Raw genomic sequence first — 144,179 nt, forward strand, 5'->3', positions numbered from 1 at the left:
GGCAATTCCATTTGAAAAACCTTTATGATATTGGGACGACATCCAAAGAGGACCTCAAGGTTATGGGGAAGGTCACTGTCGGATATCCCCCTCCTAACCACATAACATCTGTAAAGTCATTTTTATGCTTTCCCGTAGTTTGCGAGATGAACTTCCTGGAATATTTATATTCCAGGAATATTGTACGACCTTCAAAAACGTGTAACTAGTATAACACTATCTCCGTGTAACACTGTCCCTCGTACAACACTATTTCTGATGTTTAGCCGTATGACATGAAAAAACTTACAAGGGTTTGAAAAAAACATTTAAGAGCAGAACATTTGGCACTGGAATATGTGTAACCACGTATTCCAATGCCAAATGTTCTGCTCTTTTCATTGGTGGGGTCAAAAATATGTCATTCCATTTGAAAAAAATCGTGTCAACCTTGAGATCAGGTCAAGGTAAAATCCAAGGTCACCGTGATTTTATACCCTCCAATCTGAGTAAATTTTGTTTACATCATTTTTTGTATCGTACGTAGTTTACGAGAAAATCGTCTTGGGCGATTAAAACGTAACACTGTATATATATATATATATATATATATATATATATATATATATATATATATATATATATATATATAATGAAAATTAATGTACCAGCTTTGGAGTTGCAAGAACACAAACAAATATGTCATCCAAAAATATTACTGTGTATGTTTTTGTTCATGATGATCAAAGATACATTTTTAAAACTCAAACGTAACAAAGCTTTGTTACGTTTGCAGATGTTACGACAGCAAATACAATCTTTTCTTTAAACAGATACTTTAAAACGTTTTCAGTCATTCTTGAAATCTTGTGATGTTCAATAACTCATCCTCATTTTCATAGTTATTAAATTAATATTTTTTATACATCAAGATGGCTAAGTTTTTAATGAAACCCTGCTTTTCCCTTGTCAGGAAGTATTAGTTGTTTTATTGTTCATAAAGATATGATCATCGTATTCTTTTAAAGTTATTTAATTTACAACATTCCTAGACTTTTTTCATAAATTGGGAAAACAAAAGACAATAATTAAATATAAGACATTTTTAAATAGTTTTGTTGATTTTTTTCGATTCTTCGTTAATAGCATTGAAAGTGTCGGTTAAAACGTGTTAGCTTTACAATACCGAGTGTGGTATCAACTTTCAACAGATGGCAGTGCGGCTCAACAGTAAGCATTTCTCCTGTCTTGCCTAATTTCCCGCAAGGTCCAATTAGCCAAGCCGCCAACCAACCCACGGTCTATCACCCACCGCATTGTAACTACTAATTGGGTTTCGCACGTCCTGCTTTTGTCCAATATTCTCATTTTCATCGTCTGTTAAGAATATTATATTAACTGGTATGTTGTCACCGTGATTTTTTGCCTTAAAATTTTAAAGTATTACAGTTCTTTAAAATTAAAAAAATTTTTAATTTAGTTTCTGTTTAATTTTATTTAATTATTCTAAAATTTCTGTTTAATTTTGTTTACACTAAAGTTAAGTACAGAGTGACTGAAAAATAGACCCTCACAAGAACAACATATACACTAAGGCATACATACCCGATCTTTAATAAATTGCAAAAAATTCTTTTTTTTTTAGTTCATTACATCTATTATTTAATAATGAAGATAATTAAAAGAAAATTAAAAAAAAAATTATTTCTACAATTTTTTTAAATTAATAAATAAAATAATCTTGCTGTAATTTAGAAAAATTATTCACGAAATTGAAAAAGGAACTAAATATCATTCGTATTTAATATTGTAAAAACTTTAGTGTATTTCTGGAAAAAAAAATATATTCTTTCTTATATATTTATTCTTTTTTTTTTTATAAAAAAATATATATACTTCTTTCTCTTTAGTGTTTCAATGGCTTACTGTTTTTCTACATTTCTTTATACTCTGTGCCAATCTCTTCTCCTTTATCCTAGCCAATACTTAAGTCCTACGTCTTCAATTATCTTTTTTTTGTTTATACTTTGCTCTCCTTTACCATTTTAGTTTTTATATTTACCCTCTAGAATCAAAGACGCTGAACTTGGGTGCCGTAATATATAGTCTATCAGTATTATCCTTTTATTTTTTGAAGATTCTACCATAAAACCTCTCTCTATCTATTTAATCCTAAAACCTCTATTAACGAAGATAGTCTTTAAAATTCACTTGTAAGAACACGTCTCAAAAATCTCATTTATTCTTTGTGATTTCTATATTGTTTATACTTTACTAAATAAAGCGTTATACCTCTTATAATTATTTAAAATAATTTCGTTCTCATTGATTGATTGACGTTTGATACCAGTAGATTTATTTCCTGTCTAAATCTTGAAAAAATTCACTTTTTATAATACTTTCATACATATAATACTTATTATAGTTCTTTAAAATTGATTATCATCAATTCTTTGAGATTTTATTAATTAAATAACAAGATTCAGCAACTTTTCATATATTGCTTTTTTATCATATTTAACTCCTCAATATTTTAATTTCTGTAGCATTTAATTACCTTTTTATTTTCAAAATAAATAAATAATATACCAAATACACTTTTAATTATATATAATATAAATATTAAACACTAGACCTATGTAATATTGAAAATTCATGGGAGAACTATTTTTTAAGAGAATTTTTTTAATTGTGGTGAAGAAACATTTCATTAAAATTTTCTCTTTAAGGGTTATTGTAAGGAATACATATCATTATTTAAAAATTTTAATACTAGTTTTCTTGATGTTTATGGTATGGTTGATATTTATGATGTTTTATGGTATCTATTTCAAAGAATTGAAATATTTTTCAGCAGTTAGGCACAAAACTGAGAGAAATTTTCTATAATCACCAAGCATAAATGATCTCTCTTCAAAACGTAACTAAGAAAAAAATCTTTGATGATTTGGTACTTTTCTAAATTTTTCTTTCTTGCACGAAGTAAAGGAAATATTGTAATCGCGAACAATTTGGGATTCAGATTTCGGAAGATTTTCAGATATAACGGAAATATACATTTTGACAGTTTCTGAATCTAGTTTGGCTAGTTTCGGCGTGACGTCTGCACGTACGTATGTATGTATGTATATGTTTGTACGCACGTATCTCACACAACTCTAAAACGATTAACTTAGGATGCTGAAATTTGGGTTTTAGGACTGTTGTAACATCTAGTTGTGCACCTCCCATTTTGATTGCCATCAACTGGACCAAAAGTGTCCAAAAAAAGCCCAAAATACCAAAAAATTTGGATTGTGGACTTTTTCTTAACTGCAGTAGTTAGCCCTGATTTAGAGCTATTCAGTGAGGATTAATGAGTCCTCATAAAAGCTTTTTATTTTAATAAGCTTTTTAATGCTTATTTCTAAATTTTTTTAAGCTTTTTAATGAACTATTTTAATTTTTGTATGTCATAAGTGGTACTTATTTTCATTGGTTTCAGAGTTATGACCAAATAACATTTTAATAATGAAATATTTGGATCTTACATGGGAAGGCACAGTTCGTACCACCAGACTTCATCTCCTTTTCTTTTTCTTAATTTATTTTTTTAACTTTTTTTAATTTAAATATATTGATTTATTAATAATTATTAACTCGTGATTTGTAAACGAATTTTTACAATAAATAATTATTCAATAATAACAATATAAAAAAATATATGGAAAAAAGTCAGAAGGTATTAGTGAAATAACATTTTATGTACTTTTAAAAATGTATATGTAATTTAATAGGTGTACAAGAAGTCAATAGAAGTCATGTGGTATCCACAACAGATTTTTTTGAGAAGTATCTTGAAGTGAAAGTGTTTCTATCAAGTATGTGTGTGTGTGTATATATATATTTCTTGTGTGCGTGTGTATGAAAGTGAACTCCTCCTAAACGGCTGGATTGATTTTGATGAAATTTTGTGTGTGTGTTCAAGGGGATTCGAGAATGATTTAGATTCACAATTTGGTCCACTGGAAAATGTTTTTTTAATTATTTTTTTTATTTATAAGTAGTTGTTGATTTTGGAATGTTTTACATTGGATCCTAGGATTCTAGGAATTTTTTTTATTTTGTTGCTTTTTCGCATATCAGTTACTTGCGTCGTAGTTTAGTGTTGTTCTTACATTAAAATTCGTATTTAGAGAATAGTTTGAATTAAATCCGATAGGTAGTTCTGTTCTGACAATTGAATTTATTTACATTCTGAATTTTATAAAGTTAAAGGTGAAATTTTATAAGGCTCCGTAATGTTTTATAAGTTTCTTAATGTTCAGTACTAATTGTAATGATTTTGAAGCCACTACAGTTTTCGTTAAAAAATTATTTTCCACCGAATACTGTGATTAGAGAGTGGTGTGAATTAAATCCGATAGGTAGTGCTGTTGTTTTGCCATTTGGATTTATTTACATTCTGACTTTTATAAAGTGAAAGGTTAAATTTTGTTAAATTGCTAATGTTCAGTTTTTTAAGATTTTATGAAACTTTCAATTGTCATTTAATCTGTATGTATACTCAGATGTAGCAATAGCGAAGCATTGCCGAGTCTGGTAGAATTGCGCGTTTATTGAGAATATTATATATATTATTTATTGAAATAACATTTTAAGGTTTAATTAAAAAAATGTACATTGTGCAAATTTGTAAGGTGCAGTATTGAAGTGAGTATTTTACATGAATTTTAATGATGCATACACGTGAATTCAATAACAATCAACTTAACCAACAAATTTAAATTGTCAGTTCTCATTTGATTCTATGCAACTTATGAAGTATTGAACGGCTCTTTGAAAATAAAAATTTAAGTTTTTAAAATAAATTATAACATTTATAAAATTAAAATATAAATTACTTATAATATAGTTTAAAGTATATTTAAAAAATTGAATTTATAATGTTTTAGCTGATTAATTTTATAAAAAGTTTTCTAAAATTATTTTTAATTTACAATTATCTAAAATTTGGTAAAATAGATATTAAAATAAAGAATGAGAAAAATGATAAAAATTTCTCCTATAATTTTATCTACATTGCTTTTCTACAGTGCTTTAATTTTTTTATTAATTGATTAATTAAGCTGTTACATGGTTATGAAACATCAAAATTATTAAACAAAAAAAAAAATATGTAGGAGGTACTTTTTTAGAATGATGTTAAGTGAAAATTAGTAGTAATGTGGATGAAAATTTATTAATTACACTAATTATTAATTTTACGACGTTTCGATTTTTTAATTCAATTTTCATCGGACATCTCAATATTTAGTGAAAATAAATATTAACCATACTACAACAATCAATAATACAATAAATCAAATAATACAATAATCACAAACTGATAATATCATACTAATAGTCATTTTAATGAAATTTAGAACACATTCCTGCTAATTTTAACTTAATTAAGTTACTTATATTTATGCGTGTGGATTTATTACAGAATAATGCCGCGTCAGGACAACGTCTGTCGGGTCCGCTAGTATATATATATATTGAGAGTTAATAAAATATGGAAACCCTTAAATAAATTTTTGTTTATTTAAAACAATATTTTATATGTATATATATATATATATATATATATATATATATATATATATATATATACAGAATGTATCACGATGTTCTCCTGGGACTTTCATACCTATTCTACCTGAGAAAATAATGGACAGTGTTCCTGTAAACATATGTTCTAGAACGCTTCGTTTTCCAGTTAAGGCTACTCAAATATTTCGCTTGGATGTCAGCTACTCCGGTGAAACGAAGTCGTACTGAAATTTTTAAGATGTTAATTAAGGGGCAGAATTAGTGATTTCTTATGGGTTTTGACCTAAAATATCAAATAAAATAGGTTCCAGAACCGTATCTCAGTAGGTTTTAGATTTTTTTATTATCCATTTGCGTTTATTACTGAACCTCATGTGATTATTACCCATTTACCAAAGTTTATACCCCAATTTATTGGTTTCACCCCACATTTCTCCAAAGTTTCTGCAGATACGGTTCTGGGACCTATTTTATTCGAAGTTTCAGTTCAAAAACCATAAGAAATCGCTAATTCTAGTTCTTAATTAACGTCCTAAAAATTTCAGTACGACCTCATTTCACCGGGGTAGCTGAAATCCGAGCGAAATATTTTTTCACCAGCCATAACTCGCAAACGAAGCATTTTAGGACATACGTTTATGTGAACCTTTTCCATAATTTTCTCGAATAAAATAGGTTATAGAAGTCTAGAGAGAACTTTGTAATACACTCTCTATATCTAAACTCTTGTAAAAGTAATGTACTTTTAGACCGAACGACTTGGATAGAATTATTTAAATGCAATGAGAAAATCATCTTATTTCATTCTGAGTAAATTTAAAACTAAATCAAAACTTTAAAGTTTGCTTTTTTACCTATTCAATTATCGAGCTCAACATTTAATTTATTTAAACAATTAAATTCTTTCACTTAAATTTAAAAATAAGTTTAATTTGGTATTTAAAAGTATAAGAAAGACCATAATAATATTTATTCGTATTTCCGGTCGAATCTTCCGGTTGATCTCTACTAACTGAATTTACCAACAGGTAAACTTTTTATCCCAAAACGATAAAATTGGGTAAAGTAGGTTTTGCATAAGTTATAGCTTTTTTTAATTTAAAAAAAATGGTTTGGAAATGGATATCTGGCTAATTCATCCTATAACTTGAAATTGTTTACAATATTTTTTTTAAACGTAACATAATTAGGTTATGAGTTTTTTTATCATTATTATAGGCTCACCAAGGTAATGTACCTTACTGTAAAAAACAGTACTTTCCTAACATTTTTATTTCTCTTTAAACTTGTTAATCTGAAATCTTTGATATTTTTCTGTGAATGATGTTAGGTTAGGAAAAGCTTTATACCATTAGAGAAATAGAGGTTGTATAATCCCTTTATTATAATATTATAATCTTATTCCAAACTATTGAATTGAAATTTTCATCGTAAAATCTTTTATTTTTTAAATAAATTGTTATGGGGAACACGTTAATACATAATAAGAATATTAGGGATAATAAACTTTCTCTTGTAAAAATAAAATTTTTTTATAAATTTACCCAATATTTTATTCTTTTCAGTGAGTGAATTAAAGATAGGTTTTTTATTTTCCCGGAAAATGCAGCTGTTTTCCCGGAAAACAGCTATACTAAAGGGGAAAGTATGGCGATCATGTCAAAAAATGGGGTATCAGGTTTTTACGTTTTAGGGTCCAACTAGATCATCTAGACAAAAAAAAAAAAGAAAGAAAAACGCGCGAATGAAATACGGTATCCGCGTGCGCTTTAGTAAGAATTATTTAATTAAATTAAATAAAATTAAAAATATTTTAAATTGTATTGTAAGCCGTGGATCAGAAAAAAACCGCGATCGGGAAAGTATTACAGCTTTTTTCCTTTTGTAAACAGTTTTATTGAGCGTTTCCTTCGCTATTTTACTTTAATAATAATTGTTTATAACATCTCAATTTTTGTATCTAATTATAATTTCTATAAATGAATCTTACTAAGAAATCATCTTAAAAACGTTCAATGTGGTATTCTTTAATTCAGTTTTGTTTCGATATTTGTCCTTTGATAGTAATTATATTTCGATTACTACAAATTTCAACAGTAAATTAATTTGTTTATCTTTCCCGAAGTCTAAAGGTTCTTTGTTTTATGTAATTTCATTGAATTTTTCCCGTTTCTCAAAAAGAAACCTTGTATTGAAATACTTTACTTTCCCGGTAATATAGCTATTCTAATTCCCCTTAAAGTATGATAATCATGTTAAAAATGAAGAATAGAGTCTTTTGAAAGTACGTTTTCGGATCCAACTACCCACATGGACATGTAGAACATATACATTACATGTAGAACAAAAATCTGTTGAGACACTACATGACTTCCTTGTATGCCAATTAAATTACATACACACATTTTTTTAAAAGAAAAAGTACATAAAATTTTATTTTATTAATAAGTTTTGATATATTTTTTTATTGTGATTATTGAATTATTTATTGTAATTATTAATAAATCTATATATTTAAATTAAAAAAACCTTAAAAAAAGAAAAGGCGATAAAGTCGGATTTGAGCCTTCCTGTTGTAAAATCCTAATATTTCATTAATTAGAATTTTAGTTGGCTATAACTTTGGAACCAATGAAAATAAGAACCACTTATGTACTTATATCGTTGAATAGATTTCAATGAGGGCTTATTAGTTAAGAAAAAGTAAAAAAATCCAAATATTTGGAATTTTGGACCTTTTTTGGACACTTTTGGTCCAGTCGATTGCATTCAAAAGAGGTGAGCAGAACTAGATGTTACAACAGTCCTAAAACCAATATTTCAATATCCTACGGCTAATCTAGTTTTTGAGTTATGCGAGATACATACTTACGTATAGACGTCACGCTGAAACTAGTCAAATTGGATTCAGGGATAGTCAAAATAGACATTTCCGTTGAAATCTGAAAACCGAAATTTTTCACTTCCTTTACTTCATACAAGGAAGTAAAAATTAAATAAGTTATAGCAAAAAAAAAGGTTAAGGTTTATTTCGATTTTCTCTAAATCTAACAACCCGTTTAATAAAATATAAACAAGAGCGTAAGAATTTTCAAAAACTTATCCTTGTTTAAGGTCCGGGGTTTATAATTTTGATAAATTGTAGATATTTTTTGATAGCCCTAAATAATATGATATACAAAATACAAAAAAATTTAAAAAAGATATATTAAAACCGAAGGGAGATAAAGCAAAAAGAAAAATAAATACATATATTTATAATTCAATTATAAGAGTTGGGCGTTGATTACTTTGCAAAAAGGTCTATTTATACAATTTAGGTATAAAATCTGCCAAAGAAAACGTTTTTCTAAAGTGCCTCTGAAGAAAATCGAAATTGGTTTTTACGCGATATCCCCAATCAGCAAAAAGAATTTGAGAAAAAATTAACATGATCAATACCCCACATTTAGAATTTCTTGAGCCAAAATTTGGAGAAAATTGGTTCGGTCAATTTGAGATATAAGGCCAGAAGCGTGTGACACAAATTCCTACATACATACGCATATACATCCTTACATAAATACGTTTTTTTTTGTAGATGAACTAGATGGATCCTAAATCTTAAGATTTGAAATACCAATTATCCTATTTTTGGTACGATCATCAAACATTTCCTTTCAATATAGCTGCTATTCTAGCTATATTCGCCGGAAAAGAAATACATACGCGAGAGAGTAAATCAAGAAGTAAAGTGAAATTTAAAAAATCGTTTACTTTTATTTCCACTTAAAAAAATAAATTAAAATTTCCGCTTATTTTTCAATATAATACTCTCTCCTTCTATGCACTTCAGTCTATTTTTCAACAAACATTTTATTTCTTTCTTTGGCCAAATCAGGAATGTACAACCGATAATCCAGCAGTTCAAAACTAAAATCTTGAAGGCAAAAATTTGTTATTATGGGTGTATGAGGACAATCGTACCCGTGAAATAAATTCAAACTTTTTGAAAATTTTCACACATTTCGGACTTGTTTTTTACCGTCTGTGAAGCAGTGACACAGCAGTTTCCACTTTTCATGGTTTCACCTTTAGGCGTGAATTAAATAAAAACTGGTGTTACATACCGGAGAATATTGTCATAATTAACTTTCTAGCTGATGGTCTAACTTTCAGTTGTTACGCAAAAATTCAAATATTTTTAACTGATCGGTTCATTCAAGAGTCTTTGTTCCACTCAAACAACTTTTCATATCGTTAAAACTAATTTACCAATCCCTTATGGTTTCATATCTCCTGAAATGAGAAAACACTGCATTAATTTCCCTTAGTGCAATCGGACAAAGGAGCACTCATCTTAAATTAATTTTAAACACAACCAAAAACAGCTATAAACGAAACGGTACTTCAGATCAACAGATTCTAAATTATAATTTTCAATTAATATTAATGAATCTGATGTTTCACCAAAACTGATGTGGATATCATATGACTTCCTTGTACGCCTATTAAAGTACATGTACACATTCTTAAAAGTACATAAAATTTTAATCGCTAATAACTCCTGATTTTTTTCAGATATTTTTGTTTGTTACTGTTATTATTCAATATTTTTTATTGTAAATTTCTTTTTTACAATCACGATTTCATAATTATTAAATCAATATATTTAAATTTAAAAAACAAAGTTAAAAAAATAAATTTAAAAAAAATAACAAAAGGAGATGAAGTCTGATTCGAACCGATGTGCCCTCCCTTTAAGATCCAAATATTTCATCAATTAAAATTTTAATTTTAATTTCAGTTGCAATCAAAACGGAAAGTGCACAACTAGATGTTACAGCAGTGCTAAATCCAAAATTTCAACATCCTTCGGCTAATCGTTTTTGAGTTATGCGAGATACATACGCACATACGTACGTACGTACAGACGTTACGCCGAAACAAGTCAAAAGTGATTCAGGGATGGTTTAAATGGATATTTCCGTTGAAATATGAAAACCGAAATGTTTCGCAGTAACAATACCTATATACTTCGTACAAGAAAGTAAAAACATACTATATATGTACGTATACATACGTATGTGAGTAGCACTGCTTTTGGCCTTACTTCAAGACTGACCGAACCATTTTTTTTCAAATTTGGCTCAAATTTTTGTATATATGTGGGCATTGATTATATTAATTTTTTTTTCAAAATTCGTTAAGGGAGTGGGGATATCGTGAAAAAACTAATTCGCTTTTTCTTCCGAGGCATTTTAGAAAAAAATTTACTATGACAATATTTTACTTACTTTGTTTATAAATTATAAGTAATCCAAAAAAGTTTTCAAAAAATCAACTCCCACCGCTTAAAATTGAAATATATGTTGTTTTTTTTGTACTTTATATATATACTTTTATATATAGAGCTATCATAAGATGCGTACAATTTTCCAAAATTATAAATACCTGATCTTAAATACAGAATGGTTTTGAAAATTTTTACGTTCTTGTTTTAACCTTTATTGTAGGTGTTATTGGATTTAGATGTAACTTTACTTTTTTTTTAAACACCCCAGGAGCAACCGGAACCACCATTAGGCATTACGTCCGTCGATTCCGGACGCCGTGGCAGTAGTAGTCTACCCCCCTCTCTTGGTTCATTTTGGAGACCACCCATCGGGGTCTCCCCTGGATCACAGAGACATCCCGACTTCCTCTTCTGGACAGCCGAAATGTCCCTCCTTAGAGAAGCTACCCTTCCTGCCACTACCCTACAAGTCTCCAGACATGCATTGCGCATGTCCTTCCCCTTTCGGGCACCCTTCCAAACCGTAAGGATCTACCATGCCATCATCAGAAGCTCCCCAACCCCCCCATTCTTGCATGCGAGTAAGCCAAAGTGTTCTAGACAAGCGGGCTGCCCTTCCTGGCCCTACACGTTGCCACATTTCGGTGTATATATATATATATGTTATTTTTTTTAGATAACTTTACTTAAATTTGTTAAATTTAACCTTGGTAAGAATATTTTTAAAGAACTGTTCTTAAAATTTACTTTTTCTTAAATACCAGGTGATTCAACGAGAACTTTAAAATTTTAAAAGCATATAAATATTTACTGAGTTAACTTACAGATTCGGTTGAGGTCTCATTTCACAGAAAAATACATCACGTTTGTCACCCAACATTCACATTGGTTCGATATGGCTTCCATTTGTAATGCGATATATATTCCAACTGAAGTCGATTTCATTTCAGACTGTAGCCAGAATGTCGGGCTTTATCTCTGCAACTGCAGCCTTAATTCGAAGTATTAGCTCAATTAGATCAGCAGGCAAAGGCGGTACATAAACTCGAACTTTAATTAAACCTATAAGAAAAAATCTAGCGAGGTCAATCAGGGTAGCGAAGTAGCCAAGCAATTGGACCTTCATCACCGATTCACCGAGCCGGGAATCGAGCATCAAGATAATCTTTGACTTCTAGGTAGTAGTGAGGTGGTACTCCGTCTTGTTGATAATAATGGCATAATGCCGTCTTGCTGTTAATAATGACGTCCATCCTGGTCTTCATCGTCTAACTGAGGAATTAGGGTTTTTTTAGTATGTCCTCATAAACATACTATTTACGGTTGTCTCCTAGAAGTACGGTCCGTACATGTTTGCTTAGGGTACAAAAACATTGATCTTAGGCTTATCAGGAATGTGTTGCAAAGTTTCATGAGGTTTTCGCTACGTCATATTTAGCAGTTCTGGATGTTCACCTTGCCACTGATGTGAAACATTGACTCATTACTAAAAATTACATTGTTTATAATTGAATCGTTGTCTGCAATTCTATTCTCCATTTCCACACTAAACTGTAGCCGAGCAACTTTGTCATCAGCTGTGTGGCTTCAAGTGCAATCTTACATAATACGCGTCAAACAGTCGTTTGTAGAATACCAGTCTTACGTGACGCACGTCAAGTTGATTTTTTTGGACTACGTGCAAAACTTTCCTGAGTTGTTCCACAGCAGCTTCTGGGACGCCTGAGCGTCCTGGTGACTGTATGTTAACAGAACAATATTTAAAGAACAATCTGTCTCAATTGCACCAAACCTCAAGAAGGTTTGGTGCAAAGAGTAAATTGCATGCATAGTAGAAGGCTCCGTACTGTACTCTACAAAAATTACGTTGAACTGCAGATGCTGACTGCAAATCGTGAAATCAAAACACCCAGCGAGCACCAGTAAATGTATCCATATTTAACAACATGGCGGCCGAATTCGGTACTAATGAACCGCGTGAGTCAAAAATTGATGTGTATTGCTGTGAAATGAACCTGAACTAAATCTGTAAGTTATCTAAACAAATTTTAATATGCTTTTAAAGTTATAAAGTCCTTTTTAAATCGCCTATATATATATATATTCTGTTTTTTGGGTCTAACTCTTTTGTGTTTTATTTTTAAAACTTTTTTTGCATTTTTCTTCATCACTTAAGGGCTATGAAAATTTAAGCAGTTTTGGCTCTATAGTATACCCCGGATCTAAAATGATATTTTCAATATTTTTTGTTAAGGATCCTTTGTTTATAAAAAACATTTTGACTAAACTGTACCCACAGAGTAAGGGTGCCCGCGAAATCAAACATTTTTTTTTTTAAATTTGGAAATTTGATGCTTCAATTTTATTTTGGCAATCATTACAATCAATAAAATCTCCATTGATAAGGGAATCCAACATTTTTAAAAATTCTTAAATTTGTTTTTTACTTACTTTTAAACGTTTATTATGAATATAAAAAAGACTTTTAATGATTGAATTTTAAAAGTTAAAAAAAAATATTTTACAATGAAAGATCCATGCAAGGTGTTGTATGACATGACAGGTTTAGCCGGGAAATACTTGCGATACTTTGCCAGCTTTTTTTTAAATTTTTATCACTAATCTATCTTATGAGTTATCAAGATAGAAAATAATTTTCGATACTATTTCAGAGATAAAAAATAAGTGTTTAAAAATGAATTATTTTGTAAAAACATGAAAAAAAATCTGTTACATGATAATGTTACAAGACGAATTCTTAAAACAAAATTTAATTTTGTTAACTTTACGATTGGTTTAATATTATTTTCTTCTATTTTGCTAAGAAAATAAGTAAATAAAAAAATGAGAAAATAATTAAAGTTTTAAAAGTATTAAAAAAAATTTCATCGTTATTACTGGGGAAAGGTTAAAATTTAAGTCCGATACAAATATCGGAATAACTCAGCAAAAAAATTGTGAGATTTTTAAGTCTTGATAGTACTTCATTATGGTAGGTTTTTAAATGTTTAATGACGTGTTAATGTATATTCTAACGTATAATAATTCAATTAAATATGATTAATGAATGCCTATAGGTTTACATTAGTATTTACACATGTGAATAAATACGTAACAAACACACAGAATATTAATAAGTGATAATTAGGTCGGGACGAGTTACATCGTGTGTGTGATCCAGATGGAAATTGTAATTAATTTTTGTTTTGTTTTTAATAACATTAAGTACTTCTTTTTTGACGTACAGATTTTTTTAAAATATATATATATATTATTATTATTATTATTTGTGGTTTTTGGGCGTATCTAAAAATATAAAAGAATTATTTATTTATATGTAACCGACATTTAATCATATTTCCTTTTTGTTTTAAACCTAATTAGATGTAAACAGTGGCTTAACCGAATATATTGTGACATAAGAATTCCCGTTCTTATTTTCTTTTACCCCCGTTTTATTATTTATGATGATATGATAACGCAATGTATCGGTATAAGACAACACGCGCACATGGGCAAACAAGCTCGTGAGTTATGGCTTCCATGCTTAAAATAAACCCCTCAGACACTTCTATTTTGTTTTCCTATTATTTATGATGTCATATCTCTAACGGCTTAATCTAGAGACGAACTCGAGCATAAACGGTTAATTTGTCTTCCCTTAAAGAAAACATGAACAAGTCTTATTCTTCAAGATCACTGTCCACGGTCCAGTAGCGGTGCTGGCAACATATGAAAATTAAATTACGCTCCAATAGTTATTTTAATGGTTTAGAGACAGCGACATGCATTTTTTCAAATTTATATTACTTTCTAAATGTTTTTGCAGTGTAATTTTTGTAACACCGTCATAATAACTTGATTTAAATACATTGCGTGTCAGCATATTTTCTTCTATAATATTTAAATGATTTAGTATTACTTTACAAATAAAAGAAACTAATTTTACTGTTTCTTTAGTAAATCTATACTTGAAAAAGTAATTAAGTATATTTATAACAATATAAATATACTTTAAGTATTCTCAATACGATATTTTAAATGAGTTTTCTAAGCTCTTTAGTTTAAAATACTCATTTTCACTTAAAATTTACGACCGGGTTAAATATTTGACTGTAATAAATGTATGCGACATTTAATTTATTTATTTAATACAGAGATCTCTTGTTTACTTTTTTATCTAATTTTAACTGAAATTTCTTTGGTCGTTCCATGGTAAGTATCTTTCAGGTAATTTAAGTATACGATTTTATAAACGAAATATTATCTGGTCTACCGAGACAATTTGAAGATTTTTTCGCTATTGTATTTTGGTGTTATCAGATGTTATAGAATAAATCACATGTCTTTTAAATATTTAAAAATATTTTCACGAGAAATCTTCAAAATAATTTTTTTTTAAATTGTTGTAAAAATTCTTTCGGTTTGTGATTTATTTGAATGAACTGGTATAAACGTAACATAAAGTAAAAAATCTTCTCTCATTCTGAATTTTAGCTTACAAATATCAGATGATAATAATTTATTTCCTTCTTTGTTTTGAATTTCTGTCGAGATATCTTTCGTACCATTTAAATTTTTTATGGACAAGCTTTTTTCATACATGCAGCTTTTTTGACAGTTTTTTTTAAATAGACCTTCATTTTAAGTAAAAATAACTCAGAATCATTTTAAATAAAATAAATAAAAATGACTTGAAAATGTGCTATTAAGTAAAAATAAAGTTGAAGAAAGAGAGTTTTTAGTTACGAATCAAGTCCAAGTGAAGGTTTAGTAAGTTGTTTGTAATTGTGTGATTTTAATTTGCTATCAATTTTTAAAAGTTGAAAATAAATTGAAAAGAATAAATTTTTAATTTAGTGCGTTTTTGTAGTCGCTTAGTGTTTTTTTTTTGAATACACTTCTTGATTAGGATTAATGGTTATTTTTTTAATAAAAATTAGTAATAAAAAATTACAAATTTTGAGAAAAGTATGTACAGTAAGTAGTTTTACCAAATCCATGGTACCAATTGTCGTCCATATTAACTAACTAAACTTATGAAATCTTTCAACTGAAAATATAATTAAGATTTTTTCCCTTAGAAAAAATTAAACTCACAAGTAATAAGTTTAATATTTTATTCTGTTGTCGCAATTAAGAAACTATCTGCAATCTGTTCCCAGAGGGAAGAGTGATTAAATGCTTAGAATGTCTGTAACTGAATTGAAGGACAGAAAGTTAACAGCAGTTAACTCCTCTATATTTTTTTTCCGGTTGGCACCCGTTAACAGCTGCTGATGGTTGATAATGAGATTCATTTTTTTGCAACTTGTGACAAAATGCTATACCTGACCTGGACTTGAACTTGAACCTCCAGATTAAATGCAGAGACCCTTTCTTTCAACCACAGAGATATCGGCATATTTTTTAAAAGTAAATGTTTAAGTTAAATACTTATCTCTGTTAAACTTAACAAATGGTAAGTTTAATAGAAATTAAACTTTCAAAAGTTTTACTTTCTTTAAAATGTAAGCGAACATGATTTATTATTAAAGATATTAAACAAAATAAAAAGGTTTTCAGTTCGATTCGTGTATAAATCTTTTTTTTTTAAATCAAAATGAATACACATTTTTACTATTTTACGTTTAAAACTTACGACCAAATAATGAAATTCACTGATTTTTTTTTTTGGGGGGGGGAAGTCTATCTGGTTCCCCCAAAAAAGATTTCTTCTAGAAAACTTTTGTGCAATAATATTTAAATAAAAATTTATGTTTTCATGTAGACACTATGAAGACACTTTTTATTTATTTATCGTCATAATTAAATAATATTAAGTTATTATACCCTAACAAAAAGCTGTGTGAAGTTATTATTTATTTACTTATTTTTACCATTTTTCGCCTTTTACTTTACTTACAAAGTAAAAAATAATACTTTCCATTTCTTTTTTAATTTTAATATTCTTGAAGTTAGCAACAAATTAAGGGTTAGCAAGTTGTTCGTATTTTAATTTAGTTCTACTCAAAAATTCAAAATTTAAGAAGGTCCTTTTTTTGGTTTTATATATTTTATTTTTTGTAATTTTTATTATAAAAATATTTAAGAATGATTCAGGAAGAAAAGAAAATAATTTGGGAAGTGATTCTACAGCTTGAAATAAGGAAAAAATTCATACAAACATGACTGAAAACGCTTTGTTATCGAATTACGGCTAGCGCAAAATTTCGCTCGGATTTCGGTTCCCTCGGTAAAATGAGATTATATTGAAATTTTTTGGTGTTATATAAGAGGTAAACTTCATGATTTATGTTTTTTGACCTGAAAAATCGAATAAGACAGGTCTCAGAACTCTATCTCTCGTAGTTTTTATGATATTTAATGTAAAACAGGAAATATTAGGTGATGAAGAACATTTAATTTAACATTTGAAGTATAATAACTTTGGTAAATGACTAATAAATGCGAAAATTTTATTATAAAAACCTTTAGTGAATTTAATTCTCAGAAAAGTTATGTAATAAAATCTACGAAAACAAAAACTCAACTTTAATTATTAAAAACAGAACAGGACAAAACTTAACAGAAAAATATTACGAATTAGTAAAAATTTAAAAACCTGTTTTTAGTAAATAAATTTAGACCTTTGAAAAATTAGCTTGGGAACTTTAACCGTAGGCTTCGAAATTAAATTGAATACCGGTACCTGGAGATGAAAGAAAAAACTTTCAGGTGGTACTGCTTAATCCTACAACGAGCACGGTAAGAATTTCTACACAACTCAACATTCCACGAAGTACAGTATGGAGAACATTATATGCTCATGGACTGCGTCCTTTTCTTGTTCAGAAACTACAACACTTCCGTCTTGGTGACCATACTAGACGATTGTAATTTTGTCAATGTGCTAATAATAATTACCACTTAATTCCGTTCATATTATTTTCGGACGAAACTACCAGTAATGACATAAACAACACACGGACTTCACATCGGTGGTCTGAAGAAAAGCACATGTAGTTGAATCAAATTTCTAGCAACGATTTTTGGTAAACAATTGGTACGGCATGATCTACAACCAATAAATAAGCCTCATACTAGAACAATGTGTCAGGTGGAGAAATTTTCTGGAATTTTTTAACGATGAATTGCTTGAAGTACTTGAAAGTTTCGCACCGGAGAAAACGAATTAAAATGTACTATCATTTGGACGAAGCACCAACATATTTCACAAATGGAAGTAAGGCAAATTTTAGATGAAAAATTTACAAGTAAATAGGTTAAAAATAGAGAATCGGTAAATTGGCCCAACTAGATCACCAGACCTTTCTTCCTTAAATTACTGTTTATGGGGATGAATGAAATGTGAGATATACAAGCAAACGGTAGACAAAGACAAATGATGAACTGATCGCTCGCATTCTCAATGCTGCTGCCCTCATTAAGGAACGAGAAGATATCATTAGGTGGTGACAGAAAATGTAAGGAAACGAGTTGAAAAGTGCATCGATGTCAATGGTGGAATATTCGAATATTTATTGTATATTAATACAGTACAAACCTCAGTAAGTATTCATTTAAAAATAAATTAAAAGTGAGTTAATTTTTCAAAGGACTTATATTTTATTGTACTACAAACAGTTGCTTTTTAATTTTTACAAATTCAGAACATTTTTCTGTTAGGTTTTGTTTTTAATAATAAAAGTTGATTTTGTGTTTTTGTTTTTATGGACTTTATTAAATTAATTTTCTCAGGATTATATGCTCTACATAAATTCTCTGATAAACAAATTTATTCATTTATTAGCCATTAAACAAAGTTACGGTATTTTGAATCTGAAAAACTTGTTTTTCGTCATCCATTTTCCCTGTTTTACACTGGATATTATGAAAACTACGGGAGATACTATTCTGGGATCTGTATTATTCAATTTTTCAGGTCAAAAATATAAACCATCAAGTTTACCCCTCACATAACGCCTTAAAAATTTCAGTATGACCTCATTTTAACGGAGAACTAAAATCCAGGCGAAACTTTTCTCTAGCCGTAACTGGATAATAAAGCTTTTTCAGACATGTTTGTATGAATTTTTTCTTTATTTCGAGCTCTAGGAATTAGTTATTTCCCTTAAATTATTTCCCTTTTCTCCTGAATCACTCAAAGTATATATATATATATTGATACATATATATATATGTATCAATAAATAAATAAATTGTATTTTCTTTTAAGTGAAAATGAAATTTTAAATAAATAAATAATATGAATGTAATAAATTTATTTTTTTAAATATTTTTTTAAAAATAATATACAATATTTATTAAAGTAGATACGAAACATATTAAAAAACTAAATGATGTCTTCATAAAATCAAATATAATACAAATAAATAACCTTTAAATATTTTATTATACGTTTGTAGCCACTGTTGTAACACGTTAAAAAACATTTTTAAACATTAAAAATACACAAGAAGAAGCAAAAGACATTAATTGTAAATTATTAATGACCGCTATTTTGTTTCATTAAATTATATTAGCATGGATGTTCTTGGCGGAACTTCAAAGTGTTCATACGCGTCGGTTCTGACTACTGGGTGACCACCCACCCATCCAAAGTGTCATTAACGACCCGACAATCTCTTCTTAGACAAAATGACTCTTCTCTTCAGTATATATCTTTAACTTATATTAGATGAAGTATATATACGCATACACCATCTAGTTTAAGAATTATTAATCGCCTGTCATAATCGAGAATTCGCTGTTTTAACTCTCTAACTACTATTAGCCCATATCTTTAATTCTAATATTTAATTTCACCTTTTTGATAAATAGTTATAAAAGTTATTTTAAATTCAAAAAAACATATGTTCTAATCCTCATGATAATTTTTATTTTTTATTTTTTTTTTATAAACGTTTACTCTTAATCTTATTTAAGAAAAAAATATACAAAAAAGTGAAAATATAGATCTAAAAAAATAAAAAAGACCGACTCTTCGTTATTTTATTTTGTTTTCTGTTGAAGAAGTATATGAACTCATTCTAATTTAAAATTTTCCAAAAAAAAGAAAATTGATCAATAAAAATTGTTTTACTCTAGAATAAAAAAAAAACAAAAAACAAGCATCAAGTTTCAATTTTCTCACCAGTGTGACTCATTGCATAAGCGCGTATAAAAAATGCACCAGTACACACTCAATATAACCTCAACTTTTATCGACATTAAATTGAACGTAATTCATAAACGAATCAACCAAATTTGATTTTCATCAAATTTTCACATGCAAAACTTCAGATACACTACCACAGCATATCTAAGTCTCAGTCAAATTGATTTTGTAGTTTTTTAGATTTTCTAGAGACAATATTTGTACATAGGCCTAAATATATATATAAGTTTTCATGGTTGCCTTCTGGAAAAAAAATTACGGTCTGTACAGTCTTTGTTTAGGGCACAAAAAACATTTACCATAGGACTATCACGAATATGTTGAAAAATTTCATGAGGGTTTTCGCTACGCCATATTCGGCACACACACATACATATATATATATATATATATATATATATATATATATATATATATATATATATATACAAAAATACACACTCTCACATATATATATATATATATATATATATATAAGAAAACCCGATTTTAAGTGAATAATATTTTCGTACTCCTTATACCTTAAAATGTAAAGAAAATTTTATTTCACCCCCCTCTCCTACCATGCCACCGAAAGTAACACTGTACCTTTCTTTGAAAAGTCGGTAGTTTTTTGAAACACTATTGACACAAAATAAAAAAAATTAATTAATTATCACATTTCAATTACTAGTAGTAATTGATAGTATTTAAAAACTATTTAAATATCATTAGCAATAATTAAAAACTAAAATTAAAATCCGAACCGAAAGCAAACTGTTATGCTACAATATAATTTGCGTCGTTTAAATTTTCATTTGGACTTGTTATCATATCCTCTTCTATTACCTTTTATAAATAGCCTTAATAAAACATTAAGCTTGTCATTATTATTAAATATCTATTAAACCGAGTTAATCAAAAAGCACTTCAAAACTTTAAAAGGAATTTAAAATTTATTGAGATTACTTACAGATCCAGTTGAGATCTCATTTCATATTTGAGATTCTCAGCACAAACAGTAATGCATTAATGCGCAAGGGATGACAGTTTGAGAATAAATGTAAATCTTAGTCGAATTAATTAAAATGTTAGTTTCATTAAATGAGCAATTCTGTTTGTCTATCTTGTATAATTACGCGTACATTAGAAAGAAAATCTTTTTAAATAATATTGTCTTTTTTTTTTGTATATAACGCATTGTTTTCAAGGAAAGATTGCATTAATTTGATGTTTTACAGTATTTTATCCAGTCTATATAATGACTGTAATTCATGTAAAGCATATATACAAAGAAATTCTTTCTCTGGGGGTAATTAAGTTTAATATACAGCAGATAACTTTAACGAATAGTAAAGGTGTTATTTGTAGAAAGTTGAATATGGTATCCGTCTAAGTGGGCTTTGCATGATTATATGCAACAGAAAACTATTTCACTGCTCAAGCATAATTGAGCAAGCATTTTTTAATTGGATTAAAAAATGCTTGGATTTTTTAATCTAAGCATTGGAAGCTTGTATTCTTATATATGACTGTGTCATTTTTTGGGAGTGAATTGTGACTCATGTCAGGTCACCTACAACCCTTATAAATATAGCACTTAATGTAAATAAATTATGTTTTAAAGCAATTATTAAAGTTAAAAGAGATACTCTAAAGGTAATTTTTTTAAGTCTTGGGACAAAAAAGAAAATTTTAAACCAAATGTAACTAAAAAAAGCAACTCAAAATTTAATAATAAGATTAAATTTTCAATTACCAAACATTCCTTATTTAACAAATCAATTCCGCATTCTCAAATTCTTCGAAATGCGAAGTGAAAAGTTACAAAGTTGCTATGGACCCCTGGTATATAATTTTCCACTATCATTGTTTTTGATCTGTTTTGAAAATGATTTAAATAAATCTGGAAAAAGAGGTTCCATTGAAAAAATAAATAAATAATATATATATATATATATGAAACGTTTGAATAATTTTGTTGATACTATTTTAAACAAAATTAATACAATTTCAGTTCTCATTGAGGTAAAGAAAATGCTTAAAATAAAAAATTAAAATAAAATTTTATGAATAAAACCAAAAATATTCTCATGATATAATTTTTCTTTGTTATATAGGGTCATGTAATATATGAAAAGAACATACATTCATTCAAAATTAATTTCTACTGATTTAGCATTAACATAATTATTTAAAAGAGCTTTGATTCCAACACTAACAATAAAACGAAACTACCAAAACAATTTCATTAATAAATTACATATATATTAATACACCTCTTATTAGGCGTTGTTAAAATAATTAAATTTTAGTTTAATGATTGTTTAACTGATTCAAATTGTTTCTAAAATAAGGTAATTTCAGTTGTGATTAACTTGAAGTGTGTAATTACAATTACGTTTACATCAGTTATCAGTCATTCATATACTTAACCACATCGAGTATTATAAATGAAATTATAATAGATAATATTTTGTCTCCAAATTTTAATTAAAAATGTATTTTATTTTATTAAAATTTATTTTGAAATACAAAAAAATGACTTAATTTAAAAAAATAAACTAAAATTGCATTTCGTTTTCATCAGTTATAATATAATAATTTTTTTTTAACTTCAATAAAATAGTGATTTTCCTTCTGTGTTCAGTCACCGGGAAGCATAAAACTGGGTTTTAAAAAAAAATAATTTTACCTTAAATAAGTTAAAAAGATAATATAATTCAGGATGTGTCATTTTCTTTTATAAACCATTTAGTTTTAAATTATAATAAATAGGTTTGTAAAAATGAAAGTTTAAATTTTATTTTAATGGAAAAAACAATTTGTTTAGTGTTGAAAAATCGATTGGTAAAATGGGAAAATAAAAAAATAAAAATGTATACACATATAGAATTAAAAAAAAAAAATGAATACTTATGTTGTTAATATTTTTGTCAATTAAATATCTGGATAAATGTAGGTATAATATATATATATATATATATATATATATATATATATATATATACTCGTTATAAAATTATATTTAAAAAAAGCCGGCAATGAATTGAATATACATTTAAATCCATTTTAATTATATTTAGAGCTTTTAATTTTGATTTTAAAAGCGAAGATTCTCATAAAATAAAACAATAATCAATATTTTTATTATTACTGTATTAACATCACAACTTCGAAAAATAAGCTTTCGTCTTTTTGAAAATGTTGGGGTTCATATATCAGGGGATTTTAATAATTAATATATTCACTGAAATTTAATTTTAAATAAATTAAAATCGAAATTTAAAAAATGTTTTATAGATTTTTTTTTAATTTGGGAGCTTTCCCATCAGGGTAGTGGTATTAAGTTATTTTAGTGACTTTATTGTTTAACGAAATACGTTTTGAGTATTATAAATTTGAAATTGTGGAATTTCTTTTTCTTCAGATGGGTGCTTCCATATACAAGGGGAAGCATTCGAGTTAAATTAATTTCTAAAAAAATATTTCCGTAGTGGTGATAATAAATTTAAATAAAGAACTGTTTAAAATTGTTTAAAAAATAAAAAATATTTTAAACAAAGTTGTATTTTCCTAGGAAGGGAGTGAACAATCTAAATTCATTTTTGTTTTTCAAAAAGTACTAAAAATAAAGGCTATTAAAAAATTAAGATTTTTACATTTTAAATGCAATAATGAATAACTTGCGAGATGGATTTAAATTTAAAATAATTTTTTTTTTAGATTAAAAAAAAATTTGTCACTATAGTCCAAGGAGTGGATTAAAAAAAATCTTTATAGTAATTTTAAGGTGTAGTTAGAAAACTAAAAAATATATAGGTTTAATATTAAAAAACATTATGAAACCATTTATGGGGATGGGGTGATTACAAAGTAAAAGGTTTTGGTAATTTGTTATCTTGATAACAAAAACTTCAAATTTTCTAAGAAAAAGGTTTTTATAATGCCCCAATAAAGATTTGAAATTTTATTTTGGCCATAACATCCCCAATCTCTTTTTTCAATTATTGCAAAAAATTAATTCATTCTTTCCTTCTAAGGTGTCACCTGTCTTCCATGTTTGATGAAATTCGGTAAACGGGGTCCAAAATTATAAGACCAATACGCACAAACAATCGTCTGACAAAAATAAATTTTTTGCACTTGGAAGGAATGGAATAAACATTTTTCTAGCAGATTATTTACAGTTATTTATTTTATTTGTTAAATTTTTTTTAATGTCTTCTTGAGGTTCAAGACTTAAAAAAACACCAGTTTTTTAAGATTTTTTTAACCGATCTATATACTTTCACGTTATAGTTGTAGCTGCTAATCGGAGAAGTAAAAGAAAAATAAAGTTAATTATTAATGTAAAAATTATTACAAAACATTAACTCATTTCCCTGATTGTCGCAGAAAATATTCACTAGAATAATAATTTTCATTGTTGTTCATCGTTGTTCGTGGGAAGAAAATCTGAAATTAGGATAAGAAAAATAATAAAATCTTATTTGTTAATATCTATTTATGAACAGTTTTTCGTAATAAATCATACCAAATTTCAGTCGATATAAATTTGTAATGTTTTAACAACCTCTTAATTTAACTAAAAACAGATGTAAATGGTGATACTGAACATTTAAAATGATACCGAAGGTAAAATAATACTTATGAGCTGATGTTAAAAAGTTAGCTATTCTGAGGGATTTATATATTTATATGTAAAATTTTTTGTAAAATTAAACTCATGAACTTCATTATTTAATGAAGTTTTATTAGTCATTTATGTTTCCTAAAATAATAATTTCCTAGTTTTAAAATCGTTTCATTGTAAAAAAATTTGTTTATTGTAAATAATAAACTAAATTAGCTAAGTTTAATTACTTGATTTCATCGAAAAGTGTATTGAAAATTTAAAGATAAAAGGTTTTGGTTAAAAAGGAAAGGATAACAAAAATTAGAAGTACGGTTTAAAAAGTAACGTTGTGTTGACAGAATTAAATTTTTATGTCGGTGAATACGGTAGGTATACTGTTATAAGCTCAAGTGGGTTGACAATACAGTGGAGTGAGTGACAAAGAACGAAAAAGACAGGTAACATGGGCGGCGTGTATTATTCTATGAATGAAACAAACAGTAGCTAGATATACCGTATATGGTCTGTAATAGATATAATATTTTGGATCGGTGATTTTACCGGTTTTGTTCCAGGCTACGGGATCAGGCCGCGGGAGTCGAGACCTCCATGAAAGATATAGCTACAAAGAGTTTGGTTTGCTCAACTCAACAAAGTACCGTCGTCTTTTTGTGCACACTAATTCTTATAAACAGTTTGGATACGGGTGGAATGTGTTGAAAGAGAGTCTTCTTTTTGTCAAACTCCTTCTTTCTGTGTTTATATGCCCGGCGGAGCAGAAGCTTTACACCCTCCCGTCCATCAAATTGTATACCAAAGGCACAAATCTCAGTTTTTAGTCCCTTTTCTTTTAAACCGATAAAAACCCAATAAAAAGAGATCTGTATCTACTTTAATAATGTCAACATTTAAAAAAAAAAGTTAGAATTTTATCAAAAATTAATTATTTAGTTTTAAATTATGTGTAAAAACAATTGACTGCTGCTTAGTAATACTAAAACTGGTCTTTTATTTCTATATTAAATAAAATATTTATTTAAACTTCAATTCCATGTCAGTGTATGAAGAGGTTCTTATACCGCCTGTTAAAAAAATTGTCAACTTCTGTTTGTAATAACAGAATAATCTTAGTAATAAATCCAATTTTATAATTGAATGGTTTTTTAAGTAATAATTATGGCATTTTTCCTAGATGATTAATATAAATAAAAAACACGGTATTATTTATTCCATAACTTTTCTTTAAAAAAAAACGTTATTTGATTTTTTAATCAATTTTTTATATTAAGTGATTTTTATAAGGAATTAATTCTAGAATCCGTCAGCTTTAATATAGTAACTTCATGTAAGTATGTATAATTTTATTCAACCAAAATGTTAGTTCCATTTATTCCATGATAAGCAAAATACAAATCAAGGTCGCGACGATAAATCATACTAGAACAAGTTATTGCAATTATTTATGAGAATAAATTTTTAAAATTATTTTTTCAGTATTGCAATGAAATAATTTAATTAAAATTACATTGAACTACAATTTATTTTCTAGTAAAATATTAAATTATGTAAAAAAAAAAAACTAGTGTCTTATTCCAAAAACCCGTAAATTTACGCAATTTTTTTAAAAATTTAGTTGTTTTTATGATTTTTTTTTTGGTATTAGCAGGAAAAACTTTTTATACATGACTCATCGTGTTCATCAAGCATTAGAGCAATACGATAGAAGAAATTGAGTAGTCTACGCGCATTGTTAAAAAAATCTGATGTGGACAACACATGACTTCCTTGTACTCCTATTAAAATACAATACACATTTTTTTTTTTATATTCAGAGGTTAATAATTATTAATAGATCAATATATATATATTTTTTTTTAAATTAAAAAAAGAAAAAAGAAAATGAAGTCGGATTCGAACCATGTGCCTTCCCGTTGTACGATCCAAATATTTCATTAATTAAAATTTTATTTGGCTGTAACTCTGGAACCAATTAAAGTAAGTACCACTTATTATAAATCGTTGAAAAGCTTTCAATGAAGGCTTATTACTGTAGTTAAGAAAAAGTCCAACATTTTGGGTTTTCTTTTGGGATTTTGGACTTTTGATCCAGTCGATTGCGATCAAAAGGGGAGGTGCACAACTTGATGTTACAACGGTCTTAAATCCAAAATTTCAACATTTACCCTTTTTAGACATGATCACAATATTTTACCCTTTAATATTAAGGTCTTAATTTGGAATTTGACAAAATTTGAAAAAAAAATTAGTAATTCTTTCTTCTTCTTTATGAATAAAAAAGAACTCTTCTTCTTAATTCTTCTTTCTTTATAAATAATTGCTCAAATTTTCTTCTATTAAAGTTTTCTGATGTTGTACATAATAAGTTTTCTGGTTAAGATTAATTTTCAAAATCAAAATATTTTATAATTATTAAAGTACATTTCTTTATCCATTATGTTATATATCAAAATTATAATCAAAATTGTAAAATTTTATTTAATAGATTTTTATAATCTAACACTTACAGGTGATCTGATACGAGAGAAGTAACAATCTTAAATGGTACAGCAATCCGAAAGTAAATAGTAATTAGTACTTTGTTGTAATTTTTTTTCAATAAAGCCAATAATATAGTATCATATTTTCTTACCAAGTTCTATAAAACGCAGGTGATATTCAAATCTACACGCTTGTTGAGTTTAATATGATTGTACATCCTTATGTACAATATACTGACCATATAATCATTATCATCATTACTCTCAGAAAAAGAAAACTGATTAATATTGCTTGTATCTCAGATGATTTAAATGAGTATACTCTATAATTAGATATACAGATCATTCATCTTAGAAAACATATTTCATACGCTTATATATGAGTAAAAAGAATAAAATATTAACAAACAATTATGTTTTGAGACAAATTTTTTTTATTTATAATTTTTTTGTCCTTAAAACAGAACTTAAAATTTTATTTTTATAGCTAAAAAAACACAATAAAGATTTTGCTTTTCAGCCATCAAATTTAAATAATACTTAAGATATTTGTCTGTAATAGATTATAATAATGATAATTTAAATACTTATGTAATACTACGAGTAATTACATACATACTTAAAGTGTATGATTTTTATTACTACAGTTGTATTATACATTAAAAAAACTTAATTATCACAAAAGTTTAAGCTTCTTTCTCATGTTATATAATCTTCATTCGTTTTTAAAATGTTACTTAGATAAAAATTTTTTTTAAATATATTTTTTAGAAAAAGTAACGATTGATTATTAAATTTTTAATTCTTTAAGTACAGAATTATTTTTTAACAGCAGTATACATTTTTTTCTGCGATATATATCTCCCGTACATACATACGAGTAAATATAGTTAAATTTTAAAAAAACGTTTTTATAAACCTAGGTATTAGAAAAATAATATTTTATTTTTCAATCTTCCATTTTTTTGCTGAAAATTTAAAATTCAAATCTAAATTACTTAAATTAGTAGAATTGCATTAATATACTATTGATTTCATGCTGTAACGAGATCAGAAGCTTTTTAATTATGTACTTATTTTTAAAATTTTTATTTATTTACTTTATTAAAAACTTTTAAATTAAATATAAAAAAAAAAACTGTACTATAAACTAATTATAACTTATGTATATAATAGTTTTAAAAAAATTTATTTTACAAATATTTCATTATAAGGAACCTCTTTAGCGATGTTATTTATAATAAGTGTAAATATTGGAGAAAGTGATTTAATTAAAGGATCACCGAGTTCGTTAAGTACTTCTTTCCAGTTTTCATCAAGAAATTGATTCATGCTATTACCTGAAAAAATAAAAACACAAATAATTATAGTTATTTCAAAAAAATATTGTCTAGGGCTTTTTAATTTTAATTTTACTTGAAAATAATTTATGTGACTGTTATTTATTTATTCTTTTGTAATATTACTACATTAAGTGTTATGAAGTAATAATTTTCAGTCTATGAAAAATAAAAGGAAGCTCCTTACAATATCCATTATCACAATTACTGTATGAAATTAGAACTTAATATCCACGTAATGAAATTTGAAAATTATTTTTATCCATCTACTTAAATAAACGTAGTTTAAAAAATGAACAATTTTAGAATGATTTTTTAATAAGTTAATACAAACAATTAAAAAGTTATAAATATTTTCACAGCTTTATCAGCCCTTTTCTAATGTATACTTCTTTCTTTTTCTGTTTAGCCTCCGGAACCACTGTAAAGTATTACTTCAGCGGATGATGTGTATGAATGTAAAGGAAGTGTAGTCTTGTATAGTCTCAGGTCAACCGTTCCTGAGATGTATGATTAATTAAAAATCCCAGCCGCCAAAGAACACCGGTGTCCATAATCTATTAATAAAATCCGTATAAAAGTAACTCCCTTTACTAAGATTTGAACCTTAGAACTCTCGCTTTCGAAATCAGCTTATGTGCGATGACGAGTTCACCACTAGACCAACCCGTTGGATTTTTCTAATATATACTAAAATGTAATAAGACTAACACATAATTTTCAATATTTTACATACAATTATATAATATTGTAATAATAAATCGTTTAGTAATATAAACCTTCATAACTCAAACTTTGTAATCTTGTTGAAAAATTGTTTGTGATTTTTAATAATAATTAAAATTGAAGCGTCTTTATTTATTTTCATCACTTTTTGGGTTCTGATAAGTCTTTTTACTTAATATAAGGTTCTCATACATTAAAATTACAATTTCATAACAATAATATAAAAAAAGCTTATTAGTAAACAAAAATCAATATACATACTTGTACGTAATTCAAGTTGTACGTAAAATAACACAGTAAGTTTATAATAAAAATTAATAGAATTATCTATTTTTTCAAATTATATTAGTTAAAAATTCAACTTTAAATATATTTTATAGAATATATTACAAACACAAATATGTAAGCATACGCACATTAATCTATATAAATAAAAATGTAAATGTTCGTTTGTTCAAAATCTTAAACCTCCGAAAGTTTTTCACCGATTGCTTTGAAATTTTGACACAAAGTTGTATTCGAATACGCGCACTGTTTTTATATACCTAAGATGTCACACCTGCGACAGGTAAAAACATGCTTTTTTTATTTTAAAAACAGCGCTATCTGTTGGTCGTAAAAGCAACACACGCTATACTAAATATTTTACGATTCCATTTCAGTGTTTTCGATATGTGTGTCCGCTATAGACTAAAAACCTACTGTACCGATTTACGCGCGGGGAAAAAGGGAGAAAGAGAAAAATCGGAAAAGGGAAAAATAAAAAAAAAGGTAAAAGGGAAGAAGGGGAAAATGGGAAAAGGGAAGAAGAGGAAAATGGCAAAAATAAAAACGGAAGGGGGAAACGTGGAAAACTGGAAAGGAAAGGGGAATGGGGAGTAGAACTGGAATATGGGGAAAGAGAGAGGGAACATAGTAAAAAAGAAAAAGGTAAATGAGGAAAAGGGGAAAGGGGAATGGATAAATGAAAGGTGGAAATGGGGAAAGGGAAAAGAGGAAAAGGGAGGAAGGGTGAAAGGGAGAAAGGATAAAAGGGGAATGTTAAATTTAGTGAAGTTTCGTAAAGTTTTTTTATCAAACTTTCAATTGTGTTCATTTAATCTATATATATACTCAAATCTAGCAATAGCGAAGCATTGCCGGGTCTGCTAGTACAATTATAAATACTCTCATAGATATTACAAAAAATTACACACATATTAAGTTTACATTTAATTTACTGCACTATCAAACACTATACCTTATTCAGTTTTTTGTTACATTAACTCTTGTCAAAATGCTCAGATAGCAAATGCAAAGAACATACAATAATTATAATACGTAAAATAAAAAAATAAAAAATAAATTACCTACAATCATTCTTAAATTAAAAATTTATTCATTCATAAATTCAAATTTATTCGTTCTTAAATTTCACTTCATTCTTAAATTTCTTAACGCTAAGACCAATCCCAATTTCTTGTGGTAAACTATTGTACAATTTAGCTGTTTAATTAAAAATATTTTTCACGGTAATTACTAGTTATTATATAAAATTTACTAAAATCACGCACGATTAACAATTTTTAAATAAATGAAACCGAGATCAATTTCAATTTTGTAATATTATTTTTAAAATTTTATTCAAGTTATAAGTTTGTTCATTCCCGATTCTAGTAAATATTTATAAACAATTTGAATATTTTAATACTTACAAACAAAATTTAATGTATGACTATAACCACATCCGATTACTTTCTAGCTTTATTAAAAGTTACATAAATTTGCCGGTAAATTTAAAATTCACATTAAAAATTACTTTTAAATAATTATATTTTAAGACGTAACTCAAACTATTGCAGTTACAATTATAGAATTACTAACCTATTGTAGAATTTTCTAATTTTATATGTAAGCATGAAGATTTATAAAAAACTCCCTTTAAATTAATTCATGACATATGAAACATCTTAAAATACATTGCTGAATTTTTCTCAAATGATAAATGAATAACTTTCAAAAATCCATTTAAAAAAACAATTAAGTTATCAAATCATTATTTTTTTAGGAAAAATTATCGATTTTTCATGCTAATAAACAACACTACATCATTCAAATTCAAATATTCTTTACTTATCAGTAACAATAAAAAAACCCAATGGTGTAAAACAATTCCCTTAAGAGATTCATGATCAATTCTATTTAGATTACTATCTACACGGGATATTTTGACAACGATTTTCCAGTTACGTAAATAACTTTCAAATAGTTTCAGAAATATACCGTTAACAATTTATTATGTTTTATCATCTTAATCAAAATACTGCTCAACTGAAACAAAGCACGTTTAAAATTAGAACACCGTAACATTACAGAAAAATAATATATAAGTTTTAAAAATTATTCTTGCCATGAAAACATGACACTTTGGGAAACATTCACAGTGGGTTGATTGAAAAAATTAAAAGAGGATAAATTAATAATTTTTTTGTGGATTTAAAAAGATTTAAATTTTTTTTTTTTTTATAAGCTTATAAAATGTTTAACGCTTTCTGGATATAGACTTTTATAAATGTCTTCTCATTTTTCATATTCGAATTTAAATAAAAATAATTTATTACAATGAAGCCCCTTAACATAAAAACTACTTCTTCATATTTATTTTTAAAAAATACACAACTAATTTATAATTTAAAAACTTGATGAAAATCTCTTTACCGGATACATTATTTCGTAATTGAGAGATATAAATTATGATGAAAGGTAAAAAAAAAAATTGTGTAAAATTATAATTTTTATGAATATATGCTTTTCTGTCATTGCTGTTTACTTAATTTACGTTACCGACACGAGTTTTTTCCATTTTATTGCTTCATATGATTAATCAATCGAAACGGAAAACTAAAGCTGATTTGTTTAAATAATAATCATTGTGTTTCTTTTTCAATCTAGAAGTTTCATTTCATTTTTGTCATTGTAGATTATATCCTTGATTATTTAATTCAATAAATTATTTACTTAATGTTTTGGAATTTTTTAATGTTATTTTACGAAAGATATTGAATAAGTAATGTGAAAAAACTATGTATAGCCCGTTAGTAATCATACCAATTTCAACCGAAAGAGTTAACATACCTGCCAAGAAATATTTCTTCCAATAGTTTCTTTTGTTGCCAACTGTGAGCAATAAATTAAAAATAGTAGTTTACCAGGTACATGTTTGTGTAATATTTTCATAGTTATTATAAATTGCACCGTTTCAGGAATGAGCAATTGTTTTGTTTTCTTTTATAATATATATATATATGTAGTTAGAATATCAGACTGTTATTTTTATTTCACTATATTTTACTGTCAGCTATTTAATTTTAAATCTGGTAGTCGTTTAGTATAATAAAAACAACGTATATTATTTTTTCCAATAATTCATTACGTTCTCAATTGTTCAGTATTAAAAACAATCTATTTTTCTTTATTCCTTTGATATAAAAGTAAAATAATTCATGCAATAAAATCGTAAAATGTAATCGAATGAATTGAAGTTACCTTAATAAAATTAGTCTGTACTATTATACGAAGAATTTATTGTCTTTTACACCCAACGTATCTTTAAAATATACTGAACTGACTTCTTAGTATGATTAGTAATTTAAAAAATTCTTATTACAAAAAAAAAACATCATTCGCAAATCAACATTTATAATTTGTTTTTCCAAAACGGGATTGGTTGATTGATTCACTCATTCATAGTGTTCTGCTATTAGGGCAGGTCCTGTCACGGCTGCTGCTGTCAACCTTGTTCTATCCTTTGCTAATCTCTTTGTTTTCGCATATTTTTCCTTTTCCACTAATCCCATTTAACATTTGAAATCTCTTCCTTTTCTTCCATTCACCAAGCGTTTTATCGCATCCACAAAAACAGTTTTTTTTTTTACACAATGTCTCAGCTTATTCCAATAGCAATCACATTTAACATTTTCCTGTTCTTTCCGATTCTCCTTAATACTTCATCATTTATAAAACGGTTTTGCCGTCTGATATTTATCATTCTGAGCCAAAATCGAAAACCTAAATTTGTTTTCTGTTTGTCCATATTTCAGTTCCACAGAGCATCACACGCTAAATAAAACATTTCATTAATCTCTTCCTTTATGCTAAGTTTAACTTTTCACATAGCAGTCTTCCCTTCTTTTTTTAAGCCTCCTTAAGTGTTATCTCGTGTACACACATCTGATATGACTAAATACTTGGTATGTTAATGATTTTGATAGAAATTTTATGTCATTTAAATTATGTTATTAATTGTTGTATTTATATACCTAAATTAATTTGTTAATTAAATTAACATCTCTGTGTCTATAATTATAATGGATACTAATGCTGTGAACTTTATTCACACCACTTTTTTTTCAGTCAGTCGGCTGATGTGATGCATTTCTCAAATCCTTTCTATTCTGCATTAACCTTTTAACATAAGTATATGTACCACATTTTTCATTTTACCTGCTCCACAAATTCTGGTTGGTGTTTTCCATGATAGTTTTTTATAACTTTATTTTCTTTCTGTTACTAGTTAATGCAGAAATCACTTGTGACCAACATCAACACAAAGTTTTTCTAGGCAGACTACAGAACTAACTGGTTTTGCTCCTTTTCTAGGAACTAAATATTATTTTGAAGATTCTATTGTCGTATTACCACAGTCTATGCTTCACCAATATGATCATTTTTCATAAGTTTTCTCTTTAATTTCTTTTAAAAATTTGCATTTTATTAAATGTAACCGCTTTCTTTTTCAACGTTCTTTGTATAAAAAGTTTCTATTTTATTAAATTTGATATTATTGTTTTAATTTCTACTGTGCAAATCCGATAATCAATTATAAAGCTCCGCAAGCACAGAAATTTCTTCATCTGCTCTAAAATTTCATTTTCTATTTTAATCTTAGTCCTTTTCTCTTTTCCATCTAATACCACACATTTTGTCTTCTTTTTCTTTATCCTCATACCCTTGATACCCCTTCGCAAACTTCATTTTAGTCATCAAGCATTTCATTTAGTATACTTGGACTCTCCGCCAATACTGCTGAGTTATCTACAAAACGTATACATTCTATTCTTCTTCCTCCGATCGTTATTCGACAAACAAGTAAAAACCAAACATTTTGTAATAATCTAGCTGTTTTTAAAACATTCGTTTCTCAAGGAGCCCAAATAAATCTCAGCGATGTCATAGAATTCAGATCTTGCATTCCAAGTTCCCTTGTTCTCTTCAATAAACAATAATTGAAATATTGATTTATTCGAAAGATCTTTTTATTCAAAAAAGTGTAGACCTACAGTCTTTTTTCAGGGACAAGTAATAACTTCAAACAAAAGTATATAGTAAAAAAACTTAAACGTAATGAAAATTTTTGTCATCCTTTCCCTCTCTCATCTCCCTAATTGCATTTTTTTGTAACACTAATTGAAATATTCATTTTTTAAAGGCTTTGGAAGAAATAAAAGAAGACCCAGTGAGGTAAAGATGTTAAAAAACCTCTGTTATTCAATCTCCCCTAGTCCATTTTAATTAATAATTTTAAATATTTTTTTACTTGAATGGGGATTAATAAAAAAATCTCTACTTCCTTCAAAAATAAATAACTGAAGGCTTTTAAAAATGTCTGGATATTCGATTCCCCTAGTACCTATAATCTATTAGGACAAGTAAAATCAATCCAATAAAAATAAAAGAAGGAGGCCTATTTATTTATTTACTTTTGCCTATTTTGCCTATTTACCTTGCCTATTTTACTTTTTACTATTTACTGCCTTTTTACTGCCTATTTTTACTATTTACTTTTGCCTATTTACTTTGCAAACTTAGGCCGCCATCCGCAGTGTCCTAAATTTGAAGTTTTCTCTGTGTATTGCTCATATTACAATGTTTTATTATGTATCATTATAATACCCTGTTACAATGTCTTATCATTTCAAAAGAAATGATGCAAATATACTCGTAATATTATTTAAATTGGCCGTTCGTTTTTACATTAAACAAAGCAAAAGAGAAACAAATTTCTGGAGGGAGAGATAATCTTAACTACAATTGAAATATACGCTATCAAAAGATAGCGTATATTTCAGGATAAAAATCCTGAGCTATTTACGAGGAAAATTCCTTAGTTATTCTGTTTTATAATAATTTAAAGACTCAGATCAAAATAATAAAAATGATAAAACCAAAGAAAATTAATTTTGTAGGAACAATGTTAAAAATATTTTTTGAATTATTATATTTTAAATCTCTTAACTCCCCTTTCCTTTCAGCTATTCAACGTAATAAGTTATACCTAATCTATTCATATTATTAAACTTTCAAATAAAAACTAAAATGCTGTATAAAATACCTTAAATAGCTGTAGCTTGATACATCTTTTTTCTTAATTTTCACCAAGGGAACCGTAGTGAGCGTAATAAATTTGATTCAAAAGTATATTTTGAAAGTATGATCTTTTTTTTAATGAAAGGAAGAATAATATTTACCACTCCTCTGAATAGATACTGATAGCAGTTTATAATGGCTATCACATTGATAAAACAAAGAAAACAATTTAATTAATAATTATTAAAAAAATTAATTAAATACTTTTTTAAAAAATAAAAAGTTATTAGTAACGGTCTTTTGTACTTTTATTTATAAATTCAATCTATTCTAGTATAATATGTCTTTTTATTTAAGTTAATGTTTGAATCATAATAAAAATAGTGATACTTACCGAGTACTTTATCTCCATTAAATAAATTTTCAAGTTTAATGTACATTCTTGTAGTATTAAAATTTATCGTTGAATCAGGTATTTGTATATATTCTTTACCATTCTTTTTCGTAAGAACAAAATCGAATTTGTAAGTTATATCCAAGTTCACTGTAAGATAAAAAAGTTAAATAATTATTATAAAAATATGAATAAAACTCATAAATAAGTGGTGTTTATGTTAAATGTAAGTAAAGGACTATGCTAAACAGTTTTTGAAATAAATTAGAAAACCCTCAATAAATCGTTTACTGAAATATTATCAAAATACCTATACTTACACTGCTAATTCGATTGTCAGCAATCATTATCAATAGATGTTACGGAAAAAAGTATATTTATTGAAACCTTTTTTATTTTTAAAGTAAATTACAATCGATGGTAATGGAAAAAAACAAAGTGAAATGTTTAATGAATCAAGATAGAGAATCGAAATTACAACGGATAACACAAAATCCTAATATTACCGATAATGTAACTACATAAATACAGATTATAAATCATACTATAATATAAATTTATTGATAATTTTATCTTTGTTTTTATCAATTAATGGGTACACTCGTAAATTTTTCAGTACCGGAATGTTTGATTTTGTGTTAAAGCAGACCGAAAGAATGTGGCACACAGCCACTGGCAAATGACAATGTTAAGAAAGATGGACAATCGATGTTAACATTGATAAGAAGCAAACATTTTTCATGTCAACTGTTTAACATTTTGTCATAATTTGACATTTTAGATTTGATTTTTAGCAACTTTCGAGTATTTTGTCGCCGTTTGCCTACGGATATTCAAAGCAAGGACTGCTTTCGTGCGGTCTGATTTTTATAGTTTGTTATATTTTTTATTTTTAAATAAAACATAGACCAGACCTTAAGTTAGAAAAAATTTTATGTGAAAGGACAATATTTTATTTCTCTTAAACAGCAGTAACGAAACTGTGTTCCGTCGCGTTTTGACACTAGTGCTCCTCTGAATTATTCTGTAAAAAAAAAAGAAGATCCAGCTGAATATTTTGATTACCCAACTATCTATTTTTCGTTTAAATACGTTTATTTTTCATATTATACTGTAAGTCCTAATTTTACCAAAAAGGTTGATCGACTAGACAAAAAAAATTATAACAAAATAATTACAGGACAACAGATCTCCTTCGAGAAAACAGAATTCAAGATTCAAGACGAACTTCAAATCAGCTCTCAAAAACTTAATAACGACAATAGAAATTAATAAAGTCGAAAAATTCAAATATCTTGGGGAGATAATTGAAGTTAATATCTAAAAAGGAAGCCATTAGATCAAGAATCAATAAAATGGAACTACACTGTCAATTAACTAAGAAAACTTACAGTTAGAAATCAGTATCATTGAACGCTAGCCTAAGAAAATACTTTGCACTCGTTCATCTGGAAGCTATATATGCAACTGAATGTCTGACATTTAATAAGAAATTTCTAATCGGTAAACTACAAAAAACAAGAATGAAGTATATCCGGAAAGGTTCTAGATCCCATCAAAGATCGGAGAAGAGTAAAGAAGAAGAGACAATAATGAACTATACATGAACATAGGTAAAAATATCGGATGTAGTCAGAAAAAGAAGAATAGTCTTCTACGGTCACCTACAAATAATATACCCTAACAGGATGGCAAATAGGCTTATTTAACATTTTGAAGATCTAAAAAATATAACATCTAGATCAGAAAAACTGCAAGAGGCATGGAAGAACTGAAAGTAATACAGAAATAGCAAAACATCATAGGTTTTATAGGAAAAACAAAAGAAACACCTGTACAACGGAAAGAAACAAAAAAACTGAGAGTTGATGGAGGAGATGTGGGTGATAAACAAACTGAAAAAGTGAATTAGTTAAGAAATAACGGAATCCTCAGTGGCTAAAAAAATTACAAATAATACTTCATTTCTTTTCGATTGAAAGAAAGAAAAGCGATCATAAAAAAATTAAAAACACAAATTATTAAAAGATAATGCTAATATACTTACATAAAGTGATATTTGCTTTTCCTTGCCCTGTTATTGGTAGAACTAGAATTTTACCGTCAGCTTTGTAGTTGCCAAGAACTTCTACCTTTGGAATTTTGAAGTCCCACTCAACATGACGTTTCTGTAAGTCCATTCTTAAAAAAAAAAAAAAAAAACATTAATTAATTTCATAAAATGCATCATCACAATAATTAAAATAGATTTTTATGCAAATTATTTTTTTTTAGAGAAAAAACAAAATGGTACTTTTAATTATAGTAAAATCTATTATTTTAATTTTTTTATTTTTTTTGCGAAATGAGTGAATATATTTTATTAGTGCTAGCAATGGTTAACTTTTTAATTTAATTTAAGAGTTCCGCATGGTTCTCTTTTAGGTCCGATATAGAATGGTGTTGATAGATACGGCAAACCTTCCCAGTGCAGAAGATGTACGTGCTTCGCAGATGGGACAGTGATTTAGGCGGTAGATGGTGAACCTGACCTTGCCTCGGAGAAATTCCAAGCTGCACTCAACCTTATCAACAAATGGCTGCGTAAATGGAGGATAGATGAAGGTTAAAAAATCGAGTTATGTGACATTTATCTCAAGAAAGAGTAATTGCCTTCAGCTTCAACTAGACAATACTCTTATCCCTGATGTGGACACGGTTGGTTACCAGAGTTATATCTAGATCGTCGATAGACCTGGAACGATCACCTCTGACAGAAGAGGAGACAACTAAATGCTAAACTAGCACTGATGTACTGACTCCTTGGTAGACGTTTACATTTGTCTTTGACGAATAAATTGTTGCTGCATAAGGTTTTTTTCTGAAACCAATTTGGAGGTATAGTGTAGAAGTATGGGAGACTACTTTTAGTAGTAACGTTGAACTTATCCAACGGCTTCAAAACAAGGTGCTCAAGTTCAAAACAGGAGCTCCATGGTTCGCTTGGAAAGATGAAGTGCACAGGTATCTTGGAGTGCCATTTTTTCGTGAGGAGGTACGGAGGACCAGTAAGGACTACGTATCAAAGCTGGACACAAAACACGTGAATCATCTGGCGATGAGTCTACTTGACAATAGTGAAGAAATAAGAAGTTGTGAAGGTTACATGTACTGGACCTCCCTGATATTTGAGGGCATGGATTATTATGTGCATGACCCGCGGGATAATATAATGGCTATTATGTTAAAGATACTTTAAACTTTAAGAATCTACGCTGGAATTTGACATATGTTGAAGCTGGTGGTTGACTCTGAGTTAAGGATCTGATTTTCTGCTGAGAATTCAGAATCTTTATTGTTTTGTGACTATTGGTTTTGATCAACGCCCGGACATACTGTAATAGTAAACAATTAAAAATTTAAAGTTAACAATTAAAATTAACTTAAAAAAATAAAATGGTATAAAAAACCTACGCAGAATGCTAAATGCGAAATAAAAACATAGTAAAAAACGTATTAAAAGTCTAACACAAAATAATAAAATTGCCATCTGCCGCACACCAAACGGAATAAATGTAGAAACAGATTAAGTTATAATAAAATATTTGAATATAGATGCACGGCCTTAAGAAATAGGACATTCGATAACATAAGTCATATTGCTCCCTAAAATATTTTGGAAGTTAGCTCCAAATTTAAAATTTCCGAAGCAATGCCGCATAACAGACACTGTCCATAAGTACGTGATGTACTGTCAGTTGGCATCGCAGCTAACACAAAGAGGTGCATCAGTCCGAGTCATGAGATATCTATGACTCTAGTACGCCTAGACTCTATTTGAGTCTAGTACGCCCAATTCCCAAACAACAAATAATAGCTTCCTCTTCTCGGTTACTCCTGGATGAAAAGCCCACGATGATTCAGTTTCCTTAATTGGACGAACTTTATTGTTGATGGTAGCATTACATTCACTTTGGCACTCATCACGAACTACCATTTTCAGAATACAAATAAGATCTTCAGAAAAAATGAGAGGTGATACATCTTAATTAATTTTATATTTGAGGTGGGCTCTCTTTGGATAGTTTCGTAATACGTTGCTCTTAGCCAAAAATTATATTTATGGTTATATTGGCAATCGATTGTGAAAATAAATTGCTCCAGAAAAAAAAAAAAAAATATATATATACGCGTATATGAATTGTAGCTTAGAAATAATTCATTCAAAAGGAAAAAGAAATGTTTCTTTAATTAATTTTTTTAATTTGATTTATTATTAATATGCATTTATTATCTTGTAATATTGAAATTATATTCTATATCAACTTATAGTATTATATTTTAAAATAGTGCAATGTATGTAGTCAAAATTTATAACACCTTTGAATTTTAGCGAGAAAGTTTAAAATAAAAAATAATTGAAAATCCCTAAAGAAGAAGATTGATTGCAAAAAACAAATATGTATGAGCGTGAATGACTTTATAAGTTAACTTAAGTGGACCAGATTATAAACCACATTTAATCATAAACATTAAGAAGAAACAGAAAAGATATATAGTAATAAATTAATTATAATTTTTTCTAAGTATATATATATATACATATTTTGAGAAAATAAAAGTCAGATTAATTTTGAAATGGTATCTTAACGATTAGCTGTTGATTATTGTAAAACTGATGTAGCTGTATTTTATGATATACCTTGCCCATTTATCTTTCTTTAATATTTATTAATTTTCATTAAGAGAAATTTCTTTTTAATATAGAAATCATTAAAGTAGTACATAGTTGCTTAAACAAAACAATACTAGTAAATGCGGTTTTCCATAGGCTACACAAAGGCCGGCATAGGGTTGCACATCAAAGTGTAATACTGGAACAAAATATCTGATTGCGTTTGGTTCTTTTGAAAAAAAAGTTTTAAGTCAATCCTCCGCTTTGAGTCATAAGATTACTTTTTGTTGCCCTGATGTCGGCAAAGTATACGTTTTACTTTGTAGAAAAGAGCCGAAATGCTAACGTTAAGGATAGCATGACAATAGGGTCGGTATGTATAGTACTTAATGTCGACGTACGTATAAATCCTTATCTTTAAAATAAAAGTGAAACTAAATTTCAGATGGAGTATTACAGAATTTATTTTTATTTCACCTTATTATTATTTCATTAGTATAAAATAATAAATAATTTTATTATTGTGAAACCTGATACTGTAAATATTTTATTATATTATGGTAATACGGTATTTTACACACGAACATCAGTTCACTTTTTTATTCAGTTACAATTCTTTATAATTATTGATTTAATTTTATTTTTCAAAGACATAAAAAACTTTTTATATCTATTTTATCCAATACTAAATAAAAAGATTGTAAAAAAATTCCATTTTATGGTACGCATCCAAAAAAAGATAACGAGAACATCGCAGAGGCGCCGTGGTTCACATAGAATGATGGGATTCTCGAATATCTGGAGCTTCCGACGGTCCGTGTGGTTCCAAGACAGCACAGTGTTTAAATATCAATAACGTTTAGAAAATCACGTCACCACTTTGCGATCATTCTCCTTGATAACAGCGGGGACGTCCAAAGGTTGAAACGTCTACATATGCTTGATTTAAGGGCTACTGAATGACAGTTTGCAGTTACTATCACAAATTCAGTGATATTACTTTTGTTTACACTATTTATTTTTTTTTTTATATCTACAAGTTTAGTTTATGTTTTTTTATATCTACAAGTTTATTTTTTTTTTTTTTTCGTAACTAGGCACCGTTGGTATTTTATATATTATATATAAATAATGAAAATACAGCTTACCAACAATTATAAAATGTTTAAATACATTCTAGCGCTTTCGGGGAGCTTCATCCATCCTCAGGAATATGAATATAATTAAGTATAAACATTTTACAACTATTCACTTAAAATAGTAAAAAAGTCTGGAAAAGAATAGAGATTCTTTTACTGACAGGCCATATTTTTACTTTAACGTACAACTTACTTTACTTTTAATAGAACTACAATCAATTGTTATGTATTTATAAAGTTTTGGTTTATTTTATTTTATATTATATTACACTATTTTAAGTGAATAGTGTAAAATTTTTATACTTAATTATATAGATATTCCTGAGGATGGATGAAGGTCCGATAGCGCTAGAATATATTTAAATATTTTATAATTGATGGTAAACTGAACTTTCATTATTTATATATTTTTGTTTTTTGTTCGACTAGCTGTCGCTAGATTATTTGTTTGCTTTTATTATTGACTATTTATTTGTTAATTGTTTGTTTTAATAGACTACGAAGTGTTAGTAGAAATATATTTTTTTCTAATGAATTTTAAGATTACTGTTTACTGATAGTTATTATTATGGGATGACTTATAGGAGTTCGTTAAGAAGCCCCTATTATGTGCTTATTTCAAACGATTTACTTATGGTTCCACTTAAGGAGCCGATTTTAAATATATTGGTTGTGAAAAAAAAATTATGGTATGCTGTAAAAATGTCCGTTATTATAGGCCGTCGCTTGTTTCTAATCCTCAGGAAAATAAAATGTTACTTAGATGGCATCTATTTCAAAATAATTACAATACAAAATTTACAGTAAAATAGGCAGTTTATATATTCCGCTTGAATCGCCATATGAAAGATTCTTTATGCTACGTAATTTATGACCCTATGTAAATTAATTAATTCCCCCTTACTTGTATCTTCCTTAAAGTAGAAGCTATTGCTGCATTAAATAAACTTTATCGTGTTTTAATTACATATATATCTTTTTTTTATTTAAATATGACGTCCGTATTAATAGAATCGTATTAATTGCATACAGTTCTCCTTACTTATGCTTTACCTCTATGAAAAGGAAAATAACCAGCCAGTATTTATACTTTAAATTTATTCCATTAAGATTAATTTTCGGGAAATCAACATTAATTTGTTATAAGGTATTATTGATTTTATAATTCAAGTTTTGCTACTCGGATAAGGTAAAATTTCATAAAAATTGTAAATTAACACTTTAAACGTTGGCAAACCAAGTTGTAATAACTAATATACAACATTTACAGTGATACAGGAAATATAAATCTGTCGGATGAATCACATCATATTTTATGTACCGTTGGCTGTGAAATTCAATAGCTCTATAAATTGGCATTAACCTTTAAAATTTTCCATTGTGTAACCTTTTTTTTAAGGAATAATTCCTGATAAATATGACTGATTTTTAAGATAACTCACTACTAATTGTCACAATGTAGCTGTTTCGTGCTAGTATTTGCACATCATCCGTCTGTAGAGTATATGTTGAGGTTATCTGTGATATTACTTACGTATAATGGATGTCGCAAAAAAACAATAATATATACAAGAATCACTTCCAAAATTGACATACCAATCTATAAAATAAAAAGCATCCCATGATATATTTACTAAAGAAAGCGACATGAAGTGGTTTCTCATTGCTTTTTGTATTTTTCATGGAATCAATCAACAGCAATGTATTTCGGAATGCCAAGCTCATTGTTATGTATGTGATGTTCAGCGCTATAAATGACACTTTCACTCTGTTCATCAAAGAAATTGATTGTATCATCTTTATTCTCAGAGAAAGCAATACTGTGAGAGAAATAATGTCTTAAAAAGGATATTAACTCTACTCAACAAGGAGGATGTAGTTATAATAAAATCGTTATAATAAAATCGTAATAAATCAAAATTATATATTGGATTTAATCAAGACACAGATAACATAAAAATTAATTTTTCTAGTCATGCGAAATAATAATGGCTCAAAACATGATAGACAGTTAATTTTTCTGTAAGTTTTGTTTATCACAGTTTAATAACAGTTGAAAAATATTGTTTCTTAAACAACATTTAAGTACAGATTAAATAAATATGTATTTTACTCGTTTATTGTGTTCTCATATATTTAATAACACTTTCAAATTTCTATTCATTTTACTGATTTTGCGTAGTTATATTACAATTACTTCAGATGTTTCTCATTTATTGTGATCATAAGGATAGATTATCTTTATAACAGTAAGTGAATGAAAACAATGATCCCATTATCGCCTTTTTGATATTTCTTTAATTTAAATAAAATCACAGCATTTATAAAATTAAGACTAAAAATTAAAAAATGTATATATATGCTTTGTACTTATCCAATCTAACACAATATATTACAGTTCAATACATAAATATTTATACTAGATTACGTAAGTACGAAGTATATATCATAATCTCCATGTATAAAACAAAGTGTCCTGACTGAGTGACTTATCGATATAGAATCTACTAGGTGAATATTTTAGAATACATTTTTTTTTGTAATTCCTTCTAAGGAAGGATTTTGAAAAACTCCGTCCATAAGGATGTAAAAAGTGTGACATTTTTTTAATGAAAATTTTGTACCTCAAGAACCAACGTTTTGTAGAATAGTTAAAATTGATATTTAGACATTTCTTAAAAATAAAATTACGTGTATTTCACCAATTTTTAGAAATCCAGTTTTGGGGGTGGCAAATAGGTGCGAAATTTTTCATGAAACTATGTAAAGCCGATTTTTTTTTCTTGAAAATTGGTATTATACTTTTCTTTGGAAACAAAAAGGAACATGTTTTCAACATTTTTTCAAAAATACAATTAAAGAGGGGCAAGGGCGCGAACTAGAATTTTGTATGAAAGTTCTATTTTTTAACAATGTGTAATAAATAATAATGTATTCCAGGAGACGACTCCGATCCACTTTCTCAATCGTTTTATCGTTCAAATTCGATGCAAAATATTATTACTTTGTCGCTCAATATTTTTGAGTGCACTCGAGTTTTAGGCTATTACTTGCTCAGTAATTTCCCGTTTGGTATTGTTTTCATTGTCTGTATAATTCTGCAGAGTTGTTTTAAGTCGTAATTATTTATGTAAATGTATGAAACCAAATTATAATTGATACGTTACGTGCATGCTATGCCATCTATCGAACGATTCAGAATTCTAAAATCGTACGATAAAAGATAATTTATAGTTAATTTAATTTTGTACATATAATTAAAATGTTTTTGCTTTAGTTTATTAACTAATGTATGGTTAATTAATTAACAACATTATCTAATGGTTTAGTTTATTAACAAATTGGATAGTGTACCGATTTGACAAAACCAAACGCTTGCCAAAATAAATAGACCGATTTGCCAAATACCCACAAAAATATCAAGCTTTAAATTATGATAGAATTTTAACAAAAGTTTAATGTTTCTTTTGAAAAATTATTAATCCACGAGAGCGAAGCTGCGGACAACAGCTGCTTAAAGATAAAATATATAACAAAGAAAATTTATGTTCTCGTAATATTAGTTTATTAAAGTGTACAATTCGTATTTTGGTGCCATTGCAATTTTAAACAAACAAATCACAGCGGATATTAAATAAAAACAATAGTAGTAAGTTTTTATAGCACACATTTTTGGCACATTTTCTTTGTTAGTTTTATTTATAAAAAGACATAAACTATCGATTTTATTGTTTCTTAATTTTATTAAATAGTAATACTGCAACTAATTATTACACATTAATAAATGTACAAGTTAGAAAATTGAATTAATGTCTAACTGTAGTATCCATAAATGTCGAATTTATATATTTTGATGTCAATTTATTTAAGGTAATGCGCTACAGATAAAGTTACTTTTTTTTAATTCACATATATTCTATTGCCTTCTGTCTTTTATTATAAGATCATTAAACCTCTGGTAATCATAATGTTTATGAAAATCTTCACGTTTCTACAGATATACTGCTGAAGAGTACTTAAAAACTTTCTCGTTCTTCTTTATTTGTTCTTAAAACAATAACAAATGAACAGTACGTTTTTGTTGGTGAATTATTCTACAAACATCTTCATCGACTTTCTCTATTTTCTGTTTAGCCTTCAGAACCACCGTAACGTATTACTTCAGAGGATGAATGAGGATTATAAGTATAAATGTAAATGAAGTGCACTCTTGTACAGTCTCAGGTCGACCATTCCTGAGATGTGTGGTTAATTAAATCCAACCACCAAAGAACACCAATATCACGATCTAGTATCCAAATCTGTATAAAAGCAACTGCCTTTATTAAAATTTGAATCTTAGAACTCTTGATTTTGAAATCAGCTGATTTGCGATAACGAGTTTACCACTAGACCAATCCGGTGGATTCTCTATCGACTTTAACAGTTTTTTCTTATGTTATATTAAATGTAGAACCAATTCTTCACAAATTTCTTTAAACTGAATTTAACCATTACATTTACACGTTTAACAACTACCATCCAATCTTTGTTCTCGTCTTTTGTTGTGTCTGGAAGCTGTATAATTCTTCCAACCGTTCTTCTACAATTATATCTTCTAAATTTATATCGAGATTAAAATGACAACAGAAATGGAAGTTCTGATGTCAATAAACATTTTTTTAGTTTATTTTCATCCGCAGGTTTAAAAAAAATATAAATAAAAACATGAACCGTTTGATATCATTACCTCTTTATTATTATTACTATGTTCAATAATCTATAAAAAAATTATTAATAAATTTTGGAATTATGATCTAATCTAGATTTTTTCAGTTTTTCTTTTATCCTTTTAGTCAAATGTAGTATTTCATTTGTTATCTGAGAAATATCATCCCTACCTAACGTAATTATATTAAGTAAGTTTATAGCAGTTTTAATAAAATATTTAATTATTATTATTGATTTAGAAAAGAAACATTAATTTTTTGTATAATTTTTATATAGTATTGTATATAATTAATTTATACATTTAAATTTTGTATTTTGTTGTAACGTTATGTAATCTTTATAAAAATATTAAATAGTGTTGTACTACTTTCAACATCTGTTAGTAGACAAAGTTATTTCATAATAATTAACTATAAAATCAGTAATTAAGGCATATTATTGACTCTGTTTTGGCTAATTACCAGGTAAATTATAATAACTTAGTAATAAGAACATTCTATTACTAATTAGGTGTTTGCTCACATATCATGTGTGTGATGTTAAAAAATAGACGGAGATAGATAACTTTTCTCTTTGTTTATCACTATCTAACCATCTATCTATCCTTTTGTTTATTTCTCCCTCTTTACCGAGTGGGAGAGAAGTGGGAAGAGGAGTGGTGAGATACTGTTTCACTTGAATAACTTGTCCTATGAGATATATATAACAACCCGACATCGTTTAAGCCCTAGTAAACTAGTATGCGAAGCATTCGATTAAATTCACTGTAGTCTAATTGAATTAATGTGGATAAAATAATTATATTGGAATGGATATATTATTATATATGTTCTATATTGTTATTATCATTATGATTATTATTAATAGTACTGGCAAAATTCATTTTATTTGGATCAACGAATTATATACTAAATGTTCTCTTAAATTGTAATATTGTTCCATACGCCCAGGTACTGTAGAAAGAAGATATTACATTCAGACTAGTAATTCTGTTTCATAAAAATCTGATATATAGAGTGATATTGAAGTTTGGAAACTGCTTCATATGAATAAAGTCATTTAATTTGTAGTAGTGTTGGAAATTATTAGTTATTATTATTATTACTGTTTGGGCTCTTAATTCTAGCATTAACTGTTTAAAGATTATTATTGGATATAATTTTTAAGGTAATACGGAATAAAAAAGTTACTGTGAAGTGTTTTACCTCGTTTTATTACTACCGCGAATTTCCCGTTTTTGCAACTTTGATTACTTATAACTCGAAAACAAAGGCATTTATCGACAAATGGTTTTAGCCTACGTTTTTATGCTAAAATTTATATTATTATTATGTGTCCGCCTTTCTATTAAAAAAAAAGGTTTTAGCCTACGTTTTTATGCTAAAATTTATATTATTATTATGTGTCCGCCTTTCTATTAAAAAAAAAAGGTTGATTTAATGTGAAGGATTCAAGATGAGGACAAACACACCATAAAGTAATAATTTTGTAACTCTGTAGATCCGTACTTGTTTCCATCTCCTATTAATCCCTTAGTTTTGTAATGCGAAGTCGTTTCCATATTTTAATAGCACTCTGTATGCATATATATATATATATATATATATATATATGTGTGTGTGTGTGTGTGTGTGTGTGTGTGTATAAACGATTTTTTTAAATTATAAAAATAATAAATTGTATATGAAATATTTAAATTATTTAAATATAATAAACTGCAAACTGGAACAGATCAATATTTACCGACAAAACAATCACATGCAATAGACCAGACTTCGTATTAATCAAGAAAGCAGAAGAACATACGCACATAATAGATATTTCTATACGGAAGACAATTATTCAATATTGAAAGAAATATTATGAAATATTGAAAAAAAAAATATAACTGAAAGAAATTTGGAAACAGAACCCAATAACAATAGCACCGGTCATACAAGCGTAACAGTCAAAACAATGACACGTTATATGAAAAAATTAGATCTCCCAACACATATTCACGCCAAATTTCAGAAAACCATACCTCTAAAACCAGTTTCAATAATCAGGAAGTTCCTACAGTAAAAGAACATGTGACTAGGTGCATGCTGGTCACATGATCTGAATAACCAATACGATGAGAAACCTCAAAATAATAATAATAACATGTGGATGGTAGAAACTATTTTCTTCAAACCAAAAAAAAAAAATTTAAAGTAGACAAATGTATATGTAAAATGCATAATAATAATATTACAAATTAAATATAGACATAAAATTTAAAAAGTAATATAATTTATTATTAGAAGTTATTATAAATATATTAAAATAAATAAATTTAAACTGAATTTTTGGAAATACTTTAAAGAATTATGTCAAAATTTGTACTGAAAAAGAGATTGTAAGCTATAACTTAGATTAAAATAGAACTCCTGCTGTATGAATTAATTATTTCGGATCGACGGTAGTTCTGATAATCCAGATTTCAGATTTGGTAGAAATAACAACAAACATTGCAGACATTTCTTGATACCTCTATGAATGAAGTAAAAACATTTAAATAGTCCTTTTAATAATATTTAAACCGAAGGGAGATAGAGCAAAAGAACAAAGAACATAAATTTAGATTTTAAGAGGTGGAAGATGATTTTTGCAAAAGAGGTTTTTGAATTAGTTATATGTGTACTCTAGGTAACAAATTCGCCGACTTTGAATTAATGTGGATAAAATAATTATATTGGAATGGATATATTATTATATATGTTCTATATTGTGAACATATAAGTTTTTTCTAAAGTGCTTTTGAAGAAAATCGAAAATGGTTTCTTCGCGATACCCTCCCCACTCACTGAACGAATTTTTAAAAATAAATTAATAAGGCTAATTTCCCATATATAGAAGTATTCGAGCCAAATTTGAAGAAAATGGTTTTGGTCGATTCTGAGACATAAGACCAAAAGCAGTGAGACCCATACTCGTATGTGTCGCACTGCTTTTGGCCTCTCATACATATGTTTTTTGGTTTAAATGAACTAGTTAGACCGACCCGATACCCTATTTTTGATATGTTCACCGTACGTTTCCCAATAATATAGTTATCCTAGTTATATTTACCAAGAATGTAAAACAGAAATATACTTGAATGGTCTTTCTGAAAAAGTACTACGTCACTTAACAATTTTTTTTAACCTCCAAGACCACCATTAGGTACTGCTTCAGAGGATGAGATGAATGTTTTGTAGCGAGTGAAAAATGCCATGCCTGACCGGGATTCGAATTCGGGATCTCCGGATGAAAGGCCGAGACGCTACCACTCGCGCCTCGGAGGCCGACTATTTAACAATTACTGGTAATAATAAAAGCGTCTCAAATTAAATTGAAAAAATAAATGTAATATTTAATATAAAATAAAAATACTGATGTTTAATAAAAAATAAATAATTAAATGAAATACATGTAAAATGAATGGCCTCGAAATCACTCCTTTTACTAGATTACACGGTTTAAGGCCAAATTTTTTATTTTATAAATAATAACATATAATTATTTCAACCGTTTATATAGGATTATAATTAACTAACTATGAGTCCTAAATGTAATATAATGATATACAAAAAAAAACTATTAACTTTTTTCAGTAATGTGTGGTTTTACCCTCAACGGAACGGAGACGGTACATGAGTTTTGGATAAGAGGTGTGTGTGTTGTATATATGTATTTGTGTACGCGTGCGCGCACGACCATTTTACTCAAAAACTACTTGACCGATTTTGATGAGGTCTTTTGTATTAAATAGATATCACATCAGAGCAGCAGGTTATTAGATTAGTTTTACGGTTATAGGCTACCACGAAGCGCTGCAGTAGATGTTTCTCTAAAATGGTTGGGCCGATTTTGATGCGGTTTTTTCCACTGCATAAGTATAACCTCCTTGCGTTACATAATTATCACCTCAGAGCAGGTTCTTAGATTAGTTTTACGGTTATAAACCTCCAGGGGGCGCTGCAGTAGATATGTTTCTTCAAAACGGCTTTTGAATGTTTCTAAGTCTTTTGTAAAAATATATCAAACTTACCAGTTCAGACAACACTTTCTGGAGACCGTTATAATGTTTAATTCAGCTTCAACTGTAGTTATATTATTTGATTAGGGTTAAAATAAAACTGTTATTTATTGAAAACAATTTCAAAAATATAAATTAAAACATTTCAATCTCCGCAGTATAGTTACTTGTTAACTGGTTACACAACATAACCTAAAATGTATAATAAAATTACGAAAATAAATTTAATTATATGAATTTTATAAGAATTTTTTTGTAAAAAAAAAAAAAAATAATGAAAAAATTAAATATCTTTTTGTTTAAGACTTTGCATAACTTAATGAAAGGTTTAGATAATATTGAGTATAGAAAATTTATAATAAAATTTATAATTTTCATGTATAAGATAATAAATTGTTTCCATCTTTTCAGTTCGTATTCTAGTAATATAATTCATACATCATGATTAGATAATTCATACATCATGAATTATTTAATCTTCGTAGTCTTTAAATAACCACTAGTTTACTATCTATTTGTAGATTATAAGGGTTTTTTTTTATAAATCCACCTAATAGTTAAATTTATTACCTTTCCGTTCTCTACACATTTTTAACTAAAATCGATCATATGTTTATTATTCGGTAATTTTTATCTCATAACTATAAATTAAAAGTATATTATATTTGTTATCTTTTTTCATTTCTAAAATTAAATGAGCATTTTTTATCACAAAAAAGCAGCAGTTAAAATTTGCAATGTAGTGAAATTTTTCGAAAGACTAAATCATTTATTTTAAATATCTCATCATTTTTTGAGAGAAGGAATTAATCAGTAATAAGATTAAATATGTATTCATTTTAAAATATTCAATAAACAATTTGTTTTAAATAATAAGGTTTTACTTACCTAGATGCAACAAAATTAGCTTTTCTTAATCCTATTAATTTGGAATTAATTATTTCTAATTTCAATCCAAAACTATTTGAACCTTGATCTATTTTTATCACTTTAATATCAAAAGGATCCATTCTTGGAATCTTTAATTTAGAATCACCTGAAAAAAATTTTACATTAATATTTTAAAATTATTTTCCTACTTTTCTGTTCTAGAAGGTAAGAATTTTTAATAATGATTAAAACTATTATAGAGCATGATGTAAATTTGAATCGTTGCATAATGTAAATTTTAAGCAAACTTGTAGACCTATTAGTTATTTACTTATCATCGTTCGGTAAAACAATAGAATAAATTTAATTATTAAACAAGTTTTACTGCCGTATGCTAATATTTAATCAATATTTTTCATAAAAATCATTCAAATCATAATTTTGATTATTTATTTTCTTTACATTTTGTATTTAAGCAACTATTTTTTTCTAGTGTCCGAAAAATTTCTAGTTGATTTTAAAAGTGAGACTAAACAAGTTTTTTCTCTTCTATTCGGACTTGAAAACTGGAAACTTACAAATTTTGTTGTGGAGATATTCAGCCTTGAATAAAAAACCACTTTTATGGAGTTGTATTTTGAAAACCAACGATCAATTACTGAGACTCGAAAAGCCTATCGTAGACGTTTCAGTGTAAGAAACGCGCTCTCGAAGATGACTATACGCATTCCGATTACACGTTACGACTCGTTGGCCTGAAATAGACCCGTCTCGAACAGTTAGATGAATTTCTGCCATTGCAGAGCTGAATATTCGACGCATACAGGCCGGCGTGGAAGAAGATGCAGGAATATGAATCAAACAGCGTTCTGCTCACTGAAGTTGACCCGGTCAAGTCTTCGCCGCATTCTAAGGCATTTAAAATTCAGCATGTCCATCACTCCCAACCTGTAGATTACCAACAACGACCTCAATATGCGGTTACTTTTCAACAACTTAGTAAACAGTTTTTTCATCGATTATTCGTGAATGATGAAGCTCAATTCCATCTAAATGGGACTCGTAAACAGACAGAACTGTAAGTTTTGGTAAACAGAAAATTTGTCCATAAAAGACAACTTCACCCCACAAAATGTACAGTTTTATGTAAAATTACTACTCAAGGGATCATCGGATCTTATTTTTTAACACGAAGATGGAAGTATCGTATCTGTTACTGGTAGACGGTATTATGCCATGTGATTTCAACAGGATGAAGCCATATCGCACACAGCCAGGTCAATAATTGAGCTCAACAGAGATATTCGGTGAGCTAATCCTTCCTAGAGGTTCGCAAATTTCATATCCGCCACGATCGACTGATATGACAGCCCCGACTTTTTTCTGCGGGATTACTTCAAGAAGACTGTTTTCACATCAATAAAACCAGAACCCGTGACATCGAAAACAAAATATCTGAGCTGAAATCAGGCTTTTACATAAAATATTTTGACATCTATAATGGAAAACACATTAGAAAGAGCAAGAATGTACGAGGCTGAAAATGGCAGGCATTTGCAGAATGTTATCTTTTGGAACTAATTAAAAAAAAAATCATAAAATTTTACAAACTTTTTAAAGGTAAATTAACCTTCTTAAAAAGGTTATTAGCTTTTGAAATGCCCAAAGAACTTTTAGGACAACGTTACAACTTTAAAAAAAATTAAAGTTTAAAATATAAATTCCTAATATTTTTTGCAACTCAAAATTTAAAGAATAGGATACGTTATTTAAAACTAATAATATAATTTAATTAATTTTATTTTAGATTTATATTATTTACAGTATTTTATTTTTGACCATTTCTAAATCTTTAATAGGTAATATTTACAACTAATTATGATTTATAATTTCATATTCATTAATTACTTACATATACTTTTGATACAAATCTTTAAAATTTAAATCCTATTGATTCTCTTTTCTACTTATAATAAAATTGCTTAATAATTCTTTTTATTGTTATATACTCTCAATAATTATTTGTTTCTAATTAACCACCTCAACTAATTTTTGACTAAAAAATGTAAAAATATCATTCTATTCAGGCATTTTAATTTTTATAGTATAAATATTATTTTTTAATCGTTAATAATGAGTAAGTATCTTTAAAAAAAAACTGAATACTCATCTTTTCTTTTAAAATAAATATCCTTTTTTTAAATTCTATTACATAGTATACAGAATCTATTAAAGAAAACAATTTTATAAATAACTTAAAAGAAAAGGTTATTTGTTACACAATGACATGAAGTATAAATAATTAAAAGAATTACGTCTTACCGTTGATAATTTTAGGAATTGCTTCACGTCCAGTCTTCAAAGCGCATTCATTAAGTTTACCATCGATTTTACAGGGCTTTAAATAAGATGCTGAAACAAAAAAAGGAAAAAAATGTAAATTAATTTAATAAAATAACATATAAAAATTGCATATGTTATTAAAATAGAATAATAATTGTTTATATTATTAAAATATTATTTGCAATAGTTTTTCTAAACAGTTAGTATAAAAAATATAAAAATGTATCGTAAATTATAAATTTTCTATTCGGAATTTCTAAAATTAAACAATATATGAACTCTATAATGTTCATAAAGACTGTCAGTAAATAGTAAAAACTATTTATTCATTTTTACTAAAAAAAAGTTGATTAAATTAATTAAAGTTCGAATTAAATCCCTTTTTCCTGTAAATCAGCCTGATGAAACCTGATTAAATTTTTTTATAAAAATATAAATTTAAAAAACTTATATATATGTGGCATATTTTTAATATATTTAAAAAATGAGTTTTTTACTCGACATCTCATTTAGACATCTCGACAATAGTAAATGTATATACTGTATATGAGTATACACAGTGTTCAAAAAGTTACGCAACCTTACGGAAGAGTGTTTTCTCTTTTTGTTGCAGGTTGAATTGAGGAAAAATGGGTTACACAATGCATCAGAGAATATTCATTGACTTCCAATACATTACATGTGCCAGTTATGCCCAGAAAAGTATGGTGTGTATGCACCAAACAAGTCCTCCATCAAGTGGCTGTACAACAAGTTCCAAGGAACAGGGAATGTGGCAGATGCAGCCAAAAGCGGTCGATCGAAAGTGTTAATACCAGAAAAGTTGATCGACTTGCAAGGTGCATATTCTGTTAGTCCCAAGAAGTTTGTGCGACGCCTATCTAGCCAGCCTGGTCTCTCCGTTGGTAGGGGCCTCACGGCATCGTGCAAGTATTTAAAGATGCATCCGTACAGAATTCGTGTTATTCTCGGGTTTTTACCTGCAGACACTGGAAAACGTATAGCTTTCTGTCAGTGGTTCATGTCATCTGTAACACCAGGTGGGGAAGACTGGTTTTGATCGACGAGGCATGGTTCCATCTTGATGGATACGTGAATGCACAGAATTCACGAATTTGGTGTACGAAAATCCACATCAGTTTAACGGATAAAAAATGGGTGTTCGATGGTGTGCAATGTCTGGTAGATGAGTCTTCATGACATTCTTTCAGGGCACAGTGAACAGTGAGGGCTATATGTAACTTTACTGATGGTGCAAAAAATTTTAAATGCTACATACAGACCATCTAGAGTACTTGTGAATTCAACAGAACAATGCTGCGGCTCATGTACAGCCAACAACGCTATGAATTTTTTGGATCAGTGTTTTTATGGATTTCGAAGGAGTTGTTGCCCTCTCGATCTCCTAATTCCTCCTCCTGACTTTCTCTTGTGGGGTACTTTAAGATACTGCATACAAAACTCATTCTCACACCATACCCGAAAAGCAGAGCGAAATTGAACGATGTGTCGCTGCAATTCCTCAACAAATATTACAACATATGTGTTTAAGAGGATTCAACGTCGTATTCAGTTATGTGAATCGCATAATGCAGCCTACTTTCAACAACTATTGTAACTTAAACATTTTTCCATAAGGTTTCATCACTTTTTGAACAGTCTGTGTTATACATTTATATGATTTTAATTTTTTTTTTGTAAACATTTTGTGTACTACACTGAAAATAACATAGAAAATACGAAATATTCTCTGCTTAAACCGGTCACACGACAATAGGGTTATGTAGATAAATCTTCTCTTTAATAATCCTCAAATTTCAATAAAATCCGGGCCGAAAAAATAGCTTAGCATTTTTTTTCTACAAAAAAAAACAGTTTTAGGCGTTCAAGATGTATGAAGAAAGAAAAACCCATGTATGATTTATATAAAAAGTAGTAGTAGTAGTAGTAGTGGTAGTAATAATAATAATAATATAATGCCCTGAGGTAGGTAATCCCCACGTCCGGAACACAACATCTACGTTCCACGTCCAGGGCGGTAACAGCTGTACTTATGTACAATAGATATAGCTGGCTAACGGGGCTCCGAGTAAATTCCTCGGGTATGCTTTTCCTTTGACCTGTTTCCACCTTCAGGTCCTCACATGGTTTGGATTTTTCGGCTACCTGCAGGATATGGAATAATAAACGATTTTGGAAATGGACTAATACCACTTTTAGAGCTGGCGATGTGGCGGCCAGGGTCAATTTTATTGCAGGTGTAACGGAGACCCTTCTGTTGTCCACATGCCCCCTGCGATGGCGAGCATGCAGCAATGGTGCCCATGTATGTCGGTGCATGGGAGCTCTGAAAGCTTCGGTGAGTAGGAGCCTGGAGTCAGTGCAGAGATTGCGCATCCGCTCTCTGACAGGACATATGCCGGTTCCACTGGAGTACCGGATCGGACCTCCAAGGTTAGTAGCCCTGGAGTGGGGGTGTACCCCGGCGGCTAGCCTTGCTACAGAAGGGATAAACGTTCATGAATATTGAACAAACAAACGTGGAGAGGGTGCACGTAAACAACCTCGTTTAGAAACCTTCGATTCGCCACAAGCGAAGAGGAAAAAGAGTAAGAAGTCAGACAAAATTAAGAGAGATGCTGACAAAATCAGTAAGGAATTGAGAAAGTCTTTGTTTGGAAACATTGCTCCCAAACCAAGATTTTTAATTATTACCAAGGAGAATGGCAACTTTCAAAAAGTTAGTCCATTCTTGATCGCAAGAGAGATAACTAATTGTGCTGGTGGTCCTGTTAAGGAAATTCGTAAAACCTTTAACGGATTACACGTTGAAACTATCAACGACATTCAAAGTCAAACAGTCCAGGCATTGAAGAAGATCGGTGAATTTGCGGTATCAGTGCAACCGCATAGCACCCTTAATACATCCAGAGGAGTTGTTGTTTGCCGTAATCTTCTAAACTGTACAGAAGAGGAAATAGTACAGGAAATGTCGAGTCAAGGAGTGATTCAGTGTCGCAGACTAACAATGAGAAGAAATGGCGAAGTTCTTCCTTCGGCCTCTCATGTATTAACATTTAACAGGCTTACCCTTACTGAAAAGGTGCGTGCTGGTATACATCGGCTTGATGTACGTGCGTTTATTCCGCAGCTTATGCGACGTTTCAAGTGTCAACGTTTCGGGCACACTGCAGCTAGATGTGAAGCGCAGGAAATCTGCATATGTGGAATGAAGATACATGAAGGTGAACAATGCAAAGACCCTCCAATCTGTATTAATTGTAAAGGGGACCATAACTGCCGATCCAGGAATTGCCCAGTTTATAAATCTGAAACGGCCATTCAGGAAGTTAAAACGCTTCAGAAGGTTAGTTATCCTGAAGCGAAGAAAATTGTTAGTCAACGAACACCTCGACAATCGACCACTTATGCTGAAGAAGCTGCTGCCCCTTCTTCATCCAAAATTAATGTGGAGTAGTTGCTTGATACAATGGCACCAAGCCTTGCAACAATGATAGAAAAAATCATTGACGCTAAGATAGAGTCGACTCACCGCACAGAACCATCTAAACATGAGAAGGCTCAATCCTGCATTGACATCGTTGATAAAAGAAACGTACCAGCGCAGCATAAAAAAACTAGCTAAACCTGTGATCATAACACCATCACTTGAAGTAGTAAATAAAAATCTTGATTTGTCTAGAAAAGATCACTCCGTCGTGTAGTTACAAACCTAAGGAAATACTGACAAGAAAATCCGAGTCTACCGAAATGGAGGTGCAAGTCGTTGTTGAGAAAGCACCAGACGTAGACGATATACAAACTGTAACAATGGGGCCTTCAAAAGCTCAAAGAACAGCTTCAGTGAGAGCATCTATTTCAGTTGGACCCAGCACTGCTGTAGAGATAGAATCCAGCTCATCAGCCGCGGAAAGTGCATCGCTTGCTATTCTAGATTCAATTGCAACGATGTTAACAGCACCAATGAAGCTTTCATCACCTGATGTAAGCCGGCGAACGTCATTGGCATCAGAAAGAGAAGACGATGCCATGTCCGAGGCCTCAGACACACTGTCATCGGAAGTTGAGGCCGTTCGCAGAATGGAAAAACGGTGCAAGAAAGGATGGCCGAAAGGAAAGCCTAGGAAGTAATTTGTTGGATCAGAAGTTATAGGAAAATGTAAATTTTGAACATTTTTTGATACATGAAAATGAAATATTGAACCCTTTTTTTATTTTTTATTTTTTGAAGTGGGATGGGGCTAATGACCAAAGTAGTCGATGCCCCTAAAACCCTCAAAGAAAAAAAAAAAAATAATAATAATAATAATTGTGTTTACTTGTATTATTATTACTTTTTTATTATCTCTATTATTCTTAGCGATATTTAAATAGTAGGTTACAAATAAAGTTGAAGTTTGTTTATTTCCAACTTTCTTGCTGATTGTTTTAGCTTGATTGTTATTTTTCTGTATTTTTTATTTACTTTTCTTTTTAATTATTCTGGCATTTCTGTTTAATTTTACCTATTAAAGTTAACTGCAAAGTGACTGAAAAATAGATTCTCACTAGAACAACATATACAGTGAGCATAACCGATCACTAATAAATTACAAAAAATCCTTATCTTTTAGTTCATTACTCCTCTGATATTGTCGGACAATATTCTCCCTAAATCGGAGTTGATCATCATTTCGTTTATTTGTTTTTTGTTGCCAAACATTTAATCTCTCTTTGGTCTGACATAATTCTTCTGATATTAATTTGTGTACACGTTTTCTAGTTTTCAAATTTTCTGTGTATGTTCATCATCATTTTCTTATAATCTTTTTATTCTTTCTTTGTTCTTAACATTTCCTTCCTCTTCATATTCATCTCCTTGTTTTTTTTGTTTTTTGTTTGAGATGAATTTCTTCATATTATCTTTCTTTTTCCTGTTTGATTGTTTCTTTTTCATTTTTGATTATTCACCAAATAATCCAATAATAAAAACTGAATATTTTAAACTGTAAGGCCGACAAGGCTTTACAAGTGAAGTTGAAGTTTGTTTATTTCCAACTTTCTTCCTGATTGTTTTAGCTTGATTGATATTTTTCTGTATTTTTTATTTACTTTTCTTTGGTTAATATAAATAAAGAAGTAAATTCAACTATTAGGTTCCTTTTTAATCTTGTTAACCTTGAACGAAAAATTTATACTTTAGTGTAATAATCTTATTTAAAATGTCCTTGTTAAAAAAAAAATACGCTAACGATTGTGTTACCTAATTAATTAATTAGTTGAAAATGTAGGCTGTAGTTTGATTGTAGAGTAGTTTAATATCATTATATAATATTTATAATTGCTAAAACCAAATTAAGTTGTTAAAAACGAAAAACAAAAAAAAATTAAAACATTTTAATGTTTATAATATATGGTAGTTATAGGTGTAATTTGTTTAATTAATTTTTATATTATACTTAGACCTCTTGACAGGTTTAATTTGGTCTGCAGGCTAACGTAGAGCAAATTTTATATGTTATAAAAAAAATTTTAGAAAAAAAAATTCATTTGTTTTTTACTTCCTTGTACGAAGAAAAGGAAGTATTGTGATGACGATATATTTCGGTTTTCAAATTTCAACGAAAATATCCATTTTTACCATCCCTGAATCCATTTTGACTAGTTTCGGCGTGACGTCTGTATGTACCTATGTATGTATTTCGCACAACTCAAAAACGATTAGCCGTAGGAGAGTGAAAATTTGGATTTAGGATTGTTGTAAGATCTAGCTGTGCACCTTCCCTTTTGATTGCAATCTACTGAACCAAAAGGTATCCAAAAAAGCTCAAAATCCAAAAAAAAATTGGATTAATTTAATAGGCATTATTAAATATGTGTATATATTATGTATTTGGTGAAAAATCCGATTATTTAATATTCAATGAAAATTGTAAGTTAGAATCGTATTATTTTTGGATTTTCTAGTTTAATTTTATTTAATTATTCTGGCATTTCTGTTTAATTTTACCTATTAAAGTTAACTGCAGAGTGACTGAAAAATAGATTCTCACAAGAACAACATATACAGTGAGGCATAACCGATCACTAATAAATTACAAAAAATCCTTATCTTTTAGTTCATTACTCCTCTGATATTGTCGGACAATATTCTCCCTAAATCGGAGTTGATCATCATTTCGTTTATTTGTTTTTTGTTGCCAAACATTTAATCTCTCTTTGGTCTGACATAATTCTTCTGATATTAATTTGTGTACACGTTTTCTAGTTTTCAAATTTTCTGTGTATGTTCATCATCATTTTCTTATAATCTTTTTATTCTTTCTTTTAACATTCTGTTTCTCTTTATATTTATCATCTTCTCTTAATTTTTTTATTCTTCCTTTGTTCTTAACATTTCCCTCCTCTTCATATTCATCTTCTTGTTTTTTTGTTTTTTGTTTGAGATGTATTTCTTCATATTATCCTTCTTTTTCCTGTTTGATTGTTTCTTTTTCATTTTTGATTATTCACCAAATAATCCAATAATAAAAACTGAATATTTTAAACTGTAAGGCCGAAATTAACATTTGTAATCAGTATACAGGAGTTCACTAAACGGGAAAGTTTAATTATTAATAACTTATATTTAAACGTCACACCAGAAATCTGAAACTTTTGTCAGTCAGCAACTCATGAAGATATAAATAATATTGATCTAGTAATACGAGTAATAAAGGGACTTTTACTTTAGTCTAATATTTCATGAAAGATTGTTGAATTAATAATTGTATAAATATTTGATCTTAATATTTTAGCAATTTTGTAATTGTCAACTGTATTAAAGAACTGAAGGATCGTATCTCACTTTCAAATGAAATAAATTTAAATGAAGTGCAGCAAAAAATGTGTACAAGGAAGTCAAGTGGTGTCCACATCAGATTTTATCAAATTAATTTCAACTTGCTTTTTTTTCATTTTTTAGAGGTAATTTACATAAAAAATAATAAATTTTAATTACCAAACCCGAATTGTATTAATTTGGTAATTTCCTTCAGAAACAATATGTATTTATTATGTCTACAAACACACTAAAGTCATTTGGTTATCTTTTGAGTAAACAAAAATTTTCGTTTTTCCTACTATGAACATAAAAAAAACTTATTTCTGCTATTAAATTCAAGGTTAAGTAATTCGAACGAAAATTAATGCAGCTAGTTCTCAAATTTTTGACTCCGGATTTAAATATATTGTAGAAAAAACTAGACCATGCACATTTAAGATCGTTTAGATATTGTTTAATATCTAACTCGAACAGTTACCACAAATAGTAAAACCTGTTATATCTGAAATTGTTGTACCCAGATATTATCATAAGACCTTTGACTTATGGGCTTTTTATATCCATTTCGATTTTAAAATCTCTATTTACGCAGAACTGTGTTCAATTCGCTAATATTAATTCATTTAAATTTTTTCACTGAAAAAAATTGGTAATCCACGTAAGAGTGAATCTTGTGCGCAGGAATATGAAAATGAAAGTTTTTAGCATATGAAAAATTCATGCCCGACCGGGATTTGAAATTAAAACCATCAGGATGAAAGACTGACACGCTAGCATCGCTGACATTAGGAAGGCGACAAAGTGGCCGACCTAAATATAATTTTATTATACTTTATTAGGTTTTTTAACCTCCGGCACCAGCGTGTGGTATTACTTCAGAGGATGAGATGAATGACAATTTTTGTAGCGTGTGAAAATCCCATGCCTGACCGGGATTCGAACCCGGGACCTCCGGATGAAAGGCCGAGACGCTACCACTCTCGCCACGAGGGCCGGATTTTTTTTTACCTTGATATTTTTGTTAATTTCTTTGTGATATTTATATGTAAAAGATTAACTTAAAAGAAAAATCTGTTATTAGTCGTAATTAAGTAGGTTATTATTAGCCGACAATGGTGTAGCTGAGATTTTTCTGTTCTGTGTGAAGAAAAATTTACAATTTTTATCTAATTAATTACTTTTTTTTTAAACTGGTATTATTTTAAGTAGGTAGGTGAAGTTTCTTTAGATTAACAACGTCTCACGTTTACTAAAATGTATAACCTTTATGGGCATGATTATTTTAGTTGAATGTTTATTGACATTTAAATAAAAAATTCATGATCTGAAAGACCATAAATCGGGGAAAATATAAAAAAATAAATTTTATACATGTTTATTTGCTTTTATGCCCTAGATTAAGAGGAGAATTGTGAGCTTATTGTTTTCCTTTCCTTTCTTCTTTTTTCGTTAATAAAATCTTGCTAAAGAAAGAAAATTTTCAAAAAATTTATGAAACTATTCCCAATAACAATTTTAGTTTTCACTACGTATTTAAAAAAAAATTGACTTTGTTATTTTAATTCCACATTTTTAATCTCTTTATATTTTTATTTAAATTTTTCATCCGATATGAGGTAATCATACGAAAATATTTTTCAAATGTAAGATTGAAAAACACAAATTTTTAAGAAATTATTATTTATTTGTTTATTTCTTATCTTTTAATCTATTTTAATAGAGGATTAGGTTAAACTTTTCTGTTTTTAAGATTCTTTCGTTTCCGTTCCCTTCTGGAAAATTACTATTATAATGAGAAAAAATATTGCTTACTGTTATTCTAACATGTTTTAACCCAGGTCATATTATTTTAGTCAAAATACGTATAAATTTAAAAAGTAAAATATGAAATGTAGGTGGATTATTAATTATTTTGTTTTATACATTACCACCGGTTAAACTTAACTACAAAATGAAGTTGCATCATAAATAATAATAATCTTATTATTTAAATATATGTGTGTTTGTATGTGCGTGTGTATATATATATATATATTTTTTTTTTAAATTAATATTTGTAACTGACAAAAAGTAAACAATGAAGGAAACTCTAATAATTTCTAGGTGGTCAAGTTCGTTCATTAAACTGCAAGACGTTAATTTGCATAGATATCAAGTTCGAAATCAGATTCTTTAATAGATTTTATTTCATGTAACATCAGATAACACAAAGTAAAATTTTATAATAAATACTACAAATATCCTTTGCGTAATAAACAGGATTATTGTGACAAAAAAAAAATTAATTGTTGAAGGACTTTTCCTTATTTCATCTATCAGAAATAAGTATTATACTAAGATCCTTCGTTATACTCATGGTAATTTGTATCCAAAAAATTATAATAATTGTATTAAATTACGAGTAATTAATAAAATTTATTTATATAATCTCATTTTTTTAAAAAAAGATACTCTTCCATCAATGCTTATTTATTTTAATCTATAATTAAAATCTTTTAATTGGTACAAAAATTATAAGAATTGTCAGTTCTAATTTAAGAGTAATGTGTGAAAGTTGTCAATTGCATAGAAATAAAAATATCTAATGTGGATACCATAAGACTTCCTTGTACGCTAATTAAATTACATATACACATTTTTTTTAAATGAACAGTGCATAAAATTTTATTTCATTAATAACTTCTGATATTTTTTCATATATTCTCTTTTTAATAAATCAATATATTTAAATTAAAAAAAAGAAGATGAAGACTAATTCGAATCGATATGCCTTGTAAGAACCAAATATTTCATTAATTAAAATCTTATTTGGCTATAACTCTAGAACCAATGAAAATAAATACCACTTATGATATATCGTTGAAAAGATCTCAGTGAGGGCTTATTACTGTAGTTAAGAAAAAGTTCAAAATCGAAAAGAATTTTTTTAGACACTTTTGGTTCAGTTGATTGCAATAGAAAGAGAAGGTGCACAACTAGATGTTACACAGTCCTAAATCCAAAATTTCAACATTATACGGCTAATCGTTTTTGAGTTATGCGAGATACATACGTACCTACAGACGTCACGCCGAAATTAGTCAAACTGGATTCAGGGATGGTCAAAATAGATATTTCCGTTGAAATCTGAAAACCGAAATTTTTCGGGATCACATTAGTTCCTTTACTTCGTAAAAGGAAGTAAAAAGAGTCGGTTTATGTAGAACTAAAAATTAGTGACCAAAAATATTTTATTTTAATAAAAGTTTAGCCAATACAAGTTAGAAGGTTCCTAAAAATTTTAATCGGTATATGGCGTTAAATGTTTTAAATAACCAGCGAAATGAGAATAATATTACATACATACATTAATTACATTACATTACATACATTAATACATACATACATAATTACATTCATTAACTCGTGAAAGAGTCCTATCTGAATATAGAGCGTATTTTGTTACGATAATGGTATAATTCTTTGTTTAAAACGTGTCTAAATTTAATAATAACAATAGAAAAAGATTAATTTTAAGGCAATTTAACGACATGAAATCCTGTAACAATAAAACACTAAAAATTAATTCATAACTTTTTCCACTGATCAAATAAAATGAAGACTATTAAGAATAAGAAAAGTGATTGAACAATGAATAAGACCATCTTTTTTTTGTGTGTGTGCGCGTGTGTGTGTTTACCTTTATTATTAAACAAGTTAAGGTTTAATCGCCTGAGCAAACTTACAACTATCACCATTATGGTAAGTATTTTAAGGTTAATAGATTAAATTCAATAGAAAGTAATGGAGAATAGCATCTTAAACCAGTATAATGACGACCCTCCCCTGTCCGTAGAGAAAAAAAGAAATTTAAAAAAATAAAAATTTGTTTTATTTTTATGAACCGCTTTTATTTTATGTAACAAATTATTTTTTTTTAATTTAATTATAATTTGTAGAAATATATGTTTTACTTTATAAGTCACAGAAATTAAAATAATTATAAATTAAAAAAAAAAACAAAATTATTTTAATGATTAAAGTTGTTAACATTTATTTATTAGTAAAATTTTTAATTATGCTTTTATTAATTAATTTATTATAAGACCAAATCCATTTTGAAAAAACATATATGTTTGTCAAAATACTAAATACAGCTAATATAAAAAAGCAGTAAATGAATACGTTTTTTTATATAAATTTTAATAAATTAATTAAATATACATGAGAATCTGTTTTCATTTTATTTTAATTTATATGAAAGTATTTTTAGAGCTGCTGTTATTTAAAGAAATCAAGTGTCGTTTTTTTCTGGAAAACAAGTTGAAGGTTACTTCCAGAAGAGTGATTTAATAAAAGAAAAACTTATAAAAATTCAAGATTTAAATATATCGATTGCAATTTAAAAAAAATTGTTGACACATGTGACTTCCTTGTACGCCTATTAAATTATATATCAAATTTTTTTTTTTTTTTTTTTTTTTATGAAAAGTACATAAAATTTTATTTCTGATATTTTTTCATGTTTTTTTAAATTTTTATTATTGAATTATTATTCATTGTAACTTTTTTTTACAATTAGAGATTAATAATTATTGATTAAAAAAAAAGTTAAAAAAAAGGAGATGAAGTCTGATTTGAATCGATGAGCGTTGTAAGATCCAAATATTTCATTAATTAAAATCTTATTATTTGGCTATAACTCTGGCACCAATGAAAATAAGTACCACGTATACTGATATATCGTAAAACTCTCAATGAGGACTTTCTGCAGTTAAAAAAAAAGTCCAAAATCCAATTTTTTTTTAATTTTGGGCTTTTTGAACGCTTTTAGTTCAGTCGATTGGAATCAAAAACGGAGAAGCACAATTACATCACTAAGATCCTAAATCTAATTTCAACATCCTACGGCTAATCGTTTTTGAGTTATGCGAGATACGTACAAACTTCACGTCGAAACTAGTCAAAATGGATTCAGGGATGGTCAAGATGGATATTTCCGTTGAAATCTGAAAATCGTAATTTTTTGCGATCACAATACTTCCTTTACTTCGTACAAGGAAGTAAAAATGAATCCTTTTATCGTGATAAAATCATTACTCTAAATATATATATTACTTTAGTTTCGATGATTGCTTGACCGTTTATCGCTAGACAGTGTTTATCGTTGTTGTCAGACCAGTACGAAATTACTGTTATTATTGTTAATGATACGAGTATTACAATGATATTACTGTTGTCAGAGCAGTATCTTCTTTTACTATGTTTCAAATACTATGGTATTATAACAATAAACAAATAGAATTTACCTTTTATTATGTAGTATCCAATTTTTAATTCTAATTATGTTGTAAGTTTCATTTTCGCGTTCATTATATCTATAAAACCTAAAATACTACGCGTATAAACAAAACTTTTCGTTCATCCTATCATTAAAAAATGTATTATAAGTACATTATTATATCTGTCCTCCACTGTTAATATTAAAATTTATTTTAGCTCAGTCAGCTACTTGACTAGTCTGATACATTGTGGTTTTCCTTAGATCCTGTGCCAGTTTGTTTATTTCAGCTATTTTTAATATTTTATATATTCATTTAGACTATTTGCCCTAATGGACTGTAATCTTTGTTTTCTTTTTATATTGAATCACCTCTATTACTTTATCAACTAACTCCGGGCGATTAAAAATATATTCTACATACTTGTAAGTATTTTCTCCTCTCCAGTTTAATTTAAAACCTCTTCATTTCAAAATTTCTCAAACTATCTAATTTTTAACATTCTTATTTAAAACTAACGTTTTTTTAATTTCTATTTTTTTTTGTATTTTTAATTTTATTATCGTCCATTTTTTTACTGTTAAAAATATTTGTAAAAATTTGTTTCTAATTTTTTGTTGTCTTCAGTCGTTTGACTGGTTTGATGCAGCTCCAAGTTTCCCTATCTAGCGCTAGTCGTTTCATTTCGGTATACTCCCTATATCCTACATCCCTAACAATTTGTTTTACATATTCCAAACGTTGTCTGCCTGCACAGTTTTTTCTTCTATCTGTTCTTCCAATATTAAAGTGACTATTCCAGGATGCCTTAGTATGTGGCTTATAAATCTGTTTCTTCTTTTAACTATATTTTTCCAAATGCTTCTTTCTTCATCGATTTGCCGCAACACCTTTTCATTTGTCACTTTATCCACCCATCTGATTTTTAACATTCTTCTATAGCACCACATTTCAAAAGCTTCTAATATTTTCTTCTCAGGTTCTCCCATCGTCCAAGTTTCACTTCCATATAAAGCGACACTCCAATCATATACTTTCAAAAATCTTTTCCTGACATTGAAATTAATTTTTGAGGTAAAAAATTATATTTCTGACTGAAGGCTCGTTTCGCCAGCGCTATTCGGCATTTTATATCGCTCCTGCTTCGTCCATCTTTAGAAATTCTACTTCCCAAATAACAAAATTCTTCTACCTCCATAATCTTTTCTCTTCCTATTTTCATATTCATTGATCCATCTTTGTTATTTCTAATACATTTCATTACTTTTGTTTTGCACTTATTTTCATGCGATAGTTCTTGCGTAGGACTTATCTATGCCGTTCATTGTTTCTTCTAAATCCTTTTTACTGTCGGCTAGATTTACTATATCATCAGCAAATCATAGCATCTTCATCTTTTCACCTTGTACTGTTACTCCGAATCTAAATTGTTCTTTAACATCATTCTAGTCCTAAAGTGTTCTTTAACATCAGCTAGTTCCATGTAAAGATTAAAAAGTAACGGGTAAGGGAACGTCCTTGTCGGACTCCGTTTCTTATTACGGCTTCTTTCTTATGTTGTTTCAATTATTACTGTTGCTGTTTGGTTTCTGTACATGTTAGCAATTGTTCTTTTATCTCTGTATTTGAACCCTAATTTTTTTTTAAATGCTGAACATTTTATTCCAGTCTACGTTATCGAATGCCTTTTCTAGGTCTATAAACGCCAAGTATGTTGGTTTGTTTTTCTTTAATCTTCCTTCTACTATTAATCTGAGGCCTAAAATTGCTTCCCTTATCCCTATACTTTTCCTGAAACAAAATTGGTGTTCTCCTAACACTTCTTCCACTCACCTCTCAATTTTTGTGTACAGAATTCTAGATAAGATTTTTTGTACACGAGTAGTTAGACTAATTGTTCTGTATTCTTCACAATTATCTGCTCCTGATTTCTTTAGTATCATGACAATAACACTCTTTTTAAAGTCTGATGGAACTTTCCCTTTTTAGTAAATATTACACACCAGTTTGTATAATCTATTGCTTCCTCACCTGCACTACACAGTAATTCCACAGGTACCCTGTCTATCCCAGGAGCCTTTCTGCCATTCAAATCTTTTAACGCTCTCTTAAATTCAAATCTTAGTATTGTTTCTTTAATTTCATCCTCTTCGACTTCTTCTTCTTGTTTCTTCTTATTTCTAATATAAATCTATTTTTAATATTAATATTTTTTCTCTCTCTCATGTTATCCTATTCTTTTTTTACAAACTTTTATTTAACTAACAATGGTTCAATCATGTTCTCAAATCTTGCAACCTTAATTAAACTTATTTCCTGGGCAATCATTCTGATTTCGAGAAATCGCAATCAGAACAATTAAAAAAAAATCAAAAAGAAAATTAAAAAAAATTTTTTTCTTAAAAGAAATTAATAAATAAGTTTCGAAGTAAAAAAATAATTTTGTTTTCAAGAAAATCACTTTAAAAAAGTTTTCTACTTATGCTTGACTAAAAAAAATCCTTATGGTGCGCTCTCATATATAAGGAATTTATAATTAGAGCGCGCCTCACGTTTTCTGTTTAGTCATGCATAAATAGAACATTTTTTTAAAAACAATTCTCTTGGAAGTAATTTCATTAAAGAAATCTTCCTAAAAACAAAATTAATTTTTACTTTTTACTATGAATGGTTTTTTATTTTATATGTATATAATGCAACAAGACCGATATATCGGACCTGAGTAACGGATTCCTACCAATTTAGAAGAAAGAAATAGTAAATATAATAATGAGGTAATTATAATTTAAAGGGGTTAAAAGGAACCTTTTCAGTAAAGGTAACAGGTCCGTTTAACAATCGTCTTTTGTAATAATGCCCATTGACACACTAAACACATGTCGTTCCTTGAGAAGAAGAATTATCGGACCAAGGTTTAGAATTTCATGGGAAACTGTGAGGGCGGTCGATCATTCTCACGGCTCGAGTTTGGTTCAGTCTGGCAGGTAAAGAGGATAGGAATATAAATACTCCGGGGAAGACCAGTTACAGATCAGTTCCGCGAGGAGTGTCTGCGAGATGAAGTCTGTGAAGTGAGTACTATGAAATTAGTCTAAGCGAGACGATATCTCATGAGTTCTGCGAGATGTCAGTCTGCGAGGAGATTCTGCAAGAGAGTAATCTGCGAGGAGATCAGTGCGTACACGTTCGGCGCGATTAAGGTGACGTCACAAGCAACTCCAATTTGGAGAGTACATGAATACGAGAAATGGTTCGGTGAGTTACTATTAGACCTAAGTGAAAGAAATAATGTACTAAAGTTCATTCATAGACTGTTAGGGTAGTTTTATTTGTGAAAAGCAAAGGTATTTGTGGTGAAAGAACCTTATACTTGTCTTAGTTATTGTACTATTGCTGTTAATACAACACAAGAGGTTAAAATGTTAAGACTAGCGGTTATGCCTTTTGTAAATGGGACTGAATTGTGGTCTTCATTATTTATCTACCTGTGAATAAATCTTGACGATTACTTTAAATTCTGTTTTGTATGTAATCACTGTTTATTATTATTGTTGCTGTTGTGGTTATTACAACGATCATTATTTGTTTATTTATTATTGTGAGTTTTTTATGATTTTTCCTTTTTATTTTTCCCTTTGTTTCCACCCCCCTGGAGCCGGATCCGCAATTAAGCTTGTACACAGCTCCAGGGGGTTCCATCGCTGAAACTATCTCGGTAGGAACTAAGGTTCCCCACCAAGTAGCCGGGACTCGGTCTTTAATCATTCGTCATGCCTCTAATGAGGGGGGGACCCAAGGGAGTCCCATGCCTATAATGGGGAACCCCAGAGGGATCCCCCACCAGGACTACGGTCTTACTTTACCCCCTCCGTCGTGAAGTTCCAAAGGAAGTCCCCGTCCAATCATCGAAAGTGGGACGCCTGAGCATCCCACCACTCCTGGACGAAATTGTCCCAACCATAGGTCGTCCCCTAAAGTAAAGGCGGACGGGTCTCATTTCTTAATGCTGGTCCTACAGCCACGGCCCCCAAATGAATGCCCCCGAACTTTACATAAGGAGTATTTAGCCTCAGTTTGACAGTCTTTCCGAAGATGCCCCTCAGCCCTACAATTAAAGCAATGCCCCCTTTTATCGGCACCACTGCACGGCCCAGCCCGGTGCCCTACCCAACATCGCTCTTCGGCGGACGGAAGAGCGACTTCAATCAGATTAGGTTGAAGTTTTGGCGAGTGCGGTTGGGTTCTATTACGCTTCGTATTTTATTTTTATTATTACTGAGATTTTCTGTTATTATTCTTGTTGTTGGTTTATTAATTGTTTTCCGTAGTTCTGTTATGTTTGGTTAATTTTTTTGTTCAGTTCTTTAGTAATTTTACGTTCATTTAGTCGTAGACTGGCCGGGTAGCTATCTTGGCTATTTAGATTACGGTGTTGTTTTTGTTAATTGTGTTAACTGTTTATTTTACGAGTTTTTTTATGATTATCGCTTAATATTATTATTAATACTGACATTATTATTGATTTGTCTTGTTTTACTTATGTTCATTAACTAATAAATTATAATTATATAAACACTTTCAACTGTCAATCTCTCAATATCCTGATCGAGCCGCAAACACGCGACAATATATACAACTTTTTTTTTTTAAGAAAAGCATATTTAAAAACTTTTTTTATAGTTTCTTTGAATTTTTCAAATATTTTTATCTAAAAATTAATTTAAAAAAATAAAGCTCCTCCTACTTAATGTGAAAAAACATTACTTATTTTGTTACTTTTCTTCAAACCTTCAGACGTTTAAAAAAACAAAAAACAAAATAGACCACCTCTTTTAATAGAAAAAAAATTTACTTGACTTTAATTTTTATAAAACATTGCATTTATTATTTACTACTGATGAAGAATTATTTCATTAAAAAAAGGATACATTAATTATAACTTTATGTTATCTGTCAGTCTTTCTGATGGTTATGACACATGTAAAACAGTTTAGATATAGAGATCAGCAATAGCGTAGGATTACTGCTCAGAAATATTTATAATACTGTATTCAATATAAGTACTGATGAAATATAATTATTAGTTACTACAAAATACACAAGAATCTACGACTTATTACATAGTTACAGAATATGTAATGATTATTTTTGTATTTTTTTTTTTAAATTAAAACCGAAGAAAGTTACTTAGAATTAACTTAAAATATAATATTTTTTTTTTTTTACTTTTACTTGTTCATTCGCTGGTACTCATTCATAAAAATTACAGATTTTGTAAAAAAAATTATGAAGATAAATCAGTTTATTACCAAAACCTTTTTGTGGAAGGCGAACCTTCAAATGGTTCACAAAATAAAAAAAAGTACTTGACAAAATGTTCTCGTATAATCATGTAAATAGTAGTTACTAATACTTTCCCTTTCAAATAATTTTTAATTATAAGAATTTTGTAATCGTATGCACATCTGTGGAGATCTGCAGTTTGAAAGTAAAAGTCTTTAACAAGACAGGCGTAATTTATATCTTCCGTTAATATGTGGATGGTTTTAAATAACCTGGTACTGCATTTATTACGATTTAGTTTTCGTATTTCATAATTTATTTTTTTATATCTTATATTAATATTTTTATTTTTTAAAGATTGTTTTGTAAAAAAAAATTATTAATTTTATGCAGACTTTCAAATTTATTTTTCTTTTTTTTAAACAAAATACATAATATTTATCAATTTATATTCTAACTGACCTTGAATGTGTATTTAATTTGAATCTATTTAAATATTAATCATTTGTTTGTAGCATTTTTTTTTTTTGATAAATCTGAATAATTAAAAAATCTTACTCTTTTTTTTATCTCTTATTTCTAACTTTTCAGTTTTTCCACTACAATATTATCTTTTTTTTAAAAGGGAAAATTAAATTAACTGTATGAAATTAAATGCCGACGATCTCCGTGACGGAGTGGTAGGGTCTTTGCTTTTCATCCGGAGGTCCCGGGTTCGAATCCCAGTCAAACATGGCCTTTTTTATACGTTACAAAATTTCCATCTTTATATTTCCACGCACAAGCTTTGAGCTTATTTTAATTTATCAAGCAAAAAGATATATTATAAAAAAAATACGATGTAGCATAGTAATGTTAAATTAAACAGGGTCTAATTGTTTTTTATCGTATTATTATTCTCACAAACACGAGGATAATGAACACAGTGGGGGGGTCCCGGCTAGACAGGAAGGGCGAACTTAGCTCGCCCTGACCAGCCAGTTATCTTTAAAAAACTAGTTATTATTATTATTTTTTTTTTAATTAATATTTTCATGATTATTTGAATGGTAAACGATTTTTAAAATATAAAACTATATAAAACTAACTATATAAACTAACTATATAAAACTAACTAGGATGGAATAAATCACAAAAAGAAAAGCTCAAGATAGATAACAATTTTAAAATAAGGTACACATTTCAGTTGTGAAACCATCATAATCAGTAGATACAGATGGATTAGTAAAAATAAATATGAAATGAATCGGCTGGGACAAACAATAAAAATAAATAAATAAATTAATAAATATAAATTTATTCAGTTATATTTTTATACGTTTATTTTAATATAGGAAAAGTAAATTTTAGTAGCGTTTTTTGAAAGTAATATTCGTTTAATTTATTTACCACAAAAAAGTAATCTCATTGTAAAAGTGTTGGTGAATTTCGTTTTGATAAAAACATTATGAAACTAGAAAAATGGTGAATAATGCAAACCCCCGAAAAACAGTTACACTGTGAAGGTATTCTCAAAAATCAAATGGGTATCCCGAATCCGAAAAAATTGTTATTTTTGAAATTACAAAGGTTCAATCGCCACGGGGCTGTTTCAGTTACAAAATAACAAATAGCAAATATTGTTATCTTGAAGATTAAGGTTATCTTAAAGAACAAGCAAGATTAGCTTGCTTGTTTTTTGTTTTTTAACTAATTGTTTGTTATATTTTGAAACAGCTTTATGACAAGTGAACTTAATGTAATTTTAAAAATAGCAATTTTTAGAATTCAAAACAATTCTTTTTTGAAGGACCCTTCACACTATAAGTGTTTTTCGGGTTTGTTATATTCATAATTTTTCTGGTTTTATAATATTTTTGTCGTGAGAAGATTCACTAACATTTTTACAATGGAATTTTTTTTTTATGGTTGTGATATCAGTTATTTTGTTGTTATATCCTTCATCGCTTTCAACATGATGTATCAAAATGACATAAAATAAATTTAAAAAAAATAAAATGGATTGTTTTACCTTTACATTGTAGTTGTATTCCGGGCAAAAACTCTTATTTCATATAAATGTGTATTACTTTTTTAATTTTTATTGTTTATTAATAATAAATATCTTATGTGTACTATTCGTATTTCAATTTAATTGGTAAATTACTTTATCATAGATAAACCAACCGATCGTAACTAAGCTGTAATTTTAGTCTGTGTTTACCCTTCCTCATAAAAATAACAAAAATTGTAATCACCTTTCTTATTACTTTTGTTAATAATTGGCGGATTTATTTTGCGTGATGTGAAATATTAAAAATATTTCTATTAATGAATGCTTAATAATGAAAATAGCTTTTATGTAAAGAAAAATGCATAAAAAGGAGGTATTACCGGTTATCATGTTAATGTATGGTGTTTCTTTGTGAACAAAAATTCGCGAACTTTCATAAGAAGTTATACCATTACTGTGAATAATATTTTTTTTCGTTTTGTTGTGTTTTTTTTTACTGTTGTTTTTTGACGGGGATTCATTCAACTCCCAAATGGTCTTGATTATATTTAATGTTACAAGTTTTATATTTAGTTATTTACTTTATAATTATTTTATGTATATTTTCCTTTATTAATTCTCTATATCTAATGATGTTGAATAACAATCAAAATACGTATCTAATTTTAGATTTGTATTTTTTTGTATAGTTTTTCTTTTGTAATTTTATTTCAGTAATCGTTTAGCGTAACCTATGCTTTATACTTATAATGAAATCATAAAAGTAGAATTATTTTACTATATTTTTACATCCTTTTACCAGTACTTCAAGAGAAGAACTGGAACAAATGGCTCAAAAATTGGCTGAGACAGTAATGAAGACTGTCTGCAAATTAACCGGGAGAAAACTAAATACTTGCACTTAAGTAAACCACGAAAGCAGAAGGAAACCAGAATGCCTGAAGACAAGTGTGAGAAGAATTGAAAGAGTTCCAAAAACTTTAAATATCTTTGTGTAATTATAAATGACAAAGGAAATTTGGATGATGAAATTAAAGAATCATTGTTACAAATAAAGCCAAAGGTGTCCATGTGTAGAATTCTATCCTCCAAATTCCTATCCAGGAAAATAAAGGGATTATACAAATTACTCTTACTGATACTACTTTATGAAAGAGAAAAGTTGATTCTGCGAAAGAAGGAGGCTTACAAGCTGGAACGGAGGACTCTGGGAAATATGTAGGGACCAGTTCGTGACGGGGAACGCGGGTAGGGGCGGAGACGAAAGAATAATGAACTGCTGAAGAATGAACTGATGAAAGACTAATGAACACTGCTAATGAACTGAATAATGAACTAGAAGAAAATGTTACAACGGAACGTCTGCAGTGGAACGGACCCTGTACGCAGGATGACAATCGATCGTCTCGCAAAACTATTCGTGGAAGTGCACACAACACTAAAACGACCAGTAAGGAAGATCGAGAGAGAGCACTCAAGTAAAGAATGATCTGATCCATACGAATGTCCCAAACATGCAAACCATCGCAGAGTACAGGAAAAATGGCGAAAGTTTTTGTACATAACGCGTAATCTTCTTGGTCTATAACGAGAAAAGAAGATACTTTTACTTTCCCGGAGAATGCAGCTAGAATAGCTATATTAAAGAAGAAAGGATGTTGATCATGTCAAAAAAGGGAGATCGGGGTTTTTGCAAATCTTTACGTTTTAGGATTCAACTAGTTCATTGAACAAAAATAAATATATATATGTGCGTATTGTGTACTTATATGTGCGTCGTACTGTTTCTGGTCTTATATATCAGGATTGACCAAACCGATTTTCTTCAAACTTCGCTCATATATTTCTATATAAGGGGCATTAATCATATTATTTTTTTTCAAAATTCCTTAAGGGAGTGGGGAGTATCGCGAAAAAACAAATTGCGATTTCCATTAGAGGCATTTTTGGGAAAATTTTATGTTATACAACGCATCCGCAAAAAATCCAATAAAGTTTTTTAAATAAAAAATAAATCTCCTTTTAAAATTGAGATATATATTTTTTGTTATGTTTTTAATAACAAAATAAATTTTGTTATTAAACAAATAAATTTCCTTTCGGTTTAAATAAATTTCAAAAATTTTTTGAAAGTTTATACTTTATATATAAACCTATAATAAAATGTCTACAATTTTTAAAAATTATATATCTCAGACCTAAAATGAAGAAAGATTTGTAAGTTATTTTTTAAAGGTTTTTGAAAATTATCTTTTTCTTATTTTAGCGTTAATTGAAGGGGTTGTTATATTTACAGAAAACTTTAGTGAAGCAAATTTTGTAAACTTAATCTATATATGAATAGATTGTAAGGTAGCTCCTAAAATCAAAAATGTTTTTATCCTAAATTTGAGAATTTTGATGTTTAAATCTTATTTTGGTAATCATGAGATGACTCTTATAACCAAGAAAGTCGTGCAATTTTTTTTCCAGCTTTTTGTTTAAGCTAAACAAATAATTTATCAAATAAACAAACTATTCAGTAATTAATATATTATTTTTCAATTATCTGATACTATCGTTAATTGTTAATAATAGCCAAGTTTATGTTTATTGTATTTGTATTTGTATTTGTGACAAGTAAATTAATTCAATATCTCACAGGAATTGTATTTATTTTTCATGCTTCAAATTTGTTACTCAATTTTACACCTTTCAGATTGAAAGGTGTAAAAATTGCAAAATCCTCTGATTCTTATTAAATTGAAACGTACTCGGATAAACGTTTTAAAATGATGGAATAAAATGTATAATTCCTATTTTTATTAATAGATAATTATTTTCTAACTTATATAAAATATATGCGATGCGTTTTTACATATGTTATTATGGTACCTTTATTTTCTTAAATTGAATTTTTGAGGCTTTCCTTGTATTTTGTAATACTTTTATGCGAGTATCACTAAGCATTATCACTAAATATAATAGGATACTGCATACTAATACAAATTTTAATTAAAGAAATGTACAAATATGTTTATTATAAATTACAGTAAGAAAATTTGTTAAGGGATAACAATAAGTTTATTTAATTATCTTTATTTATAACTGAAAGATATTAAATATTATAAAAAAATGTATTTTATTTATTTAATCTGGTAGTAGTGAATTTAACCGGCTAATCATCCCTCATTGTTAGACGTTTAAACTCTGTATGGAATCAAGAAATATTGTTTTTACCTAAATAATTATATAAGATTAAACAAAATTTTAATTTACGTAAATTGACATAATTTTGTGTGTAGATAAAATTCTTCGTCAAAAATAAATAAATGCTTTCTTATTTATATGCCTTAATTTTTTTCACACGTTCATTCTGAACGAATAAATAAAAGAAAAATTGATTCGTTAAAAAGAGGACCTCGGTCTGAAATTTGAAAAAAATATTTCCTAAATTTATTTATTCCTAACTCTATATCTTTTATTAATTCCTTGTAGAAGTAAAGGAAATATTGTGATCGCGAAAAATTTCGGTTTTCAGATTTCAACGGAAATATCCATTTTGACCATCCCTGAATCCATTTTGACTAGTTTCGGCGTGACGTCTGTACGTACGTACATGCGTATATAACTCAAATCAGTTAGCCGTGGAATGTTTAAATTTTGGATTTAGGACTGTTGTAACATCTAGTTATGCACCTCTCCTTTGATTGCAATCGACTAGACTAAAAGTGTCCAAAAAACCTAAAATCCAAAACATTTGGATTTTGGAATTTTTTTTAATTGCAGTAATAACCCTCATTGAGAGCTTTTCAACGATATTATCATGATACGTGGTACTTATTTTCACTGGTTCCTGAGTTATAACCAAATAAAAGTTTATTTAATGAAATAATATAAATAAAAATAAATAAATAAATTTATATATATACATAAAATTAATTTGGATCTTACAAGGAGAAGGTTTTTTAACTTTTTTTTTTAATTTGAATATATTGATTTATTAATAATTATTAACCACTGACGGTAAAACAAATTACTATAAATAAGAATTCAATAATAATAATAATAATAAATATGAAAAATATCAGAAGTTATTAATGAAATAAAATTTTATGCACTTTTCATTTAAAAAAAAAAATGTGTATATGTAATTTAATAAGCGTACAAGGAAGTGTGATGTCCACATCTGATTATTTTTTTTATTTTTAGTAACATGTCCTACATCATTAATTAGAAAAGAATGTCTAAGAATCAAGTCTGTTGTGGAGATAATATTCTTTTAGTATAAAATAAACTCTTTTCTTAATATATACATTTTTAAGTAAAAAATAAATATTCTGCTTTTAGTATCTGATGAACCAAAAATCTAGATAAATCGACATAAAAAATGATTATAGGTTTGCTTTAAATATGTAGAAAATATAAAAATATTTTTAAAAGAGAATAAATTTTATAAAATCAAGCTTTAATAAATATTTATTTTCTCGAATAATATATTTTTCCCCATATTTAATTAACATTAAAATGTTATCATATTTATTAACTTAACGTTATTTATGAATATATAATTAATCAGAAGAGAATTTTCATTAGTTGAAGGTAAAGAATATGCCGGTAAATATTAATGCAATTTAGGTTTTTTATTATTAACCCTTGGAAGCAAAACTCACTTCCACAAAAAAAAAACATAATGGTTTGATATTACAAAATTTTTATACTTCCCCCTAGTGTGGTAAATTCATGTTAGATAATTTTCTTTAAATATTCTTTTATTTTACTATGTGAAATCACAAAAAGGCTGAAACGGAATTAAGAAAATGTAGACTTCTTCACCCACATGATAATAAATAAATGGATTGTCTATGTATTAAATAACATATAAACTGTATAATTTTTTAACAGTGTATACACTGTTAAATAAGTAAATATTTTTTTCCAAATCGAAGTTATTTTTAACAAAAATTAAATTATCTTTAACAAGTAAAACTCACATTTTTTTTTATATTACAGTATTAATTTTATATATAAAAATTTATTAAAGAATAATCTTTTAATGTTAACATGAGTTTTCTAAATAAGTATAGCTTTTTATAAAGTTTAATTTTTGTCAGAAAAGACATAAAAAATAAAATTATTTGTAAATGACTTCAGATTTAGATTTATAAATAATAAATGATATCGAAATTATTATTTTTTGGTTATTAATTAATTTACATAGAATATTTTAGTTAAATAAATAGATAGCTTACGTAGTTTCGCTGAAGATGTTACGTGTATGAGCCCGTAAATTAGAACGAAACAGCTACAAATACTGGTAAGGTACATGTTGTTTGCTGCCTGGTTCACTGTTTGTTTGCCCTTGACGATTACTAAGTTGCTACCTCTCTTAAATATATATATATGTACGGTGGTCAACTTGAGCTGGCTTGAGCTGGCCTTGAGGTCAACTAGTAATAAAGTGCGGTACGGAGGTGGAAACTTCTATTACTAGAAATAATGGCAGTAAATTTGATAGTTTAATAATAATAAATAAAATTTTTCATCGAGTTAGTCGATAAATAATACAAATTTTAATTATAAATAAGGGAATTATCTTGTAAAATACCTTACAATATGTCATTTTTAATTATTGAATTACGAATTTATACCGAATAATTTTTTGTACGTGTTTAATTAAGTTTAGGAATTATTTATTGTTAACAAAAAAACAAAAACAGGGCGTAGATAAGATCTATCAGATTTCATTGCTGTTCATTGATGAAAATACATAAAAATTACTACCGTATTACAGAATATATAATAAATAACCAGATTAACTATAAAAAAAAACTTCTAGCTTTAAAATGCGGAAATTTATAACAAAATATAATTACTTACGACATTAGATTTTTTTAAATAGTTTTTATTCTGTATTAATAATGAATTTCTTTATAAAGAATCAAAATTTTAAAGTTTATTTTTTTAATACTTTTATTTATAGTCGCATCAGCAATTAAAGTCATTAGCGACTTTTCAGTGTAATGTAACAGTACCGGTAAATCTGTAATCTTGAACAAATTCAGGTTAACTACTCCTGAGATCAGTGATTAATTGAAACCCAACCAACAAAGAACAGCACCGGTATCCACGATCTAGTTTTTTTCAAATCCGAATAAAAGTTACTACCTTTATTAGAATTTGAACCTGAGAACTACGACTTCGAAATCAGCCGATTTACGGCGACAAGTTTACCACTAGACCAATCCGGTGGGTTAAAACAAAAATTAAAGTGTTTCAGTAAAATTTACTTATAAAATATTTAAAACTACAAGACATTTCAGTTGTTAAAAAAAACCTCATTAGTAGATACAAAGTACTTAATAAAAGTAAGTATAATACGAGAAAAAAGTTTAAAATAAATATTAACGATAAAAAACTGACAACAAAGTTGTTACTCTTTCCTGACATAGGATATTTATTCTTATATAGCGGAAAAATAATGATATATGGAAAAAGTAAAAAAAATCAATATTTTTAACCTTTGATCGGCTTCCCCTTTCCTAATATTAGCCCCAAAATATTTTTTTGAACTGCTTGCACTTCTACTATGCTTAAGAAGACATTACAAATAATTCGGTTAAAATATATGTAATAAATAAAACGAGAGTTTTTCAATTTCTGGGGAAGGAAACAATTTGGGGACCAAATTTGTTTTAAATGGTAAGATAAGGATTTACGACTGTAATGAGCTTAATATAAAGAGGAGTTATGTTTGCAAAATTTTGAGAAAATTGATCCCAAAAAAATTATTTACTACATCCCCTGGAGAGATATTCATCCCAAACGTTTTCTAATTAATTGTCCCATATACACGAGTTTCTGTACCAAATTTCATAAAAATCGGTTTATCCATTCAAAAGTTATTATTAACTTTTAAATGGATAAACACGCGTACATACGTACGAACGAAAATGAACCCCCCCACTTTTTGTTCTGTTTTTTTGGGATCCCTCGATCATGAAACGTTGAGAAATGTAAAAAACGTTTGCTCAATTTTTAACTGATTACAACTTTCCTTCTTGCAGTATAGCTCTAGAGTTATGATGCCAGGAAAGTAAAAATAATTAAATAGGAACATTAACTAATCATTACAAGTTATATAGTAAATTTACCTTTGTTAATAAATTTCCAAAATCGTCAGGTAATTTGTTAAAAAGTAACTTAATAAGGTCCTTTATTCTACTCTAGAGCAGCGGTTCTCAAATATATTTTACGTGTCATATGTAAATTACAAATCAATAGCGTATACCGGAACTATTAAATATGTAATATGTCATTAGGACAGTAAAAAGAGTTATATCTCAGAATCGTAAATCAATAAAAGATTACAATCTTTTTTGAAAGAATCTGAATCTATCTTATTAAAAAAAAATTATGTATTACAATTTTTTATTTATTACATATTTTTTACAAAAACATTTTATTTATTTTACAAAGAAATGTTACATTATACATTTATTTACATTACTGATTACGATATTCTTGAATACTAAAAATTCAGTGAGAAGGCTTATGCTGCATTCTTAACCCAAGTGAAGAAATATCTAGTTCAGTTGAACTTAATTTTAATCGCAAGTTTGGGTCAAGGTTCAGTTTATTACGAAGTTTATTTTTTACTGTCTCCATAGCAGAAAATACATAAAGGTATATAAACATAAAAAAATAAAAAAGGTGCATAGCATAAATCCATAAAGGTATGTAGTCGAAAGTGGAATTAGGAATAACAATAATTTTCCGGACAGCGATAGATATTGATTCTTAATCTTTTGGCAAAATTCATATAACTCTAATTTAGTAAATTTAATTTTCACATTTAAATTTCAGTTTTGTGTATTGTCTCACAAATTTCCAAATTTGGAAAATACTGCAGATTTTCAAACACTATTGTTTATCATTTAACATTTTTTTATAAATGTCTTCATTTTGTCGTCTACTGAAAATCGATTTTTTGTTTCACCTTACAACCTTAAATTTAAGTCATTGAGGCTATTAAAATATCTAGGCTAGTGTTGTGATCTATAGCTCTTGAATCGCTGGTTCACTTTATTAATAATAAAAGAGTGGGAGGTTTTCTAGATGGTGGGTGGTTTGACGGCGGCTGGCAGAGTTTTTCCTTTCCCTACGGAAAAAAATTAACAATAATAAACAAATGTTGATAGTAATAAATATTTGTTATACATATTGTTATAAATATTGATTTTATAGTAATTTGTGGGTAAGCGACTGAAATTTATTATTAATATTATTTTTTTTTTTATTTATTTATTTTTTAACTGAATTTTTACGGGCATCGACTGCTAAGGTCATTAGCCCTCGTCACATTCTTTAAAAGAAATTATTATCTCCATCAGGATCGTCATATGTAAGGGTGTAAAGGGCCCTTACATTTTATTTAAAAACACAAACTTCACAATAAACATTAAAACATGAAAGACAAGGACAATCACAAACACTTAAGGGGCGTAAAGGGCCCCAATATTAAAATTTGAGATAGGTTCTCAAAAGACCATGAAATTAAAATTAAAATTAAACCTATCCATACCATATCTTTCTTTCTTTCTTTTACGAAGTCTCATTTATAGTTTGTTTAAGCACCCTGGGGGCGACCAGAACCGCCGTTGAGCAGTATATCAGTCGTGCCAGGGTGCCGTGGCAGTTGAATCCTTCTTATATCAGGCCATAGGCATGCACGGCGTACACCCATAGCCTCGCGCCCTCAATCCACCCTTGAGGGTCCCCCATGCCATCATTGGACACACCCCGACTCACTGCTCTTGAACGCAGGTGAGCCAAAATGGCCTAGGCAAGAGGGCTACCTCCCGTCACTATACGTGCCACGCTTCTTGACTCCCTTATATGTATATAAAAAACTACCGCTTAGAGTTTCTTTTACCACAGCTTTAAACTTCCATTTTATAGACTGTTAAGAAGTCCACTGGCGTGTAAAAATGCAACTATATTTTCTTCATTTCCATTATCCAGATCAGCACTAATATTATTTGTAAGACGGAACCTCTTTCTGAGGTCCTCATATATGGTACACTCTTCTATTAGATGCTTGATTGTCAGTGTTTTATTACAAACACCGCACATTGGTCTCACTTCGCCGGTTAACATATATAAATTTGTTAATCGCGTGTGACCGATTCTAAGTCTGGTCACCGCTACTTGTTCACGGCGAGTCAACTTAAAGTCGCTTTTCCATTTATAAGGAGAAGTTTTAACTGAGTTTAATTTTGTATTTAAACTCCTCCATTCAGCGTTCCACTTGTTTTTTACTATGTTTGTTAGACGGTTTTTAACATCTGCCACTCTTACAGGAAATGTATCCAAATCATCGCAGACTGTTGCCTTTCTGGCAGCTTCGTCTGCGATTTCATTACCTGTAATACCAGCATGCCCTGGAGTCCATACAAATACGCTTCGCTGTCCTCGTTGTTTTAGTACGTATAAAATGGACAGGATGTTTGCAATTAGGACATCCTTAATGTTCTTGTTCCGAATTGCGACGAGTGCACTTAATGAATCGGAACATATTAGCACTCTCTCTTCGCAATAGTGTAGCGAAGAGTTTGCTGAATTGCAGTGAGTTCTGCCGTGTAGACACTGGCCACATCTGGCAGTCTCCAAAAGTGGGCTTCTTCATTTACATATATCGAGCATCCAACACCATGTTCGGTTTTAGAACCGTCAGTATAAATTCTAATATGTTCTTCGTAACTACTGACGGTTGCTAAAAATTCCTGCTGGTTGATCACTGCTGGTTTCTTTTTTATTTCTCCTTGAGAGAGATCCAAACCTGTATTTACCGCTGGCAAGAGCCATGGCGGTATTTCTCTAGTAGAAATTGCTAGTGTCTCTGGTATAGCAATTTCATATTTTCTTCTTAATTCGTGGTACCTAATTCCGGTTGGTCTGGAATAGGTAGCACGATGTTCATATATTGCAGCCATCGGATGATTCGTAAACAATTTATTATTTATATGAGCAGGGAAAGCCCATACATTTGCTCCATATCTTAACAAAAGGATCTCTCTTCTATAATGTAGTGGCATTATTCCGGCTTCAGACATCAGACTAGCCGCCGGACTTGTGCGGAAAGCGCCTGTTGCATATCTTATTCCGCTATTATGAACTACGTCTAACTTTCTTAAGTGCGACTTTCTAGCGGATGAATATACGATACATCCGTAGTCTAGTTTAAATTGAACCAATGCTTTATACAATCTCAATAATGTCTCTTTGTCTGAGCCCCAATTTAAATTCGATAACATTTTATAATGTTTAGGGCTCTTTTGCATCTATCACTCAAGTCCTGTATATGTAATCCCCATGTAAGGGATTTATCCAATACTAGTCCTAAATATCTTACGCTATCTTTATATTGTATTGGATTATCGTCAATTGTCAAAGCAGGACTTTGATGAGGAATTAATATTATTATTATATCACAACTTTACATGATTACAGGATCTTTTAAATAGTTTTATTGTTGATTATAGTTTTATTATCTCGTTTAAGATATTAGATGCGATCTAATAATGATTTTTTTTTTCTTTAGATTAGATACTTGCAGGTTAGCCTACCGGGTTGGTCTAGTGGTTAACTCATCGCAAATCAGCTGATTTCGAAGTCGATAGTTCTAAGGTACAAATCTTAGTAAAGATAGTTACTTTTATACGGATTTGAATACCGGTGTTCCTTGGTTGTTGGGTTTTAATTAACCACACTTTTCAGGAGTGGTCGACCTGAGACTGTACAAGACTACACAGGAAAAAAAATTAAAAAGGTACTTGCAGGTTCAGAAATATAGTACTTTAAAAACTACGATCTCTAGCACTCTCTTATCTACTGATATATATATATATATATATATATATATATATATATATATATATATATATTACGAAAACTTTCCATTAAAAAAATGCCAGTTAAATAGAAGCAGCAGAGATTCAAATATTTTTATGATCAATCAAACACCAGAAATTATTAGAGAAATTTTAAAACATAAAATAACTGTAACTGAGAAAATAGGTGAATTTTTTCCAACGAATTCATGTTATAAGAAAAAAAATTTGAGTTGATAAAGAAAGAGCTGCCAGTTGCTGGAATAGGTGATATAAAAACAAAGTTCAACAAAAGTGAAAACTACACGACAACTGTTCACATATGGTTTTTAACTCTATTCTTGACCCATTTTTTTTTATCCTTCTAATAACAAACGTTAATGGAAAGAAGGTTAATAATAATATAACTTCTCAATAAAAGTGAACTTAATATATTATTAAAAAGTCTGTAAAATAATATATAATTAAAATAGAAGTTTTATTATTAATTACAAAAATTACAGTATGTAAATCTTTTTATACATTGCTGTATTGGATTAATTAAAATTATTTTTTTCGTTTGAAATTTAATTTATATTTTATTGTAAATTTTTTATGACGTAAATTAACGGTTTCTTAAATAATTAGGGAACAATTTTTTTTTTTTGGTAATTTTAGAGAATTCCCTTTATATTATAATTATATTCATACGTAAAAGTGGACTAGTTTTAATTTTATTATTATATTTTTAATAATTTATTTAAATTAATTTAATAAGTTTTCTGCAACATAATGAAATAAAATTCCTTCATATTTTAAGATAAATTAATTTATCGATCTAGTTTTGTTTTTTAATATTTATATATTAGCAATATTTTTATGTCTAGATTAAGTTGTCTCATAAAAATCAATAATTTTATTTACTGTTCAGCAGTTGTCCAGTTTCAGCTGAATTATTCCTGAGACAATGCTATTAATTGAACCACAACTTCCAAACTATGGTAGTAAGTAGTGCTAAAATTAGCATTCTAATTTTAACTACGGCTAGTAGCTAAAATTAGTGAGGTGCTGCTCCAGCAAATTTTTTTCTGGTCATGGAAAAAGTTTTCTGTAAAATAAAAGAACCTAAAAAATTTAATAGAATAGCTGAATACAGGATAATAATCTAATTCCACACTTTATCACAATCAGGTGTATGGTACACGCTTTCCTTTCCAAGTATATGGTAAAAAACCTTCCTTTCAGGATCGGCACTGCGGGAGCGACAGTGCTCTCTCTCTCTCTCTCTCTCGCTCTCTCTCTCTCTCTCTCTTGCAGCCTCACATGCAGCTTCCTATGTACGGATGCGTGCACTGGAACTGTGAAGCGCACAGTTCCATACAAAGATTTTTGTATATTTATCATAAACTGGGGGATGACTATTGATATTAAGTTTAAGCATTATATATTGTACAAGTATAAAGAAAGAATTAAAGAAAAAAGGACTCATTATATTAAGTTTTATCGATAATATCAAGTGGAAGTAGGGGGTTTTGCAGTTTCACAGTGCCTATACGCAAGCAGCCACTGCTGGATTGTTTATCGAAACTTCAAATTAATTTACTGAAGAAATAATCTTGAATTCCAATTAAAATTAAAATAACTTGTTCTGCAAAGATATTCTCCACAGTAATATATATTTTACTGCCATATGTTCTTAATATGTAAAGTCACAACTCAGTCATTATATATATATTACACACTAGCCGGCCCGTCTAGCCAGAACCTGGACCCTTGGGGCTCAGGTCAGTCCAGGTAAATCCCGGAGCCAATTCAGGGGCTCCTCGGAGCCTTCCGGGACCAAAGGAGCTACCACATGGCCGCAGAGCTCGCTTTGCTCACCATTCCCAATTCACCCTAGATACCCGCAGAACTTGCTTCGGTCACCACTTTCATCTACCCAGAGGGTTCCATCACTTGGACCCCCACACTGTACGTTATCCTCATGGTTATGAGTAGGTAATACTGATAATTAATAAATATAATATTTTGGCCTTGTATAAACCTGAAAAATAACTAAATTGCAATAGATAGAATAATGGTAACTATGGTAACTAAAATATACATACTTTTGAGGACGAAAATTTTGTAACTTATTTCTTCGCCATAGTGACTAGTATTATTATGAAGTAAAATGATTAATCTATTTTTCCTTAATGAATGTTTTTAATTCACAACTTTACTCTCCTTGAGTCAAGAAATATTAAATATATTTAATATCTTAACCTTCAAGGGAGCTAGGACCTTTGTCAATTGCTTAAAATCTTCCCTGGGATAACACGGAAGTATCCTACAAATTTGAAAGTAATCGGTCGGTTGGTTTTCGCATAATGCGATAACGAACAAACAGACAAACATTTTATATATGTACATTTCTGAATAACCTTGATCTGTTATATCAAGTATGGAAAAGTTATATCCTGATGCATGGAAAAGTTAGCCTTTAACCTACTAACAAATACCCCATTTAAATTTTGAAAATCAAACGATTGTTTGTAGAGATATTATAAGAGAACCCCATTACACTTCCAAAACAGCGCCACAGAGGCACCCCGTTTGTTACCAGTTGATGGTGATTGGTCTATCCTGCCACAAGGTGCTGACATACCTCACCATTTTACATCCCCACGGGAAGCCCATTAGAGTTAAACATAGATTTTTAGATTTAAACATAGCCCATAGATGTTAAACATGGTGGGTACCGAGTGATAGAATATCCGGGATGGATCAAAACCGGCAACAGATCAAAGGCATCTACAGTGGAAGAGGAAGAATTTCCCAACGGTGGAGAGGGCGGAAGAGCCTTGGGGAGTAAATCCTGAATGATAATCCTGCAATTCTGGAAACAGAGAGGTGGCAGCCCCACCACCAGTCTTACTCTACATAGCGCCTGTAACTAGGCTAGAGGAATTTTTATGGAACTAGTAAGCATCCATTAGCCTCGGATCAGGATCGGAATAATCGACAAAGGAAACCGGGAAAGTCAAAATTAAAAATGTTTAAGTAGATTATGGACACAGTAAAGGTGGCAACTTGGAATGTTAGAGATTTGTCTTATAAAAAGATGGAATTACCAATGCTCTTTCATGATGCTAAGAAAAAAATTGCGATAGAGACTAAAAAGATGCTATCAGATACTAAATGTGTGGATGATTGATTACATTTTGCTGTATAGTGGGGTTCGGCAGGACCAAAGAGCTAGCAAACGGGTAGCCATATATTTTGATAGGAACTGAACAAGAATTAAAGATTCAAGAATTAAAGATTATAAATTTGTGAGTGATAAAATTATCACAGTGAGAGTAAAACATGATAGAGGTTACTTCTCGATTATTGGTGTGTATGCTTCAGAAGACAGTATAGATAATGGTAAACAATAAGAAATTGATGATTTTTACGTGCAGTTGCAGGATTTAATTGATGGTATTAATGTGAATGATGTTTTGTTGCTGACAGCAGATTTCAACGGTAGAATTGTTAACTGCCTCATACCTGACTGATGTTTGAAGAGACTACAATTAATCGGAATGAAATCAAACTTAAGAGATTTTGTCACTTTTAGCCAGCTGAAAGTCATCAATTCCTTCTTCAGAAAGCGAGATATCCATAAGATTACGTGGCCAGCTAGAGGAAATAGATCGATCATAGATTATATCATTGCCAATAAGAAATTGGGGAAAAAGTTTCATTACGTAGGGTTTTTTAAAAAAAAATTTTGTAAGGGAAATTCAATAAATTAAATAACGAAAAGTCTGTCAATTCATTTGTATTTTCAGGTTTATCCAAAAATGAATCATAAATTTTTGTTTTGTTTCAAACTGTTATTCTGCTCTAAAAAATAATTTTATCTGTTAATTTCTTTTTCCAAATAAAAATGAAAAAAAACCCGGTAGGAATAACAAAAATCTTTATTTATGTACTTGTTATTTTTCTTTCTTCGTTTTCTATTCTTAACTACGTTTGTATTCATAACTATCTGGTTCTTGTAAAAGTGATGAATAATTCTTCTTTCCCCTACATTTTAAACACATTTTTCATAAAATCTGAAAAATTCTATTCGATTGTTTACTATTACATATATTTTCAAGATATACAAATACTTTTCAGACCTTGAATATTTAACTAGATTTTTCTTTATTTAACCTGATTTCCAAAGCAGGTTTAAAAGAAGCTTCCTGTTGGTTTTAAACTGCCTTTTAAAGTTAATCTAAAGAACCTAATTCTCGTATTCCAATAATTTTTATGGAAAGTTAATTGATATTCATCTAGTAATTCTAGTTCTCATTCAGTTAACTTATGATACAATAATTTTTTAAACATGGTAATTTAACTTAAAATATGGTAGACTTCATATTTATGTGGTACTGGTAGCACCTAATATATATGTTACGGTAAATTTGATTAATCCGGTGATTACGCATAACTACCAGCGGATTTGATTCATATTCTCCAATGTTGGAGAATTTAGTAAATATATAGTAATATATTGAATATACGATAATTTTACATATTCTCCATTTAACGTATTTCACATATTAAAATAAAAACTAGACAATAAGCAGTAATTACTAAATTTATTATTTAAATAATCAAAACATTACTGTTAATTATTCGAAGTGAGCGTAGGTTGTTTGGTTAGATTATCATAACCAAACGAAACATATCCTTCGGTCGCTTCGCTCGCTAACCTCATTTAATTAACGTTAAATATACAAATTATATATATTATTCTCCAACATTAGAGGCGATTAATCAAATTCACTGGTAATTATGTATTATTACTGGATTAATCACATTTACCGTAACATATGCGTATACTATAATATATTCAGCATAAATTATTTAATACGTAATAATTTTATTATATAAATGAATATTATTTTATTTTTCTAGAAAAAAGTCTCAGTCCGTTTTGGCGCTAATTATCCTTTTATCTAAAATAAATTTAATTGTAATAATAATAAATAGTAGTGATTAATGATGATAATAAACAGTAAAATTCTTAATAATTTCTGAGCTTTCACTATCAAACTACTAGTAATTCATCATTTAATTTATGTAAGTAAGTTAGAAATTTGATGTGGTCACAGTGTGAGCCACATAATTTTATGGCATAATTTTACGCCTATTAAATTACATATATACATTTTTTTAAAGTGAAAAAAATTTTATTTCATTAAATACTTCTGATATTTTTTCATGTTTTTCTTTTTTTATTATTATTTATCGTAAAGATTTTTTTACAATCAGAGGTTAATAATTAATAATAAATCAATATTTTAAATTAAAAAAAAAAGAAAAGGAGATGAAGTCTGATTCGAACCGATGTGCCTTCCAATAAGATCCAAATATTTCATTAATTAAAATTTAATTTAGCTATTACTCTGGAACCATTAAAAATAAGTACCACTTATGATATATTATTGAAAAGCGCTCAATGAAGGCTTACTACAGCAGTTAAGAAAACAACCAAAATCCAAATTTTTGTGGATTTGGGCTTTTTTGGACACTTTAAGTTCAGTCTATTACAATCAAAATAGGAGGTGAACAACAAGATATTACAACATTCGTAAATCCAAAATTACAACATCCTACCGCTAATCGTTTTTGAGTTATTCGAGATACATACGTACGGCGAAGTCACGGCGAAACTAGTCAAAATGGATTCAGGGGTGGTCAAAATGGATATTTCCGTTGAAATCTGAAAACCGAAATTTTTCACAATCACAATACCTCCTTTACTTCGTACAAGGAAGTAAAAAGATATGCTATTATTTAATTAATAGAAAATACTCGTATTATAATTTTTTCATTATTATGGAACCTAAATTACTAAATTATTTATAGTAAAATATGAGATGATAAATCACAGCGAAAATTTTTTTTTAAAACAGAACTTTTTCTGATAAAAATTGTGGATTTTATTTAGAGAATTACAGCATAACGTACATGAGAAAAATTTCGACGAAATATTCACGTATATTTTGTATGTGAGTATGTGCATGTTTGTGTTTGTGTGTTGTATTTAAACACATATAAACATCATTAAATAGTGTAACTGCATTTCTTAATAGGTCATCTGCATTACCAAAAATAACATCATTTACAACAATTTAAATGAATTTTGTTTATTCTTATTTAACTTATTGAGGAACATACAAACAAATGGATTTAAAGGTCAATTTGAACAATTAAATTAGCAGTTCTCTTAAACTTCAATAGAAATATAAAATATTTACTTTGATAATTATAGAATTGAAGAATCGCTTAATCAGTATTGCTTAATTAATAACATAAATAATGTATAATATAATAAATAACGTAAGTAATTAATGTAAATTTTTAACGATTATATTATTTATAAGATAAATATACAGTTTTACTTTGGAAATGAATTATCAAATAGAGAAAAATATTTCTATATAGGTAGTGAATAAAATATCATTTTATTAATGGATAGTTTTTTTTAATGGATAAACAACAAATAGGGAACTAAAAATTACAATTTATTTTTTCTTTAAAAATCAGATTTTGTAACGTTTCACAAAGTTTAAGTTATAACTATGTATGCATTTTATTTGACTGCAGAAGAAGGATAAAGATATATTTCTTCTATTTATGACATAATGTTAGAACTTCTGCTTATTTTTTATGAAATATGTATTACGAAGGAATTCACTTCAATCATTTTATAACACTAGTATATAATAATAATGATAATAATAATTATATATATATATATATATATATATATATATATATATATATATACATATATACATATTAATATATATATTTTTTTTGGGGAGGGAGGTGGAAATGAGTTTACGCACAGCGTGTGGAGCTCCCACTAGTGGTCTCATCCAACCGCCAGCAGTAGACTACCGACTAAAACTACCCCCATTCTACCAGGACTCGACTAGGAACCGTTTTACACATTACTTCAGGCCGAATCCTCATATCCTAGCCTGAGAAAGCTACTAGCTAATTTTCATCGGCTCATTACTATCCAGGTAACCCTTTTCGGTCTTGAGAATGCTCCCGATGAATCGGACCAAGTTCCTTTTTAATAATAACTACGCGCATGTCTGGGTCGGGCAACGACACAGTACTTCGGTACTTCCTCTTATTTCGGCCTTCGGCAACGGTGCTGCTCAGGAGCTCTCTTGTGGAGAGAGCTCCTATTCTCTTGTGGAGTACGGGATTGGCGGTGCCGAGCTGTTCGATTTGATTGAAGTTGTGTTTCTCGGTTCGCTATTTGCGGCGGAAGCGAGAGGCATGACCGTGATCTGTTTTGTCGACGCTGGGCGGAGTTTGGACGGGGAGAATAACCCTTTTTTCCTCGTTGTGAAGCCGGGTTGAAGGTGGGCTGCTGTGAACTTAGCTGTGCCGTTAATTCGGGCCTTGACAGGGATTGTTCTATGGGTAAGGGTATCTCCGACGTAACTGAGAAATTGTATCCTCCGCGTCGCACGTTTTAACATTTAACAAACCTAATTGTCCTGAGAAAATTAAGGTTTGTTTTCATAGACTGGATGTCCGTCCTTTCATCCCGACTTCATTGAGGTGTTTTGGATGTCAGAAGTTCGGACATACCACGACGGGATTTTTAATATAGAATAATTACCATTCAGAGCTCTTTAATAAAGGACAATTAATATAGGAAATGGGCCCTTCGATTACGAGGAGGTTTGGCGAGCTCAACTACGAACTCACGCAGTTTTTGACGGTCCCATGGCTGCTTCCGGCAGTACTTTTTTCGCTGCAGAAGAGCAGACGACAGCTTGTGCCCATACTGTGGGGAGCTGGATGATGTAGTGCACGTGGTGTTCCGCTGCCATAGATGGGAGAACATTCGGAGGGACTACGCTCAGTTCGGCCTCTTGACGCCTGAGAATATTATTTCGATGATGCTAGGGGATGAGCGGACATGGAACGTCATCTCCCGCCTTGTTGGCAAAGTTATCCGTCGCAAGGCGTCGGGGGCATAGGTTGATGGACCGTTCGTACGCGGAGCCGGCGGGTGAGGCGTGCGGGACTCCCTAAGACCCAGCCCTTCTGCGGATCTATTACTGTGTCCCGTGATGACAGCAGCATGTCCCGGGTAGTGCCTTCATGGCGGGTACCGGGTCATGTTGTTTTTAATGAGTCGAGGTTTTAAACCGGGAAGGTTTTTAATGAGTCCCCACATATTGAGTTTTTGGCGGGAAACCTCACACACCATATTGAGTTTGGGCTGCTGGACGTTTGACAGCAGATTTTTCTTCCTCCCGCGAAAAGAAAAAAATAGACCTATTACTATTCGGAGCCCCGCCGACTGCATTTAAATATTTTCGTTGAAGGACAAAATTATCTTATCGATGTAAAACCTGGTGAGTACTTAATCATTAGACAACCTTAAATGCCTGCTATTTCTACAACATGAAAAATTCATTTAAACAAATTAAAAACAATCTGAAAGTTGATTGGTTACCCATTATTTTATTTTATTAAATACTGCATAACGATGTTTAGTCCTTTATTTCCATACCATGTTTTCTTTTTTTTCTTTAGTTCGGTTTTTAAATATCTTTTGGAAGTCATGATTTTTAATTTTTATAATTGTTTTTATTATTCTATAAAATGATTCATAATAAAAGTATTTTGATTAGTTTATTGACCTAATTAAAAAAAGATCAAACTCAATGTGAAGTTTGTTCGTAATTATATTTTTTATCAGTTTCTAGCATTCTATTTGTTAATTATTTGAATCAAACCGGAAAACACATATAATAAAGAAAAACTATGTAAGAATTGAAAAAACTGGGATCTGCTAAATTAAACAAATTAATGTTATTTTTATAATAAATCATTTTCCGTTAAGAAACCACATTTACTTAATTTTGTTTCATTCTTTTAATTAATTTATTCCTGTTTATTATGAAAAAAAATTCTAGTTTAATAAATAATTATCACAATTTTTTATAGTTAAAACTAATAATAAAAGTTAATAATACTTACTGAAAAACCAAAAATTACTTCTTTTGATTTTGATCAAACTTAATTTTTGTTTAGTTATATAGCAAAGGATATTTCTGTAATTTCCATAAATAACTATATACTTATTAAAAATATTAATTACAAAAAAAATAGAACAGTGTAGTTTTTATAGTGAATTGATCAATTATATTCTTTATAATTGTAGCTTGTTAATAACTAGGAAATAATAAAAGTCTACCTTATTACCTTCTAGTTGTGAGTAGACGGTATTTTAAAATTTTAAAATCCCATACACTAAAACAATGAATACAAATAAAATTTACGGAAATAAGTAATATTAATTAAAAAAATAATAACAGTATTTTTTATCACAAAGGAATGCGTGTTTAGTTGCAGTATTTCATTAAATAAATAATAAAATTTTCTTTAAACTCAAAGAAATAAAAGTACAGTTCCACTTTTAAAAAAGTAACGAAGAGAATTTCCATATATATATATATATATATATATACCTATATTATATACCTTATATATACCTATAGTACCTTAAAGTAATATATATTACTTTCCTGGTGAATATAGCTGGAATAGCTATATTAAAGGGTAGGTGATATCAAAAATGGGGTATCGGATTTTTTGAGAATCTTTACGTTTTATAGCCAAACTATTTCATCTTAACAAAAAAAAAAAGTATGTGCGCACGTATTTACGTACGTGAATGTGTCGCATTGCTTTTGGCCTTATATTTCAGAAATGACCAAACCGATTTTCTTCAAAATGGACTCAAAATCTTCTATATAAGGAGCATTGATCGTATTAATTTTCTTTTAAATTCGTTAAGGGGTGGGGGATATAGCGAAAAAACCAATTCGATTTACTTCAGAGACATCTAGAGAAAACTTTATTAACGCAAATTTATTACCGACAATGCAAATATAAATAATCAAAGAAAGCTTTTTTTTTTAAATCAATATCCCATCTTTTAAAATTGAACATATATTTTTTTTTTGTTCTTTTACTGTACCTCCGTTCAGTTTAAATATTTTTTCAAAAACCTTTTTTTAAGTTTATACTTCATATATATAAGCTATCAAGAAATGTCTACAATATTTTTAAATTATTGACTTCGGACCTAAATTAAAAGACTTTTGAGAATTTTCTTTTCCTTATTTGAAGGTAGTGTTAGATTTAGTGTAAACTTTACCTAAGAAAATTTGTTAAGCTTAACCTATATATGAATATTTTTATAAAAATTTTCCTTAAAATTTCTTTCTTCCTCTAAAAATATATATATTCTATTTTGTTTTTTAGCTCTGACGTTTTAATTTTTAGTATTAACAAAAACTTTTTTGTGTTTTTCTTGATCACTAAAGGATTATTAAAATTAAAGTAGCTTTGGTTTCTACATATTCCGGACTCAAAATGAGAATAGTTTTTTGCATTGCTTTCATAAAAGTTATACTTCATTTGTCAATACTTTAAAAAATTCTCTTTTAAATTAATTTTCTTTTCTGTTGGGATCACTTCCTTACAAATAAATTCTTCTTAAATTTTCCCGAAAATCAACTGATTTACGATGACGAGTTTCTACTGGTAAAACTCGTCGTCGTAAATTAGCTGATTTCGAAGTCGAGAGTTGAAGTTTGAATACTGATAAAGGTTACTTTTATTCGAATTTGAATTCTAGATCGTGAGTACCGTTGTTCTTTGGTGGTTGGGTTTCAATTAATAACATGTTTATGTATGGTCGACCTGAGTCTGTATAAGACTACATCTCACTCGCACGACACGAACAAGGAACGCGGTTGTCTACGGGCCCCGAATCCAGAAAACTGCATGGAATATCTGGAGACTTCCCGATTATTCGTCACAAATAAATTTTGTATCCTCATATCAACAAATATAGTTTAATAACTGTGTCCAGATAACGTTATCTCCATACTAGATGATATTCATTGGCCTGTAATATTTCCGATCATTCTTGTGGAATGCTACACCACCATGAAATGTTGCAATTTCTACATCTGTGTCACATTTTGTCAACAAAATGATTAGGAACACGGAGAACTCGACTTTAGTAGCGCGTAAATAGAAATGGCAGCCATACTTCACGATATAACATCCAGAACTTAGAATATTTTAAACCTACGGTTAAATTGATTAAATAAAGGTGAATTTGTAGTATTGTTTTTTTTAAATTAGAAATTAAAAAATATTGGATTTTATTTAAATCACGTGTTCTATTGACTCACTAATTATTATTTTGATTACTTAAAATATTTTTAAAAAAAATCATTATTTATTGTATTAATTCATTGTTATAAAAAGTTTATAGCGTAAATTCATTTCTTGGAGAATCTCCAAAGGACTTCTAAAGACACTTTTGTTATATTAAATATTAATTATTAGCATAAACGTATTTCCTTTAGCTAGCAATTGAATGCCAGTACAGATTGTGCTACTTTTTCTACTTTTTTCATGCGTGAAGTTATGTTTAAAAAGTAGTAGGTTGTAATTAAATTATATGATATAAAATTTATGAAAATATAAAAAATAATCCAAATGCAAACATAAAATTTTCATTCAAATATTCCACTTTTAGTACCACTGGAAATATTTGAAGTACCCCATTATTGTCATACATATCGTTTTTCAAGGTCACGTTACAGTAATTATATTCTTAGACGATGTGTATTATAGAGACATTAATTAGATTATTATTTTTTTATTAAATTGCAGACAGTAATCCTTATTTTGTATGAAGAATTTAAAAAATATGTCATTTGTAATATTTCAGTCTTCAGTTAAAAAAATTCCAGGATGTTGCCTGAAATATAACGAATGAATAAGTAATTTTTTAATAAGTAAAAAATTTAAGAGATTTTTTTGAGAATTAATTTGACGTTAACAGAGTTCTGGGTAAGACGGAAACCGCTCGATCAATTGATGAGATCACTAACAATATAGGACAAGATAACCTGTGAGCTATTTTAATTTCTGCTACGTCTTTGGGTGTGAATATATAATGAATGACAACAGCTGAAAACAGGTTTAACAAACCAGTTCGCGTAGGTCATTGAAATTAAACAATCTGAATGTAGTATTTCTGCATCTTGTCGGTATTTTATAGAGGTTGTTGATTTAATCTTGTAGAGTTAATTAAAATATGTTTAACTGACAACGATATTTAGCATAACTTTATTTCTAAATACAGGAAAAATTGATATAATTTCTTTTCCTGAATTGCTTTTTAAGTACTTATGAAAAATTTCCGATTTCCAGGTTAAGCTACTTGGTTACAATAATCTTAATCGGACAGAAGAAGAAATAAATGCAGGATTATAGACTTTTGATGTTAAAAATTAATAAAAAAAAATGTTACTCTTACGACAAAATGGACCAAATAAAAATTTTAACGGAGTAATTTGGCATAAATTCAATTTTTTTTTCATGATCAGTACTACAAATTTTTTAAGCTTAGCTGAAAAAAAAATTTATTTAAGAAAAAACCTTTTAAATTTTGTTCGAGTGAAAGATTAATCATTTTTATAATTAAAAAAACTGACAATTAATATCGCATTAATCGAAGTAGCGTTATTACAATAATATTTATGCTATTTTAGCTGATATAGCCGTTTAATTTACGTTGTTAATTATTAGTTATTGTTTATTATTATCATCAATATTATAGCACTATTTAAAGTTCGTTATTATGAAAGTATACGTTTAGTTTAAAGTATGCATTATAAATGTAAAATGCATTAAAATTGTTCATATAGCGCGTTTTACCTCGTTAACACGATTTTTCCGTCATTACAACTTTGAATGCTTACAACTCGATAATGAAAGGGATTAACAGAAAAACGAGTTTAACCATTGTTTTTGTTGTAAAATTTTAAATTAAAATCATGTGTCATACATATGTTCACCTTCCTATTTAAAAGAATTTAGTTTCATTCAATATAGAGGATTCAAGATGGCGGACAGAAATTAAAAATCCCACCATAATGCATATTTTTTTTAACTATCTAGAACCCCATTTCTTTCTGCCTCAAAATACCTTTCAGATATGTGCAGTATAAAGCTGTTTCCATACCTAAATATCACTCTCAGTATATATATATATAGAATTAACCATTACTAATCTGCTAAAAAGGATTAAAAACTTTAAAAAACCCACAAAGGAAGTAGTGGAAAAAAATAAGTAACAGAAATACTTTTGCAGCTGTTTGTTAAGTAAAAAAGAAAAATATGTAGGGTTTTAACAAGATTTTCCATAATTAAAAACAACCAACCAGGAATTAAAAACGAAACAAATATTAAAATGTGTTAGAAAATAAATATATAAAATCTAATTTAAGTTTTCTCTGCATAACGTATACATTCAAGATAATACGGAAAACCGTAACACAATAATTATCAGCTTATTGGTGTATTACTAGATGAAAAAAAATAGTGCGCTGCAAGCGCTACCGATGAAGGATAAATTTCTCACGCCAACTATTCCGCAGTGCCTATTGCTATAGCGATAGATCTTTTTATGTCATAGCTTGTTGACAACAGTGGTCAACCACTCTCCCTTAAATCAACGTTTTCAAAGCACTTGTAGTCAGACTTGATCGTGCACTCACAAAGGTCGACTGAATGCAAACTTCCTTTGCGGTTAAATTACCTCGTTCATTTCCTGGGATTTCTCTACGCTAGCGATAAAAATTGACGTATCTTGCGGTTATTGAGAAAATATTCATATATATATATATATATATATATATATGTATTATAGTATATAAAAATCTTATTTAACATTTTATAGCCTATATCCGGTGTTTAATGAAGTCATCTGCATAAAATTAGATAATTATTTTATTTTTATCACAGACAGCAAGACTAAAATAGGAAATTTCTTCCTTTGAACGTTTTCATCACTTTATTTGATTTATTTTTTTAACGCTTTATTTGACTTAAAACTAAGTTAATTTTTAATTTATTAATATATATTCTTTATTTTTATCTAGAGAATATATCCGAAGATAAATGTACAGATGTCTGGACGTAAATGGTCAAAAATTAATCGCTATTTTACGTGTTCTTTTCATGTCTCTGATAAATCATGTTTAAGCCTAAACCTTCCTTTGTTTATTTCACTAAGTATTCATTACATTGTATCATTTCCATTTGATTCCTTTTATATATTAAAGAATTCGTAATCTTATGCAAAGATGCAACATACATTTTTTTGTGCTCTCTTTTATTATACGAGTACCGGTATATTATTTCAGTTATTGTTCTACAATTGTTTAGGTCCTACTAGCCAGATAAGTAGAAGAGATTGTTGTTTCCTAGTAAGGTTCTGTTTTACATTTCTTTTTAGTAACACTGTTTAATTTTTCGTAATGAATTACATTAATATGTTTTTTTTCTTTTTCTTTTTTAGACAAGACCAATTTGTAGGTAAGAGGAATACTTTAAATCTTGGAGTCAAAAAAATGAGAACTTTGTTTAAAAGAAAATTTGAAAAATTATTTCAAGAATTCCGTGTTCTAAAAATCAGGCCACAATATATTAAGAATCTACTTTTATATATAAATAAAAATAGATGTTCATCTATCCGTCGTGATCCATATTACAGTTTATGATCATAATCTAATACTTTTGTAAATATCCGCACTGACTTAAATGTATGTAGAAGACAAATCAAGAATTCAAGTATATCTTAGAAAATAAATCAATTATGTTCCATGTAATTTTATCTACGGAAATCTCAATAAGAAGGTCACAAAAGATGTGAATGGATGGATTATGTTTACTGAAGTTTTTAATTAAAAATAGCTCATACTTGCGCACAGGATTTTATTTTGCAGGTATTAGTTTCATATATATATATATATATATATATATATATATATATATGAATAATATGAATATTAACTTACGTATAATTAATTTAACTTTCTTTATTTTCCTCTTGATTGGATATAATTGAATATAATAACAAGACATATTTTACTTAAAAATATTATCTTCATTAATCTCTTTGGTTAACCATGCATGAGTAGGGAGATTTGTTATAACAAGGGCGGGGGTGACATATTTTTATCTGGGATGGGTAAACCAGTTAATTTCTTAGTATGTAAGAGAATTTTGTACGATGTGTATTGTCACCTGAGGAAGCTTAGAGAATTCTAAGTGAATTTAACTGATAAGTTTGTGTAGTTGATTGGTTAACCCAAGAGATTAATAAAGATCATATTTTTAAGTAAATAATGTCTTGTTATTATACATATATATATAAGTTATCCTACTCTATTGTAATTTATAAATAAGGAAATACATTTTATTTATTTAAAAAAGAAAAACAAAAATCCCTAGTTTCAGGTAACCCTGATACCTTCCTTGTTTCTTGCATATCTAAGTAGATTCTTTTTTGTGAGGCCATGTGAATGAGAATGTCTGAATCCAAGTACAGCATGGATACGAACTACAATTTTTTACTATTGAAAAAATAAAGTGAAAAACACGCCATGATATTAGCTTCATGCCCGAAAAAGATAATTCACTATCAATACTAGATTAAAAATAACTTTTAAGACCCCGTTATGATCACGAAAATAGTTTAAAAAGAGAGAAACAAGTAGACTGAAATCCTTTGAAATTTAGAGGATACCAGTCGTAAAACGGTTATATTGACAATAAAAACAAATTCGTTACTTTGGACTTAAATTTCGCAACATGGATGCTGGCCGATAAATATTCTTTCGTCCGGCTGAATTTTATCGTAATCAGCCATTTTCAGAGAATTCTGTTAAATGACTTTGTGGCTCAAAATTTATAGAATCTGGTGAGAAATAAAACATTTAATCGTAAAATATAATTATAAGAAGCTACAGGTCAAAATATTGGCAAATTATTTTGCTACCACTCTCTGTGTTTTACTGTGGACCACCCCTTTCTGGGGATTTGGTAACTGGTCATCTACGAACAGCTATGTTTGAAGTACAAACTTAAAAAAAAAATTGAAAAATATTTAACCGAAGGAAGATAAAGCTAAATAAAATAAAAACAACCCACATTTCAATTTTAAGAGGTAGGGGTTGATTCTTTGAAAAAAACGGTTTGGATTATTTGTATGTTTATTGTAGCTAAGAAATATGCATGTTTGTGAGGTTGTGAATAAGTACATAGTTAAATACCGACGGTCGTTTGGAAAATCACGTCAACCATCTAGCAATCAATCTCGTGATAACAGTGAGGTTTTCCGAAGGTTGAAATGTCTCAATGTGCCAGACTTGGGGAATGCTGGATAAGAGATTGCAGTTATTATCACCGATATTATTATTTTTGTTTATCTCTTTACTATTTTGTTAATTGTTACTTGTTACACTGTTCTTGTTACTATCTATATTCTTATTTGTCTATCGTTTCATTAATGGTATTTGTTTAGCTTACTTTGTACGACTGTGTACGTACGTGTTTATTGTTATAAACAGTATGCACACACGTATGTACGTATTTTTTTGAACCACAAAATGAATGCTGATAAATTCTTGAATTTCAGAACTTCAAGAACTTTGCTTATTCATAATCCTAGTTATTTTTTTCCGTTTATTATTAATTATTAATAGATTATTTGGGAGTTCATTAAGAACTATCATGTGATTATTATTATAAGATTTCATATGGTTCCACTATGAGAATCGATTGTAAATAAACTAGTCGCGGAACAAAAAAAGATTACCTCTAAGTTCCATATCTTTGATCCAACGGGATTTTATGTAGCATTCTTAACAAATCTGATTTTCCTCTATTTTGAAGTACATTGTTAGCTAATTTTAAATTTGATAGGTATTCTCATTTTTTTTTAATTAGATTTTCAATACTGTCCTAATTATTTTAGAATTATTGTATAAAATTAATTATTTATTCTCGTTTAAATCTAGGTGTGAACATTAACCTATTTTGGAAACTGTTCCCTCATTAATATTACAAGCGAATAGTGTTTTTGCCTATTCCATTTAATTACGTCTTAATGAATTCTGTAATCTAATTTTAATTTGTTATTATGTTTTGTTTCTTTGGATGTTCAGTCGAATTAAATGTAGTGTATTTAAAATCAGTCTGTTTCTAATAGAAGAAGAAATGCTAGTCATTATATTGCTGTCACTATTTTACTAAATTCTTTATTCTTTTTTTTATACACAAGTTCTACCATTATATATTTTTGCAAAGAAATCAATCAGTTGGGTAATATTTAAACTATCATTATAAAAGAAAAGATGAATGATGTTTTTTTTAATTAATATTAATTTTAACATTAATCATACAACCAAACATGTTAACGTGTTTTCCTCCAAAACTTTTGCTAATATATTCTAAAAGTTTTTTTTCTTTAACAGCAATTAATTATATTATCAATCAGAAAGGATCAGTGGGTCTTCTGAAGTAGCACTAGTTTTATTTAGAGGTCACTGTCATGGTCATGACTATTTCAGTCTTAAACGCAATAAATCTAAATAACATTCTACTTATCTGATTTAAGAATTTGTAATGCAGTTTTTACATGAAATACTATTATTATTTTGAATTATTTTAGTAAAAAAAAAAAACACATACAAATAAAATTAAAATTAGTTAGATGCATAAAAATACTTAAAAATAAATATTTTAAGAACGCATAGTTAACTCAAAAAATACCATCTTATATCAGGACCGATATTTTTTTTTAAACAGAAAATATCGTTCACCGTGCTGTGCATTTCCAAAAATAATTCAATAAATTTGGATTGATTTATCGTGCCTCTTTTCTGAAGATTTTATAAAAAAATCAGAGTATCATGAAATTACAATAAAGAGTTGATAATGTATGTAAAACGTTCAGTGAATAGTTCGCCTTTCATATATGCAATGTACGTCACGTTCTAATTAAACATGATTTTAATATAGTGGTTGTTAAAGCACATCCACCAAACCAAATTCTTTCGAAAGATTCTTCCTTATGTATCTAAATGTTTCTTATTGTTTACAGTAACAGAAAGGAAGTTGCCGTTTCCAAAAGAAGTGAAAAAAGGACATTTTTGTTAGTTTAACTTTTATTTATTCGTTGTACACGTCTTGTTTCTTGTTCCTATGTTTTCTGGTTATTCCTCGTAATCCTCATTCATGAGGATTAATAGAAATGTGATAAATTTTATCATAGTGTTTATAGATTCCGATTACAAACATCAGTACAAAAAAGAAGACGTTAAATAATGCTTTAGTTGCAGATATGAATGAAATAAAAAACGAAAAACAAAAACGTAGTGGAGCCGTTATATAGAGTAAGAAACAAATATTGAGAATTAAAAGAATGTGGTCCTGTAGAAAATGTTTACAGTAAGTGGTTTATCTTTACTTATTAGTTTCTTGTACACGAAAATAGAATTCTACCTTGTAAAAAGGAATTTTATGATATAAATGTAATAAATCACAGATTTGTAATGCAATGAAATTGCTGAAGTTGCTTTTTATAAATTTAAAATAGGTAGATTAAAGAAGTATATAAATCTCTTGTAATGAAATCTTAATTTTGAAGTATTCCAATGAAGATTTATTTATCCTGTAGTTTGTATTTTCCTTTTGGATTAACGGTTCACTTTTAGAAAGTGACCATTATAAGGTACTCACTCAGATAAAGTTTCTAATATCACCATCCTCAATATGTCCTTGGGCCATCATTCTTCAATGAACCAACACAGAAAATCCGTCTTGATTTCTCTCCAACATTTTTCTTTTTTTCTCGTCCAACATTTACATCTCCTTTTCTTTTCGCTCAAAACAATATAAATTGCGGCTGCAACCACAAGATATTTGCCTCCACGTATTTACAATTAAATAGTACAGTATTAATTAATGTATAAAAACAAATTAAAAAATATATAACCCAAAATTTCAGACGCTTTGCGCCGGGAATCCACAATTTATGTACCGACGTGGTTAAAGCAAATTGTTGGAAATAACAGTAAACTGTTAGTAAAATCAGTTTGCTTTGGTGTGGATAGCTTGTATTTACATATCTTTATAAACAATTTTTATCACTTATTTTAACTTCCTTGTAGTACAGGAAGTATTGTAATCGCGAAAAATTTCGGTTTTCAGATTTTACGGAAATATTAATTTTGACCATCCCTGAATCCATTTTGACTAGTTTCCGCGTAAGGTCTGTACGTACGTATGTATCTCGCATAGCTCAAAAACGATTAGCCGAACAATGTTGAAATTTTGAATTTAGGACTGTTGTAACATTTGTGTACACCTCTCCTTTTGATTGCAACCGATTGAACCAAAGTGTCCAAAAAAGCCCAAAATTCCCCAAAAATTCGATTTTGGACTTTTTCTTAATTACAGTAATAAGCCCTCATTGAGAGCTTTTCAACGATATATCTTAAGTTATACTTATTTTCATTGGTTCCAGAGTACTAGCCAAATGAAATTTTAATTAAAGAAATATTTTGATCTTGCAAGGGGAAGGCACGTCGGTTTGAATCAGACTTAACCTCCTTTTTCTAAACTTTTTTTTAATCTAAATATATTGATTTATTAATAATTATTAACCTCTTATTGTAAAAAAAGTTTACGATAAATAATAATTCAGTAATAACAATAAAAATAGAAATTGAAAAAATATTATCTGCAGTTATTAATGAAATAAAATATGAACTTTTCATTTAAAAAAAAAAGTGTATATATAATTTAATAGGCGTACAAGGAAGTCATGTGGTGTCTGATATTTATACATCAGATTTTAAGTATAATGAAAAGATACATAAAAAATGCAAATTTTTGTCTTTGGTTTACGCACAAATAAATTTTAGTGAATGAAATATAGTTTTAATATACAGACTGTATAACCAGTGAAAGGTCGAACGTTTTTTTCGTGGATTCAATTTCAAAAATATGAGGGCATCTATTACAAAGAGCTTTGATATTATGATTACAGGTGGATGCTAGAATTATTATTTATTTTTACACACTTTTCGTCTTAAAAATTTATTCCCTTAAAGGTTATCGCTGATTAAATTTCTATTACACACTGTAACGACTCATAAAAATATGATAATTTTTTTCTTATTATTAAGCTACTAAAAAAAAGAAAAAAAAAGGAGTTGTAAATTACTTAAACAACAATTTCCAAGACAAATTATGGTTCTATTTTATGTCGCGTTTCAATCATAGGTAGTGTGTACATCTGATAATTTAATAACTAAAATTACATCTAATAATAATTGCGTTATTAAATTAAAATTTTTTTTGACTTTACTGTAGCTGCATGGTTTTTTCTAAATTCTTTCCAGATATCTTATAAGAAGAAATAAATATTTAAAAATAATTTATAATTAACATTTTAGAATGTTAATTTTATTTAATCTGTTTCTAGTTGAACTAGATAAAACAGATAACTTACTTAATTTAAATAATTTTATAACGTTGGAAATAATTCCATATGTTACCTCTAGCTCAACACATTGAGAATATAAGCAATGCATTGTGCGTTGTTTCACAACGCATTTTTTTTAAATATTAAAAATTAGTTTTAACTCTCTTTCAAATTATATCGAAATTTTCTTTCCGTAAAATCATTTTAACGACTGTTTCAATGTTATCTACTCTGTTAATTTTAGTTAATCACTAAATTTGGTTTCAGTATAAAGTAGGTATAAAAAGCAAGTATTTTATTTTTACATATTTTTCTGTTTGAATTCTATAAATCATGTTAGAAAATCGATTTAAAGAGATAAATTCTTTAACAAGAGGTTTTGATAATAAAAAAATATATTGTTACTCTCGGTAAAGATATTTATTTATACGACCACTTCCATTTATATCAATAAGAAATGCAGAAGGTAAAATTCAATCTTTACCCAAGTAAAAAAAAATCAAAACCTAGCTCGCACTTTGTTAAATTTAATAAATATATTTAAAAAAATAAATACCTTAAGTAATTATATATATTTCATCATTTAAATACTGTAATATAAAAAAAACGAATATAAAAAGTAGATTCAAGGTAGTGCGATTACGGGTTAAAAATAAATATAATTTCGTCAAAAGGTAGCCGCGCCTGTAAATCGGACTGCTTAAGGGAGTTAAATACTCCCTCTTAATACATTTTAATTGCTTTAATATTACACTAATAATCACTTATGATTAAAAATGTCTCATTTTTTTTGGGCATCCGTGAAATATTTTGTTGCAGTTCCTTGTACAGTCGCCGCCAAGAACGGCGAGCTTGGAGTGGCTACGATTGTTACCAACGTAAAAACACGTTCCTCGCCCTTAGTAAACTCCCTCACTAAATAATTGTTCTATTTTTAACAAATGTAAGCAACAATTTTGAAATGAAATACAGTCGACTAATTCTGTACTGTACATTGTAAAATGTAATAATGGATGACAAAATATTACCTATTATTAATTACACGGTAAATATAAATAAATGATTATTACTGTAAGTTTAATTACTTACTGGAAAATTAATTATCTGTTTAATTTATTAGCTAGAACGCTCTCCTCGCTGTCAGCACTATCTTCAGTGTAATTGTCATTATTCTCACTGTCACTGTATAAAGAGATAACGAAAGATTTTGTCAGAGAATTTATTAACGATTCTTGACTTCAATATTCACCTTCGATTTTTTAACCCTTTCACAGTAAGGTTTCTAGTATTCGATGCTCATCGAATTCATGTTCACACAGTTCCTTCACTTCTAACTCTTAAACGTTGTGTTGTGGCTGGCAACATGTCGTTTTACCTCTGACTATACCATCTCGATTGGATTTAAATCAGATTGGTAAGATGGAAGCCGCAGAACTTGATGCCCACTTCTTTCCAACAATTCAACAAATTGGTATCGTTTTCTGTTACTTTTGTTTAACGTAGTTCATACAGTTGTGATTGAGACGAACATGGAATATGTTTTGGTAGCCAAACAGTCTTGTTTCTTGCTTGATGGCATTGAACGTTTTTCAGAAAGGGTATTATGATAAAGAGCATTGTCTACAATTACTACAGACTTAAGAGGAAAGTTAGGAATTAATTTTTCTTCAGCCCATTTTAAATAGTTTTTAGTATTCATCATGCTATGTAATTTTTAGTGATTACATGCTATCATGTAATCACCAATTTTTGATTTGGCTGTCCATGTAAACATGCGTTTGGAATAAATCCCATTTCACCTCCGGCATGAATTATAATTAAGCGTTCATCTTTAATTATTGGTAAATGAAGTCCTGCACCGCTGTCGTCAGCCCATGATTTTGCTGTTGAACGAGATGATAAAACGTAGAATTCATCTAAGTATACGATCTCCCGGTTACATTTTCTAAAATCACTGATTGCCTGCAAATATGAAATCCTTTTCTGCCTCAATATCATGTTTTTTTCAGCTAAAATTTTCGTTTCGTTTTCTGTTTTGCGCCACTTAAAACCTAATGCTTTCAAAATTCTTCTTAAACTTGTTTCACTGCTATTAAAATTAATTTTAATTTTCAATGTTTTACAGAGTTTATAATTGTTGGCAGCTCCCCGATCTTTGTGTGAAATTCACACACAGGTCGCCTAACCACACCTTTATCAAAATCATTTAATCCGGTAACTGGTTTAGAGCGTCTCTTTTTTTCGGGATAATGAAAGAATAATGAAAGAATATTCTCACCCCTCGAATCGAAGAAGTTCTATTTTTTATTTTGATTTGAAGATATTTTTAATGTTTTTTTCCCTAAATTCAAGAAAGTTTAGGGTAAAATAATGATCTTGCATTTTTCTTCTTTCACAATTTCAGAAATGTGGTAGAAAAATTTCTCATGTTCATTAACAAACTACTTTGTTTTCCGCGTTCTTTTTTCTATTTTTATCATTTCACACATTTCTCGCGTTTGCGTTTTTTGCACAGACTTTTTTCGTCCAATATCAACCCATATTTTACGCCCATCAACCTATATTTAAAAAAAGTAGGAAATGTAAAATAAAATAATCTTTAAACGATATAATAACGCACAGTTAAAATACAGAAGTCAAAATTTTATTTCAGTTCTTTCAGTTTTAATTTAATGATTCCAGCTTCAAATAAAGAGTGACGTAAATATTATGAGTAATATATATTTTAACGTATTATTTTTAAATTATTATTAAGTTTTATGAAAATGTTAAAAATATTTTTTTTACATTTATAAGCGTACATTTTTGAAGAGTTAAAAATTATTTTTTTACATTTTCTTAGATTTTGTAGCTTATGAACGTCTGAATATTTTTTAACGTTAGCTAATTTGTATAATTTAATTTCATAACTTGTGTAATTTGTGCTAATTTCATTAGCTTACTTTTTTTTGGTTCTAAGATTATTATTTGTTTGTTATTGATAAAAATCTATTTTTGGAAATCAATATTTTGCTAATAAATAGAAAAAATATAGTGGAATCCTAAAGTATGATTATCTTCATTAATCTTTGGTTGGCTCTGCTATTGTTTGAATAAAATAGAAGAATCTTAAGTAGGAGCGAAGCTGATTCCGATCATTTTCGTCTTCAAGAATTTTCATTTTAACATTTTACATAACTTGATAGTTTTAAGCAGACAGTAAAATTAAAAATTTTACTATTTCAAGTAACCAAATTTTGACTTAAGTTTTAAACTTATTCTGCATTTTTAGCATAAAATATAAATTCCCTGTCGCGTTACTTTTAACTTTATTAACCGTAAAGCGTTTTGTTAATCTAGTTAATAGCCTAATGATTTTGTAATCCATGCTACGTTTTAAGTTCTCACAGATTTTTAATCAGATTAATCTATTGCACCAGGTGTACTACTATTCCTTTACATTTGAGAATGTTTGAACGTTTGCTACTTTTTTATAATAAAGTTATGAATGTTATTCTACGAATACTTTTTCCGTAGAACCAATTACATTTAACTATAGAACCTACAAATATATTTTATTGTCTCGTCCAGTACAATACGATTTGTTTAATGAATGACAGTAACCTTTAATGACAATACAAACTTATGATAATTTGTACAATATTTGATTATTTCTGATTTACATTAAGTTTTTAAACGATCACTTCCATTTGTATCAATAAGAAGGTAAAATTCAATCTTTACCCGAGTAAAAAAGAATCAAAACCTAGGTCGCATATTGTTAAATTAAATAAATATATTTAAAAAAATAATTACCTTAAATAATTATATACATTTCATCATTTAAATTGTTTAATATAAAAAAAAGACGAATATAAAAGTAGATTCAAGGTAATGCGATTACGGGTTAAAAATAAATATAATTTCGTCAAAAGGTAGCCGCGCCTGTAAATCGGACTCCTTAAGGGAGTTAAATAATCCGTCTTAATACATTTTAATTGCTTTAATATTACACTAACAATCACTTTTGATTAAAAATGTCTCATTTTTTTATTATTTCCAAACTAAACTGAAAAAGTGTATAAAATACATTAGTTATTTCTTTACAATTATATATATGTAGTAGAACAATAAACTCTTCGTGTTTTGATACAAGCCTGGCATGATATTTTAATGGCAAACCATATTTGAAAGCAATTTATATATCATATAGCGTTACGCATAATTATTTGGCTTCATAATTATATAATATAATTAATCATTTAGTGAACGTAAATAGTTTCACTATTTACTATAATCATTTAATAGTTTTACTATTAAATTTTGTCTTATTTTTTGAAGTTCAGTTTCTAATACACGATGAGGCTACACTATAGGCAAGGTCAACTTGTTCCCTAATGTAATACTATTTTTATTTGTGCTAATAAATGAATTAAATTTGTTAAAATCAAGGCGAAGAGAGAAATGGAAGGATGTTATCAACGACATCGATCGTGACCCTTAAGGTTAGAGATTTCAAATCGTCGACGGCAGGTTTGGGCAGCGACTCCCGATGCTTCCAGAGAACAAAGTTAGGGATTGTATGGCGGCTCTCTTTCCGGCAGCTCCGATTGGAGGCGAGGCACCTCCTAAGGCCGCGTAGATGCTTAACTACGAACCCTAGGATGGCCTAAGATGATGGGAGAAAAAAAATCAATAAGTAATTCTGGTTGACAGAGTGGTCACTTTTAGAAATCATTTCACTCCTGACTTTCTCAAATATAATTAGTACGATATGCTTGTAGTTTTTAAATATGATTATACCATTTTTAGTCTTCATTTTTGTCTTAATATGTTTGTCCCTCGTGACGATTGTAGTTATGTCAATAACAGAATTGAAACTATTACTACTATTTCAAGAAAAAAATAATATTTTTTTATTTCCTGTAATTTTTAGGTTAACATTATTTTATAAATCTCAATTCATAAATAGTCAATTTTTATTGTTTTTATTTAGTTTTTTATTTTCCTTTAATTTTTTCTTACATGATAAACTTCTAATTTTCTTACTTAGAAGAGCCGGTACTACGCTTAAATTAAGTTTTCTAATTAATTGTATTGTATTCTAGACTTGCCAACTTTAACGTTGTAATTATTCATTTAATCTCTTTAGAAAGTAATACAGCTAACTGAATTACTTAACTGTAACTAACAATGAGTTTCATAAAAAGTTATAAAAAGAGCAATTTATTTGTCTGAATTACAGTTCTATGTATGTTTTTTTTCTTTTAAGAATAAAGTAGCTTTTTTATTATATTTTAAACCAGTTATAGAAATACGCAGTGTACATTGTTATTCTAAATACGTAAACAAAGTAATAATAATAAAAAATAAAATACCATATTGTCGGAAGGTTTTACTTATATTAATTAGAGAACATGCATAACATAAGAAGGTACGTGCCTATTAATGGATATTAAAAACATTTAACGTTATTTCTAGGATAATTTTATGCAGTAAATAAATATAGGTCATATGCATTTATAAAGGCTATAACCTCCGATTCAAACGTTTTAAGTTATAACTTATGAATTTTATTCATTTTCGCTTGTTTTTTAAATATATAATACTGAGAGATCTTTTCTTCCAGTAAACATTTTTTTCTTTTGCATATGTCATGCAACAACGTTTAAGGCTATTAGCCACTAATATGAGTGTGGAACGTTAAGGTTGACTCGTTGTTTATTTTCCAGACCTGAGACGGAAATCAAACCCAGGACCTTCGATGCATATAAATATACTACCGCCTGTTTACCCCATCAGGACGGTCGAGTACGTACATTTATTTTAGATGTTTCAATATTAATCATCTCACTTTGTTTTTAAAAATTTTAATTTTATAATAGATTGTTCCACTCTTTTTTCTCTCTCTATCTTTCCCATCTCTCTCTGTCTTACACATAGATAACATACGGCATTCTGATCTTGTTTTCAGAGAAAAAAAATGTTTTTCTCTTAAATTAATCTTAAGAACCTTTCAACCTTTTCACGTTATTCTCAAAGAGAATCTATATTTAAGAACGGTTTATGTATATTAAACGCCTTAACCATCCGTTTGTGGACGATTTGATATAAAAAAATCACAAGTCACATTCGAAAGAAAACGACACAGCCATCTTGTAAAAATAACAAACATCCCATACCTGCACTAGTGGGAAGAAATTAGGAAGTAAAATTATTTCTCATTGCCTTTTTAATATACTGTTGCACATTAATGAGCCTAGCACATCATAATATAGATCATATTTAAGCCTTATTGTGAAATTTCATCTATTTTTACCATAGGGATGATTCATATCATTACTCGTGTAGCAAAAACTCTGATTAGTACCGCGTATCTCAAATGTACTTACACACGGATTTGGAAGAGGAGTTAGGCAGGGATGCTGCATGTCACCAGCACTAAACAGTGTATTTATAAATATACACTGTTAAGTACAAATATGCAATGTTAAATGGAAGTATATAATTAAGTGAAACTATTTAACAGAATATATTTAGAAGAAATAATTAAATCCTGTCTGAATGGGAAAAGAAGAATAAAGATCGGGGGAAGAAGAATAGAATGTATATGTTATGCTGATGACATGGCGGTACTGGCAAAGATCCCAAGTAATCTAAATGAATTGCTTGATGATTTAAATGAAGCTTGCGAAAGTCAGGGTATGAGGAACAACAAAAAGAAGACAAAGCGGAAAAGAGAAGAGGATTGAGATTAAAATAGAAAATGAAGTTTTAGAACAGGCGATGAAATTTCAGTATTTAAGGAGCTTTATAACTGATGACCTGATTTGCACAGTAGAAATTAAAACAAGAATATCAAGAAGTAATCAGGCATTTAATAAGAAGGGAAAACTGCTTGTGAAAAGTTAAACTTAGCATTAAGGAAGATATTAATGAAATGTTTTATTTGGAATGTGTTGCTCTATGGAGCTGAAACATGGACGATGATAAAGGCAGACAGAAAAAGAATTGAGGATTTTCAGACGTGGTGTGGCGCAGAATGATAGATGTCAGACGGTAAGACCATGTAACAAATAAGGAAGTATTAAGGAGAATCGGAAAGAACAGGAAAATGCTAAATGTGACTGAATATAGGAAAAGGAACTGGCTAGGGTATTGTGTGAGAAAAGGGTTTTTATTAGTGGATGCGATAGAAGGCTTGGTGAATGGAAGAAAAGGAAGAAGCAAGAAGAGATTTCAAATGATGGATGTGATTATGGAAAAGGGAAAATATGCGGAAACTAAGAGGTTAGCAAAGGATAGAACAAGGTGGAGAGAAGCAACCGTGACAGGACCTGTCCTAATGACAGAACACCATGAATGAATGAATGTATCGCAAGCATGACAAAGAGCGAAACAGATGGTGTTGTGTAACAAATTAATATACCGCTTTCTATGTACAAAAAAAGTATAAATAAATATTATCTTAAAGTGAATAGAGAAAAATACCAATTTTGTTAACGATGAATAAAAAACTGTTGTAGAGAATTTAGTTTTCAATATTCTATACAACATTTCTGATTTAAATCTGTTAAATTTTATATTAAAAAAAATTATTCCAATTTATTCCTGTATTTTCGAAAAAGGTTTTATAATCTAGAATCAAGTTTACAATTCTTATTGCTCTTATTTATGGCTCATATTGATCGTTTTATTACATTGTTTTAAAGTTAAAATATAAATTAACACCCCAAAATTGAAAATTAGTTCCCCCTTTTATTATAAAATCTAAATAAATCGGCATTTTATTTTATAAATCCGTTTTATTTTCCAGAAAGCTTTTTAGGAAATCACTGTAGATTTCAGAAGAAATTGTTAATGCAACATATTTCTTATTTAATATACATTTAAATATTTTTATTTTACAGAATAATAACAATTTAGTAATGAATTTCTTCAATATCTGTGTTCTCGACCTATCTGAACCATACTAGGATGCAGGACTATAGGCTAACCGTTAATTAATTATGTTTGAATCAGAGTAGGTTAACGGGTAAAGTAATTCTGAATAGATGGACGACCAGAGAGATGATATGTAATGCATTGTTTATCGCCAAGCACTTCAAAAGATTTGCTAGGGAACAGCACAAGTAAACAGATTCGTTGCATTTGATGATGAACACAAAGGTGATTTGGAGAACAGATGACACGGTTTACAGGACTGTTAAAGGGCTAGTGAAAGAACGGTGGTCCACAATTGTGTGACTAGAGTGTACTTTAGCGGTTTGGATGTGTGTATGTGTTATGAGGGAGGGGAGGTATACGGATGATGATCAGGTGAAAATGTATACCAGTAGCTGGTCCCAGGTGCGTTCAACCCCCGTAAATATTGACATCAATTACCCCATTGTCGACTAGAAGGGTAGCTACCCTTGACGACTCAATGCCCAGATTCCGCTTACAGATATAACCCCCTCCCCAATTACACGCCGTGCTGAGTCCAGCTAGTTTTTTTTTGCTCTGCTTCATAAACCTCGTCTCCCTATACGGTTCTATCATCTTAGTAAGAAGGGTAACACTATTGGCTTCTTATTCGACATCGACTCCTACTTTTAAGTCATTCACGCGTAATCTCTACGACCATTTCTTAAAATATATATATATAAAATAACAAGAAGAGGCCTCATAGTTGAATTCATAATAAATTGACAATAGTGTTCGAATCATTAAGTGCTTTTAACGAGAAGTATTCTTTATGATATACTGATGGACGTTTAACTCGTGAAATCTTTTATAACCTAATACCACTTACTAGTTTAGCAAAAAAAGGTTGAAATAATGCTATTCAATTACCATTACATTGGAAGGATTTCTTATTTTTACATTTGAAATTAAAAAGAATCATACTTGTAAAATTTTACAAATTCGTATGCATACTTTCAACAACTCACTGCTTCAACAGAAATTAAATATATTTGAACTTTTACTGCAGTAAATATACTTGCATATATAAATTCTTTAAAAAATCCAGCTGACTGAAGTATCTTACTTCTAATTTTCAAAAATGACTTGTATTAATCACCCAAAAAAGCATTACTTATATGTTACACTTAAAACCTTAAATAACGCGATGATTTATTATTTCGTAAGAAGCATTTCAATAAAACACTAAGCTTTTCATTATCATTATTAGTACTGAATATTTAATATACCTTCATATATTCCAATCTAAAACATATTCCATGTGGGATATCATCATTAACCGGTATTTATTTAATCTATTTCTATGTGCTAAATACGTTAATTAAATGATCTTAAAACTGTAGGAAATTGCATCCTACCCATGAATATAACTATTTATAAAAAATCCCTTTCGGCACACGGGAAGGTGGAGGTAGATTTCACCGGTGCTAAGTAGGGGAAAAAAATATTTCCACTTTAAAGTTAAGAAAAACTGCAAATTTACTCAGAACAACAACGGTTGCATATGAAAAAAATTTCACATATTTAGCATACGACAAGCCCCATCTTCTTACAATTCCAACATTTTGGTCATTCCTTGACGTCATATCAAAAATTGTTTCAGACAAAAGTTTTAGGTAATGTTTAAAGAAGTAACGATCACTTTAAACAGCTTCGATAGTGCGCCTATTAAGGGAGGTATGATTTTTTTTTGTCTTCGAAATCCCACTCCCTGGGCCAATGGTTGGTGATATCAAAAGACTTTACTTAGATAAGTTTTACCGGTCTCCGTGGCGCGAGTGTAGTGTCTCGGCATTTCATCCGGAGGTCCCGGGTTCGAATCCCGGTCAGGCATGGCATTTTCACACACGCTAAAAATTATTCATCTCGTCGTCTGAAGCAATATCTAACGGTGGCCCCGGAGGTTAAAAAAAAAATCAAGTCCTTATCCAAAGAATAGTAGTAACTATAAATGAATTCGATATTTTACTTATAAAAAAAGTTACAGCGATATTTTGTTTTATCGAATCCCCCCCCCCCATTTTCATCACTATGATCCGATTTTGTCCGTTAACGAACTTGACCGAGATTTTGGGTCGTTATATTTTATGTGTCGATTTGAAAGTGATTGGCGAAAAATTACGGCAGTTATCGTTTCCACAAGAAAGTAATGTATATATATAAATGTATTTATAAATTTTTGAACTGATGGTGGTTTTGGGGCCTGGGGTATGTGAAACGCGAAGATATGTCGAAATTTCCCGGAAGTCGAATTATGGTACCCATTATAATAAGTAGCTGTCTAATGAAATATACCTAAACTAATTTTTGTTTACTTATTTACTTGTTTATTATTATTATTATTATTTTCCTATACATTTAGCTCTTTCGCAGAAATTTCTGGTTCGTAAATATTATATTTATAATTTTATTTAAATATAATATTTTTTTCGTTTATTTAATTCAATGATTCTAATTAAAGCCCGCCCGCATATCGTATTCAATTCGCGTGGGTGTGGCGTTATTAGCGGCGATGGTTGGCACTAACTAAACTAATGTAATTTCACAACTTACATAGAATAAATTTCGCTTGTACGGTCGGCTACTGGTGTAGCCGCGAGGCTTAACGCACCAAATACCGAGTCAATCGGGCGATCGAGTTCAAGGCCCAGTCAAGACCGCTTTACCTTTTTACACTTTAAGGGATTAAGGGAAAAAGAGATTTCATATCGAGATTTTGAGGAAGGTTTATTAACCTGATTTAAACATATATTTTTTCAAAAACATTCTCATAAATTGACTAATTTCCCAGTCTAAAGGAAACATTACAAATAATGAAAAAGCATTTTTCTGTACAGCATTCTGTTCAAAGTTGTATGTAAGAAAATTCCGAGATGAACAGATTTACACAGTCGATATAAGTTAAAAGCTAGAGGAATATTTATTTTATTACAGTATCCTAATATAAGCAGTTCTAGTCATTTAACCATCAAGTTAACGCAATATTGATTTTCCCGCTTTATCTCTAAATATTATATAAATGAAATCAAATTATTATTATTATTATAAAACTAAGAAAAAACCGGCAATGAATTGCATAACTTTCTTCGGCTTCGCTGGTCAAACAAATATTTCATTTTTAAATTCAATTAATTGAACATACATTTAAATTCATTTTGATTATAATTAATCTTTTAATTTTAGAAGCCAAGAAGTTCAACAAAGTAAATCAATAATCAACATTTTTAATTTTAGTATAATCATCAGCATTGCAGTTTCGAAAAATATGTTTTTGACTTTTTGAAAATTTGGGAGCTTATGGATCAGCGGGCTTTTTTAATGATTAAAATATCCACTAATATTAATATTAAATAAATTAAAATAAAGATTTAAAAAAAAATTGCGATTTTGTTTTTTTTTTTAATTTTGGAGCTCCCCATCAGGGCTATTAAAGTATTTTAGCTACTTTATTGTTTAATAAAATACGTTTCGAGCATTAGAAGTTTAAAACTGCGAAAACTTTTTTCATTACTGGGGCTCCCTTATTTAAGGGGAACAATTTGGTTAAAATTAGTTTTTCAACGATCCCTAAGAGGTGATAATAAATTTAAAATATTTTTTTGAATTGTTAAAAAATGCAAAGATTCAGCCATAATTCTAAATAAACAAAGGTGTAATTTTTTAGGAAGGGATGAAAATGTTTGCCTTATTCTTTTTCAAAAAATATTAAAAAGTAAGGACTATCAGAAAATTAAAATGGTAAATATTAAAATGGAAAATTAAAATGCTATCAGAAAATTAAATACAATGTATAACTTGCGAACTGGATTTTTTTTTTTTAAATATTAAAAAATTTTTTTAAAATTAAAAATAAATTTTTTTGTTACCATAGATCACTGGAGTCGGAAGGGAAAAACGTTTATAGTGGTTTGGCGGCCTACTGATGTAGAAAATATAAGGGCAAAAATTTAGTCCTTTTCTGAAGCAAAGTATAGTTAAAAGATAGCTAAAAAAGGATATAGCTAATATAAAGAAAAAAATATATATAAAGTCATCTTTTTGGAACGGGATGGACCATTAAATAAAAAATTTTGGTAATTTGTAATCTTAATAAAAAACTTCAACTTTAGTGAAAAACGTTTTTTCTAAATTGCCGAAGTAAAGGGTTGAAATTTTATTCCGGCCAAAATACTCTCACTTCTTTTTCCAATTTTTTCAAAATTTTCATACATTCTTTCCCCTCCCCCGACCCGAGATAGTACCTGTCTACCAAATTTGTAGAAAACGGCTTATCGGGGTCTAGAGTTATGATACCAAATACGCACAAACATTCATCTGACAAAAACAGATTATTTTGACCTTTAAATATTGGAATAAAATTTATTTATTTTTTATTTTTATTTTTTAATATCTTCTTAAATCCTCAGAATTAAAAAAAAAAAAAAACAATTTTTTTTTACAGATCTGAATACTTTCTTGTTATAGATACAGCAGCAGCATATGTCGCTTTAGCTGGGAAGTTAAAAATTGAATACAGTAAAAATAAATAAACAATTTATAAAAAATTTTCCATAAATTTACACAAAAATACAATTAATCAATAATAATTATTTACTGTCATCCTATTTGCTTAGATATTATCAACGTTTTAACTTGTAAAGTTAATTATAATTAGGTCTAGCCATCTTTTTCTGGGTATTCTAATAGTATATGTTATGACTTAATAAATGACTAGATTTTTACTTTTTTTTTTAATTGTTAAATTTCTCTTTATTGTAATTGGCAAACTTCCTTTTAACAATAAAAAAATCCACTGTAATTTTCTTTTTACCAGACTAATTTGTTTTACTAAACAGCATATTTAGTTCTTTATTACGCCTTTTTCGGATTCTTTGGCTGTACATACTTTGTTCCAATTCTCCTTGGAGAGTTTTTAATTTCTTATCACCTTTTATTTTAAATAACATTTATATTATCTCCTTTTGTTGTTCTATTATAAAAAAATCAACTTTTGATGTAACCTGAAATTAAAATTCACTGTAATCCGTAATGCGTTCTTAACTAAAATATTTTTAATGTTAGAAGCCTCTTTCAAAGAATAGGTTGGAGTACCTGTCTTAGTAACGCGCACACACTCTACAGGTGGTAGATAAATTGATCATAGTAACGAGTTGTCAATCTTGCCAAAGGTTATAAAACAGAAATGATATGAATTGCACACTGAACTTCAGCACTCAATCGCTTTTTGATAGATTTGAAGTGGAACAGAAAGAGAGAGTGAATAATCTTAGTTTTTAAATAGTGTTGATTGGTATGACAAAAGAAAGAATATGAATCAAAACAATTACAAACGCTGTAGCTTACATTGCGTTGATACTGAAGAGGACTGACTGAATAGTTATTAGAAAATGGTCAAATTTTTTCTTTTTCTGTTTTGCCTCCGGAACCACCGTAAGGTACTACTTCAAAGGATGAATGAGAATGATATGTATGAGTGTAAATGAAGTGTACTCTTCTATAGTTTCAGGTCGACCATTCCAGAGATTTGTGGTTAATTGAAACCCAACCACCAAAGAACACCGGTATCCACGATCTAGTATTCAAATCCGTATAAAAGTAACAGCCTTTGTTAGAATTTGAATCGTAGAACTCTCGACTTCAAAATCAGCTGATTTGCGATGACGAGTTAACCACTAGACCAGTTCAGTGGGCTAGAAAATTGTCATTACGTACTTAATAACATTATATCTTAACCTTCAGAGGGTGAAAACCATGAGTAGAAACAAATTTTTGTGGCTAAAGAAGAACTGTATTACAGGGGAGTATAAGTGAGATATCTTGAAAAAAGCTGACAACAAAGTTGTAATACTTTCTTGAGGTTGGTTATTTATTCTTATATAGTGGAAAAATAACTTTACATGAAAAGATTCACCTAAGATTTCTTTATTGGTGTGGTGGTTAATTTACGATCAAGTTTTATTATAAAATGATCATTATTTGTTTAAATAAACCAAAAATAAAGTTTTGAAAATTCAAAATATTAGTATTTTTTTATTTTTTCTGCTCCCCCATCTTCAAAATCACCTTTCAAATTTATTTTGATTCTTCTACGTGTGCTATGTTAAATGGAAGAAGCAAAAAAACATTCCACTAAAAACTCAAAACCAATAAAAAGTTTTCTTTTTATTGGTTTCTAGTTTTATTTTTCTAAGATTTCTTTTTTTGGGATGGGGTAAATTATGATGAAATTTTATTGAAATATTATTTCTAATGAAGTTATTACTTAAACTTTTAATGATATTAAACGTTTAAACAAAGCAAATTTTTTTTTTATTTCGAAAAATCGATTTTTAAACTTTGTTCGGCCTCCTCACCACCAATTTTACTGCTAAAGTATTGTTTGGAGGTTGCTTGCACTTCTACTTTGCCTAGGAAGACAAAAAAATTCGGTTAAAAATATGCAGTAATTAAAAAAATATCTTTTTCGATTTTTGGAGAAGAAGGAAATTTTGGGGGAATATTTTTTTTTTGAATGGTAAGATATGCATGCACTACTGACTTAATATAAAGTGGGGTTATATTAGGAAACTTTTGAGAAAATTGACCCCAAACTCCTCCTGGAAATATCGATCCCAAATTTTACCAACAAATTTTCACATATACACGAATCTCTGTACAAAATTTCATTAAAATCGAATAGTTATTAAGCTTCAAAACGCCAACGCGTGTACGTACGTACGAACATTACCTCAACTTTCTTTTGTTTTTTTGGAGTCCCTGGGTCATGAATTGTCGAGAAATGGAAAAAACTTCATACTCCATTCTTTAATTGATTACCATATTATCATATTTTCCTTCTTGCATATAGTTCAGGTAAGTAAAAAAAGTAAATGAAAGAGAGGAAAATACATCCAAATCTTAAGGCTGTGCTAAATCAACTTGGGGTATCCACGTAACCTAATAAAAAGAAATCTGTTTTATTAGCACGTACATATTATATCATGGCTTAAATAAAATAAAGTCTGTTTCTTTTATGACTCATAAATGATGTGTTAAATCGACTGCAGGTAAAACTATGTAAAAGTGTATGATGAATTTTTTTTTTTCTGGTAGTTGTCTTTTTAATTCAAAAAAAATTTTGTTTAATATTTTCAATTAAAAAAGAAACTAATCCGCGATTATTAAGAATAAAAACATTATTAAGTTTGCATTAGAAAAGTAAAAATAAAAAAAAAATCTATCATTATTAAAGTTAAAGTTACACAGCATTTACCGGTCTTTAATTAAATTGCAGGGACTATTCCTATTTGTTATAATTATACCAGTTTTTTTGGTAATGATTGATGTTATTTGATTACATATTTTAACTGGCAGTTTGTGCCATAAGCAATTAATTATAAATTTAAACTACTTTGCATTCTTCTCATTATTATTTGTGTTTTTTTTCTTAGAAGATGAAATATCGATGTATACTTTTATTTTTTAACATTAAATATGAAAAAGTGTTTATTTATTTATTAACATTACTTGAATAACGAAAACTTCCTGTGACATTTTTCGATATGGACTGATTTTAGTTTTTTTTTTTTTATTTATTAGACACATTTGACTAAAATTAACTTCTTTATCTATTTCATTGGGTAGCTGATTTTATTAAATATGAATATTTATTTCCTTTTTTATGATTTATAATAGTGATTTCCAAAGTAGTGTCTATCGTCCTTTTGAGAGCCACATAAATAGTTGAGTATTCTAAAATACAATGTCACTTTACATAAAGAACAAGATTTAAATATTATAACTGCCAAAAAAAAAAGTATTGCTGACAAACATTGCTCTTTAATTAAAGAGCGTGTAGATGACGATTTTCCGCATAGTATCAGTTTTTCAAATTTTTTAAATTTATTTAAACGTATATATAAATATTTATATAGCCTGTGACACTCCCGGTAACGTAAGGATTCCAACGCGGAATCAGATATCTAATACGGTTCAGCCGTTGAGCTACTACGGTAGAACATACGTACATTACTCTCTTTTTGGGCAGTTGTAAGATTACTGTACGCTTTCTGCCATGAAAAAATGTATTTTATACACTGCATCTATTCATAATGGAATGTTTAAATAATTAATTTTACAATAATTTTTTAAACAAGTTTTGAATGCAAGTTCATTGTTTTCTCTCTCATTAAGAGAAACTTTATTTCAGTTTTCAAAACGTCTGTTTATTTTTTTTAAATTTCGTATTTATTTTTAACAGCGTATTTGGTTTATATACCATTGTACCATTTTATATTATAAACAAAGAACAGGAGAGTGAGCCCGCATTCTTGGCTACCGTTGCGGGCTTAAGCCGTGTAGTCTGCTACTGAGACTGGAATCTCCAGTTGACAGAGTCAATAGGGAACTGAGTTTTTGCCGGATTAGAGGCGGGACACGTTGATTTGTTGGTGCTTGTTCAGCTGGCGACAGTATGAGATGAGGGCCCCGCACTACTCTGTTACACTCCCATAATATTTACACTACATCCCCCGTCACAGCTCTTACCTCTTCTCTGTAACACTAATAACATCATTTGTAATAACAATTTCTAGTTCACGCCCCGCGTTTCTAGATCTTTGCGAGATTACAGTTTGTTTTCTTCAAGTAAAATCTTCTTTCAGAGTTTGATCTGTTTTAGTTAACAAATTCCTTAATGTTGTATATTTTTTAAAAAAGACAAACAAACCTTAACTGCTGGTTTTAAATTACTAATTAAACTCATTTGTCTTCTCCTTTATTGTCATACTAATTACTTACATTGTCTATTTTTATGCCGCTTTGATTTAAATTTAAATCTTGTAACACTATATTACATTCAACGTTGTCATATATTAATACGAATTCAATACTTAATCGATACTACTAAATTGTATCAATTTTCATGCATAATTACGAGATTGTTATTCTTTTTTCAATAAATTTTTAACTATGATTTAATTCATAGTCAAGCGAGTCAATATTATCTAACTCAAACTAATGTACTAACTTCAACATGCTTACTTGTCGTTCATTCTTAATTCTCTCTTCTATGTATTTAAATATTCATTTTTTTTAATAGTTTTTACCTTCTAATCGTCCTTTTACAACTAAATTAACTCACTTTAGATGTATTAATATACCGACGTTGGTCATCAACACTGATATTTTTTCTACAAGATTTTACCACAATCCTCTCTTCCCTAGTTCACCGTTAAAATAGCTTCACTTTTGTTCTTTATTGAGTTATCTACTGTAGTTAGTTATCATCATCCAATTTTCTATTATACGATATCTTAATACGCTGCATTTTATGTCTTTTTACATATCTATGCATAAAAATTATAATATCTGTTTTTTATCTACGATATTTGAATCGATAATTTTTTACAAGTAAGGAACCGTCTATTCCATACAGTTCGAAGAAAGAAAACAATCGCTCACTAATTCTTTTATCAATATTTTTATCTTGATTTTTAGGATAGTTTTAAGTGAATTATTAAGTGAAAATTTAACCATATAAATTTATTATTGTGTGACGAGTAACGATGCTTAAATAGAGAGCATGTATTTTTTGCAGTGTCATTTTTTCGTACATTAATAATTAGAGTTGATATTTACTTACGGTCTTTCCTTTCCAATAAATGTATCGGTGTATAGAGTATAGGTTAGTTATATAATTGAAAATTAGGAAATAGACTAAATTTTAATTTCGTATTTTATTTATAAAAATCGGATAAATCGTTCTTGAGATTACAGCGTTAATAGAACATTTTATTTTATAAAAAAATTGTAGGTAAAATGATTTACCTAAACGTTTTTGCGGATAAAAAGTCATAATTTTTTTTTAGACATCATTTTTCATAAAGTTACGTATACAAATTGTATGTATGATTAAAGTTATGTTTGTAAATTGGTTAAGATGAGTTTTATGTTCATGTTGTCTTTATACTTCAACCAAAAATTAAAGCAAAATATCAGTTTCTACTTATCTCAATTTTTACTGGTTTCTTTGACTGTCTGTACAAATTAAAATACAGTATCAAAACATGGTTTAGTGTAATTTACAGAAGGTATTTTAAGAACGATTTATAAAATTTGTAGCTATTTGTCCCTTCAAATATTTCAAGTGGACAAGCCATTCTTGATAAAAAAAAGATTAAAAATATAATAATAAAGGATACAAAATTGAACTGATTTTCTTTGTTATAAAAACATTTTTAATTTAATGCTCAGAATGGAGTTTAATACAAAAAAAAAATGTTAACAGGCATAATTAAACATTTTTTCAGATTTTTTTTCGTTTGGTGAAATCTTTGTTTTTTTTTCAATAGAAAACATTTTTATGATTTTGTACCTGAAGATGCATTTTAGACAAAAACTGCTAACGATGAAAATTAAAGCAAAATAGAATTTGAGTTGCACTATTCTTATTAAAGCATCCTTTTAAGCATTCTTATGTTGAAACTTGGCGCTGGTTTTTTTTTTTTTTAATAATTTAAGTCTTGATTTCTTGTTATTATAAATATTTTATTTTTATTGAAATGTTATATATATATATATATCTCCAGAGTGTTTCTAAATGGTGGGCTGGGTATACTTTTTCAAATTCTACTTGTAAAACTATCGATGTTTTAATTTATGTTGTACTTGTCTGTTTTAATGTACACGATTTTACGTTCAATTCGATTAAATATTGTTTTCATTTAGTGTTAATTCTAGTATTAAAAAATAAGTATTAAATTAATATTTTTTTCACAAAATAAACCTAATAATTATAAGACAAAATTACATCAATTTTCTCCCATAACTCAACTATTTGTTAACTTGATTTAAAAAAATAAAATGTCATTTTGTTCAAAATAAAAGGATTAATATTTTAGATTGAAAAATAAACATGGCCGCCATTTTGTAATTTTGAAGATATTTAAGTCCTGATTTTCTTATAATTTATAATTTTATTACCAAGTCGCTTACCAAATATTAATCTGATTCGTCTATCTGAACTTGAGATATAAATTATTATATAAAAATAACAAAATGGCGGACAGGAGAGAACGAAGGAGAAATTGTCATTTTTTATTTAGTTTTACAAGTAGAATTCGAAAAAGTATACCCAGCCCACCATTTTAGAAACACTCTGTATATATAACTGATTGTTTGAATGTGAAATATAATATTATTTGTTTGAGTATGACTGAAATACGAGTATACTTTTACTTTATAGATTTACTTTCATTGAAATTATAAATATTTCTGTAAGTTAAATAAACTCAATTGTAGAATTGAATTGGAACTGAACTGGCGTAGAACTGAACTACAGTAAGAATGGACGTAATGTAGTGAAGGAGCTTGCTTATATAATGTTGGTGGCGTCGCTGATTCGTCAGGAGCCGAGTGCATCCGATAGGACCCGCGTGAACTGTAAAGAGCCGCTGAATCGTCATGAGCCTAATGTATTCGAATGAAGCCGAGTTAATCCGACCGAAGCCGAAGATCTTTAAATTGAAATGTCCTATGTTAAATAAAAATTTTGTTCCAACAAAAAAGTGAACTTTTATAAGAGAATTTAAAAATTAAATAAGTAATTTAAATAACCCTGAGCTTTAACGCATTCTTAAACAAAATTTTTTCGTTTGGTGAAATAAAATCTTTCTTTCCGTAAAATAAATTTTTGATTTAGTACTGAAGATGCATTTTAGCCAACAACTACTAATGATGAAAATTAAAGTAAAATAGAATTTGAGTTGCAATATTCTTCTTAGAGCATTCATTTAACCATTATTTTAAACATTTTTTGGTGTATCAGCATTTACGAACAAAAGGGTAATTTCCAGCGTGTTCGTTTTCTGTTGAATGTCAAATAAATCCTCGTGTGATTCAAAATATTCAGCGTATCCCAAGCACTAGTACAAGGTGAATTTCATGTCGCATTGATTTCTCAAAAAACAAAAGTATGGCGCATCCTACGGAAAGAAAATCTTTATCCTTTCCGTCTGCACAAGGTTCATAATTTGCGACCAACAGATTACGCCCAGCGGTTAAACTTGAGTCATTGGCTTCTAAATAATGCTGATAAGGTCAATTCAATTTAATTTACTGATGAAGCCACTTTTATGAGAAACGGAGCATTCAATTCTAAAAATACTCATTTATGGAGACAACCTACATGGTACTGCGGAAGCTAGTTTCCAGCATAAATTTCACATTATTTTTTAGTGTGGCATTATTTATGACAAAATTCTGGAATCATTTGTTTACAATGAAAACCTTACGGTAGATGCATGCGTTCATTTCTTGAAAAATATTTGCCGGTTTTTTTGGAGGATGTACCTTTACAAACCAGATTGCAAATGATTTTTCAGCACTATGGTGACAGCCGCATTTCTCTTTATTAAATAGAAATCACTTGAATATTAATTTATTAAACTGTATTGTACTGTGGACCAATCACTTGGCAACCACGTTTACCTGACTTAACGCCACTAGATTACTTCATTTGGGGCCATATGAAAATTACAGTATACCAACAAAAAGTTAATACTAAAGAAAAGTTACTCATTGAAATACGAAATCTATTGAATTTAAACGAAACGATCCTGAAATGATACAGAAAGCCACCGGAATTATTTTACGTCGTGCTGTGTACATTGTGAAGGAGGGAATTTCGAACAATTACTGTAACTGAGGTTTGTTATTCTGTTACCAGTTTTCATTTCATGTATTTATTTTTTTGTCTTGCAAAATAATATTTATTAGGTACATAAAGAATAACACGATTTTCTGTCTATTTGTCATGTATTTTTCTTCAATAAATAACAGATTTTTAAAAGCTTTTTTTACATTGATTTTCTTAATATTAGATTCTCTATAAATTTTGTTATTAAATCTTCCGCATTTAATAATCATTTAACAAAGTTAAATTGTACCAAAAACCTAAAAAAAAAACTTGGATTACGACACCGAATTTTAAGTTTTACGTCAGATATCTTGAAAGTTACTGGAGTTACAATTTTGGGATCTGCTCTATCCTGTTTTACAGATCAAATTACATAAGAAACCGCCAACTTTACTCCTTAATTTGGGTCCAAAAAATTACAGTAGGACTTCTTTTGTTTGAAGAGCTGAAATCCGGGTGAAATTTTTCGCTAGTCGTAACTTGAAAATAAAGCGTTTCCAGACCTATGTTTATATGAATATTTTTCATTATTTTCACCTGTAGAACATGTCCTGAAAGTTTCTCTGTTTCTTCGTGGGGCACTCTGTATATATGGATTTGTATGAAAAATATTATTTATTTAGCAGATCCTCCTTACATCTCCAAAAAGTTTTACCTAATCAAATCATGGAATAGCTATCAAACATCATACTTGATCAAACAAATTTTTCAAAAAATCATTTTTGAGTCTGCAGTGGTATCGAAAGTAGTTCAAATGAAAATCTGAATGGTATGAAATAATACCATACAAAGATTTAGTTATGACTAAATTCAATAACAATTTTTTAAATTACTTTACATTTTTTATTGACTTTTCGAAGAAATTTACAGTATTACTTTCGATCACACGGTCGGATTGGGAGGTGAAATTGGATTTTTTTTATTTTGAAGTATGAGTACGAAAATACCATTCACTTAAAATATAGTTTTCTTATATAATTAATTTATATATATATATTTATTACCCTATATATAAAATCTGTAGTTCGAATCCTGCAAAATTACTAGAACAATTTCATTAAAATTTAAATATACTTCTGAAATTATGTATGTGGAAATTAGATGCAGATTGGTCGAGTAATTTCTGAGTTATGTTCAATTTAAGATCGGTAACAAACAACATAAACTCAAGTTGAGTTATTTTTTCTGTCGCATGGTTTGACTGGGGGTGAGAATGTATTTTCTTTACATTTTGTGGTATACCATTCATGCATACAATTTTATGGCTAGAAAATCTCCAAAACTACTGGATCAATTTCATTGAAATTTTCACATGTTATAATAGTGTATCTGATGTAGTACGTGTGAAAATTTGATGACGATTGTTTGAGTTGTTCTTGTGTTATGTTCAATTTAAAGTTGACAACAGACAACATAACCTCAATTAGTGCATTTTTCATACGTACTTTTGCAGTGAGTCACAGTGATGAATGAGTTAAAATTTTTGTTTTTGTGTAGGGTCTACTCTTTATTTTTAATTATTTTATGAAATTAAGATTATAATAATTTAATTTTCTTTCTTATAAACAGAAAATATATTTTTATATTAAATTTAAAAAAAAAATTATACCTTTTTAATTTTTTTATTTAATTCATGATTTGTATATTTCTTGCGAAAATAATTATACAAAATAAAATAACGAAAGTTGATCTTCTTGCGCAGAATTGTGCAAAATTTTTTTATATTTTTTATCGACTAATAGTTTATTGTAACAAGAGAAAATTTTTAACGGAATAAAAAGATTTTTATTTTATTCTTAATTATAAATGAATTCATCGGGGAAAGAAGTACATTCACACAGCCGTAGCAAGATTCGTCAATCGAAATAGAACGTTGTAAAAAAGTGAAAAAAACAAAGTAAATTAAATAATAAATGATGAGAAAAGAAGCCTGTTCATAGTGACGTAAGATAAAAAGAAGGGTTTTTATAGATGATAAAAAATGCTTGGAAATCCCTCTTGACTACAAGAATGGTATTTTAAATTATAAAGGCCTCGTAAAGCTTAAAATTTCACAAAGGCTAGGGACAAGGACCACCTGCTCACTTAGCCCTTGTACAGTTAGATAACATTACCCTAAAAAAGGAAGATTAATAATAAAACAAATTTCGTAATATTGTTATTACGCTTTTTCTGTACGGCCAGTATTCAAACAACATCTTAATGCTAATATTTTTTTTCGAAGTACTTTCATAAGCACAACAAAATACAGTAACTTTTATTGGGTTGAAACACTTAAATAATCTTTATCGATTTGTTTCCTTCTAATTAGATATTTAAAAATGTTTAACCTTATTCCATTTAATGAGAATGACGAATAAAGGCACCCCGTCTTTCATCTGCTTACAGGTAATGAAATGTCAACGTTCCCTAAATCTGTTATGAGATTATATTTAGAAAATATTTAAACTTATTTAAATACATTGCTTTGTTTGTTAAACAAATAAGTTTGTTAATTTTTTAAAATTTTTCAGATAATCTGATTATCCTTTTTTTGTTGCTGTTACGACTGTCAGTAAAGGTGAAGCATTCAGTTTTGGGATTCAGCTATGCTGCAGGACGAGTAATATCAATATTAAAGTATTTCAAAGATTCAAAAATAAAACGAGGTACCCCTGCGGCGCTGTTTTGGGAGGTGCAATAGAGTGCTCTCATAATATTTCTGAAAAAAATCGTCCGACTTTCAAAATTGAAACGGGGTATTTTTTAATAAGTTGAAGGCTAACTTTTTCATGCATCATATATACTTTCGATGTAACAGATCAATTTATTCAGAAATGTTTTATATCTTCGCAACTGATTTTCCAATTTAAAAATTCAAACGAGGTATTTGCTAGTATAATACAAAATCACAATGGAAACAAACGAGAACAAAAAAAAAATCTGATGTGGACACCACATAACTTCCTTGTACGCCTATTAAATTACATATACACATTTTGAAAAACGAAAAGTACATAAAATTTTATTTCAGTAACAGCTTCTGATACTTTTTTTTATTATTATTGAATCATTTATTGTACATTTTTTTAAAGAGGTTAATAATGAATTATAAATCAGTATATTTATTAAAAAAAGTAAAAAAAAGGAGGTGAAGTCTGATTCGAACCGATGTGCCTTCCCCTTGTAAGATCTAAATATTCCATTAATTAAAATTTTATTTGGCTATAACTCCGTAACCGATGAAAATACGTACCAGTTATGATATATATTGTTGAAAAGCTCTCAGTAAGGGCTTATTACTGCAGTTAAGAAAAAGTCAAAAATCCTTTTTTTTATTTCGGCTTTTTAGGACTCTTTTGGTTCAGTGGATTGCAATCAATTAGAGAGGTAACATGTAGTTACATGTTACAACAGTCCTAAATCGAAAATTTCAACATTCTACGGCTAATCGTTTTTGAGTTACGCGAGATATATACTTGTACGTACATACATATACGTATATACAGACGTCACGCCGTAACTAAAATGGATTCAGGAATGATGAAAATGGATATTTCCGTTGAATTCTGAAAAGCGAAATTTTTCGCATTACAATACTTCCTTTACTTCGTACAAGGATTTAATTAACTGATACACGCAGAAATTAACCTTATTACACGACTTCCAAAAAAGGAGTGTAATAGACTATAAATATGTATATATATGTCTGTCATCAATGTTTTTTTTTTTTTGTGGCAGTCTTGTTTTTCAATTTTTACTATTTATCTCTTGTTTCAGCGGTAATTAACGGATATTTTTAAATCGGTAAATTTTAAATCGGATGCTTTGTTTAGGTAGGTAAATGTTTTTTAAATCGCATAATAACTAAAAAAATTTGATTTCATTATTTTTGTACTGGAATCCAGAGTATGAGAAGGGAACATCTGAGTTCGGCCGTCAGTAAAAAATTCAAAATCTACTCACCATCCTGTAAACTGCTAACGGTTTTTTGGGACTATAATAATCCAATTTATTGCGGCTATTTGGAAGAACAACATACAATCATTGGTGAGTACTATTGTAACGTGGTAGAAAACAACGGGAAACCCAAAATAAGGACGAACGTTCTGGTATTCTCTCAAAAGGCCAAATCTTCTGCATGATAACGCCTGCCACCATTCCCTCAAAAACACAGGAAGCTGTTTAAAAGTTTAAACTGGGAGGTGTTGCCACATCACCTTGTAGTTCCGAACTTGCACCATCAGAATTTTTTTTTCATAATCTCTCACTCCTGTCTGTTAAGTACTATTCAAACTACAAATTATCCCGGCCAACAGCCGTAATTTGTTTAACAATACTCATACTTTGTGGTTTACCGCATTAAATTCTTTTAAGTCAAAAAATAAAAGAGTTAACATTATTTTTAGGTTGCATTATTTCAGACATAAACTTTAAGAGTGCATTCTTCGTATTTTTATTTTATTTAAAACCAAACTGAATCTTATAAAAAAAAAGTTTACTTATTCAAAACTTTAATTAGTCTTCTTTTTATTTATTTTTAAAATATCTTAAATATCTACATTTTTAAAAAATAGGTACTATTATTGCATCTTTCATTTTCACAGGAAAGCTACCCTATACCATACTCTAATTAAATAAATAGGCTAAAATATCAGATATATAGTCCCAATATTTTTTATTGTTGGAATTTCTAATTCCTTCACCCCTACCGAATATTTAGTTTTCATTGATCTAATAATTCTTTTAATTGAATTTTATCTGCATTAGTAAGATAGAAAACCATGGAGTCGGAATACATTAAAAAACTGTTTTCAGAGTTTATCTTTCAAACACTTTTACTTTCCCGGCAAATATAGCTAAAATAATATTAAAGGGAAAGTATGATGATCATGTCAAAAAAGGGGTATCGGATTTTTTGAAAATGTTTACTTTTTACGATCCAACTAGTTTATCTAGACCAAAAAAAAACCATATATGTATGTGCGCACGTGTACACGTATATTGTGCTGCTGTTAGCCTTATAACTCAAGATTGACCAAACTGATTCTCTTTAAATTTGGCTGAAATATTTCTGTGTGGGATATTGATTTTTTTCAAGATTATTTAAGGGGTTGAGAGGATATCGCGAAAAAAATAATTTCGATTTTCTTCAGTAGCATGTTGAGAAAACTTTATTAAAGCAAATTTGTTACCTACAATATACAAATGTATAAATAATCCAAAAACTTTTTTCAAAAATCAATCCCCCGCCTTTTAAAATTCGAATATATGTTTTTTTGCTTTATCATCCTTCCTTTTTAATATTTTTCAAAACTTTTTTGAAAGTTTATATATTTCATATATAGAGAAGCTACCAAGAAATGTTTACAATTTTATTAAATTATAAACCCCCGGACCAAAATGTAGAAAAGCTTTTTGAGAATGTTCTTTTTTTCTTTATTGAAGGGGGTGTTAGATTTGCACCCTCCAACAACTAGGATCCCATCTGGATCATTCCTGCTAGACCAAAGGAGCTAGCACCGTAAGGCCTTCAGTGGACGGACTGAAGGGGAATCGCGCCCGGAAAAAGACGTAAATACATTGTTATTATTTCAAGGATCATCCTGATCCTGTAGGGAAAGACACCCATCATGTGACAGTTGCGAACGCCATGCCATCCCCTCCGTACCTAGCCCTTATGGGTTTTACCGGAGGTCATATTCAAAACCTAGGCGAAAGGCATCTCTCAACCTTGTTCTTGCCTCAGTCAGGATGTCACCGATGCGAATGTTACATTTCCATCGGTGTACTAATATCCTTAAAAAATAACAAAACTAAAAACAAAACACATTATACTTTAGTCTCAAACAAGACTGAGTGAACAAAATACCAATAGGAACTGAAATCCACTACCTACCCGAAGGTAAAAGACGTGAGTTCAACACGCAATTACAATAAAACAAATCAATAACAAAAACTTATCAATTACAAAACAAACAAAAGAAGAACGCGGGAAAGCCCAGGCGGCACCCTAAATACCCTCGGCAATACTTTCTTTTGCCAAATAGTGTATGAAATTCTCAACTATTATCCATTAGGCCTGGTTTCGCCAATTGACACGAAGATCCAGCGCTAATCCGATAATATATACTGATAGTCTCCGTGCGTATCAACTCGTACTTTTAACAGTCATACAGAACATGATGTGCATCGTCCAATTGTTCGCATTGCGAACACATTCCTGAGTCCACCAGGTCAAACCTCTGCAGTCTGTCCCGGAGAGTGCCATGCCCTGAAAGATATTACGTCACGTACTTATTCGAGTGCACCGAAGAGGCGTCCTGCAAACTAACAACATCAGGAAACAGACCATGCGTATAACGTCCGCCCTCTGCCTCATCCCATCTGGCCTGATACAAAGCATTAGCATGTTCAATTTCCCAAACTTTATCAGAAGTTAACTCACCTAACTTCTTGGCGACATAACGCTGTTGCCGCTTAGACGCGATCAAGTCTATCGGTTTCACGCTCGCAATCACTAAGATCGCCTCCCGTGAAATCGTACGGTAGCCATCCGTTACCGTTAAAAGTATAAGGCGTTGAGCACTCAACAATATGTCCCGATAGCTTTTAAACTTTAGCCTATCCGCCCAAACAGGCGCCGCATATTGCATAATTGCCTCACAGACGCCCTTATACAGAATACTCATGGTATTAAAATTAAGACCTCAATCAGGACTGACTACACGCCGAATACCAAAGAAGGTACTACAGCCTGCGACGTATTGAAGGTGCTTCTTGAATTGCATTTTCTCATCGAGAAACACAAACTATGTTATTTCAAGGATAGTCCTAGAAATGATATTTCAAACTGATCTGAAAGGATCGGAACGTCCACAATTTCGTCCATAAACAACACATATATAACCGCCATTAATAAAAAACAAATAATTTACCGATAATAAGACCCAGCAGCAAGGAACTGATGTCCAGGCTCTGCGAAGAATAGGTGGATATCACGTATCCTCTGTTATCCTTGCGTTCCTTTCCGTTCTTTAAATTGATTTCTTTAAAATTTCTTTGAATTTTTTTTGTTTTTTTTTTTTCATTTAACTCAACACTTAACTTTTTTTAAATTATTGTAATACTTAGAAAGATTTTTATGATTAGGTTTCGTCTTTACTGTATAAATGACTTAAGGTTCTCAATTTTTCCTATAAAATCTACAGTGATCCAAGGTTGTTAAAGGTTTATTAAAGCGAGTAATTTCTTCTTTCTTTTGTAAAATTCTACTGCTTTAAGTAAGCATTCAGAAATATTTTATATGCATTATCAATATCCCTATAATTATAAAAAATACCTCGATCAACATCTTGTAATTACAGCCCAAGGAAATTACAATTTATCCTTAACTTAAACGTGATATAATTAACAACCTTCAATTAAATTCAACGCAGTATATAAACAAACCACAAACTGGCCACTTAATTTAATGTCAAATGTTTAATCTTCAAAAGAACCTTATTTAGTAAGAATTGTTTATGATAATTTGTGCATACTGTTCAATACATGTATTTAATTCTAATAACTTTATTGATCGTAAAATTCTAGTAATTGTATCGATCAAAAAAACAAAACCATGAATTTTAATATGAATTTGCCTTTATCTATAATTAAATCATTTTTCAATGATCGATATTAATTCTGCCCAAGAACAATAAATTGTGGTAATTTAAATTAGTATGTATGAATTTTTTCATTAATGAACATAATAAATACAAATAACTTTGAATGTAAACAAACTTAAATTAAAACGTCAGCAGGTAATTAATTTAATTATATTTGATTAAAAACTGTTTTCCTATCAGTATTAATTACTGTACAACTAGCCCTATAATCGCTATTATATTTATAAGGAAAACTAAAATAATTTTCGATTTGTAATAGCTTCGTTAGCATAAACCCAAACTTCTACCTTTAAATCATTGTTAACACAATTGTTTTAAGTAGAGTGTTTACCATTACACTCTAAATTACCATTACAATCAACTATTACAAATAAAAATTCTCTGTTGTGCTTATGGTATTTTGATGTATTAAATAAGGATAATAATAATTTAATAATATAATTTAAGCTAAATAAAATAAGTAAAAAAAATAATTAAATATAAATAATATATAAAAATATTAAATATTTAAAATAATTATTTTAGTATCAGAATCTGCAGCAGAGAGATAAATGATATTTTAAACGTTAAAGATATACAGTACTTTTGCAAAGATAACCCCACTTTATATTAAGCTAGGTACATGCATTTTCGAAGCCGAGAGTTCTAAGGTACAAATCCTGGTAAAAGCGGTTACTTTTATACGGATTTGAATTCTAGATCGTGGATATCGGTGTTCTTTGGTGTTGGGTTTCAATTAACCACACATCTCAGGAATGGTCAATCTGAGACTGTACAAGACTACACTTCATTTACATTCATACATATCAACCTCACTCATCCTCTGAAGTAATTAATACCTTACGGTGGTTCCGGAGGCTAAACAGAAAAAAGAGAGAGAGTATATACATGCTTTCTTATCTTACCATTTTTATAAACATTTTGCCCCAGAAATTGAAAAAAAACAATTTTTATTGATTGCATATTTTTTAACCGAATTCTTTTTATGTCTTCCTAAGCGTAGCAGCAAGCAACTCAAAAAATACTTTAGGAGCAATATCCAATGTATAAAAATCAGATGTGGACACCACATGACTTCTATGCACGCCTATTAAATTACATATACATATTTTTAAAGTGAAGAGTTCATAAAATTTCATCAATAACTTCTGATATTTTTTCTTATTTTTATTTTTTATTTTTTTTGTTATTATTGAATTATTATTCATACGTAATTTTTTTTTACAATCACAGGTTAATAATTATTAATAAATCAATACATTTACGTAAAGAAAAGGAGATGAAGTAGGATTCGAACCGATGTGCCTTCCCTTTGTAAAATCCAAATATTTAATTAATTAAATTTTTATTTGCCTATAACTCTGGAACCGATGAAAAGAAGTAGCATTTATGATATACCGTTGAAAAGCTCTCAAAGAGAGCTTATTGCTACAGCTAAGAAAAAGTCAAAAATCCAATTTTTTTGGATTTTGGAATTTTTTGAGCACTTTTGGTTCAGTTGATTGCAATCAAAAGGAGAGTTGCACAACTATATGTTACGACAGTCCGAAATCCAAAATTTCAACATTCTCCGGCTAATCGTTTTTGATTTATGCGAGATACATACGTATGTACAAACGTCACGACGAAACTAAAATGGATTCAGGGATGGTCAAAATGGATATTTTCGTTGAAATTTTAAAACCAATTTTTTTGCAATTGCAATACTTCCTTTTACGAAGTACAAGGTAGTAAAAATATACTTTGGGAAAGGGTGAGTCGATCAAAGTTTAAAAATATCGATTTTTGCAATTTTTCAAAACTTTTTTGGTGTATTTAAATTTTTAATATTATTAAAAGATTAAATTACAACTTTTGGTAATAAAATTTCATCATAATTCATCCTCAGCCTCCCACTCGAAGATAAATCTGAGGTAACTTTTTATTGGTTTTATATTTTTCAGTGAATTTTTTTAGTTTCTTCCTTCCATTTAACACAGTAAACGCAGAAAAATTAAAAAAAAACTTCTTGGAAGGTGACGGAGCAGAAATAAATTCGGATTTTTAAAAAATGTTAAACTTTTTTGGTTTATTTAAACATAAATGATAATTTTACAATAATATTTCATCATATATGACCCTTTCTCCAAAAAATAAACTTTGGTAACTTTTTTCATGTATCATTTTTTTCCACAATATAGGAATAAATAACCAATGCTAGGATAGTACTACAACTTTATTGTCACTTTTTTTTTGTAAAATACAACAATACTTTCTTTCGAGTTATTGATTAGAATGAGGTGATGTAGTCTTATATTACCATGTTATAGAAATTGGTTTAGAATCTTAGAGGTCTAGCACTGATTTGGCTTCGGTTTGTTCAACCAAGGAAAACGTTGGGATTTGCACACCAGTTAGGTTTTCTTTGTTTTTTACTTTAATCCTTTCTTGCGTAAGAAGTAGGTAAATACACTAAGCTTAAAAACAACAAAATATTTATACATTTTAAACTTATATCATTAAAATACGTAACTATTGTTATAAATTCAATGAAAGTTTTTTAAATTTCAGGCTAGCAAAAATTAAAATTTGTTTTTATAACGACCTTGATCTTTAAAGACATAAAAAGACTACAAAGGAAACTTTCTTATACGATCTTATATAAACCGGCTTTGGCTTTAACCGATCACATTAAGAAAACACACAGGTTTATTCTTTTAAATCAAAAAGAGAAAAAAATATTGACTTTTTAAAAAACTTAGTAATGGCTAATTTTTTTTAATTATCATTTATAGATAATAAGAGTTAAAAAAATAATATAACTGAATAGTTAAAATACAATTTTAAAATAAACACACTATGCACATATTAATGGAAAAGCACAAAAAACAAGAATTATCAACTCTGAATCATTATGTTAATAAAAACCTAGCTTTTTTACAAATTAAAAAGTGAAGAGTTTAACTAAACAAAAATAAAATAAAATAAAAAATAACTGTTTTAACTAAATGTTGAAAATGAAACAGCTGTAGTTATTTATTGAACTAGGAAGTTTAATAAACGGTTCTGTTGATTTTTTTATCTTTAATTAGAACGTCATTCACTGGTTATTTATCCTAATTAACAACTATATGTATCATATTAACATAAATAAATGTATTGTGCAAACGACTACGAAAATAATTTCAAATACAATTACATATTATTTTTTAGCGAACGATAAAATACTTTATTTACTATTTTGTATGAAATCTATATAAATAAAAATGTAAATGTTCGTTTGTTCAAAATCTTAAATCTCCGGAAGTTGTTCACCGATTGCTTTGAAATTTTGACACCACGTTGCATTCGAATACGCTCGTGTTTTTATATCCCTACTATTTACATACCTAAGATATCACATCTGTAACAAGTAAAAACTTGCTTTTTTTTAAAAACAGCGCTATCTATTGACGTAAAAGCAACACGCACTGTACTAAATATATTACGATTCCATTTCAATGTTTCTGATATGTGTGTCCGCTGTAGACAAAAAACTACTGGACCGATTTACGCACGCGAAATAAGGGAGAAAGGCAAGACTCGTAAAAGGTAAAAGGGAAGAAGGTAAAAAGAGAAGAAGGGGAAAATGAAAAAGGGGAAAAGGAAAAACGGGAAAATAAAATGAAAAGGGGGAAGGAGAAAAAAGAAAATGGGAAAGGGGGAAAATAAAATAAAGGAAGGAGAAATGGAAGGAGGAAATGAAAAAGGATGAAATGGGGAAATGGGAAAAAAGGAATGGGGAAAAGGGAGAAAGGGTAAAAAGGAAAGGTTCAATTTTGTGAAGTTCCGTAATGCTCATTTTGTTAATGTTTTATCAAACTTTCAATTGTGTTCATTTAATCTATATATATATATATATATATATATGCTCAAATCTAGCAGTATCGAAGCATTAACGGGTCTGCTAGTAATATATAAAAGTTAGCGAAATTATTTTTCATCTGGAAGGTTTCGGGTTCGAATCCTGGTCTGGGTGGCATTTTCAATAGATAATAAAATCATTCTTTTTATAAATTATAAAAAAAGGAAATCTAACTATAAAGTAACTGTCAAAATTTTTTTTTACATTTTTAAAATAATTTCATAATAGAAAAAAATTGTTATAATGTTTATAATCGGTCTAAGTTTAATATAAAGTTAGTGCGTAAACAACCGCTATTCACGTAATTTAGTTGGAATGCAATTATTTAATTTGCTAGATTTGCAGCTTGATCTAACCAAAAATCACACTAAACTTTTTGTCACAATGTAAAGAAAAAACATTTTTTTTACTCGATATTATAACTTAAATTCTGAAATCCCCATTATTACTTTACAGTTTACATAATTTTATTGTATTTTTGTTATATTTTTTTAATAAAAATTCATGTCAAGTAAGAATGATGTAAAAATTGTTTTAATTTAATGGTAGTAATTAATAAAGGTTATTAACAACAAAAAATTCACAGTTTAATTAATTACAACTATTAAAAATAATACATTTATGAATTTGGCAGCGTACAACAAAAGTAGAACTAAGGAATTCGTATTTTTGGTAAGTTTAATTTTTCATTCTGATTTTATTTAATTATACCCATGTTTATTAATAATTATTTTTATCATTCGTAATAAAATATGTATGTGTACTTATAAACAGAATAGAGACTGTCGATCCTTGATTCAAGCATCTTTGTTTAGACTTAGTTCAAGCTTATCTGATATCAGGTACAATATCCACTGATTTGATCAGTTAAAAAAAGTCCTTTTCTTATTTTTGTTGTCTTTATAAATTATTAAAAAAATTAATATTCTAAGTTCGTTTAAAAATATTATTATAATTTGTCAGTAAATAAACAGTAACTATTTAAAATAAAATGGGCGATAACCAGTTTCCTTTTATCCATTTGATTTTGAATTTGGATTAAATGCGTAATTTAACAAAATAAAGACTGTGTAAGAGCATTCTTTTTATAATTTTTTTTTGTTTCGAAGAAAATAGTAATTTTACCTCTTCAGAAAAATATTTTCTTTTATAATAAAATTTAAAATGTTGAGGTTTTAAACGGCTGAATTTCTTTTTTTAGATATTTCTAGATATAATTAAGTAGAGCAAATACTTATAATTATTTAAATCAGAAAAAAATTAAGATAGGCTGTTTCAGCAGCAATCCGTACGTATTTAAGTAAACACATCTTAATATTCATGTTTCATATGCGATCTGAAGCAAATAAACATTTATTCTTCAAAAATTAACATGAAATTTCATCACATCTATTTGTGGTTTTTATCCTTGAAATAGCATGTCTATTCATTCTTAATGTATTGTTATGAACCGATCAAAAAAAAAGATTTATTTATAAAAACTGTGAGTTAGGCTATAATTTATCAATGAATTTCGACCTCCGCGGTGGAGTGGTAGCTTTTCTGACTCTCGTCTGGAAGACTCTGAGTTCGAATTCTAGTCGGATAAAATTCATATGAATTTTTAACATAAATGTTCATTTATAATAAAATGCATAAATAAATTCCTTAAATGGATTATGGAAACGGATATATAACAATATTAAAATTGTCTTCTTAGATACGTAAAGAATTATTCTGAGCAGTAACTGGATAAATTAAAGCTATCTCATTAAAATCAATTTCAAGGGAAGGTTGTTTAAATCATAATAAAAAACTAATAATTAATGATAAATAGTATTACTGTATTTAACTCAATGTATTTAACTCGTATTTAACTAGTGCTGTATTTAACTCAATAATGTTGATATAATTTATCCCCATTGCATTGATTCATTAATTTATAACATGTATTTTTATCTGAATATGGTCAACATGTTTCATTCTATTTTATTTTCTTACGTGAAAGTCGTTTATTTTTATAATTCATTTCTATTATTGATAATTATTTCACATTCCTGTTGATAGTTATTGATATATATTTGTTCAAGTATTTTTCCATAAAAATAATATTTCTTTTCTTCATCACCAAACACTTTTTTTTTGTCCTCAGTCATTTGACTGGTTTGATGCAGCTCTCCAAGATTCCCTATCTAGTGCTAGTCGTTTCATTTCAGTATACCCCCTACATCCTACATCCCTAACAATTTGTTTTACATATTCCAAACGTGGCCTGCCTACACAATTTTTTCCTTCTACCTGTCCTTCCAATATTAAAGCGATTATTCCAGGATGCCTTAGTATGTGGCTTATAAATCTGTCTCTTCTTTTAATTACACCAAACACTAAATTATTTAAATTAAAAATAATATCAATGAAAAAAAACAATATTCTTTTTAATATTTGATATTATTTTAATTTATTACTAAAATTAAAAACCGATTTATTAGCAAAAAGGCTTTTTATTTCGGAGGCTGTAATCTACTATTACAGCCGATTACGAAACTATATTTTTCACTGCTTTTCCAATTATCCAATTCTTCTGTAAACGTTTTTAAAAATTTAGATTCTACAAATTTTACAGTTCTCGGATGGTATTGGGCTACAACCAGTTTCTCTGTTCTATATTTTTATTGAGTCAAATATTCCTTTAATCTAGTTTCAGTCATTTAGATTTCTTTGTATATCATAAGTAGCAATTATTATCTTTTCACATCAGTTTACAAATCCCGTTCTATTGATATGTTTAGTTTTACTGGGAAACTTATAATATTAACAATATTGCAAAAGTTCATTGTTAAACAATAAAAAGAGATAAATATTAAAAATTAAAAAACACGACTGCAAAAAAAATTGCTGATAAACATTGCTCTTTAATATAGGATAATTATTAATGGAGAATAATTAAAGAGCGTGCGGGTGACGATTTTTATATAGTATAATGTGTTTTGCAATTTTTTAACATTTATAAATAAATAAATATATATATATATATATATATATATATATATATATATATTTGTTTATTTATATAGTCTATGACACTACCGGTAACATAAGGATTCAACGCGGGGTCATAGTTCTAAATCGGTTCGGCCGTTGAGCTGCTACGGTGGAACAAACATGCATACATACACCCTAAATATATTGTACTCCTTTTTGGGCAATCGTGTAAAAAGGAACAAAAATCTTACTCCTTTTCGAATTAAATTTTTTTTAGAATGTCTTTAAAAATTCTATTCTATCGTAAGACCATTAATAGCTTACCCCCTTTATTAAATTTTGTTTAATGCTGTGGCTATCTCTTTGATTCGTCAAGGTATCCTTGAAATAGCATGTCTATTCATTCTTAATGTATTGTTATTAACCGATCAGAATAAAAAATTTATTTATAAAAACTGTGAGTTAGGCTATAATTACACACATATATATATATATATATATATATATATATATATATATATATATATATATAATTCAGGAGTGGGGGAAATGTCTATTTTTTTTTTTTGCTTTTTTTGATTCAGTTTATGATAATATTATCTTTCTTCAGATATTTTATTTTATTCAAATTGTATAAGAAGCTGAATTAGGTTGTAACGGGAAAAAATAGTTTAAGAATCAATAATTTTTATTTTTTTAAGTTAAATTTTTGCTTTCAGTTGTGATTTCTTATAACTATATCAGTTTTTTTAGTTTTTTCTTCATTTAGAAACATTGTTAAAGAAATTAGCTTTATAATGTTTCGCAATTAATGTTTATTTGTCATTTCATACATTACTTTTGTAGTTACATAGCTGTACTGTACAGCTATACAGATACAATACAATTGAAAGCAGTCAGGGCTAATCGGATTAAATTCTAATGTCGGAGTTTTGCAGAGCTTTAAGTTTTATAACTCCCTCCAACCAAAAACAGCAATTTACCATCGAAAGATTCTGGAAATATATATATGTCTATATGTGTCTCCAAAACGTATATATATACGTTTTATATATGTAAGATATTCTGTTATTTTCTTGATATCTCTGGACTGGCTGGACCAATTTGGATCAAATTTAGAACGATGATTTTTGTGTAGGGGGTATTGATGGCATCTAATTTTAATCACAATTTGTCTACAAAGTAGAGAGTTTTAGATACGAGACATCATGTGTCTCGTATCTAAAAATTGTACTATAGGATTAGGTAAATTTTTTCCCATCATTTAATGTCCCTTAAGAAGTTAGATAGTTTATGATAATGTTTGGTCTTATTCAAACTTCAACAAAAACTCCTTTTTCTCTTTTGTCGTTTTTTATTTCGTAAAAAAATATATTCTTGAATTAATTAGTTGATTCCATTACATTATTGGTCTTGTACTTCGGAATTTCATTCAGGAGCGGGGGAAAAGTCTATTTTTTTTTTGCTTTTTTTGTCAGTTTTACTTCGTATCTTTAAACGGAATTAACTGATATTTTTATGAAATTTTATATTATGACGTGAACACGGTTTACTCATTGATGTCATCTAAATTTTTATTACAACTAGTCAAAGGATGAGGAAGTGGGTGGTCATGGATCCCGTATTTAAAAAATTTTACACAACTCAATATCTGTTGGAGACTTACACACTTTTGATTCATGGTGAACCTCATTGGACCCTAAATTACTCGTAAAAGGGGAAGAAAAAAAACCTTTTTCAATTCTTCATGTACAAATTTCCTTATAGTATCTAAAATAGGTTACACATTTGAAAGATTTATTTGATTTTATTTTTAAATCAAGTAAGAGGGAGAGGATTTGTCCCCCCCCTTATTCGTACAAGGATGTCAAAAATGTAACCATTGTCAATTTTTGGAATAGAAGTTTTGGCTAAAATTAGTCGAAATTTTACCAAAGCGAATCCCCCTGGAAGTTATTAAAGCTAAGAACTCATTAATAATTTCTCTCCTAAATAATAGTCTGCTGAGAGCAAAGCTTGTCAGAGTTATAGAAAAAAGCTAAGTCGCATTTTAAAAAGTATTGCTGTTTCTTTTTAGAATATTTAATTTAATTTATATTATTTTTCCTTCGTGTCTAGTGATGATCGTTTATCAATAGAATCTCCATCTAGTTTTGGTATATTTTTGATATGTAACATTTTTGTAAACGGATTTTGAACGTGGCCTTGTTTTCCAATCCATTTCGCGGTTAGCACAACGTTTTATTAATGTCCAAGGTAGTAAGCTGTTTTTCCTTGGTCACAGCTAAAAATGTTATGAATAAAATTATATTTTTAAAAAACTTCCATTTAGATGATTATACAAAATATACTTACGAGCTTAACTAATGCATCATAAATAAGAAAAATTAGAAAAAACAAAAAAAATACAATTGACGCAAATATTGTTTGTCTGTAAAAATAAATGAATTTTCAGGACTTAGTTAAACTATTAGAAGGTTTCCATATTTAAAAGGATTCTTTTAAAATCTTTATTTCATTTGCTTATCCTTACATCGCTTATGTATGTTTTCACTAAAATAAGATCTTAGTTAATTTAACGAATTTTTATTTAGTTAATAATATTAATTGAATTAATTTGTTTAGAATAAAAATATATTTTTCATGGTATAAATTTAAATTTTAAAAGTCAATAATGCAGTAAATTAAATACGTAGTCATAAGATATGACAATCACTACATCTACGATACATCTTATTATCGAATAGAATATATTAAATTATAACTGTTATTTGCCATTTTTTTTCTTTATATATCATGAATTGAAATGTTTTTTTAACATAAACACTAAATAATAAACATGATGTATAACAGCAGTGTAATTTTTTAGAATTTTTAATCTCCAGAAACATTTCCATCCAATAAAAGCTGTATTTTTAATATTTTCAGCAAAACGTATTAAAGCAATACTATTATGAATTTAAATTGTTAAATTCTACGTAAATTATACGGTAATTAATTACAGATAGGTAACTGATCATTAAATCTTTATTAAAAAAAAAATCTTTATTAAACCACATTAATCCTGTTTAAAAAATGTTAATTTTCATTTCTAAAACTTGACGTTTTTATGTTTTCTGTCGTTTGCGTTTCTTTTAACTCCTTTTTATTAGTTACAGATTTAGGCCAAATATTTTGTTGGATTTATTCAAGTCTGATTATAAAGTTTGGATTAAAACTTTCATTTCATCTAGATTGGTAGGTACTAGACATCAATGTGTATGTGAACCGCATTGTTTCATTCGCATTGTTTCTCAGGACTTTGATTTGTAACCGATTTGTAGATTACTATTTCTAGCAGTAATTTAATTGTTAATTGTTCTAAATGTTCATTAGACTTATGCTTATGATAATAATAATGATAAATAAAAATTAAAGCCTGTTCAATTTATAAAAAAATTATCAGTGTTTTGTAATTTCTTCAGAGCAACAACTTGGTAAGTACAGGACCCGAAACTTCAAGTGATCTAAGAATGTGGCTTTTAAAACAGTCGGCCTCCATCTTAAATATTAGGTATAACTGGTTTCTTATACTTCTTAGATAAAAATGTAATTTTCCCGGTTCTTAACATTACCCGACAATCACCATCAGAAGGTAACCGAACTTCATTTCTCACTTTTTTTAATTACTTTTATTTTATGTTTTTTACTCAAGTAACCGGAGGCAGGTGCAGCCAGTCACGTCGCACGTACAGTAACAATGGCTATTTTGGTTGAGCTGCCACGCCGTATACCGTCGCACTCCTTACAAATCAACATTCAGAAAAATCCGAGAAACCATTTCTTAGGTATTTATCTGGAGTATTTGCAAGCCCCAATCTAGTGAATATCTCGTTTAGTGTAGTGGGAAATGGCGAAAATTTGCAATCATTGTCAATTTTTTTACCTTTCTTCACCTCTTTCAAGGTGGAATTTCGAAAATCTAGAAATTTTGTTTTTAAATATTCACATGAAGATTACACAAACCAAAAACCGAAAAATTATAAAAAGTAGTCGGGTTTTAAAAAAAGGGTAAAATCAATTTTTAATTTATACATACTGCACACAGAAAGAAAAATACGTTACCAGAATTTAAATTATAAATTAAATTTTTACATATTTCACATTAGCAGTGTTTACAAAAATATTTTTTTTATCTTTTAAAAGAAATAAGGATCTTCTATACTTTTAAATTTCTTTGAAAAGGAAAGCTGTAGGTTTTCCTTAAGGAAATACTAAACTTTTTCGGTGGTCAACCTTACCTTAATTCCGGAGTTCACCCGCTCTCCTATCCACTTCCTTGCACGTAACCTTCAATATCTCCTATCAACATTTTAATAAACCAGTTTACCCCTTCTTCCTATCTGATTTCATCCGGCCATTTCTTTAACTGTGTATCCTTTTACTACAGATAGTTCCCCACAACTCATTGTAATTCCAGGCTGAGCTGGGTAAAAAATCAATACAATAATGCAAAGTGATAGTGTCTTAGACTTTTTTTTATTTTATATTTTTATTTTTTATATTAAGTATTTCAAATGTCAATTTTCTTATGAAAACACTTCTAAAAGATCAATCACAATCAGATCCTTATAGTTTTGTGGTAAAAAAACATTCTATAAATCGTTTCACTCAAATTTTTTTATTCTTCCGGAGTTCTATAAATTAAATTAGCAAAATAATAATATGTTATTTTGCTAATTTAATTACACAACACACACACAAACACTGGGTATGTGTGTATGTGTGCATGTGTGTGTG

At 28.7% G+C, this 144,179-nt stretch overlaps 1 protein-coding gene across 1 annotated transcript; it reads right to left on the bottom strand.

The window, feature by feature from the left end:
• Window positions 1–28,261: 28,261 nt before the first annotated feature.
• Window positions 28,262–78,344, bottom strand: LOC142320911 (protein takeout-like). The gene is made up of 6 exons (XM_075358895.1): window positions 78,241–78,344; window positions 53,629–53,718; window positions 51,325–51,472; window positions 37,939–38,072; window positions 35,892–36,041; window positions 28,262–28,426 (listed from the first exon to the last, which is right to left on the bottom strand). The coding sequence occupies exons 1-6, from the start codon at window positions 78,314–78,316 to the stop codon at window positions 28,275–28,277; spliced, it is 750 nt and encodes a 249-aa protein (XP_075215010.1). The 5' UTR covers window positions 78,317–78,344; the 3' UTR covers window positions 28,262–28,274.
• Window positions 78,345–144,179: the final 65,835 nt, after the last annotated feature.

This window comes from Lycorma delicatula, chromosome 3, assembly GCF_047948215.1.
Source record: "Lycorma delicatula isolate Av1 chromosome 3, ASM4794821v1, whole genome shotgun sequence".
Taxonomy (NCBI): domain Eukaryota; kingdom Metazoa; phylum Arthropoda; class Insecta; order Hemiptera; family Fulgoridae; genus Lycorma; species Lycorma delicatula.

Bases quoted from the DNA above. Each gene is read 5' to 3' on its own strand.
- LOC142320911 (XM_075358895.1), bottom strand. From the start codon at position 78,316: ATGTACCTTACCAGTATTTGTAGCTGTTTCGTTCTAATTTACGGGCTC. The intron at 38,073-51,324 runs GTAAGTAAAACC...TTTTTTTTTAAG, and splicing joins GCTAATTTTGTTGCATCTAG to AATGGACTTACAGAAACGTC. The intron at 36,042-37,938 runs GTAAGTATATTA...TTTATCTTACAG, and splicing joins AAAAGCAAATATCACTTTAT to TGAACTTGGATATAACTTAC.